Raw genomic sequence first — 144179 nt, forward strand, 5'->3', positions numbered from 1 at the left:
TGTTTTTCCTAACTAGGAGGCCTATTTTGGATAGTTTTGGTCTTCGAAACAAATGGGTATTAAAACCTTCAAAATAAGGATACTAGGATTCTAGGGAAGGTCAAATATGACTTGTGGAAATCCTCATCCTATCAAAAAGGAGTTATAGTCCATTTGGTTGCAAAATTTTGTATGGAGGTGCATAGGAAGAGTACCTTGAAAAGGAGCATGTGAGCAATTCATTGATGTTACCTTGTTAGGAGTTTCTAGGGGGTTATACTAAAGAACCTCTATTGGTTAATGGGATTGATAAAATATCCCTATTAGGCTAATAATAGGCCTAAGAAAGTCCTAAGAGAGTTAGAACTAAGTGTTAGCAACCTACCTTGTGTTACATCAACAATCTAAATCAAAAGGGTTTAGGCGTACCTGATTTGGTGCTACCAAAGGCTGGGTGTAATTCTAAGTGTCTTCATTCCCTTCTCACAACTTTTCATGATCCATGAATTCCTCTTAGCCTAGAAGATATCTATAAATACCACATAATCAAATATGCAAGTTAGATATGGTGGTTTACAACTCTAATGAGATGTGCTATAGAAAATGGCATATGCGTGTTATATCCCTTGCCCAAACTGCTTGATTTTAGCTCAAGGAATATTGTCAAACACTTGTATGTTTCCTTTCAATGCTAAGAAATTTAGAATGTTCACAAATGATATTATAATGCCTCTTACAATGAGCAAATATGCAAGTGCAATTTTTTTAGTACTTTCAATGCTTATACATGGAAACTAGATATAGAATGCATACCTACAGCCAACTGACATTTTTACAAACAATTGACATACAACTATTATACTAATCATATATGCTATTAGATGGAAATTTTTTCAAACAAATGGTATTCATTCTCATGTACAATGTTGCTATGAGTTTTCCAAGACAAATGTCCTACAATAATGACTACACTAATGCCAAAATATGATTCTGAATTATCACAGCAAAATCATATGCCCTAAAAAAAATTACAATGTTAACTACTAATAGTTGTAAGAGGAACCTGATAATAGTGATTCCCAAGGAGGGAGATGAATCAAGCATAAGTACTATAGTGTGACATCGTTCTTGCATACTATAGCAGCCAATAATAAATGTATTCTCCAATTTAAGCACAAATAGAAATGCTAAATTGAAGCTCTCCTAAATACCAAATTCAGTGGATATTTCACCACCCTAAATGGTTGCAACATTGAAGAGTTGACATTCTTCAATGGCTAACTAAAATCAGAAACCTTAGTTTCTTCTCCCAATTTTATATCAAATATAATTCACAATAATCAGATGATTAACAATGAAGCTCTCATCTCTATTTATTCTTTTCCTTCACCCTTCTAGAAGAAAATAAAATATTATTTAATTGCATTCTCTAGAAGGTTCCCCTTTCCAATACAATAATTAATTGGGCTTCTAGAAAAATAAATTAATTAAATATAAAGTCACCTTTTAATTTTAATTTTTTTAATGACTTCATAAGAAATTAATTTAATCAATTTCTCCTTATTTCTTCACTTAGTCTTCACAGAATGTAAAGGCTAATAACTCCACTGAGATGCTAAAATGATGGGGACATTATAATCTGCCCTCCCTAAAATTGCTTGTCCTTAAGCAATCCAATCACACAATGAACTTCAACCTCCACCTGGATCCCAAATGAAGTAGTATGTGACATCCCTATAGACATTAAACCAACTACAAACTAGCATCATCGAGACCAACCACATGTCTTGCAGCCTAGCACCCAAAACTTGTGTTGATAATGTAGAAGTCAGAATGTTACGAAAAGAAAATTCTGTAGAAGATCTATGAAACCTCTTCTTCCCTATATCCACCCACATAATATATATTGTACTAGAATCCTAATCATTAGCAACATGCATTGAAAAAGATGTAGCTACAAGTGAACCATATGCACTCATGCCAACTATATCAACAATAGATGTAGCCACATCAAAATATATGGACACAGGAACATCACTAATTATCGCTACAGAAAACTCAACCAACTCCTCATCTGAAGAAATGAAAGCCCTTATCATATCAATCTCCTCACATGTCTCAACTTCCACCTCAATAGTAAGATCATGTAAGCATCAATCCTCGCACCCATCCAAAACCTCCTCAAATTCATCACCCAATATCTGAGAAGGGGTATCATACCCAACACATCTCATAGCATCATCAAATGGATCATCAGATGTGTCTATACTATCTGCATTGACATCTTCTAACAAAGCCTCAACTATGGACTCCTAACTCTACACACATGACTCAAGCTGTGAATTAGAATTACTAGAGCATAAACCCACATCTATTGACTCCACTGAAATGTCCATATCACCAACATCACATATGAGTGACTCTATACATTCTTTTGTGCCACTTGAGGAAGTAATTGCCTCCTGAACTGTAGCAAGACCATGAGATCTCAAATACAAATCTCCAATAATAATCTTATCCTCAAGAGAGCCAAAAGTATCAGTGGTAACAATTGTATCAACTACCTCTACACTAATTGTAGCAATAGCTCTGGGAGCCTTAACCTATTGAATCTTAGTGCCACTATCCTCTGTTGCCACTAACACAACCACATTTCCTTATGAAATAAGTCCATCATCAACACTACAAATAGGACTATAAGGTGTCATACTAAATATAGGTACATTTGCATTAGGGACTCCAGTCGGAGAAAACTCAAGCTTCCTTCCCTACAACCTCGATGTCAGCCTTCTAAAGGTGGAAACCACATACCCTGCTACCCTTTCAATTATCTCTAGATATGAAAAGATCTCTATCAATCTCTATTGATGAAGCTTAAGTTTCTCCATACTCTCCTGCAAAGCATTCATCTTCATGCTAACTTTGTCATTACTCCACTGACTTCTATAACTATCAATCCTCCTATGTCTATCCGTGGCTAGAAAATGCTAGAGTTTTGGTCACTCCAAATGCAACAACAAATCTAACAATAATATAATTTCCTACCCCACAGGATGGCAAGAAACCACTTTGATACCAATGTAGTATCCCTTGTCGAACATGACTGATTTTAGTTCAAGGAATATTGTCAAACACTTGTATGTTGCCTTTCAATGCTAAGAAATTTAGAATGTTCACAAATGATATTGCAATGCTTCTTACAATGAACTAATATGTAAGTGCAGTTATTTTGGTACTTTTAATGCTTATACATGGAAACTAGATATGGAATGCATACCTACAGTCAACTGACATTTTGACAAACAATTGATAGACAACTATTATGCTGATCATATATGCTATTAGATGGACATTTGATCAAACAATTGATATTCATCCTCATGTACAATGTTGCTATGAGTTTACCAAGACAAATGGCTTAAAATAATGACTATAGTAATGCCAAAATTTGATTCTGAATTATCACAACAAAATCATATGCCCTAAAACAAAATTACAATGTTAACTACTAATAGCTACAAGAAGAACCTGATAATAGTGATGCCCAGGGATGGAGATGAATCAAGTATAAGTATTGTAGTACGACATCACTCTTGTATATCGTAGCAGCCAACAATAAATGTATTCTCTAATTTAAGCACAAATAGAACTCTTGAATTGAAGCTGTCCTGAATACCAAATTCAACGAATATTTCACCACCTCTAATGGTTACAACACTAAAGAGTTGATTTACTCCAATGGCTGACTGAAATTGGAAACCTTAGTTTCTTCTCTCAATTTTATATCAAATGCAATTCACAATAATTGTATGATTAACAATGAAGCTCTCATCTCTGTTTATTCTTTTCCTTCACCCTTCTAGAAGGAAATAAAACATTATTTAATTGCATTCTCTAGAAGCTTCCCCCTTTCCAATACAATAATTAATTGGGCTTCTAGGAAATTAAATTAATTAAATATAAAATCACCTTTTAATTTTAATTTTTTAATGACTTTATAAGAAATTAATTTAATCAATTTCTCCTTATTTCTTCACTTAGCCTTCGAAGAATGTAAAGGATAAGAAGTCCAATGAGATGCTAAAAAGATGGGGATATTACATTGGTATCAAAGTGGTTTCCTACCATCCTATGTGGTAGGAAATTCATTTTATTTTTAGATTTGTTGTTGCATTTGGAGTAACCAGCACTCTAGCATTTTCTAGCCCTAGATAGACATAGGAGGATTGACAGTTGTAGAATTTGGTGGAGTAATGAGGAAGTTAGAATAAAGATGAATTATTTGCAAGAGAGTATTGAAAAACTTAAGCTTCATCAATAGATATTGACAAAAAGCTTATTAGATCCAAAGACAATTGAAAGGGTAGCAAGGTATATGTTTTCTACCTTTAGAAGGTTGACATCAAGGTTGCAAGGAAGGAAGCTTGAGTTAACCCCAATAGGAGTCCCTGATGTAGATGTACCTATATTTAGTATGGCACCTACTAGTCCTATCTACAGTGTTGACAATGGACGTATTTCACAGCGATATGTAGTTGTGTCAGTAGCAACAGAGAATAGTGGCACCAAGATTTAGTAGGCTGAGGCTCCCAGAGATTTTGCTATAGTAAGTGCAGAGACAGTTAATGTAGTTATTACAATTGATACTTTCAGCTCTCTTGAGGACAAGATTATTATTTTTTATTTGTATGTGAGATCTCATGGTGTTGCCATAGTGCAAGAGATAGTTGCTTCCTTGGGTGGGACCAATGCACGTATAGAATCACCGAGCTATGATGTTGGTGATGTGGATATTTCAGTGGAGCCAATAGATGTAAGTTTATGCTCTAGTATTACTAATTCATAGCCTGGTGTTGAGTCATGTGTGCAAAGTTAGGAGTCCACAATTGAGGCTTTGTCAAGAGATGTCGATGCAGCTACTATGGACACATCTAATGATCCATTTGATGATTCTATGATATGTATGGGGTATGACACCCTTTTTCAGAAAGTGGGTGATGAATCTGAGGATTTTTTGGATGGGTCCCAGGATCAATGTTTACATGATCTTATCATTGAGGTGGAAAGTGATGAGAATTCATGTCTAGTTAAGTTAGATGATGCATTTGTCGACATGAGTTCCCCAAATCGCAACAATAGTGGGAGTAGGAGCATGCAAGGATATTGTCATATCAATAGCCACTTCTATGCCAGTTGAACTATCCAATGAGGAGCTTAGTAGTATGCATATATTTTTTTATGTGTGTTTTGATGATGGCGCACATGTTGAAGATTATGAGTTTTCATCAACTGCAGATTCAGTTTAGTTTTCTATTGCAACAATTAGTGTTTTTCCTATATCCATATATTTTGATGTCGCTACACCTATTATTGATATAGTTGGCATGAGTGCATATGGTTTTCCTATAGCTACATTTTTTTCAACACATTTTGTTGATGATCAAAATTTCAGTCCAATATATATTATGTGGGTGGATACAAGGAAGAAGAGGTTTCATAGATCTTCTATGAAATTGCCTTCTGGTGACATTCTAACTTCTACATCATCAACACAATTTTTGGGTGCTAGGCTACAGGACATGTGGTTGGTCTTGATGATGTTGGTTTGTAGTTGGTTTAGTTTCCATAGGGATGTCACATACTACTTCATTTGGGATCCTAGTGGAAGTTGGAGTTCATTGTATTGCTAGATTCCTTGAGGAGAAGCAATTTCAAGAAGGGCAAACTATAATGTCCCCATCTTTTTAGCATCTTAGTGGAGTTCTTAGCCTTTACGTTCTCTGAAGGCTAAGTGGAGAAATAAGGAGAAATTGATTAAATTAATTTCTTATAAAGTCATTAAATAAATTAAAATTAAAAGATGACTTTATATTTAATTAATTTAATTTTCTAGAACATAATTAATTATTATATTGCAAGGGAGAATCTTCTAGAGAGTGCATTTTCTAGAAACACAACAAATTATTGTATTGGAAAGGGGGAAGCTTCTAGATAATGCAATTAAATAATATTTTATTTCCTTCTAGAAGGGTGAAGGAAAAGAATAAATAAAGGTGAGAGCTTCATTTTTAATTATCTAATTATTGTGAATTGCATTTGATATACAATTGGGAGAAGAAACTAAGGTTTCTGATTTCAATCAGGCATTGGAGAACATCAACTCTTCAGTGTTACAACCATTTGAGGTGGTGAAATATCCACTAAATTTGGCATTCAAGAGAGCTTCAATTTAGGAATTCTATTTGTGCTTAAATTGGAGAATACAATTACTATTGGCTACTATAGTATGCAAGAACGATGTTGCGCTATAGTACTTATGCTTGATTCATCTCCATCCTTGGGCATCACTATTATCAAGTTCCTCTTACAGATATTAGTAGTTAACATTATAAATTTTTAGGTCATATGATTTTACTGTGATAATTTAGAATCAAATTTTGGCATTATTGTAAGCCATTTTTCTTGGCAAACTCATAGCAACATTGTAAATGAGAATGAATTCAATAAAGGAGATACATGTTGCATACCATTTGTTTGACAAAATATCCATCTAATAGCATATATGATCAGCATAATAGTTCTATGTCAATTGTTTGTCAAAATGTCAGTTGGCTATAGGTATGCATTCCATATCTAGTTTCCATGTATAAGCATTGAAAGTACCAAAAGAACTACACTTGCATATTAGTTCATTGTAAGAGGCATTGTAATATCATTTGCAAACATTCTAAAATTCTTAGCATTAAAAGGCAACATACAAGTGTTTAACAATATTCCTTGAGCCAAAATCAGTTAGTTTGGCAAGGGATATTACAATGCGTTATAAAAATGTGTAAATGTGTTATTTAAATAGTTAAATACATTATTTAAACATGCAAATGTGCTACAAAATCTAGCAAATATGATGTAAAATAAAGTAAATGTGTTACAAAACCCTTCAAATGCATTATGCATTACAAAACACTTTAAATCATTACAGAAAATATTAATGCATTACAGAATACTTTAAATGTGTTAAAGACTATGCGTAAGCACTAAAACAATGTTTAGAAGCATTGAAGCATCAGAGGAGTCTTAGATCCAGTGTTCATGATCTTGAGAATGTCTTCAAAAGTTTTCCATTGTTGTTATGGATCTTCCTAAATGTTGTAAAACCTGCAATAGGTCAGATCTACACAAGAAACTAGAGAAAATCATATATCTAAAAGGAAAATAGAAGATTAGAAAGAAAATTTAAAGAACAAATAGGTTTTGAGATGAAGCCCCATAGTGGGTGCTAATTTATACACAATGGAATCACGTATTCATGAGACCTTAGTGTAGAGTGCTATTGAAGTAACAATGACCTATTCAAAACCCAAGAAATCACTATTAAAAAAAAACTCCACAAACATCTCATGTTTCCCTAACTACAACCACTAAGATTTCTCTCAGGATCTTAGTGACAATTCTAAAATAGGAGCATGCCATGAATGCAAATCTATCAAAGTATATGCTAGATCTATATGAAAATGTAGATTATGTGAAAACATTAATACTAGAATGCTAGAAAAAAGTGCATATGTAAACCTAAATGACATGAAATGAATGCTAAAATGATATCAAAATGATATGAATTTGCTATAATGACAATGCTAAAAGAGATGATAACTCTAAATGTGCCTATAGTGCAGATGCCTAAAAATTGGGTCCTTTTTCTCTTGAATTTCCCTCCTATTTATAAGATTTCAGAAGGGGGTTAGGGTAAGGATCAAGATTTCACTTTTGACTAGAGGGTAATGGAGAAACTATAAATATCTCATAAGGCACCAAGAGGAAATGTCCAACAGACTTATTTTGTGAAGATAAATGAGGATTTTCCAATTCTTTTAAATGTAAAAAAGGAGGCTTTTCAATTTTGTGAGGATAAATGGCTTTTATTGATTTATTAAAAGTTCCATTTATTTTCAAAAAAAATCTTTTCTTTTTTCCTTTTTTTATTTCATTTTATGATTTTATGAATTGCATTTCCTCTTTTTCAAGTGATTTAGGTCCTTTTTTATTTGATAGGTGATTTGATCGATTAATGACTTGATGTAATAATTGATTTGAAAGTATATTGTTTTCCTCTAGTTTTATCCTTAATTTGCATCATTTGATCAAAATTTGTGTTGTTTTAGGTCTTTTTCAATGTTTGTAGATCCACATAGAATTAGCCTAGCACAACTAAGTTGAAGGGTCATGATTCCTTATGGTGGAAAGAACTGCAGAAAGATAGAGAAGATAATGTTGAACCTAAGATTAGTAGATGGAAACATATGGTTTCTATATTGAAGGATAAATTCATCCCTAAAGATTATAAACTAGAATTGTTAATAAATTATAGAACTTGAAGTAGAAAGATGTGACACTGAAAGCTTTTACTGAGGAATTTTACAAGATACAAATCAAATGTAGATACCATGAATCTTCTAAGGAAAATATTGCAAGGTATGTTAATGGTTTAAAATTCAATGTTCAGGATGAATTGAGTATGTTGAAACTTAGTTTAGTCGAAGATAATTATCAGTATGCATTGAAAGTTGAAGAAAAGTTAGGAACAAAGAAAGGTAAGAAAGTTACTAAAGTTGATAAGGGTAAGCAACTTGTTTTTGAAAAGATTTTTTTTTTAGAGGTACTTTTTTTTAATGTGGTAAGGATGGACACCAAGATTTTGAATGTCCTAACAGAAATTGTTAGTACAAGAAGAACAAAAAGTGGAATCTTCTTATGTTGATTTGGCTTCAACAAAAGATGGAGAATCTCTTTTGATGAGAAGAATCATGTTTGCTAAGCATGAAGTTGAACCAGTGCAAAGAAGAAAAAATTTTCAAACCATTTATAAGTTTGGAGGTAAATATTATAAGTTATTGCGGATGGGGGAAGTACTGATAAATCATTTTTTTAAAGAGATGGTCAAGAAACTTGGTTTGTGAAGACTAAAACATCCTACTCCTTATGGTATTAGTTAGTTTCAAGATGATCATTGGTTGTGGCTTAGAGAACAATGTCTTGTTAAGTTCAGTATTGGTCCTTTTAAGGATGAAGTCTTGTATGATGTAGTGGACATGAGTGCTTTTCATTTTTTACTTAGAAGACCTGAGAAATTTGATAGAGGAGCTATACATAATTTCAGAAAGAATATTGTCACAATTGAAAAGGATGCTAATAAATTTGATCTACTTCCTTTGAAGGATGAAGAAGCTATCAGAAAAAAGAACCTAGGTGTTTTTAAGACTTTTAGTTTGAAGATAACAGAACATGTGATTCAAGTTGTTGATGATAAAAGATAGACTAACTTGAAGTTAGTCAATCCTGTGATGAAGAACAAAGGTAAAATAGAGACAATTCCTAATAGATGAAGGCATGTAGCAAGTATGATTCATTTGATCCTAGTAGTTGCAATATTAGTAACAGAACTAAGATTTTTGATGACATGGTTGTAGTAGTAACTTTGGATAGACTTCTGTAATGATTGATGAAGAAGATTTGTGGATTAAGAATGAACATGTAATTTATGTTTTTAATTCCTTCAGATGTTCATAAGTCCTTATAGCACATCTCTTTGTCACCTTGGGTGTCTTATGTAGAAGCATCCTTAGGTTGTTGGCAATCTTGCATCACCCAAAAATATTTTTATTTATTTTTTTACAATTTTGTGTTTGCTACTTTGTATTGGAAAACTCTTTGTTGTTGTTTCTACATATGGTTCTCTTGGCTTCATGTTGGGTATATATCATGGATCATTACCCTTAGTGCACATAATCCTATGTGACCATTACCGTAAGTTATACTTCATCTTCTTGTGTGATGTTTTCCATTGGTTTCTCTTCTAGTGATTCCTAATATTTAATTTGGCATGGTTTTGTATTTAAGTGTTACCTTTCACACTCTTGGATCTTGGTGCTTGTTAATGTGTGCACCTATATCTAAGACCACATTATGTAATGTAATGTATTATGTATTCTTTCATTAACTCATTGTGGCAATCCTATATTTAATGTAATGCGCATTTCTTATTATTGGAGATTGTGAACTCTATCCTAACCTGTATGTCTTGATGGATATATATGTGATTTCCTTGAATCTTAGAGGGAAGTGTAAAGGATATTCAATAGATATATTAGTCTGTAATCTAGAGTATTACATTGGTAGTAACCAGGAAGGCCTTACAACCTGGCATATAGTTTATTTATCATGTTTGTTATTCTATCATCAATGGAATGTATGGTGAACATTAGATGTTATTGAATATTTTCTTTTAATAAATTGGTCCCTTGCAATTATAATTTGTTTCCTTCCATTGTGTTGTATTTTTTGGGGGCTTTGTCATATCCTTTGGTGACTCATCGGTCTTGCATTGCATCAGAGAAATAGGGACCTTTATTCCTTGTTCTTGAATGTCAAGACCTTTTCCTCCATATCTTTGTTAAGATGTATTCCATGTCCTAAATTATAATAGTCTTTGAATTGAGATGGGGGAAGAATTTCATCTTGAGGTTTTTGGAAGTGTGTTCTACAAGGAGGGATAGAAGGAGGATTAATCTCTTTAGGGAGATAATATTCACATCCTCATTAATTTGGAAAGAGGAAGGCTTGTTTAGATCTTAATATTTTAGTAATTTTATGTTATGATATAAATCACAAAGGAAATACATTGCATCATGTTAATTAAGAATATTTTGATAAAGAATATAAGATCTAGAGAATGAAGATTATTTAAAGAAGTACATAAACTAGGACGATTTGTTTATTTTATTATGTAAGGTAAAGTTAGGATAGAGTATCTATTACTCTCTACTATGATATTGTTAGGAGTATGAGCTCTTTCTTCATTGGAAAAAAAACCACCTAGGAGAGATACAAATATTATTCATATAAATTTCATTTGTAAATTTATAATTTTCTAGAAAGACTCCTATGAAAACCACACATTTCATGTGTTCCATTAAGAATGTTATTATAAATCCACATGAAACATTGATAATGTCTTGAGAAATGCTTTTTAAGAAGGAAAAATAATTAAAATTCCCATGATTCCATATGCAAAAGTATTGTTGATGTTTTGTATCTTCAGTCAGATAAATACTATGAGGCAAAACTAGTGAAGATATGTATATATATTTAGTAGATATGAGATGTATATAGAGTTAAATATATATTTATATAAATATTATTATTATTTAAATATTAGAGAAATTAATATATTAATGACTTAGGATATATTATGCATATGCATACATACATACATATATATACATGTACATAATTATAATTTTCATTATACTAATCACATAATAATGAATAGACATGTCCCATGAAGGGACATGTCTCTTTTTGGTTGATTCTCAATATAAGTGTGCAAGAGATCAGTACCTTTGGAAAACACATACTTTATAGGCAATACTATTACATTTGTAGTGATCCTAAACTCGAGATGGTATCAAAGCTATGTTGAAAATGTAAGAAAGTGTTCAAATACATTCTATAAGAAGTAGAAATAACTATCAAAGATTTTATATTTTTCATTCAATGTCATGGGAGTTGGTAGTGATGTTTTATCAAATGTGATTTCGTTGGTTTTCTTGAATACATAATGTCACTCTTGGAGGGGACTATGGTTAATGTTACTGGATGGGATTGAATTTGTTTTTATTATGTTCAAGCTTCATTGTATTGTACGAAAGGTAGCCTCAATACTACTATGTCATATTTTCTACCATTAGTAGGTACTTTTTGGGTATTCTAGATAGTTGGGCCTGAGAAATGATTGTTTTCTCATAGATGTATCCATATTTGGGAAGTAGAAATGCTTCAGTGTTCTTGGTGTCAAGACGTCAAGAAAATATGGGTGAGTCTTTTGGTATCACTCAATATCATAGTTGCATTATACTCCAAATTGGTTTCTGAAGATCAATAGTTAGGTTATTACAAATAATGTCAACTTTGTATCAACTCAAAATGAGCATAATGGTGTGTGACATAATATGGTGCAGGACTTTGACCCTGTGGAGATGGATAGCAATTAGTAGTTGAGAATATCTATTTTATTTTTTCATTGATATGTGTTTCTCAATTCCTCAAGTTGTGATTGGGTGATGAAATGTTGAGTTGACAATAATTTTTGGAGTCCTAAGTTATTCCTTTTTATTGAATAGTGTGTGCTATATCTTTGATGTGCATATGAACTAGTCTAATAGTTTAAGAGTAATTCCATAAATTTATTTTTTGTTATGAATGATTCTCTCATTCAATAGCTTAATAAGGGTTGAAAACTATTATTTGTGTTAAGGTGTGTGCCACAGTGGTTCTTTAAATATGAAAATAGCAAAAGAATCTAGGAGGAGAAGCTAAATAGTGGACTCTAAATGCATGAGAGACAAGGGTAGAGGAAATACTTGGTACAAGGGAAGAAATTTTCATGCTAATGAACATTAGTTTATGGAGGAAATTTTATTTGGTTCTATTACAAGGAGAATGTTAGTAAGTTGTCCTAACTTTAGTCCTTATCTACAATTGTGTGTTTATCCTCCAGGGTCATTGAAGGACGTCCAAGTCTTGAATATAACAATCCAAGAAGGCATTTTGTTTAATATATATGGACCTTCATTGAATAAACTAGTCAAGGATGTGTAGATAAGTATTGATTATATTTTATTATTTATTTACTCACCATAGTCTCTCTTGTAGTTGTATTTGTATGTGTACTATAAGAGCTATTTTCCTTGATCTTTCCTTTCTCTTTAGGGATGTTTTTGTAGGAAAAGAAAGATTGATATTAGATTCAAAAGGAGTCTAACACTTCATGAGAGGAAACATTGGATTGAGAGCTTAGAAGACTGATATTCAAAGGGAGTCTGAAAATCCATGCATGTGACTGCATGATTTTAATGGGCTTGGCCTCTTTGTACATCATGCAAAAGTGATAATTTCCAAATGATTATCACTTATATTTGTTAAAGTTATTGGAAGATGACAATCTTAGAATAACTTAATCTTCTATAATGATGGATATCTTACGATGTCTATCAAGATTGTGATAGATTATATTTTGCATGGTGGATTAAGTTCACAAGTCTTGAATGTTCCTAAGGTAAGTATTATTGAGGATATGTGTGCACATGCCTTATGAACATTATGAGTATTTTTTGAATGTCATACAACTTGATGTGTAGAGGCCATTACTTAGAGTACTTGGTGAATATTGTGCAACTTGATGTTTAGGAGGCCATTATTCAAAGTACTTGGTGAATATCTTGCAAATTTGACATTCAGGAAGTCATTACTCAGAGTACTTGGTGAATATCATGTGACTTGATAGTTTGAGGCTAATAAGATGATATTTAATGGTGAATATCTTCTAATCAAGGATATTCTTAAACATTTCATTCTTGATATTATGCTGAGGTCATATCATATCATGTGTTTATCTTCCCTAGGTAAGAGGGATTGTTGATGTTTTGTAGCTCCAATCGAATAAATATTAAGAGGTAAAACTAGTGAAGATATCTATATATATTTAGTATACTTAAATATGTATTTATATGTATATATATATATATATATATATATATATATATATATATATATATATATATACTTAAATATATATTTATATAAATATTATTATTAAGTAAATATTAGATAAATTAATATAATAATGTGTCAAGAGATATTATGTAGATACATATACACATGCATATATACATACATACATACGTATCATTATCATTATATTAATCACATAATAATGAATAGACATGTCTCATGAAGGGGCATTCCTCTTCTTTGTTGATTCTCAATATAAATGCAAGAGATAGTGGCTTTTAGAAAACGCATACTTTATAGGCAGTGCTATTACATTTGAAGTGATCCTAAAATCAACAATTACTATGAATAAAAATAAGAAGTATGAAATGAAATAATTCATTATCTACCAAATGATTTTGATAAATGCAACTAAGAATTAATGCATCACATGTGAAATAGAAAACCAATCAGATTTAGCAAATTTCATTGTAGAAAATGAAATGCACCCAAATAGAATCTAGGAATAAAAATTACAAGTATGTGAGAAAGAGATGGGTTCACTAATATGTAATAAAGGTGAAAAAAATTGAATGCATAAAATATAGCTGAGGCAATGCATAAAAATAATTTTTGAACACCAATTCAAGATAAAGATGTAAGAGAATTGGTTTCTCTAAAATGTAATGAAAGAAAATAGGTTGATGAGGGATTTCACTAAGATAGATGGAGCAACTAGGAAGGTAAATCCTATGTTCTAACTATATTAAAAGAATATGATCCACCAAGATTGAGAAGACTCAAGTATGAGGAAAATGTAGTGGCCCTTCACCATAGTGGAAGATGAGTATGCAAAGGAAAGTGGAAAATGAAAGATCTAAGTTGGGTGGAGATATAGATGATTTTTTATATGCACAAATAGATAGAGAAGTAAAAAATCAATTTTGGGAATACATTTGAGAAGCACAAACAATGAATAACATATGAGCCAAATTTCAGCCTAAAAGAAGAGTTCAAGGACAACTAGGAGGGCCAATGGAATCTATAGATCAAGGATGAGTCTAGTCACCTTTGACTCTAAAAATTATATTGAATTCACTATCAAGGTGTATCTTTGAGTCTACTTATCTTGTAGATCCTTCTACATGGGTGTCACCTATCATCTGCACATACAAAAAAAAAAAGTAAAAGTGTTGTGGAAAAGGGTTTTCCTAAGTCAACCCTAGTATTGGAATTGACCATAAAATTGAATTAAAATGTACTTGAAATAAAATATTTCTTATTTAATGCAAAGAATATAGAAAAGAACAAGATGTCTTACACCTTGAAAATGAAAAATCTCTTGAAATGAGATCACATATGTTGATGCTATTTCATGACTCCACAAAGAAATAAAGGAATTTACAAAAGATGTGCTTGCATCATGGTTATTGAAGCTTTCCATAATGAATAATATAGCATGATAAAGTGCCTTACATACTTGATATGATTGATTTCATGAATTCTCAAAAATGGATTAATATTTTCTTTTGATTAGGTTGGGTATGGATTGATGCCAAAATGAGTGAGGTGACATCTCTTATATACCTCACCTACTCATTTTAGGGTGAAAAAATTAGAGGGTGTCTATGTTAATTTGGAGTTCCTAATTTAATAAAAAAAAATATTTTCCAATTTGAATGTGTGGCCAAATCTTGGGGTTTGGAGAAACCCAACTTTCCCCATACCCACCTAGTCACCCAATATTGATCAATTTGGGAACATATTTGGGTTAGAGTTCTAATTTGATATGGGTATTATAAAAATATGTGTGACATTGAGGTTTGGTATCAAGATAATATATGAAAGGACACATATTATAAGATGGATTCTATGTATTCAAGTGGTAATTAAATTAATTAATTAATTAAAAGGGTCAAACTATAATTATGGGCTCTTATATAGAATTTGAATGATGCATATGTATTAATTTATTAATTAAATGTATAATAAATTATTATGCATGCCAAAACTAATCACACACTAAAATGGGTGTTAAGTAAGAAAACAATTGGATACCCTAGCCAAATATACAATTTATGATGCGGTAGCTTACTATAGAATTCCCTCTCAAATGATTTAAGTGTGTCATTATACTATCTTAAAATTGAAGCACCCATTATTTAATAATTTTTAGCTTCCACCCTTTAGTGATTTTATAAACCATGGATGGATTGGTGCTCAATCAACTCTTTCTCCCATTTAGTCCATCATCTTCTATTTTCATCTATGTAGTTTCTAACACCTCAGGGTCGCCCCTTCTCGAGATAAGCCTGTAATTGGTCGACTCACATGGGCCTATTCTATAATAGAATAATCTAGGTTGACCTATTTCCTAGGGACTTTGAGTCCCAAGGCCAATTTTATTTTAGGGAATCAAATTGTAGAATTGGGTGACCCTATCAACTTTTCTTTTTTTCACACCCAAAAAATAATATAAAATGAAGCTCGAGAATCTCATTTTCACATCCATCATCCATTATAGAAATAAATAGACATTATTTTGCACCCACAAGCACTCAAGCAAGCATATTTTCTACGGTATTTCAAGCATTCAAGATTCAAGGATCCTTTGTGACCATTTCCTCTTCGAGATCTAGCATTTTTTTTCATCAAGCGAGGAGATCTATATTGTGGAATCCTTCTTCTTCTTCTTCTTATTCTTCTTTGATTTACATTTATACCCATGGATCCATGATTTGATTTTGATAGATCTATTGCATTTGTGGAGAATTCCTACATCCTTCATTGTAAATTCAATATCTACAACATACAAGCATTGCAAGATCCTTATTGACAAGAGTTTTATCAAGTAAGGTGAAGATTTCCATTTGGATTTCTTCCTTTCATGCTTTATATTCAATTTTCTTCCTTAATCTAGGGCTTAACCAAGGAAAGCTTGCCCCTAACAAAAAAAACCAATTTTTCTTGTGTGTAGGAGCTAGATATCAAAATTGTAACTACATATTCATAGCTACTCATCAAGAGATTTCTCAAGAACCTAAGTCAATTTTTGAACAATATCTCCATTATCATTTAAATCATCCAGATACTTTTCTTTAGGTCAATTATCCCTAAAAATCTTCAAAAATAGGGCTTTAGGGGTTTTCTATCTTGATCATAGATTCGTTGTTGAAAGTACAGTCATGGTTTCAAATCCATGATTTTTAGAGAAAAAAGGCATCTTAGCTTGCATATTTCATGGTAATTTATCCATCCTTTATTTTTTCTATTACTATAGACCTATTTACATATTTTAATTGGGTTGATTGCATACGTTTAGTGTTGGAATATTCAAATGGGAAGAATACTTCTGAGAGGGGGGTGAATCAGAAGTATCACACTTTTAACCTTTTCAAATCCTTTAAAATAAATAACTAAAAGCAAATTGCATGCATGTAAACATATTAAATGAACATAAGATAAACACGTGCAACAACACACATAACACTAGATTTGGTAACCCAAAAACCCTCCAGGAATAAGAAGGTAAAACTAGGGTGGGATGATGCCCACAAAATCACTACAACAATAATTGTTTGACCACTTCTGATGGTCTACCCTATTAAAGGCTTTACATTGTGTCAATAGTGACCTAGTTAAAGAATTTACAAACACTTTACATGAAGTGTCACCCTGTTAAAGGATTTAGTCACCTCTTCAAAGGATCTACAAAATAGTTGTTAAGCTAACCTATCATCATATGGTTTTCACTATCTAATACAATTGCTAGAGAGTATTAGAAATATTTGACCTGATTAGTTACAATCTTCAATTGCTGATTTCAGGCACTTGATCTACCCACTCTAATGTGATCCTTGCTTGATCTAATATCTATTTGTATCCCTTCTTCTATTCTGATTAACTAGATGTGTAATTGCTGCTCAATTCACTAAGTCTATGATGTCCCTGTTGTTTTCCATGTTCTGCACTTTTTCTATCTACTTAGCAACTTCCTTCACTTCTATTTGGCAACTTAAAATTGTGGGGTCTAAGCCTTCTTATAAAGATTTCATAGACTTAGGGTTAGGTATGGATACGATTCATACTGAATCTTGAATTCTTACTCATTCCTTGAATTTTCTCATTGGTTGCATGCCTTCTCTATTTTTCTTATTGGATGCACGTTGATTGCCTAGGAAATATAAAATATTCATTCTTATCGTTATCATCCTTCAAAATCCTTCTGTGTCAGCTCCAAAAATGGTTTACATCTGAGTTTGTGAAGACACAAACTCGTATGTTGATTATGTGTTACTTGGCACATACTGGACTACTAGTGCTTAGCACATATTTGATCCTGGTTTGCTCAGCACCTATTACATTCTATCTTATTCAGCACATATATGACTCTGGCTCACTCAACATATGAAGCGTTCTAACTAGCTCAACATCAACTGTGACTCAGCACCTATATATCACTTGGCACCTCTTAGAATTTTGGCTCGAACTATAACTCAGCTTCAATGTAGAAAGTGGTTAAGTGTATTGACACTCAAATGTCAAAACCATTCTAAGACCAACAATCTCCTCCTTTAACATGAGTGTCAAAAACACTTAACTAAACATTATTGATCTGATCTTATGAGTACCTTATCCAATCTATTCTGCATATGTTCAAAATTTTAAAAATTTGTTCAAAATACCTTATAACTCCCTTGAGCTGATTGTGCCATTTCATTCTTGTAACCAAAATTTTGCGTTGAATATGTCTGATACTCTTTGTCTTTTCCCTTTTCTGTAATCTATACCCATGTGCCGAGTTGTTCTATCTTTATTCATATCTCCTCCAAAACATTATTTCTCCCCCATGCTATTTACACATTATGACTTATTTCTCTTTTTATTCTCTAAAAGAATAAATGAAAGAATGTAATCAAAACTTAGAATTCTCCCCCTAAGATATATCTTCCTTACTGTTATTTCTCCCCCTATCTCCTTTATTATTTCTCACCCTTTTTGACACTTATGTCAAAGGGTTCTAAGGAGTAATACCATATTTTTCCAAAAATGTGTTGTTTACCTCCATTATTATTTTTAGAGCTGCATCCCAATTCTCCAAAGCAATGTCTAGTGACTTGTGCTAAATGCTAGTCTCTACAACAAGATGTACAAGTCCATCTAATGTGGAAAGATTAAGATCTTTCTTTAAGACAGTTTCAACATAGACTTTTTCTTTGTGGAGGATCTCCAAATGTGGGGTTACAGAGGATTGAATTTGCATTAATTTGGCCTTTATATTGGCCTCTTCGCTTGTTAGTGCAGCTAACTCTCTTTGAGTGTGAAGCGATTGGGAAAAATGCTTCTCACTTTGAGCTAGATCCGTTAGCAATTACATGCTAGAAATCTTCATATTTCTCTCCAAGCTCAATATTCTTTGATTTGTCTCTTGTGTGAACTTAGAAAAATCACATAGCTTTTTGTACAATGAGAAAATGTTCTCAAGTACAGTTTTGACCTTGTCAATTTTCTTGGCCAATTCAACCTGTTCAAGTACTATACCAGTAGATATTTTCTCATTTGCATTCCCTTGAAATTTCCTCTCAGACCATTCCATAAGTTTAACATTTGTATCCTAGTCTTCACTAGTCACCTAGTCTACTATATCAGATAATTGTTCTATTATGGGCTTTGACTCATCTGGTGACTGCAAGCTGAAGGCATCCATAAAGATGTCCTTAATCTCATGTAATGCTTGCTTGTTTTTATACTCTTTTCTAATTATTTCCTACCTCTTTCTCCTATTTAATGCATCTTGCATCTCAGTAATCTGTTCCATTGTGATGGTCTTTGAGTCATAAGCAAGTATTACAATGTCTTCATCCAACTCAGGGTCTCCATAGTGAAGTACCCTAGTCACCTTTGTAGAACTTGAGCCTGGTGAAGATTTGCAAAGGTATGGCTTCAATGCTCAGCTTCTAAAGGGTTTTTGTAGGAGTGTCTGTCTTCGGTAGCTCTACCAATGTCTGTATAGTGGCCTGCTCCTTTTCCTTTGATGTATCCTCCTTCTCATCAGACTTACCTTCTCTTGCACTTGGCTTATGTGTGGTGTCACCTATTGTTATAGGTGGTGGAAGAATTAAAATTTTAGTGCTAGTAGCTATACAGGTGAAAGGTGGTTCTTGTGGTTTCACCTTGTCTCTTTTTGGTTCTGCTATTGCCTTCTATAGCTCATCTACACTCACCAATATAGGATTTGTGCATAACTGTGCATGTAGAGTGGATTGGTGAAGGATCTTGGAGAGATCCTCTACAGTGAGGGGATTGATGTTTTGAGTAGAATTATCAAGAACATCCTTGATAGTTATTGTGTCTGTAGGTGTGATGGTTACATGAGGAGGACTAGGAGGTGGCATTTGTGTGTCTTACACACTATGTTCCTCTTCTTGCTACTATTTAGTTGTTGTCATATCTTCTCCCTTTTTGTGTTTCTTCCTCCTCACCTTTTTCCTTATCTTCTTCCTCTTTCTTCTCTTCTTCTACTTTCTTTTCTTCATCTCCTTTTGTTATTGCCTCCTCCTTCTTCTCTTCTACTTGCTTCTCTTCCACTTTCTTTTCCTCTATCTTCTCCTTGGCACTGGCCTCTACCTTATTTGCTTCCTCATTCTCATCATCAGTTATTTTGTAGATTGTCTTCCACAATTGTGTGGATTTATTTACTACATCCTCAATCTTATTTTGTAGGATGTTGAAGGCCCTATATTTAGGTGCAAATTTTCCACCATGCTTCTTATTAGCCTTTGTTATTTGAGCTCTTGTTAGGTCATGCATCACTTGTGCTAAGGTAGATTCTCTGATCTCCTTTTCCATTTTTAGACAATAATGCCATTTGTTTTCAACTATCTCATATAGCTCTCTAGGCATGGTATTGTCTAGTTCTAGAGGTGTGTTTTTTAATTCGGCCACCATGGCATACACAGATTCCTCTATTTTATTTTGTTCTTCTCTACTTAGCTTATTGAAATCAATATTTTTTCAAATCATTCAAATCTACATTCCTAACATATTCACAAATTTTGTCTATGGCAAATTTGAGAGGATGACTTACCACTCTGAATTGGCTGATATCCTCTAACTATATTCTTTCCTCATCATCAGTATCTGGCTATGCCACATACTTTCTCCTTTTCTTTGGCACTTCATCACATTGTTTAGTAGCCTTCTTCTTCTCTTTTTTTGCCTCTTTGGCCTTTTGTGTGGGTGCCCTTGTGTCAGCTCTTGTTGTTTGTGTTGGTTTGGCTTGTGCAAACTTGGTTACCTTCTTGGATTTGGGTTGAGCTGGAGGCTGACTTTTAGTTTTTCTCTTCTTTTTCTTAGCTTGTGTAGGTGCTTCCTTGGCTTCTTCTTCCTTAGCACCTTCCTCCTGGTCTTCTACTAAGCCTTGTGTCAACTCCATTGGGCCTTTCCCTTGCTCTTCTTCTTCTTCACTCTCTCCTTCTTCTTCTTCTTCTTCTTCTTCAGCACCTGCTTCTCCTTGAATCTCTGCAACAAATTTATTCTTTATCTTCTTCACTAATTCATCTTTCCTCTTAATAATAGAGGCTATCTTCAATCATATTTCAACTTTGGATTTGACAACATCATATGTGCCAAAGTGAGGAGCCTCCTTATCAATCTCCTCTGCAAGAAATGCAGTGATTGCTGCTGAGGCTTCATCTACATCAAGTTCATATCCCAATGGCCTTAGCCATCTTACTCTTGGAATTGCTGCCTGGATATAGGTATAGTCAATGTCAACCAAAAAGCATATGTCATTGATGTATTTTTCCACTAGGAAAACTGGTATTCTTACCCTTTGCTTCATGGATTTCTGAAAATCCTAAAAATAGCTTGTCATTTGGGCCTCAAAATTATCACCCATCTGATCAATGAACTTGTTGATTTGTGTGATTGCAATTTTACTTTGGTTCCAATTCACCTTTTCAATAGAAGGAAAATCTTCCATGACATAAAAGAATATGCACATAAGAACTGAACCAAACTTTCATTGAGCACCTTTTGATCTCCTTATTGCTCCTAGGTTCTCATTTATTTTCTGCAACATTAGTTCTGCTAGATCATATGTATGATCTTTCTTTAAAAGTTTGTATGCTACATCAACAGTTATACATGGCACACTATTCAATCTGCTGGATTGGTAGAATTTGTGAGAAATCACTCTCACTACAAAATCTAGAAGAGGATCAGTTACAGTGTCAATAGTCATACCCCTCTTATTCCATTTTGCTCCTATATTCCTTTCAATGATCTCTTTTGAATTACTGCGTAGGGTCTTAGGCCGATCTAGGGTTGGGAAACTCGTAATCCTGTGTACTATTCTTTTGGTAATCTTTATTGGTCGTATTTCCAACCACAAACATCCATTGTGAATTTTTCTAAGGACAATCCATATCCATTTTATTTTGAAACATGTAGGGTAAACTAGGGCATTGGTCAAATCCTTCTTCTCAACTATTTGAAATTCATCCTTTAGAAAAAAAATTTCACATAATTTTTCATAGGCTTGAAATATTTCAAGGTCTCCTACCACTCCTATCTTGTAGTTGTAACACTTTCGTACATCTTGCACCATGACAAATTTTGGTGGAATAATGGATAATGCACCAGCAGGATTGTTTCTATAGGCAACTTCAGGAATTGGCCTAAACTTAGGTTGTTTGACCTCATTACTAACTAGTTGGACCTCATAACTTTCCTTTCCTTTGGAGTTTCTTGAACTAGAAGCCATTATACTGAACTAGGGTTTTAAATATATTAAAAACTTCAATACTACATACCTTGGCACTTGATAAATACCTTAGATTGACAAAATGTATGCTGAAACACTATTGAAATCAATGCAAATGGCTTCAAGGTTGTTGTATGATTGCTCCTGCAATCTTTTCATCTTTGCTCTATGTTTGGATGGTGTAAAAATGATTAAATTTTGACCTTATATCTTTCAAAACCTAGCATTAAATGCTTAGTGCATACAATTGTAAACTTGGCACTTGAAGGTTTCAACATGACTTGGCTTCCATTGTATTTCGTTTACTCAGCTTCTACTAGATTTCTACTTCACTTGGCATCAACTATCAACTCGGTCACTATTAGCAACTCAGCATCCATTAGAGTTTTACTCAACATCTAAGGATAGTTTGACAGTATTTGCAAAAACTTCAAATTTTGACTTCGCATCTTTGCTCATGTTGATTTCCTCTTTGCAGTACTTCTTTGTCTTGGGACTGATGTATGATATAGCTTTGTATACTAGTCCCATACACCTATTCTTGCTTAGTTGGATGAGATGTGATCACTTGACCTCTTGGGTGAAGTGATCCCTTCGTTTTATGTGTTGTACTCATCTTTCTTCTTCCAAGTCTTGTTCATTTGCCCTCTAATTTGTTCAACATCAACCTTCTCTTTTCCTTTGTTGACTTTTGAATTGGGTGCCTTTGACTTTTTTGGGCAATTCCTATTGATATGACCAATCTTCAAGCAACTAAAACATGTGGTTTGAATTAACCATTTGCTGTAATTCCCTCTAAAATGTGTCCTTATGTAGTTTTTAGGAACGTGTCCATATTCCTAACAGTAGTGACAGCTACCTGGTATTGTAACAGTTGTAATGATGACCATGGTTGTTTTCCTTTGTAGGATGATTGAGTGTCCACATAGGCTTTGATCTGCACTCAAATGTTCTATGTCCATTTTTTTGCAATTGTAGCAGTGACCCTCAAATCTTGGTATCCTCATGGTCTTGGTTCTGCATTCATGTGCTTGATGTCCTTATTTTTTCCACTTGTGACAAAAGCTTGAATTTTTAGGCTTATCATGTTGATGACCATTCTTGCTCCTACATGCATTAGAGGTATGTCCCTTTTTACCATAGAAATGACAAGTAGGTTTAGCGTTCTTACCTTTGTTACTCCTTTCTTATGCAGTCTTGGATGATTCTCCTTGCTCAATGCTAGTGTAACCAAGTCCTGAAGTATCATTACTAGCCCTTGGTGATTTCAGTAGTTGATCAAAGTACTTGATAGCCTCATTGAGTTTTTTGAAGCTTTCTGCTATCTCCTTCTCTCTTTTCAAGTCATTTTGCAATTGATCATTTTGTATCTCCAATGTAGTGATCTCAATGTCCTTCAAATTCAGTTCATGACATACATTCATCATTTGGCTTAAGATGTCAAGCTGCATGTTTGAGATTCTTTCAAACTCAATTGTCTTCTCCTCCAGTCTATTGGTAAGATTTCTCTTGTCATCTTTTATCATGGCCTTGTCTTCAATGGCTTTCTTCTTTTGTTCAGTCACTTCATAGAGCATTATGGCTTGTGATTCTTGTTCAAGCTTGAGTATTCTGATTTCTTCAACTTGTGCTCTATTTTTCTCCATTAATTCAGCTATTGCTGCATCAAATTCCTTAGAATCTCTATTGGAAAAAACTTGTGAATCTCCTTGTAGTGTATGTCATTTTCATCTATGGCTATATCCTTCCTTCTTTTTAAGGATTTTTTCAATTCCTCTCTGGCTTCCTCTAATTTGTGTAGAGTGAGATGCACATCAATCACCTGATTGTCTATGATCTTCCCAAGTTTGAAGACTTCCACCTTCAAAACTTTTCTCTAAGTTGTTAGGCTTCTCCTTGTGAGAACCTTTTCTCTAATACCAATTTTTGGAATATTCAAATGGGAAGAATACTTCTGAGAGGGGGGGTGAATCAGAAGTATCACACTTTTAACCTTTTCAAATCCTTTAAAACAAATAACTGAAAGTAAATTGCATGCACGTAAACATATTAAATGAACATAAGATAAACACATACAACAACACACATAACACCAAATTTGGTAACCTAGAAACCCTCCAGGAATAAGATGGTAAAACTGGGGTGGGAATGATACCCACAAAATCACTGCAACAATAATTTTTTGACCACTTCTGATGTAAAACTGGGGTGGGGATGATACCCACAAAATCATTGCAACAGTAATTGTTTGATCACTTCTGATGGTCTGCCCTATGAAAGGCCTACCCTGCTAAAGGCTTTACACTATGTCAATAGTGACCTAGTTAAAGGATTTACAAACACTTTACATGAAGTGTCACCCTATTAAAGGATTTAGTCACCTCTTCAAAGGATCTACAAAATAGTTGTTAAGCTAACCTATCATCATAGGGTTTTCACTATCTAATACAATTGCTAGAGAGTATTAGAAATCTTTGACCTAATTACTTACTATCTTCAATTGTTGATTTCAGGCACTTGATCTGCTCACTCTGATGTGATCCTTGTTGATCTAATATATGTTCATATCCCTTGCTCTGTTTTGATTAACTAGATGTGTAATTTCTACTCAATTCACTAAGTTTGTGATGCCCATGTTGTTTGCCCTATTTTGCACTTTTTCTATCTACTTAGCAACTTCCTTCACTTCTATTCAGCAACTTAAAATCGTGGGGTCTAAGCCTTCTTATAAAGAGTTCATAGACTTAGGGTTAGGTATGGATTTATGATCCATACTAAATTTTGAATTCCTTCTCATTCCTTACATTTTTCTCATTGGTTGCATGCCTTCTCCATTTTTCTTATTGGTTGCATGTTGATTGCATAGGAAAAATAAAAGATTCATTCTTATCCTTATCCTCCTTCGAAATCCTTCTATGTTAGCTCCAAAAATGGTTTACATCTAATTTTATGAAGACACAAACTCGTATGTTGATTCTGTGTTACTCGGCATATACTGGACTACTGGTGCTTGGCACATATTTGATCCTAATTTTCTTAACACCTATTACATTCTATCTTGATCAGCACATATATGACTCTGGCACTCGGTATATGAAGTGTTCTAACTTTCTCGGCATCAACTATGACTTGGCACCTGTTGGAATTCTGGCTCGGCACATATTGTAACTCGGCTTCAATGTAGAAAGTGGTTAAGTGTATTGACACTCAAATGTCAAAACCATTCTAAGACCAACATTTAGTACCTAGATCTATTTTACTCGTGCCATTAAATCAATTATTTGAATTTCACATTCAAGTTGCGCATTTAAAGTTAGTGGACATTGCATGAAATAGGACATGCTTGCATACTTCCTGGATATAATTTTGGTTTAGTATTAGCATCCCTTCATCCTATTTGGTTTGTTTTAATCTGATAGAGTTATATCAAGAGTTATGTTTGGAAGCCCCTCTTTCTCATGTATCGAATGGTTTAGTGTATAAATGGTTGGTTAATGAATTTATCTCACATAGTAATAGTAATAACCCTAAACCCTAAACCTTGGTCCATTTATTTTTCCACTAAATAGTAATAACAATATCATGAGGTAAGTAAAACACATATGTTATTAAATCACCATGGAGCATGATAACATAAGTAATCATGTAATTAAAACATAAGTGTGATAGAGAATAAGTAGACCATTTGAAGTGTATATTAGTAATGTCATAGTGCACTTTTAAATAATGTGAATTTGTCTCTTTCCTAGTTTGAATCTAGAATTTCACTCAAAATAAATAAAATTATATCATCTATCTAATTCCAATAATGGAGACTTGTCTCTATTTGGAATATTAAGAAGTATTACCTATTCTTTAAAAAAATGACTTGTCATTATTAACATTCTAAATAATTTAAACTTACTATCAACAAACTTGATTAAATTACTTCTAGGTTTTTATTTATAAATAAAATTTCATTAATTTATTTGTTAGATGAATAGGTCCCTTCTATTAATTTAAATATAAAGTTACATATTCACAAAAAAGGGTCAAGGGACACAAGGTCACCCTACGAGAGTTCACACGGCCAAATGTCGAACAATTAACTATTCACTAAAAACATATAAAGAAACCTCATGCTATCAAAGAAGTTCTAGCTAAGGGAGGATCATGATCATCATCACCCCATATATCAACGAGGTTGGTGGGGGGCTCAGGAGGAGCCCACCTATCTGCAGTAGCATCATTCTTCTCTTTATCTTTATCTCCTTCTAGCCTGGGAAGTGAGATCACCAATCCTAGCTGGGAGAAGGAAAACTTTGGATCTAGATGGGAAGAAGGTCATGTAGGAGTAGGAGCCACTAGGGACCATCCAGAACCATGCCTCAAGAGAGGGGAAACCCAGCATCAGTGACATAAACTGGATTGCTTCTAGCCCTATTCATCTCTAAGGACTCACCTAGGCTTCTCTTCTAGCCTACTAGGGTTCCTCTTTGTCACCCTAACCTCAAGAGGACTACTATCCTATCCTCCAATCTTCCCTATCTAGCTACACCAATTTTTTTACAACTTGCATCGATCATAGAGAAATTCCAACTTTCTCAGTAAACTCTCAAATTCAACAAACATGTTCTTTCTACCTTCAACTTGGAGATAGAGACTCATTATTAGGGATTTTAGACTTCCACTAACTTTCTAGACTAAAAACCCATAGGGTTCACTATTGATTCCTTCAAACCTGGCAAAATTGTCCAATTAAGCCTAGTTGAATTAAATCTCCAAACTCAATCTTTGGACTATAACTCTAAATTTTCCTTAACAAGGTGGAAAACTAATTGCCAATATGAGTACCCTTTTAGAAGTACTTCAAGATTTTGTAGGTCTTTAGTTCTCAACTTTTTTTGTACACCACTTTGCTATGTTTATGCCTACAAACAAGGGTTTTAAGTATTTCACATTAGCACCTACTAGGATGTAATGAAATTCATGGAAAATATTATCTTTGGAACTTCTCATATCACATATAGTTTCCCCATACATCCCTCCTCCTTCTAAAACTCTCAAATTGAACTATCTAGCACATTCAATCCATCAAAACCAACTTGCAAACACTATGATCACCTAGCCATGCATCAAAAGCTTGCCTAGGGCATAACTTGAAAAATAGTAAACAATCTTGTCTAAGCCTCTCCTTCACTATGTAAAATATAAAATGACTCCACTTCCACATCTCTCAAGAGCATGATGATTCCACGGTGAGGGTTCATAGGGGAGCCATTTTTCCCAAAATTGCCAAAATAGGAACAACAAAATGTTTGTTCACAAATGATTTTCAAACTATAAGGAAATGAAATCCCATCAACTTTCAATATAAACCAAAATTAACAATAAGGAAAATAACTACATGGATCAAATGAAAATAGAATTCCTATTTCAATCCATTAAAGCACTCATGCAATCAAAAACAAAATGATTGTTAATCCTAGAATAGCAATCCGTAGCTTTTGATTTTCCACCTCCACTTATTACAATATCTAACCCTTGGAATAGGTCTCCTTCATGGTTTTATAAGTTTTTTTAGAGGTTTCATACAATTACCATAACTATCAACTCCATCCTTGTGATATGCAACTTTCTTGTCAAATCTTGTCAAAATTACTGACAACTTTTTGCAACTCCTAGCAACTTTTGCATCTAACCCTTGGAAACTTCTAAAGAGGCCTATTTTGGTCTCTTAATTATTTCTAAGCATGATTTGGCCTTCAAAGAATCAACTTACCTAATTTTGACCGATTTGACATAATTGACAACTTTTGTAACAATTGACATATTTTTTACATATTTTTTGAATTTGCATCAAATGACAATATATGACCTCCAACCTATGAAAATAGATGTAAAGACACCATAGATGAAAAATTAAGCTCAAAAAAAACTTTCCCCAAACTTCTAGGGTATAAGACCTATAATCCTAAACATTCTTCCTAAAACCCTAAACACAAGGTAAGCAAAAACATCTAGAATGGATTGAGCCTAGTGAAATCCATCTAGGAGAAAACTCACATGACCCTCTAAGGTCCAAACACACCCAAATAACTTGGCTAAGGTCATTACAAGCCAAAACTCAAAATGAGGAACTAGTACTAGGAGTTAGCCTAGGTGTTCCTGCACCATACTCCCCCAAACACAAAAATTCAATCCATCCTTGGATTGAACAAACTGGAGTTTATGCCCAACTTATTGAAGTATGCTTCCTTGATCCAAGTAGCCTTTGTATCATCTTTCCCATGTCACTTTATAAGTTTTTTCCAATAAGCCTTTGTCCTATTTTTCTTGTGGACTCTTGAGTCAAGTACCTTCTCAAATATCTTAGGTGTTGGAGGAGTTAAGTTTAGGTCTTCTACATCTTGAATTACTTCCTTAAGTATTTGATCATCATTTGGAGTAGGGCCTATGTACCTAACTAGATCAAAAATATTGAAAATTGGTGATAACCCAATATCTTCATGAAGCTCTACCTCGAATGCATTGTTCCCATACTTGGCCAGTATTGTCCAAGGTCTCAACCTTCTCATCTAAAGCTTATGAGGAACTCCCTTCTGCAATTGTGCTTTGTGTAAATAAACCGTCAAAATATCTCAAACTTGGAATGGTACATCTATTTTACTGTCATCCACCTTATGCTTGAGTTTCTCATCATTTTTAGTTAAGGTCTTCCTCACTATTTCATAGACTTCCCTCATGGAGTGGGAAAAGTCCTCAACATAACCATTTCTTTTTGCACTATCTTTTAGCATTCTTAGTTCAAACACTCCTCTAGGATGCAACCCATAAACTATCTCAAATAGGCTTTTACTAGTTGACATGTTAATTGTATCAGTGTATGCATATTTAGCCTTCCTAATGAGTTGATCCCAAACCTTTCCATATTCCTTGGTAAGATATGTTAGAAAGTTTCCAAGAGTCCTATTTATTACATTAGTTTGACCATTTGTCTAAGGATGATAGGTAGATCCAAAAGATAGATGTGTTCCTAGCTTATGCCACAAGGTTTTCCAAAAATAGCTCATGAAATTTGTGTTCCTATCTAAAACAATACTTAGAGATAAGCCATAAATTCTTACCACCTCTTTGAAGAAAAAATGTGAAATTTGACAAGCATCATGGATTTTTTTACAAGGGATAAATGTGTCATTTTACTAAATATGTCCACTACAACATAAATACTATCAAACTCTTTCTTTGTCCTTGATAATACTACCACAAAGTCCATACTTAAGAACTCCCATGGCCTACTAGGAATTGGAAGGGGTTGATAAAGGCCTACATTGGAAGATGTACCTTTTTCTTTTTGACATACCACACAACATTCAACATATTGTCTGATATCCCTATTCATTTTAGGCCAAAAGTAGAACCTAGTGACTAATTCTTGAGTCTTATTGACTCCAAAATGACCACTAAGTGCTACATTATGTTTTTTTTAATCAAATTTTTCCCTCATTGATCCCCTAGGAACACGTAGTTGACTCCCCTTAAACAATAAATCATTTTACAAAGTGTAATCATAAAATTCACCATGGAAAATATTTTTGTATTATTTACATACATTTTAGATCTCTAGAAAATCTTCATCATTGAAATATAGGTCCTTGAAGTTGTCAATACTAATGCACTGCAACTAAACTTTTGCACTATGAGGAGTCTCATGTTCAATGCATCAGCTACCTTATTCTGCACTCCTTTCTTATGCTTGATGTTGAAAGTGTAATCTTGTAGGTATTCCACCCACCTCATATGTTTGCTACCGATCTTATCTTGGGAATTAAGGAATCTGAGGGCCTGATTATCTAAATATACCACAAACTCCTCTAGAAGAAAGTAATGCCTCCACTTTCTTAGAGCTTGTACTAAATAATATAACTATAAGTCATAAGAAAAGTACTTCCTCTTTACATCATTTAGCTTCTCACTATGAAAAATCATCAGCCTCCCTTCTTGGCTTAGGACTACCCTAATAGCCACATTGCTAGCATCACACTCCATTGTGAAGAGTTTGTCAAAACTAGGCAGAATGAGTATGGGTTGAGTAGTTATCCTCTTCTTGAGTGTTCCAAACCTATTGTTTGCTTGAGGAGTCTAATGGAACTTTTTCTTCATCCCACCTTTGACAGTTTCTAACATAGGAGCACAAATAGCATTGAAATGTTTGATAAACTTCCTATATTATTGGGCCAAACCATGAAACTTCTCACCTCTATTTTAACTTTGGTAGTACAACAATTTAGGATGGCATCCACCTTAATTTTATCTATCTTGAGGTTCCCTTGAGACAAAAAAATTCAAGGTACACTTGCTCCTACTTTATGGAGTCAAACTTCTCTAAATTTATCATTAGCTTTTCCTCATGCAATTTCTTGCAAACAATTTGTAAATGTTTAACATGCTCCTCCTTAGTTTTACTAAAAATCAATATGTCATCTAAATAGACAACAACAAACTTACCAATGTAGTCCTTTAATACCTTGTTCAAAAGCCTCATAAAAGTAGAGGGAGTATTTGATAAGCCAAATGTCATTACAAGCCATTCATACAAACCTTTTGTGGTCTTGAAGGTTTTTTTCCACTCATCTCCTTTCTTTATCCTGATTTGGTGATAGCTAGTTTTGAAATCTATCTTGCTAAAGTACCTTGCCTTCCCTAAACAGTCCATTAGGTCATCAATTCTAGGTATTAGGAACCTATACCTAATGGTGATCCTATTAATGGCTCTTGAATTAGTGCAAAGTCTCCAAGTTCCCCACTTTTTAGATGCTAAAATAGTAGGTACAACACAAGGGCTTATACTTTTCCTAATTAGGCCTTGGTTTAAGAGTTCTTGGATTTTCTTGGCAATTTCCTCATTTTGTTGAGGGGTCATTTATAGGTATCTTTTTTGGGAAGGGTGGCTCCTAGAATAAAGTCAATTTGATGGCTAATAGATCTCTTCGAAGGTAGGGTAGCAGGTTGTCAATCACTAACAATGTCCTTGTACTCATCAAGCATTTCTTGCACTTCTTTAGGTAGCTATGTCTTCTTTCTTGCCTTGTTAGCTACTTCTTTCTTAGGCTTCAATATCAAGGAAAATCCTACTCATCCTTCTTCCAAGGTCTTTAAAAACTCAAATAAGGATATTAGGACTTGGATATTTCACTTCTCCCTCTTCTATTGAGGATTGAATCTTGAATGTCACACAATCTTTCTTGAAGGAGTATGTAGTTTTGGTTACGTAATGCATCGCTTGCCTATCAAACTGTCATGGCCTTCCTAGTAGAAGGAGACATACATCCATAGGTAGAATGTCACATAATACCTTTTTCCTTGTATGTTCCTACTAAGAATGCCACCCATGCTTGTTCACTTACAAGAACATGTTGCCCCTTGTTCAGCCATGTAACTTTATAAGGATTATTATGTAGGATTCTTCTCATATTTAGTTTAGTAGATACCTCCTCTGATATAATATTATTTCTAGAACTTGATTCTATGATGACTTTACCCACTTTTCCCATCATCTTGCACTTCACCCTAAATTGTGCTCTTCTTTGGCTTCGTTCTTCTTTTATGGGTTCCATAACCAATGTCCTCTTTATCATCAAGTTTTCCCCTTCTTCTAATTCTAAAGGCACTTTAGATGGCTTACTACTGTTACTAGACTCTTCTTGTATATAGTTGACCCTTTTTGCACTTCCTTGGGAAGTAAAACCTTTCTCATGGCATCTATATACAAGGTGTCCCATCTGGTTGCAATTATAGCACTTCATAGTTGTAAATTAGGATCTGCTACCTTGGTTGTTGCTTCTTCCTCTTCCACTATTATTAGAGCTTCTTCCCCTATTGAAACTTCCTCTATTTGAGTTCCCTTCTTGTTGTTCGGTCCAATTGGTTTCCCCTTGGTTCCTTGAAGGTGAACCTCTACCAACCAATTTGATTCGTACCATCTTTTCCTCTACCTCTGCCTCTAAAGTTGGAGTCTGATTTCTTCCTATTCTTCTCTTACACTTGCAATGCCAATTGGAAACATCTATGGACAGTTGTTAGTGTCCATGGATTGATTTCTTTTTGTATGTTCCACTTCAACCCACTTAGATACCTAGCTAACTTAAGAGCCTCTTCTTCTTGGATCCTTAATCTCAAACATAGCCTCTGAAATTCTTCAGCATATGTTGCCACATCCATGTCTTTTTGCTTTAAGCTTTTCCTTTTCTTGTGCAATTGAATTTCATAATCTTCAGGTAGGTATTGTCCCTTTACCTTAGCCACCATGGCTTTCCAATTATAAATGGGTTTCTTTCCCATCTTCTACCTCTCTTGTTGGAGGTACTTCCACCATGTTAGTGTTGATCCCCTTAGCCTAGATTTGGCTACCTTAACCTTTTGTGCTTCAGTAACACCTTTACACTCAAAGTGGTTTTCCATCCCCTCAAACCATTCCATCACAAGTTCAATGTCCATCTTTCCACTAAAAAAAGGGATTCATTCTAGGGATTATCCACCCAATTCCTTGATGAATTTCAAGAATGGTTCTTTAGTCAATGGAGGGTCTGGCTTAGGAATGATGTCTTACTCATCAAACATTCATTTTCCCCTATCACTACTTTATCCATTTTGATCTTTCTTCTTAGCTACCTCGGCAACTTCCTATAATTTTTTTTCATCTCCTCTAATGCTTCCTCTAGGAGCCTATTACTCTCCTTTTTCTCCTTTGTCTCTTTAAAAAGTTTTGCATTGGTCACCATGTTAGCCTGCCCTACTAACTCTTCAATATATAAAGACATGCCACTAGCCCCAAATCTTTGGTGGCTCTGATACTAGTCCACTATAAATTGGACTACTTCTATCTATTTTTTTCTTTAAGGACACACCTAGGCTTCTCTTCTATCCTACTAGGGTTCCCCTTTATCACCCTAACCTCAAGAGGATCTCTATCCTATCCTCCAATCTTCCCTATCCATCTACACCAATGTTTTTACAACTTGCATCCATCATAGAGACATTCCAACTTGCTCACTAAACTCTCAAATTCAACAAACATGATCTTTCTACCTTCAACTTGGAGTGAGGGATTCACTCTTAGGATTTTAGACTTCACTAACTTCCTGGACTCAAATTCCATAGGTTTCACTATCAATTCCTTCAAACTTGGCAAAACTATCCTAATTAGACCTAGTTGAATTAGGCCTCCAAAATCATTTTTTGGATTATAACTCTAAATTTTCCTTAAGAAGGTGGAAAACCAACTACCAATATGAGTACCCTTTTGGAAGTACTTCAATATTTTGTAGGTCTCTGGTTCTCAACTTTTCCAAACACCACTTTGCTACTTTTATGCTTACAAACAAAGATTTTGAGCATTTCACATCAGCACCTACTAAGGTCTAATGAAATTCATAGAAAATATTATCTTGGGAACTTCTCCTCTCATGTATAATTTCCTAATACATCCCTCCTCCTTCTACAACTCTTAGATTGAACTATCTAGCACATTCAATCCATCAAAACCAACTTGAAAACATTGTGATCCCCTAGCCATGCATCAAAAGCTTGCCTAGGAAATCACTTGAAAAATAGTAAACAAGATTCTCTAGGCCTCTCCTTCTCTATGTATAATGTACAAGGACTGCACTTCCACATCCTTCAAGACTATGACAATTCCATGATGAGGGTTCATGGGGGAGCCATTTTTCCCAAAATTGTCAAAAGAGGAACACAAATTGTCTATTTATAAATGATTTTCAAACTATATGAAAATGAACTCCTACCAACTTGAAATATCAACCAAAATTCCCTTTAAGAACAATAACTACATGGATCAAATGAAAAAAAAAATCCTTCAATCTATTAAAGCACTCATGCAATCAAAAACGCAAAAATTGTCAATCCTAGAATAGTAATTCGTAAAAAGTTTTCAACCTCCACTTATTACAATATCAAACCCTTGGAATGGATCTCCTTCATGGTTTTATATATTTTCTCAAATTTTTAGATAGTTAACATAACTATCAACTCCATCCTTGCACAATGTAGCTTTCTTGTCATGCAACTTTTCAAAATTCCTAACAACTTTTTACAACTCCTAGTAACTTTTGTATCTAACCCTTGGAAAACTTCCAAATAGGCCTATTTTGGTCTGTTAATGATGTCTAAGCATTATTTGGCCTTCAAAACATCAACTTACTTGATTTGGACCAATTTGACCTAATTGACAACTTTTGCAACAATTGACATATTTTTTACATCTTTACCAACTTTGAATCAAATGACAATGTATGACCTCCAACCTATGCAAATATATGTAAAAACACCATAGATAAAAATTAATCTTAAAACCAAAATTTCCCTAGGCTTATAAGGTATAAGACCCATAACCCTAAACTTGCTTCCTAAAACCCTAAACACAAGGTAAGAAAAAACATCTAGAATGGATTGAACCTAGTCAAATCTATCTAGGAGAAAACTCACATGACCCTCTAAGGTTCAAACACACCTAAATGACTTGCCTAAGGATAGTACAAGCCAAAAGCCAAAATGAGGAGCTCCAACACCAACCAGCGGTCTCCAAAACCACCATTGGGTGAGTGGCGAGGAGGCTGCAACTTGGGTGTGTGAGATCGATGAGCTAAAGATTTTTGGCCGCACCAACGACTGTGAGGAAGTGTGTGATCTCCAAAAATAGCATTAGGTGGCACCTTGGCAACCATGCAAAGAGTATTCCCCAAATGAGCTAAAAGCTCCTACAAGCGAACCAGCTCTAGAGCCACTTTATCAATTTGTACATGAATTTTCATCATCACATTATTGCACACTGAAGTTTTAGTATACATAGAAATATTATTGTGAAGAGAGTTGTGAGAAAATACAACATTTCTATCCTTCCATATAGTAAATAAGATCTCTATTCTAAAATCATGCCAAATTTGAGAGAATTTATAGGGAAGCCTGGGAAAATCTCCAGCAGGATATGCCAAGAAAAGGCTTCTAGACAGAAAGTCTTGCAAAAATCATGAATTCAATGCCACTGTTGTTGGGCCCATCTGCAAAACTAGAAAATATGCAAAAATGTCTCATATTTCCCACAAAAAGGGCATCTAGGGCCCAGAACACCAAATGTCAAAGACGAGGGCCCAAGGGGAACCCTTGGAAAAGGATGCACCAGGAAAAGTGTGCAACTTCTGGCTCAGTAATAGCTTGCCAAATAGTGGCAAATCTATATCTCTAGGTCTTCTAAGAAGAATAAAAATGTCAACATTGGTTCAACACATCCACCATAGGAAAGTTGGGGACCAACCAGGAATAATCCAACTTGGGCTTATAATTGAACAAAGGAGTGGCAGGATACAATTTTCATTCCTTCCACCAAGACTTGACAAACTAAATACCCTACTTGTGTAACAAATGGGAAGGGACCACAAAAACTAGAAGATCAAATGTCTGACAATCTAGATGGGATAGCCTAAATTGCACTTGCATATCTTTCCATGAGCAGAGGATGATGATGACTCTAGAAAAAAGGTCTCTAGGATTCCTGATGTCATATTTGAAAAAATGTAGCTTATTAGCTCCCTAAATCTTATCCAAGGGGATCCCTTGAATAACAAACAAGGAAGACCACCACATATTTTTATGGTTCATAGAGAGACCATCTTTGAACCCATCTCCATCCTAGTGAAGCCAAGGCTTAATGGCTTCCCAAGCTTTCTAAATGCTTTTGGCAACAAAGGTCCCTTGAACTTGAATTGTTTCAAGAATGACCAGGAGGGTTTAAAAACCAATCCCCTTCCAGGCAGGCAATTTGACTGGAAAGTCTGAAGAAAAACAATGTTGCAAAAGGATTTTCCAAGATTTATCACCAGTAAGAGCATGAATGACCCACTTGGCACGCAAAGAAGTCCCCTTCTTTTGGGTAGAAAGTAGTTTAAGGCCTCTAGACTCCTTAAGAAAATAGAAAAAAGTCCCATGCTACCCTATGGAAGCCATGGTGTGAGGCATCTGAGGTCCATAGATAGTCACGCAATAAGTACTCAAGCTTGAGATATGAAGCCTTTAGAGAGGGCTAGCAAGAGGAGTAATAAACATGAGTGGTAGCCAACAGTTTGGAGAAAAATTGGAAAATTGTAGCCAGTGAAAGTAATTTGGTAATCTAGTAATCCAACTTCTTCTCAATCCTAGTCAAGAATACATTCCAAAGCTCCACAAGGGAGGCTTGAAAGGAAAAAGGTATTCTAAGAAACTAAAACACTTCCCCATGTTAAATCTATTTCCATTGAAACTTGGCAAGCCAAGAAGGGCTAGGCAGAAAAGACTATCTGTAGCACAAATTATTGTGCCACTTGATAGTTGAATCAGAGGCAAGGCAAAAGGTATCCAGGCATTGTAAAGCATTGGAAAATTTATCCTCCTCCTCAAAGAGAGTGAGAAATGAGTCATTAGAAAAGTACCCATTGACCAATTACTCAGAGGAACCAGGGACAGAAATGCCCCTCACCCACTCCGTTGAAATGGCATTAGCAAGCAACTAACCAAACCCTTCAATGGCCAACACATACAAAGAGGGTGCAAGAGGGAAGCCTTGAAAAATAGATTTGAAGAGACCAAAAGCCTCATATTCATGCCCATTAATCATGATGCATGCAAAGGCATCCCCAAAAAGCATTTACACTAATTGAAGAAAAATAGGATTGAACCCCAAGGCCTGCAACATTGCAAGGATGAAGAGGCACTCAATATGGTCACATGCTTTGGTAAAATCAATTTTAAGAAGCAAGGTTTTCTATTTAGACCATTCCATGCCTTCCCAAACTACAATGATATTATCTAGAATATATCTGGACTTAATAAAGCCAGGCTTCTTAGGGCATACAATCTAGTGCAACAAGTGTCAGACCTTAAGGGAAAGTACCTTGGCGATGATCTTATAGGAGACATTGAGGAGGATGATAGGCCACAAATTGATAATATCCTTAGGGTCACCAATTTAGGTATGAATTTAATATTTATTTTGTTTATTATGCTCCCTAAAGATTGTGACTAAAAAGCTTCAAAATAGACTTTGTGAAGGTTGGGTCCAGTGACATCCCAAAAAGTCTTATAGAATTTGTAGGGAAATCCATCACACCCAAGAGATTTTTCATTCACCATAGAGAAGAATGCCTCTTTAAGATTAGGTAGCATTATCTTTCTCTCACAAAAATCATGTTGCTCAAGTGAAAGCTTATTAGGAGTAATTGAGATGTAGGTCTACAAGGCTTTGCTCCCATGCAGTGGAATTACCCTGCATGGTGAAAACCTTCTTGTAATGGTGCACAAATTCCTAGAGGGTATTAGGAAGTTCACAAAGAGTATGTTGACCTTCCTTGGTTCTCTTAATACCCACAACTAAGTGGCGAGCTTAGAGAACCTAAAAAAACTCTTTTGAAGCCTAGCCTTCCACCTCCAACTAGTGGAGTTGAGCCTTGAGCGGAGCTCCACGAGTGGAATAGTTTTCTACAACTTGCCTCTAATGACGAAGGTTGGTGAGAAAAAATTTCAAATCTATATCGAAAGGATTCATGGAAAGGGCTTCAGAGATCGTACAGAGATTCTTAGTGGTAGCTTCATAAGATCTTTGGTGGTACTTAGCCAAATGTCTTCCATAAATGCAAAGGAATCTCATAGTGTGGGTGATGGTCATTCCACCATTGAATTCATCCAACGTGCAGGTGGAGATGAGGTTCAATGTTCCAGATATGCGAGATATGAGCAAAGGTGGAAGCATGAGCCAATAAAGACATGTTCAGAAAAAATTGTGTCGTACAAGTATGGGGATAAGTTGTCTACCAAGTGATGGAAAAGAAGATGAGGAAATGGTTGAAGAGAGGCACATCAGATAGCAAAATGACATGTAGGTCCCTATATTTAGAAAATGAAAAGAAGGATTGAGTTGTAATCATGGCACGATCAAGCCTTTTGAAAATCCTGTTAGATCCAGCTCAAAAATTGGACTAGGTATGACAAAACCCCACTAGGATGATGGTGGTTAGTATTGGGATCAAAAAGACCTTATTTATTGAACATGAAAAACTAGGCTTCTCTCTCCCCTATTGTCCATCTAAAAGGAAAAATACTTTTTTTGTCAATAGCCAGCTCAACCATGTTGAAATCCCTGCATAAAACCTAGGTGGTAGGTGGCAGATGATCTGTCACCCAATGCCATAGATGTGAATGATCAACCACATCATTAGGAGCATAAACATTAGTAAAACCAAAGGAATGATTCTGAAAAGACAATAAAATCCAAACCATTCTCTACATGGGATCATAACCATGTGAAATGACTAAAGAAATTAAATGAGGTGGGAGAAGAGTAACAACACCACCTCCACTAGCCTCATGCTGGGAAGAAAATAGTCCACTATACGGCCAAATCACACAGTAGGCTGAGTTGAGAAGAAACCTAGCAATTTTGACCTCTTGAAGGCAAAGGAAATCCAGGTTACCAATCCTACGCCCAGTGTCACGAACAGAATATTTTCTAGGGAGGTCTATTATCCCCCATACATTCCATGATAAAAAAATTCATCATGCAAAAGCATGCATGTCATCCTCATCCCCAAGAGAGGAGAAACTATTGTGCAAAAACACGCTAGAAGAGACAAGAGGTTGATCTTTGAAGGAGATAATCCTTTTCTTTTCCCCACCATTTGAATGATAACTTCGGTCATTTGGGCTACGAGAATGATGAAGGGTCCAAGTAAAGATCATGGAAGCCACTTGTGGTGCATGAACCCGGGTGGGTCAAGGTTCCAAAATGATAGATCTCACCATCCCTTAAGACTCGAGGTTTGAATCAAGTGGTTGAAGCAAAGGAACTAGACAAACTGACAGTGCAATGCTAGTAGAGGCTCGATCATTATCCTAGGAAGAACCTTCTTTGGAAGAAAAGTTACTTTCACCCTTCTTGACAATAGTAGTCCATTCATCCTTTTTAGTAGGCTTGGCCTCTTTGGTTGGTTGCTCGTTGCACTCAAGCAAGGGAAAATCCCTAATATTATGCTCTGTAGATTGATAACGATAGCAGGTGTTTGGAAGATTAAGGTAAAGCACTTTCTAGATGAAAGTGGTATTACTAATCTAAATATCCACAGTTTTCTTCTGGTCCCAAGATAGGTCGACCTCCACACAAACCCTATGTTGAGGGAGAGCATTGAAAAACTTGTTAGGCTCAAGGAAAATCACCTTGCCAATAGTTTGTAAAATAGCTTGCAAAAATGACTAGCATGGTATTGGGAGACCAGGGAACTCAACCCAAACTGGGACCTTAAGCTTGTGATCATCTGAGACAATAAAGTCTCAAGACCAACATTGAAACACTAAGAGGGAAGACTGAACAAATCAAGGACCACAGTTGAACACATGCTCATCCTAGCCAGGGTTATTAAAGAAGAATAAGGAAAAGCCCTTGGTGAGACTCTGAACCCCTTCAAGGCGAACACCCTGGGGGGTCCATACCTTAGAAAATCATTCTCGAATCATTCTTTCAAAAGGAGTGTGATCAAAAAAATAGCCTATCAAGGTTTGTTGCTCAAGCCATGTACATGTAGTATCAAAATATTTTACATTAAGAACAACATAAGGAGAGGAATTACCTCATGAAACACCTTGGGGACAAACTTGCATGGATGTTTTCTCGGACGAGCCATTCACATCAACAGCAGTAGCTCCAACACCAATAGTAACTGTTGGCTTGGAGAAGGTCGAGGCCATTATAACCTAAACAATATCTCGCAATAAATGTGGAATGACAGGCAATGGAAATGAAAAGTTTCATAACATAGCCATACAAACCCTAGTAGTGTGCATTATTTTTCCTTCACTTCAAGTTCATTAATTTTTAAAGAGGAGTATTTGTTATCTTATAAAATCATAATAAATATTGATTAGGGGAAAATGGTGAGCATGATTGTAGAACATAGTTCATACTATGGAATGAAGGCCCTAGCCTATGTCAAGCATCCATGGAAGACTCCATGAAGATCATAGAACAATGGTCATAGATCTAATTGAAGGATTCAAAGAAAATACTAATTATATGGAAAATCTAGGCCTCATTTGTAGATTTCTCTAAATATTCATAGATAGATCTAAAATAATCAAGTGGGTAGAGGATGTCTAGAAATTTTTGATACTATTCAAATTAGTCTTTTTGGTAAATTTTTCCTCTGAAGAAGAGTGATCTAAGGTCCTCTAGGGTGCATTGTGGTCCATGAATTCTTCTTCCCTCTATATGAATAAATGGCATCAAAACTTTATCCATCAAAAATTGGTCTATATAATAAACATGCTCAGATTAGCTTAAATAATCTTCGAACTAAATGTTGGATTGAAGAAGCAATATTAGAAAAATTTGGAAGATCTCTTGGCACCTTAGTTTATCTATATTTAGACATCATAAATTGAGATCTATGTCATTATGCAAGGTTAAAAGTGGATTTTGTCATGAAAAACCCAAAGAAGATGATTTTCAAGGTCAAGGGGTCATATTTGGAGTAGAAAATTGAGATTGAAGAGGACAAATTATTTTTTCTTTGCTATAGGAAAAGAAATCACCCTCTCAAATAATATAGAATGCCCCATAAAAATACAAATGTGTGGTTAAAATATATCCATGGGTGTTAATTGAGGGAGAGAAATATGAATGCTCCAAATAAGATGGGGAAAAAGATGTGGGCACCCTGTACAAAACCAATTCCCAAGAACTATCATCGACCCTTAAATCACCCCTTTCTATAGAAGTAGAAGGTCGTAGCAATGCAAAGACTATTACATAACCTCTCGACCAATAGTAAGAACTCTTGGTGTAGATGAAGTCATGGAGACTAAAATGTCATCTTAGGATTTGGAGGATGAGTGTTGAGATGAATTGGATATCGTTGAGGAGATATAGTGATGCAAGACCATCCTTGGGTCATTGGCAATCATGCATCACCCAAAAATATTTCCTTTTAGCTAATATATTCATTTTTCCCATTGAATAATTTTGTATTACTTTAGGTGGATGTTTTCCTAGTTTGGTCATTATCCTATGCAACCCTTATGGAAAGGTCTAGACATCATAAAGGTCCTATGTCTAGCTTCGCAGTTTGTTCTGATGTTTCTAGATAAAAATTTCTTAAGATTGGCTTGATCCTATATTTGATTTCTTGTTCTAATAGCCAGAGTAGAAAGAGTCTATTGGAAATGAAGTTTCTTGATATGTGATGTTGATTGGTGCATTTTTATATGTTATTATACATGTGGTCTACCTTATTGTGTATTCATGTGACATGGTATATCTATTTAAGGGTTTTCTTATGGATTTATCTCCTAACATATTTGTTTGTAATATGTATCCTTTATCTTGGACTTTATTTATTTGATAAGCCAACATATTGTTAGTGATCTTATAGATAATTAAGGTAGTAGTCATTATTTGAGCAGGAGAGTGTAAGGACGGGTTGGTAGATACAAGAGGTTTTCTAGTCTAAGATCTTATTTAGTAAATAATCAGGCGTGTATGCCTCGAATGTAAGAAGACTTATGTCCTAAATATGTAATCCACACTTACAGATTAACTTGATCATTATTGAAGATAAATTTCCTTATTGGATGGTGTTTTTATTTCTTTATTTTTTTTATTCCATTGTGTTATTTCTAGCTGCAAGAGTAGTTATCTCCCTTGGAGACTTCTATGATCCCAACTACATTAAGTGGTACCATAACACAATTGCAATTCTTGGTTTGAAAATCTAGATTATTGAGCTTTCAAAGTTGTTTACTTGTTGATTATAGGGTAGAAGATTAGGTAAGGATTTGACCTGCATCAATTAGCAGCTTATGTAAGGTGATAGGGCTCATTGTTGACTAGCATGAAAAAGAGGGTGATAGCAATAAGGAGAGATATCTTTGGTCAACACATTAATTGATCTCTTTGGATGGACCAACACATTAATTTTTTTTTGAATATCCATCATTTGCTTGGTCTAATGAACTCAAGTCTTGAGAAGGATGGCATACTAAAATTTCCTAAGCTACTTCAAATGTTAAGTAATGTAGAGACACTCTTAACATTGGTAGGTCTTATCCCCATGCTAGAAGAAATGAGGATTATAATGAACAAGGCCCAACATAGAGCTATGTATATTGCAGAATGTGTTATGTTATGTCTATTATGGAATATGTTACTCTATGTAGATTGACGTGTGTATACCTCTTATCTTACCTTAACCCTCCTTCAAAAAAGTTTGAATAAACTGGACCAAAATGTGAGAATTATTTTGATAAGAAATTTTGAACGAAAGAACATATTATTGATGGCTTGAGAATCAATATATAATCCTTAAGCTACTAGGGGTTGGACAACAAAATTAAAAAAATATATAAACAAACCAAAATATTATGGGATAATTATGTTAAATCAAGATTTAAGAGGTCAAAATAACACAAAATAAATAAGATGGTTTCACATTTTTTTAGTAGAACTTCAAATAATTTAAATTGACATTTGGGGTTTCTTTTTTCCTTGTAGATCCATCATAACTAGTTACATTTGTTAGAAGATAGAGAATAGAAAAAGAGCTAATCTTTTCTAAGATTCTTGGAATTGCATCCCAACAATAGAGATAATTCATAATTGTAACTTAATCATCATGTGAGCCCTATGATCAAACAAAAAATACAAGACTAGGAATGGAAAGATTAGAAAAGAGAAGATTTACTAGAAATTAAAGTGACTAGATTAAAAGTGAAAATGAATAAAAAGAGAAGTGGGTTGACTAATAGTGATGACACAAAGATGTAATTTCTCCAAAACTGGTGAGTTATCCATGTAGATTGGCATTTATAGAAAATAAGTTCAACAAGAAAATTGACAAAAACATCCACTTCATGATTTATTATAGGCTTTGCCTCCCCAAAAATGGGGACTTCACATGGGTTGTATTGTAAAAGAAATTTATGTCTTCGCTAGTCTTTTGATAATCAACCATCAATAGTTATATGAAAATCTAGAAAGAAAGAAGAAGAAGAATATACTAAGAGAAAACATTTATAAAATCTGTGTTTTAATAAATAATGATGATTGAAGGGGTTGATAGTTAAATGACTTGAAATTGGCAGGGATTCCACAATTGATAGGGAAAGAAGAGATGATGTCAAAACTCAAAAATAAAATACAATAAAAAACTCCCCCTGTAGGATTGTTTAAAATGAGTTTTGGTGAAGTATCAAAAATGAATCCAATAGCATCTAGACTATAATGTCCCATAAGAAACAACGAAAGAAAATTGATAATTGTAGCATCAAAGAGACTAAAAGAGGGAACCAAAAATGAAGCAAAATTCCAAGATCTCATCTGTGTGCTACAAGTATGCTATATTTATGGGTGCAAAGAGTTGAAATTGAAGGTGGGTCAGTGATGATTATCAAAGTGGTAAAGAAGGGGAAATCACTACATTGGAAATTGAACAACTCCCTTCAACAACTATGACATTTTTTGGATATGATATAAAGTTGTATTATTAATTATGTTTATAGGGAGATCAAAAGAGGTTGATAATCTTTGTAATATCCCTTGCCCAAACTAACTGATTTTATCTCAAGGAATATTGTCAAACAATTGTATGTTGCCTTTCAATGCTAAGAAATTTAGAATGTTTGCAAATTATATTATAATGCCTCTTACAATGAACTAATATGCAAGTGCAGTTCTTTTGGTATTTTCAATGCATATACATGGAAACTAGATATGGAATGCATACCTACAGCCAATTGACATTTTGACAAACAATTGACATACAACTATTATGTTGATCATATATGCTATTAGATGGACATTTCTTCAAACAAATGGTATGCAACATGTATCTCCTTTATTGAATTCATTCTCATGTACAATGTTGCTATGAGTTTGCCAAGACAAATGGGCTTACAATAATGACTACAGTAATGCCAAGATCTGATTTTGAATTATCACAACAAAATCATATGCCTAAAAATTACAATGCTAACTAATAATAGTTGCAAGAGGAACCTGATAATAGTGATGCCCAAGAATGAAGATGAATCAAGCATAAGTATTGTAGCACGGCATTGTTCTTGTGTACTGTAGCAGCCAACAAAAATGTATTCTCCAATTTAAGCACAAATAGAACTCATGAATTGAAGCTCTCCTAAATAAAAAATTCAGTGGATATTTCACCACCTCAAATGGTTGCAACACTGAAGAGTTGACGTCTCCAATGGCTAACTGAAATTAGAAACCTTAATTTCTTCTCTCAAGTTCTTATCAAATGCAATTCACAATAATTGGATGGTTTAACAATGAAACTCTCACCTCTATTTATTCTTTTCCTTCACCCTTCTAGAAGGAAATAAAATATTATTTAATTGCATTCTCTAGAAGCTTCCTTTCCAATACAATAATTAATTGTATTTCTAGAAAATGCACTCTCTAGAAGCTTCTCCCTTACAATACAATAATTAATTGTGCTTCTAGAAAATTAAATTAATTAAATATAAAGTCACCTTTTAATTTTAATTTTTGTAATGACTTTATAAGAAATTAATTTAATCAATTTCTCCTTATTTCTTCACTTAGCCTTCGGAGAATGTAAAGGCTAAGAACTCCACTAAGATACTAAAAAGATGGAAACATTACAATCTTGCTTGCTAATTATACAATAAATATGAAAGAATATTGCATGATAGATCAAAAGCTTGATCCTTGGTCAAGACTTGAACAAATAATGGAACCCATGCCATGGATCAAGGGGATAATAGACCAAGCCTTAATTCGCACATCTAAGGTTTGATTAAAATAATCATTTCAAAGAAAATAATATTTTTAACAACAATGAGCTCTATATGTAAAGATATTATTTATTCTAAGCTAGGAAAATATAATGATGATAAGTGTTGTGTTTTTAAATATCTCTATAAGTGTGTCCCTCAAAAAACCAAAAGCTTATCAATCCTGAACAAATTAAGGGCACTACTTATGCATTTGGTAGCCAAAGATAGATGTTATTGGGAGGCATGATATAGAAAACGTTGATTAGAGTATTTAAGATGCAAGGTAGTTGCCTCCTTCATGTAATGTAGTGAATGTTAGGGATGCAATTGATGGTTGTAGTCAATCAATAGAGTAAGTGTGGACATATCATCTATGTTTCTACCTTTATATCTTGAAGAAGCTAAAGGTATAATCAAGAAAGTGGATTTTACAAGTGTTATATGGAACGAGAATGTCAACAATATGACCTTTTTTGGATATGCTATAAAGTTATGTTATTAATTATGTTTATAGGGGGATCAATAGAGGTTGATAATCTTGCTTGCTAATTATACAATAAATTTGAAATAATATTGCATAATAGAGCAAACACTTGATCCTTGGTCAAGACTTGAACAAATAATGGATACCATGTCATAGATCAAAGTGATAATAGATCAAGCCTTAATTTGCACATCTAAGCATTGATTAAAATAAACATTAAAAAGAAAACCATGAAGTTTTTAACAATGGTGAGCTCTATATGTAAAGATATTATTTATGCTAAGCTAGGAAAATATAATGATGATAAGTGTTGTATTTTTTAATGTCTTTATAAGTGTGTCTCTCAAAAAACCAAAATTTTATCAATCCTTAACAAAGCAAGGGAAATATTTATGCATTTGGTAGCTAAAGATAGATGTTCTTGGGAGGCATAATATTAAAAAAGTTGATTAGAGTATATAAGATGCAAGGTAGTTGCGTCCTTCGTGTAATGTAGTGAATGTTAGGGATGCAATTGATGGTTGTAGTCAATCAATAGAGTAAGCGTGGACATCTCATCTATGTTTGTAACAACTTTATATCTTGGAGAAGCTAAAGAAGTAATCAAGAGAGTGGATTTTACAAGTGGTATATGGAACAAGGATGTCAACATTAGACAAGATGATTTTGGTTTAAAGGAGGTAGATAGTGAGGGATGCATATGATGCCTTTAGATCAAAGTGATAATAGACTAAGCCTTAATTCACACATCAATGCATTGATTAAATAATCATTACAAAGAAAATCAGGAAGTCTCTAACAATAGCAAACTCTACTTGTAAAGATATTATTAATGCTAGGGTAGGAAAATATAATGATGATAAGCATTGTGTTTTTGGATATCTTTAGAAGCATATCCCTCAAAAAAATTATCAATCCTCAACAAATTAATAGATATAACGAGGATATACAAATTAAGCAAAGTGTCTCATCTTTGTTTATGTAAGTTACTAAATAAGCAAAGTAAAACAATAAACGAAGAAGACACTAAAACAAGGTTTACCGTGGTTCACCACAACTGTGGTTACGTCCACACTTAGTAGGGAATAATTATATTATTGAAATATTGGATGATTACATGGGATGCACACAGCCATTATATAGAGCTCTACCAATAGGAAGAGTCGAGAGGAGAACGAACAGTCATGTATCATTGGGTTTCATATCCCAAAAATCTCCCCCGTGAAGTCCAATTGGCACAAAGATGCATCATGGCATCCCCTACTCCCTATTTTGCATCTTAGAGAACAACGAGACGATGAGAAGATCTCAACATTGCCAGACTTTGTTCCAATGCATTCCAAATAAATCTTCTCCACATCAAATCATAATCGAAAGCATCTTCTCTTATAAGAACATAATAAAAAACACTACTATTTCTATATGCATAACATTCTTTTTCTACATCAACTAGCCTATTTTTTTATCACTGCAGCAGTGTATAAACAATGGACTACATGAACTTTAAGATGCTCTTTTATTGAATCTCTTGATGTCTTTGTTGCACCTTGGTTGCCTTCTCTATTATGAGAGCCAAAGCTACTGAGGCGATCACTAATTAGGGCCACCAAGCTCCCTGCAAGTCTTCTTTCATTACTTTGAAAGGATTGTGGTAGACAACAATTTGGTAGCGATGGAATTAAATTCCCAACATAGTGATTAAATGTCTCATGTGGCAACAAAACCTACAGGGCTTCCTTCTCTTCTGATATATTTTGCACATAACTTTCCTATGTAGAGGATTTTAATGGAAAATTGTTGATATTATCCTCTTGGTTTGCATCTTGTGGTAATTTATTGCCACCAGTTTGTGCTCTCCATGCAACACTCTGTCTAATTCACCATACGACTACAGAGATTTATGAATATATTTGTGTGTGGGTTGTTTGTTGAATCATGTCAAATGATGGCAAGTGTGCAAAGGAAAATCTTTGTTACCCCTAAATTTGGGACTGTCACGTAGACTATCCACACTAATGGATGCCAAGTTGTACCCAGGTTGGATGGCTTTATCCATCACAATTTTTAATTTTTTGTTAGGGAGTGTGTTGGGTAAACCACTGTCACGAACCGTCTTTGGTGTGAGCCATACTCCATTGTGAGAGATTAAATCTTCAACACACTGCATATTACTAGTCTACCCCTTCAACCAATTATCGCCTTCCTTTGCCCCTTCAACGATTGTTCCCTCATCTTCTTTTACAGCAGATTTTTCAACTGCTCTCATATTTTCTTCTACAAAAAATTTCTTGTTTGTCCCAAACCTTTGTTCTCTTGGGACATATGTACAGTTTTCTAACTGTAATATCTTGTGCACTTTGAATGCAAATGTTTTGGATTATCTAGTCTAAAGCTAGAAATAAGAGAAGTCATACTATAAAAGATCAACACTAAGTATTTTACAAACTCACCAATCTTGTTTTCATTTGATGTCTTCTGTAATTCTTTCATGACATATTTCTTATATTGTACATCACCATCACCATTGCACTCAAGAATTGCATTAAGCTCAGATTTAATAGCTTTAAAATCTTCTTCAGGTTTAGCTTCTGGCTTATCTTCCCAACCATCCCACCAATGCACATGGCGGATTATTTTTCTCTTTCCATGCACAACCTCACTCTCTACATAATCAATTTCACTGTCTTCCATTTCCAATCTAGCCTCACCTCAACTCTAATACCAATTGTAAGTTACTAAACAAGCAGAATAATACAATAAATGAAGAAGACAATAACACAAGGTTTATCATGGTTCACCACAACTGTGGCTACATCCATACTTAGCAGGGAATAGTTATATTAATGAAATATTGGATGATTATATAGGTTGCACACAGCCATTATATAGAACTCTACCTACAGGAAGAGTCGGGAGAAGAGTGAATGATTGGACTTTATATCCCAATAGTTTATAGCATCTTTATATCTTAGAGAACAAAATGTGTCTAGTAGTAGTATGTGGAAGAAGGATATGCCAATATTGGACAAGATGCTTGTAGTAAATAACTGGGTAGATGGTGAGAAAGCCTCTCATCTTTGTTTGTAGCAGCTTTATATCTTGGAGAACAAAATGTGTCTAGTAGTAGTATGTGGAGGAGGAAGGATATTCCAATATTGGAAAATATGCTTCTAGTAAATAATTGGGCAGACAGTGATCAATGCAAAACATTTTAATCAATCCCCTGTAAAACAACGCTACAAGGGGAAAAAATGTTTTGCAATTTTCAAAATTCTTGTAGCAAGCTACGGGACTGTAAGAATTTTCCTTAGGGCAAAATTCACCCAAGATCAAGGAACTCAAGCACAAGCACAGAATGGACCAACAAAGTATGATCAGAATAACAATATGATATTCAATTGATGTACATACAGACTAGGAATGTCTGAATATAAAGGTCTTTGGAATGCTTCTAGAATGTCTAAGAGTTAGCAATATGATAAGCCTCACAACTAAGCACATGTCCACCAAGTGTGGATTATCCTCCATTAAGCACAAGAGTTAGTGAAATGATGAGAGGATAAGCCTACAAAGGTGTGTCATGTAAAATTATATTGTAGACACCATGTGCTTAATTAAGAGAGTGAATAATTGTGTTGTCAACATGACAACTCAAATAAATATGCAAACTCTAGTGTTGTAGACACCATGTGCTAAATTAGAGTTGATTACTCTTGTGTTGTTAACAAGACAACTCATAAAAGTACACATACTTCTAAATAATAAAATAATAAATTGACCTAAGTAAACTTAAGTAAAGTGTAATAAGTAAATACTTATTTACACCAACACCCCCACTTAAGTGCAACTTAGGGGAATGCACTTAAGCTTATGAAAGCTAGAATGAAAATGCATGATGGGTCCCAGCTATTAGGCCATGTTAGGTACCCATGTATAAAATGCAATGCAATTTCTCATAAAGTGGAGAAAGAGAGAAAACCTCATGGGAAAAACCCTCCCCAAAAAAGAGAGATGAAAAGACAAGATGCATGGATGGATGGAGTAATCAAGACAGCCCGTCCACCCCCATTACAACATACATCAGATATATACCATAGAGAAGTATGAGAAGAACACTATCCCAAAAGAAGAAAAGGTCCCCCCCCATAAAAGAGAAGAAGAAGAAGAAGAAAGGAGACAAGGTAGTCCCCCCCCCCCCCCCCCCCCCCAAAAATGTAGAATGCCCATCAGTGATAGCTGCTCCAATGTAGAAGTCGATCCATGACTGTTGAATATTGTTCCTCCCCTTTGGAAGAAACAATATCATAGGTACATATGAGATGCTTCCCTAATATGTAGAAAGAATCCCAATGATGAATGGTGTCTCTGAAACCTGCACAACTTTCCCTATGTCGATATTGACTGTCACCCCTTCCAATACTGCTGAAAAGAACAATGTCAGATCTAGCAAGGATGGATGTAGAACATATTCCAAAGAACCATGTGTCTCCTCAAATGATAAAGAGACCTTCTACAACTGTTGTACATAAGGATCCACAATCATATCGACTTGGTAAGACTGATCATATAGAGAATGGACAAGAGGGTCAGAGTGGGCCCTCGCAACAACTGAAGAAGGATCTTCTTTATCAAAGAGATGTATATCATCAATGATGTCTCCCAAATCTGTTATGTATGACTCCACAAACAAACTTGAAATATCTACTATGTAGTCATCCCCTGATGCTAGAGTTGGAAGACAAGGTGTACCCAACTATATTGAATTGCATGGACCTATCACTATAGCAATGTATACATGTGGAATGGGTTGATGTTGTGATCTCTACCTATAGCTGTCAATAGGATCCCACATATCTGAATTTGTTGAATCACTATCATTGTTGTCACTATCAGTTTCCACAATATATAAAGTACAGAGAGGATTAGAGGATAAGCTTGATGAAATTTCCTCAAAGTGAACATTCCTCTCTATGAATATCTCACGAGTCTCAAGATCCATAAGTCTATATGCCTTAACACTGCCTTCATATCCGATGAAAGTACAATGCCTTGGTGGTGGTGCATTGCATTCCCTGAAAGATATGTTTGCCCATGCTGAACAACCAAAAACTTTAAAATGTTTCACAACTGGTTTTCTAACACACCATGCCTTAAAAGGAGTTTTTCCATCCAGGACATAATGAGGAGACCTATTAAGTATGTGATTGGCACTGCTTATAGCTTCGACTTCAAGTGATGGATCAAGAGACTTGGCTTAAGTCGTGCAACTTGCCATAAACTTAAAGAGTTATAATCCTCATTGTTGCAACATTTTTCTTTTACAGACTGAATGCTATTGGATTTTGAAGATCAATAATGCTATTGGATTCTGAAGATCAATACCCTCAAGTTCACAAAAGTCTCTAAGTCTTGAGTTCACATATCTACTTTCATTGTTCACACAAAGAACCTTGATGGCTTACCTTGATTGCTTTTCAACATGACTCTTGAAGGCTAAAAACTTATCAAACACTTCATTCTTGTGATCAAGAAAGTAGACCCATGTGTAGTGGGAAAAGTCACCAATGAAAGTGAGGATGTAGCAACCCTGGCTAACTGATGTTATTGCAAAAGGATGTGCTAGAACTGTATGAACCAACTCAAGAACAACTGATGCTCTCCAAGACTTCCCTTTGTCATACTTTTGTTCGAGATGCATATCCATTGAACAATTTGAACATTCACCCTTAAAAAAGTTGATTGTAGGTACACCTTTGACCAAGATGTCCATATCGCTCATGCCATAATTTGTTTTGTGAATGAGATTTTGTCAACAAGGCATGTGAAGGAGACTTAGGCACAAAGTGGGAGAAGGAATAAAGCCTTGTGTGATGATTGATTTTACCCACTGCAACCAATGAATCATCATTAAGATTGTGCACCATTACTAAATTAGGAAGGAACTCAACTTTATTGCCATCTCCATAGTGAGTGATTTGGTAGATTGAAAGGAGATTAGAGCTAAGGTTGAGAACATAGAGAACTTCTTTGAACTCCCCATTTTCCATCTCAACTTGTCATTTCCCTTCAACTTCCATTTTTGTATCATCTCCTACAAAGATGTGAGGTACCTTAGACTGCTTCAATGAAGAAAAATCCCCTTTTGAAGAACTCATATGATATAAAGCACCTAAGTCAAGAATCCATTCCCCTGAAGAACTTATACCTACCATAAGTGCTTTTCCCTTTTCCCTTTAAGTGGGTGGAGTTGAATCCTTGGAAGCATTTTGCACATTGATTTTGTTCTTTCTAAGTAGGTTTTCCAACTCATCTATTCTCTTAGTCTTGCAATGATGCTCATCATGATTCATTTTCTTGCAATATGCACAAAACAGTTTATTCTTCTTATCAATGTTTCCCTTCTTGCTGGAAGAAGAATTGCCTTGCTATGAGGAGGAAGATTGTAGTGTCTCTAATTGTAATTTTTTGCTTCCACTGCTTTTTCTTGCTATTGGTAGAACTTTTTCCACTTTGATTTGATTGGTTCTCATAAGTAGCCACCAATGCTTTGGTATTTGATGACTTGAGAATTTGCATATCTATCAACTTCGATTGTTCCAACATAAACATTTCTGCAAATGCATCAAATGAAGACTTAGTAAAGGCACTTCCCATGTTCAACCCATGAGTGTTATAACTCGAAACAAAAGATGCATACTCTAAAGGTAACCTCTTCAAGATGTGATGAATAAATCTATCATCCTTTAGGGGATTACCACAATCTTTAAGTAGTGCTCTCAATTCATTGGCTTTGTTGATATAGTCTTGAATTGTGTCAAAATTCTTAAGATCCAATAGAAGTAGATCATCCTCAATTTGGAATCTCTTTTCCTCATCCATCTTATCATACAACCCTACAAATTTGTCTCAAGTAGCCTTGGCTTCCTTAAAGTTGTTAATGTGGAAGAAGAGATCTCTATAAACACAACTCTTGATAATTCCTAAAGCCTAATTGTCTTTAATTTGCCAATCAACTAGTGTTGTAGCATCAGTGGGTTTGGTAATTGTACCATTAACATATAGATTTAAAGCTTTTTCCATTAATCTACTCCATACAATCTTCCCATGTAATATAATTGTCTGAAGTTAGAAGTGAAGTTTTAGGTGAACGCATGATGCAAAAATCTAAAAGAGCACAAACAAGAAAGAGAGACAAGAACACAAGACACCCCCCCCCCCCTCCCCATTCACTCAATCAAAGAACCCCCTCAAAAATGATGTTTTTGGCACTTTATATGTATTGTCTTTACAAGGGAAACTTGTCAAAATGGACAAGAGTGAGCTTCTGATTTTGTTATTTACAACTACTTTTTGATGTTCAAATCTAGCACTAAGCATTGTAGCTCAGATGTACAACAATTTTGAAGAGTAATCAAAACAATACAATGTAAAAAAGGACCAAATTCTGAAATTGATATTTTTGTCTGTGCAACCCTATAATCTGATTGCAAATCTGGAAAGAAGATGAAAAATTAAGCACTTTCAAAAAAAATATAACTTAAAAATGTGTCCAAATGAGCCCGTACGAAGCGTTTGAAGTTGCAAAATGTAGGATAAGATAGGTACAGCCGCCAAAAAATACAATTTATGACAAATTCGTGCACCAAAACTAGAAAAAAAATAGCACCACTGAAAAGTTTGGAAAATTCTACCCAAAATCAAAAAAAATGGCACCTAATTTGGAGTCTAGATGACTAAGATATGGCCTCCCAAAGCCGAACTATCAAATCAAAACTAAATCTAGAGAGGGGTTTGGGCAAAAAAAAACTAGGTTAAATTTGACGTCCAAACAGTCGTAGCAGCAATGCAAATTGGCCTACGAATGACGATCAAATGGCTGTCAAATTTAATGGCATAAAAAGATGTCGGCGAAAAAAGTTTGCCTAGTGACATGGCAGTGATGTCAGCGTATGAATTTGATGCTATCAGCAAGACGTGTCAGTGTACGAATGGGCCACATGGCCGCTATATCGAATTGTACAGCCTATCTAGGTGGCTGCTAATGTGTAAGCTGACTCGGTGGGTGGACTAGGCCTCTGGCTGACGTGTAGCAGCTGAGGTGTTCGGCTATGGAGAGGACATGTGGCGAACGGTTATTGTACTAGCGGCTAACAATGCTCCCCTAATGTGGCAGAAGATCCACATGCTTAGTTGTTCAGATGTCACGTGGCAAGGTCGAATAAAGGGTCTGCATGCCGCATGGTGGTGACTGCGTTGCCAGTGAGGGTCCAGGTAAGCAAAGTTCGGCACCAGATTGCGGATGACAGCCGATAATTGGAGTTGTATGTCTAAAATGTAAGCACACTTCTATGAGTCATTATATCCAAGATTACTCAAAAATGAGGTCTTGAATGGCGACTCATAGCTCTATTCATGGAGTGCAAGGGTTTGTAATGGAGGCCCTCAGCTTGACCTAATTTGTGCCCATGCAAGTACACCATGAAACAAAAGATTCAAGGATCCAAAAATATACATGCAAATGAAAATGTAAACTAATCTATATGATGACAATGCCAAACAATGCAAGAAAGGAAATGTAATAACAATGCAATACTAATCTATGAAAATAAATATGACTCTAAGATAATAGGAAAATGCAAAGATGAAACCTCATGATAGAAGCCATGGATGCAAGAGAGAATAAGACAAGAAGATAGAAGTTCTCCACAAAAAGCTTTGATGTTAACTCCTTCAAAAATCGCTCTCCAAACCTGTAGCATAACAATAGCATGATTGTGGATGTATTGTGAATATATCGTAGATGAATTGTGGATGAATTATGGATGTATAATCGTGGGTGATTTGTGGTTGAATTGTGGATGTCCAAAATGAGGAGAGGGCTTTCCCTTATAAAGAAAAATATGGAGGTGAGAGGTTTCTCACAACCAATATGGGATAATAGAGTTTGATCCATGTGAGACAAAATTTCACCAATGAGAAAAAGAGGAGTGTTTGAGAAGAAAGTGGAAAGCGGAAAAAAATGACTCCCACTTAGAGATATGTGCATTTAAGTGTAGAAAAAATAAAAAAAGATTTATTTAATTTTTTATTTATTTAATTTTTTTTTTCATCACAAAGAGATATTTAAGTGAGAATTTTATTTAATTAAAAAGGAGCAAGTTCTCTTAATTAAATAGGAAATATTTAATTAAATTTAAAGAGGGGTTTTTCTCTTAATTAATTAAATGTGGATGAATTTAATTAAAAAAGAAGTTTTTTTTTAAATTAAATGGGGACTTATTTTATTTAATTAAAAGAGAGATTTTCTTTTAATTAAATAAAACTTAGGATAAAATGATCAACCTTAAAAAATATTGAAATAATCGAATTTGATCAAGGAAATTGATTTGAATTGATTTAATAAAATATTACAAACCATTGATTCAAGAAATTGATAAATTGAATAATGGGGGCCCATAGTCTAAGTGACCATTTTAGGGTGCATACATTTGCCCCTCTTTGACTAATGTGTGATTGATTTAGGAACACATGTAGTCAAAGAAAGAAATTGAAGTGTGAGATCGATTTGGGATCACAAAACAACTCAAATTTGTGGTTGATTCAGGAAAACATCAGGACAAAGAATACAAATAAATTTTGACTTAAAAAAGTCAAAGGTAAAATTGATAAAACTGAATCAAAGATTGAAGTTTGATAAGCACTGCCCTCTCATGATCGAAATCGAAATGAGATAGAGGAGAAATAGCAAATTTATAAAATTGATCAAACCAAGCTAAAGATAAGGTTCTTGATGTAAGATGAAAGACATAAGAATCACAAAACCAAGGTAGATCAAAAAGCATGAAAAATTATGCCCCAAAGGTGAAATAGAAGAAAAGAAGTGGGGTGAAAGTGAATAGAAGGTAGAAATTTGGAAGATATGGAAAGAAACAGAAAGAAGACAAGGAAATTTGCCTAAGAAAGAGAATGCTCCAAAATCAATCAACTATTTAAGATAGAAATTTCGATTGAGATCACGAAAGAAGATAAGGAAATGAAGATCAAAACATGACCACAGTTGATTAAAAGTCCACAAGAAAGATGAAGGAAAAACCCTCTCAAACTCATAATGCAGCCTAAAAATGCAAACTAACATGAAGTCTAACAATGCAAACTGCATGAAAATGCAAAGGTGTACTTGCAATAGAGCAACTGTAACATAGGATTTTATGTTCATCATTCATTAGAGAATGTAAAAGAACTTATTTTCATCATTGGGCCATTATTAAAGGACATCGAAAAATCACACAATCATCACTAGTCACAAGCGCAACTATGAAGATATGAATGTGATTTATATCGGATTGGAATGTGGAAAGATTCTAACATAAGCATCAAAGACAGAGGTCAAGATGACTTCAATGTTAGCTTACCCAATTTAATATAGCAAAACCATGCTCGCATCAAAGCATAGATGCCAAGATGACCAAAAGAATGGTTGTGCAAAAACAGTTAAGGATGATGCCTCAAATCTACTAAGTGTTTCAAGGGGGCAACAAGAGACACTCTAGAGTTTCAAGACCACACCCACAAGTACAAAACAAATAAAAACATGCCCCATGCCCCAAGTCCTCTAGCTATGCATCCCGAAGAGACTTATCAGACAAGGACTCTTAAAAAAAATCAATAACAGGCAGCACACAAATAAAAGATCATGACATAAGTCAAACATTAAGTGTTGCGTTTAAAAATTTAAGTGAGTTAACTGATACTGAGTTCTGAGGATAAGGATCAAATGCTTGCAACAAGGGAAGATCACATGACAAAACTGGGTAAGACCAAACTGATAAGTGTTGAAAAATACTCGATGTCAATGGTTGAATTAAAAAATACAAGTGGGGTGGTGTTGAAAAAAACATTGTTTGCAAGGTGTCCTAAAGACTAACACAGCCAAGAGACCAAAGCGAACATAGTTATGCCCCCTAGACAAAGACCAATTCCAAACCAAGACAACAAGGACAAGGCATGATGGAGAAAGGCTAAGTGTTGAGCACACGTGCTAAGAAACAGGGGTACAAAGGCCTCAAGTAGCGCCTGTTTCCAGGTTTTCACCACTTGAATTTTTTTTATTTTCTATTTTTCAAGACTTTTTATATAAAAAAATTGTATTTTTTCTACCAAGGCACCTATTTTTAGGTTTTCACCAAAGCACTTTTTCTATTTTTTTTGAATTTTTTATTTTTTTGATTTTTTTTGTATTTTTGAAATATATAATTTATTTTTTTGAGATACATCAAAGAACTTATTACTAAGATTATCATTTTTTCATGACATTTTCCAATTTTTAGAATTTTCACAGTATATCATTTTTTTGGATTTTTGGATTATATCATTTTCTTTGTATTTTTTGAAATATATCTTTTTTTTTGGATTTTTTTCAGGATCAATAAATATGTACAAAGATTCCCCCAGATAGAATGAGCATCACGGATAGAACTTCTTCAAGTGCAAGACATTGACAGGATCAGGGAGCTGCTCTCCCTCTGATGTAGGTAGTAAATAGGCACCTGAACCAAAAGTTGTTGTAATAATGTAAGGTCCAAACCAATTAGGTTCAAACTTACCCTTTTCATCTCTATTCCGTTGATTCTTAGGATTTTCAAGTAGAACAAGATCTCCTACTTGGAATTCTCTAGGGTGAACTCTTTTGTTGAATGCTTTTGACATGCTGACATGCGCTTTTGATAGTTAAGATAAGGATGAAGTAGGTGAAGACCTACATGAATGATATTTAGAAGAATCATGGTAAGACTTAAAAGATGAAGAATGTGAATAATGCTTAGAAGAATCATGGTAAGACTTAGAAGATGAAGAATGTGAACGATATTTAGAAAAATCATGAAAAGACTTAGAAGATGAAGAATCTGAACGATATTTAGAAGAATTATGATAAGACTTAGAAAATGAAGAATCTGAATGATATTTAGAAGAATCTGAATGCAAAGATGAAACCTCATGATAGAAGCCATGGATGCAAGAGAGAATAAGACAAAAAGATAGAAGTTCTCTTTAAAAAAAAGCTTTGATGCTCAAAGTCCTTCAAAAACAGCTCTCCAAACCTGTAGCATAACAATAGCATAATTGTGGATGTATTGTGGATATATCATGAATTAATTATGAATGTATAATCGTGGGTGATTTATGGTTGAATTGTGGATGTCCAAAATGAAGAGAGGGCTCTCTCTTATAAAGAAAAATATGGAGGTGAGAGGCTTCTCACAACCAATATGGGATAATAGAGTTCGACCCATGTGAGACAAAATTTCACCAATGAAAAAAGAGGAGTGTTTGAGAAGAAAGTGGAAAACTGAAAAAGAGGACTCCCACTTAGAGATACGTGCATTTAAGTGTAGAGAAAAAAATTTAAAAATTATTTAATTTTTTTTTTATTTAATTTTTTTTTCATCACAAAGATATATTTAAGTGAAAATTTTATTTAATTAAAAAGGAGCAAATTCTTTTAATTAAATAGAAAATATTTAATTAAATTAAAAGAGGGGTTTTTCTCTTAATTAATTAAATGTGGATGAATTTAATTAAAAGAGAGGTTTTCTTTTAATTAAATGGGAACTTATTTTATTTAATTAAAAGAGAGATTTTCTTTTAATTAAATAAAACTTACGATAAAATAATCAACCTTCAAAAATATTGAAATAATTGAATTTGATCAAGGAAATTGATTTGAATTGATTTAATAAAATATTGCAAACCATTGATTCAGGAAATTGATAAATTGAATAATGGGCGCCCATAGTCTAGGTGACCATTTTAGGGTGCATACAGGAGTGTCAAAACTATCTTTGTTGGGTGCCAATGAAAGGCAATCCGGCAAGGAATGTTGTGGGATTAGTCTCATATTTAGCACATAGAAGTTGCCAAAGTGTTCAAAAAAAGAAGCCAATGTGGTTTAAACGAAAGCGAGGTGCCTGTCGATTATTGTGGGTGCAATCCCCCGCTGATTAGGCTCAGCCAGTAGTGAACGCCAGAATGTGAAGCCCATTTTGGAAATATCAAAGGTGTCGGCCATAATTTGTAGTGCTCACAGGGTTAAGCTCGCCGTGAATTTGGAAAGGTTGCCGGTTATGTCGAGAATTTCCACCTGCAAGGACCAAGATTTCACCACCCAGTTCCTGCAGAAAAAATCTCTACATGCCTGATAGGCTAGAAAAAAATTTCAAAAATATTCCAAAAATTGCAAGTAGAGAAAATAAATACTAATCTAAAAAATTAATTAAACAGATCTAAAAAATGACCATACCGAATTTGCAAATTGGACCTTCGGGTGCTAGTTTGCAAAAAAAAATTGCCTCAAATTCAACTATGGCCTAAGGTAGGCAAATTTATAGTCAAATTTCACCGAATACACTCCAGACACAATGGCGAAATCTGCTTTAGCTCTAATCGCTCCCAATGATTGCGATACTCTAAATTTGAGTCGAGGTCCTCTAAGAGGTAAAGCAAGAAGATGGTCTCCAATGGCTATATGAAGAAAAATTCCCTCAGCTCTGAAACCATGTAAGAATTTGTCTTAGGGCAAAACTCACCCAAGATCAAAGAACTCAAGCATAAGCACAGAATGAACCAACAAAGTATGATCAAAATAACAATATAATATTCAATTAATATGCATACACACTAGGAGAGCCTGAATATAAAAACCTCTAGAATACTTCTAAAATGTCTAAGAGTCAACAATATGATAAGCCTCACAACTAAGCACATGAGTTAGTGCAATGATGAGAGGATAAGCCTACAAAGGTGTCACGTAAAATTATGTTGTAGACACCATGTGCTTAATTAAGAATGCAAATAACTATATTGTCCACATGACAACTCAGATAAGTATGCAAACTCTAGTGTTGTAAACACCATGTGTTAAATTAGAGTTGCTTACACCTGTGTTGTCAACAAGACAACTCATAAGAGTACGCATACTCTCAAATAATAAAATAATGTATTGACTTAAGTAAACTTAAGCAAAGTGTAATAAGTAAACACTTGTTTACACCAACAAGGACTAATCATATAGGCTGGCTATGTATATTCGTCTTTAAAAAACTTAAACAATGAAGTAGACAAATGAATTTTGACAATATAGACTTACAATTTATTGGTGGCTAATATTAATAATATTTGTATAGAATGAAAATGATAATTAGCATATAAGTTTAGACCCAAAAAGAAAAAGACAAAAAAGGATATCAATATATGACCTCATATTTTATTTTTGGTAATAATATAATACAATGGTAGAGATCAACAAGGTTGTAATATATTGTTGTATTTTATTTTACACATTTTATTAAATACATACATATAAGCACACATGAATACATAGATAATTATTTTAGATATAAATACATACATATAAGCACACATGAATACATAGATAATTATTTTAGATATGTTAAATTTATTTATTATAAGTTATTGTATTTTGCTTTACAGTTGTTTGATTTGATTTAGAATAATAACTGCACAATACATCCACAACTACATCTGAATCTTAAGTGAACCAAAATGGTCATTTGTTGCTGAATATCTACCTTGATTACATTTTACAGTGACTGTTATTTATAAAGTACATTATATAATGACTACAACATATAGAGTAGTTAAAATTAATTGCGTAAGTGACTAGCATTAAAAAGGTGACCTGCCTCAATTTCTGTTCTTTTTCAAATGTTGTACTTTCCATGTCATGCACCTGGATCGAACTGTGTTTAAACAATTTTCTTTAAACCTATATATATATATATATAGAGCGAGAGAGAGAGAGAGAGGACGGTGAAGAGGTGGTGATTTAAAATATGGATCATATAACTAGGAATTATCTCCTTTCAAACAGTCATGAAATTAGACCACATAGCTCCCTTTGAACAGCCACTAGAAATCAACAATTGAAGATCAAGAGTAACCCCTTTGAATTGCATTTTAGAAATATCATCCACACTAAGGGTCAATTATGGAATTCCTAAGGCACAACTTCAAGATCCATATGAAATATCAATGTGGGGAAATAAACTTGGGTGTCCACAAGGAGAACCCAATGCTTTAACCAAAGCGGTTGAAAGATGGAAACCTGCAATTGATTTGTCCCCAATCAACATCCATTTTAAGTTCCATTAAAATGAAATATTTCTCTTTAAACTTTTTTAAATCTGGGCAGTGTATCTACGAACCTGTAAAAACAAAACACAGCTGATGCTACAAAAGACACAAAGCATTACTAAAACCATTGAAATTTTCTCCACAATGTTGTACTACTAATATTACAGAGATTGCTCCTGATAGCTCAGAATGGAACACAAGAGAACGACATGATCCAATAGAACCATATATCTCAGTGTTTATTGTAATATAAATTTCTCTTCAGCTTCAAGGTGCATTGTCAAAATCTTCAACAATAATGATATCATATTGCCTCCCTTCGAAACAAAAATTTTTGAATTAAAACTAGTCCCTCTCCACCTGGCCAATCCAATTAATCACTAATGGTGCATATAATGCTTATGTCTTGGGACACAAATTTGCACACAATCACTTCCACAATCCAGAATTTTGCTGTCACAAGTTATCGGCCCCCTGATTTAAGTGTATCGCTTAACCTATGCACAGTCATAAAATCAGAACATACAAGCTATCTAAAGCCATCTATTTCACTACACCTAATTAAATATAAGCATAGCAACTCTAATTACCAAGTTCAAAAAATATATGTGCTAATATGAGCATAAAGGTGGAGACATTTACCAGTCCAATCCTTCAAATAAACCTTCACCCTTTAATGCAGAAGTCTTAAATATAGCCCACTGACGATTTTTTATTTTGTGCAATTCAAGAGACTCGGTAACTGCAGCTTCATCCAGAGCACCTGGAAGATCCTGAGTAAAAGAATGGAAAATGGAAAACCTTTAAAAAGTAAAAAGAATCTCCATACTCAAATATGAGATGTTATGGGTTTCACATTTGCCCATGGACAAAGGTAAGGTATACTATTCTTTAAATAATCAAACAAAAGAAAATTTTGTTCACACTCATTTGAATGCTAGAAGTATGTTCTTTCCCATCATAGGGGCTTGATTTTACTTCTTACAATGTGACATTTCAAGGTACACAGGAACGAGTAATAATGATTCAAAATAGTTATGAACAGGAAAAGTCAGTACAACAAAAGGTCAGTGCATGCTGTCAGTCACTGGACAATATTCCTCTTTCAGCATTTACTTCCTACTAGTTTAAATTATAAAAGAAAGTTCTTTACAATAATCAAAACTAAACCATTAGCTTGTCCATGTGGTGGCAACCCAAGCTAGACAAATGGGCAAGGTATAATAGCTCAAAGCATAGTTGGAAAACTTGCCGAGTTTCCTAGCTCGGCGAGTTTTTCACCAGTTAACTCGCCGATTCAAAAACTCAGCGGACTGGTAAAAACTCACCGAGCAATCGCGAAAAACTCGGCAAGTTTTTAAAAAAAACTCGCGATTTTCTGGTGAGATTTTCACCCGCGGCCTATGACGGATTAAAGCAGCAGTGAATGTGTTTTTTTCTCATTTTTTCTTGTATTTGGATTGTTTAGAGCCTTGAGGAGTGAAGAGAAAAAGGTTTGGAGGCATTCCTGGCTGATTGCAAGTGATTCAAAGCGGATTTGAGTGGATTGTAGAGGATTCTAACCAATTTTAGAAGACAAATTTCTTTCCAGGTATGTTCATCTTATCATAGTTTGAAAACTTTTTATAGTTTTATAACAAATGTTCTTTTGTTTTTGTTGTTGTTAACTTATTTGTAAATGTTTTCAAATCATTTAAAATCATTTTGAATCATTTTGATTTGAAACCCTAGCTTCTAAGGATATGGTTGAAGTTTGTTGTTTGCTAAGGATATGGTTGAAGTTTGAAGTTTGAAACTTTGAATCACTTGAAACCCTAGCTTCTAAGTTTTAACTTTGTTTATTCATTTTTCTATATATTTATGTGCAGGGCAGCGGTCAACCATTAAAAAAATGACAAACCCGCAAGAAGAGTGGCCACAAACACCATGCCCATCTGGATATATACGCACTTGGCCTAAAAATGCAAGAGATAAGGCATGGCAGTATGCCTATGAAGCTCCAAATCCAAATGATATTGGGAAGGTGATATGCATTCCCTGTGAGAGAATTATTTCTAGAGGCATAAACTGTCTCAAATACCACCTTGCAGGCATAAAGAAACATGACTCAAATCCTTGTCTCAAGGTAACTGATGAAGAAAAAAGATTCATCCATGCCCTACTTGCGGCCACTGAAGAGAAAAAATTGAATAGGGAGAGGGCAAAATTAGCTATGAGGGCAGCCATAGCTGAATCAGAAGGAGCTCCTTTTGATATGCAAGAGGAAGAAGAAGCACTTGAGAACATACCAGGATCTCTTCGTGGCCCACGGATTTGCAAACAAAATTTCTCATTTACCGGTTCCACTTCTTCTACATCTCCTACTTCTTCATCATCACCATCCGGATCCCCATCACGGATAGGTGGTTATTTTGTGCCCAGGAACACACCTGGAGCACAGACATCATTAGAGGGCACTGCATGGTTTAAGGAGGTGCATGAGCAAACTGATATTGCAGCAGCTGATTTTTGGTTTTTCAAAAATATCTCAATGAATGCCGCTGATAGTCCCTATTGGGTCAATATGGTGAATGCAATGACAATATCAGGCAAAGGGTACAAGCCGCCTAATCGCAAGGATATGAGTGGAAGGTTAGTATTTTACTATTTAGTAATTGTAAATAATTGTGATTCACTTTAGTTCATTGTTATATTTTAAATCTTAATTGTTATAACTTATTTCCTAATTTTTTACTAACACTTGCACTTTATTTAATATTACACCTAAATTTTGTAGGTTGCTTGACAAAGCGGTTGGTAGGGCAACATTGTTGATAGAAGACCAAAAGAAAGAGTGGAAGAAGTATGGCTGCACCATTTTATCTGATGGGTGGACAGATGGAAGAAGTAGAACCATTATTAACTTTTTGATTGCTTGCAAAGATGATTTGGTGTTTTGGAAATCTGTCGATGCCTCCAACAAAGTGAAAAATGCAGCCACATTGGCTTTAATGTTGGAGAATGTTGTCATGGAGGTGGGAATAGAGAATGTGGTGCAAATAATCACAAATAATGCAGCAGCATATGTGGCAGCAGGTAGATTTAATTTTTTATATTTGAATCAATATGAATCATGAATGTAATGCTATGGAATCTGGATAATGGTATTATTCAATTTAGATTTGATGTAATTTGTAAATACTAAATATGGAAAGTTTGTTATTGATTATTGATCTTTTGCTAATCTTTTAGGTAGAATCCTCCAAGAGAGGCATCCCACACTTTTCTGGTCACCTTGTGCAGCACACGTCCTTGACCTTCTTTTGGAGGACATAGGAAAACTTGATTGGGTGAGTCCAATTGTGGAAGATGCTAGGCGAGTCACGAAATATATCTATAATCACCCAAGGGTTCTCAGTTTGATGAGAAAAGCCACTAAAGGCAAAGATTTGATGAGACCTGCTATGACAAGGTTTGCAACGGTCTTCTTGACGTTGCAAAGTATTCTTGACCACATATTGGCTTTGAAGCAAATGTTTGTGTGTGCTGATTGGGTTGCTTCACCTTACGCAAAGAAGCCCGAAGGAGAGGCTGTGGCACGAATAGTGTTTGATGATAGCTTTTTTGCAAAGGCTAAGGAGATTGTGGAGGTAACTTCATTATATTTTTAGTGTATTCAAGTTTCATTATCAATTCATAACTTACTATGTTATTAACTAATTTGTATTTTTCAAATTTCAAATGTAGATGTCTCTGCCCCTGGTTCTAGTCTTGCGCACATGTGATGGGCAGCAATCCCCAATGGGAGGTCTTTATGAGGCCATGGATAGGGCGAAAGAGGCTGTTAGAAGTTACTATCACGGGGATAGTCTCAAATTTGACCCCATTTGGGAAATAATTGATAGGAGGTGGAACAATATGCTCCACCAACCTATTCATGCAGCAGGCCACTTCCTCAATCCCAAATTCAGGTACTATGATAATTGATTGTCCTTGAAGTTGGGATTTTAATAAGTCTTTATTTTACTTTACTTTTTAAGGTTGTGTAGTAAGACTTGATATCATTTTCTATTTGTTTTAGGGCTGATGATTCCTACTTAGATCCTAATGGAGAGGTCATGGAAGGTCTCTCTAAATGCATTGAGAGAATGATATCAAGTGAAGAGGAGAGAGACCTTATTGTGACCGAACAACAAATCTATGTGGAATCAAGAGGTCCTTTGTTCTCTTCTATGCTAGCAAAGAGAGCAAGATCTACTCAAGCACCAGGTAAAGCGTCAAACTTTAAAATTTTTGCTAATTGATAAGTTGTGCTTCTGATTTTTTTTTTATTGCTTTATAACTTTTTTAATTTTGTTTTGCAAATGCTTGGTGGGCAAGTTGGGGTGGCAATACCCCCAATTTAAGGAAATTTGCTCTCAGAGTCCTATCCCAACCTTGTAGCTCATCCCATTGTGAGTGCAATTGGAGCTTATTTGAGTCCATCCATACAAAGAAAAGAAACAGATTGACTCAAAAACGGCTTAATGACCTTGTTTATGTGCACTATAATCTTAAGTTGCGCATAAAAAAGGCACAGCTCTTAGAACTACCTGGTCCGCTTGATCTAGATGAGATAGATCCTTATTCTGATTGGACAGCACAGGAGCCAAGTCCATTGTTTACACCAGATGAGATCGCTGATTTGGAGAGGCAGGCCATGGAGGGGGAGGCTAACGCTGATTTTCAGTTCACTATGGATGACATTGAGGATGAGGACGAGGATGATGATGATTCAGGCGAGGATCAGGCATTACCATTAGGAGGAGATGCATCCTCTTCTAGGACGCCAAGTCAGTCAGTAGGGACGTCGAGCGAGGGGGCATAGCCACAGAGTTCACAGTCACGCAGCTCACGCCCTATCCCAGTGCGGGGCACTTCTTCTAGGACTAGACCCCCTCGCTTGCCTGCTAGTGCAAGTGGAAAGAGGAAGATGTGATTGACATTGTCAAATTGTATTGATGTATTTAGAGTTTTAGTATTTACTTCTAGTTTGACAGATTGAAACTATTTAGTAATTTACTATTTTGCTTCCTACCATGAGCATTCTGCATGAGAATGCAATTTTGTACGCATTATACATTTATATATCTAAACTTCGTTTCTTTCTTTTGTATTGTCTTTAATTAACTTATTAGATGCATCTTCTCATTAAATTTTGCAAAATAAATGTATTTTTAATTAAATTTCAGCGGTTTTTTAGGTTCCTGAGTTTTTTTTTTAAATCGCCGAGTTTTTCCCGATTAAACTTTTGGGGGGCTTGGCGAGTTTTTGCATTTGGCGAGTTTTCCAACTATGGCTCAAAGTATTAGCATGTACAATAGATATATAATAGACAATGTTTATCCATATACAAACAAACCAATTTTGTTATTTCGTAAAAGCTCAAACCAATTCTAACTATTCTTTGCCAACTTATATTTATATAAGAGAAAGCAATCGGAAAGAAATACAGAAATGGCAAATCTCTACAAATTGACATAAGAAGATCTGAAAATTTATCTCGTATAAGCTCAAACCAATTGTAATTATTCTTTGCCAACTTGTATTTATATAAGAGAAAAGTGATGGCAAAAAAACACAAATGGCAAATTTGTACAAACTGAGGTAAGAAGATTTAAAAGTCTTTTGCAGGTGCTACTGGCTGAATCAACTCCATTCCTCTCTCATGCCCTTTTATCTCTTTCCCCACCATCCTTGAATGACAAGGGACTTGCAACAAAACTGTTCTTTAAAACAAGCACAAGGACAGTAAGGGTTCATGTCTCAGACATTCCTTCTTTATATCAGCACAAACTTGAAGAAAAAGAAATTTCTTTGTTCCATGGGGATGCATCCCCTATGCTTTTTGGCTCGTACCCGTCACGGGGACGGATTTTTGCTGTCCCCTTTTTGACAAATTCGGAAACGTCCCCGAAACGGCAAAAAAATTTGGGCAGGAAACTTGAGGACAGCCAGCAGTACCAGGGACGGCTTCTAGCCGTCCCCTTTTTTCCAGCTAGTTGGGTAAAGGCAAAACAGTAAATTTTACTTTCTGTGCGGGTCCGTAGTTGTCTTAAAGACATAATAAAAATGTGCAAACCATATTTGTCCATTAAAAAGCTAAAACACTAACTCTTCTACTCATTTTAAGATATGATGTACTTGGTAAGAGGGAAAAAAACATAGAGCAACAGCAGTAGTACTTGCAGTGAAGAAAGATAGCATTTAGTATTTCTATTTACTACTTACTATTTTAGTTGCACTTCTCTTTATTCTATTCTGATTTCATGCATAATACTTGGAGACTTTAGGGATTTTGATTTTACTACGTATGTCTATGATATGTTATAATGGAGGTACTTAATATTTGTCATTTGATCATTTTCTATGTATTGATCTTCTAAAATGTCTATGGTGAATGGTTTATCAATGTTATGATATGCATACTTGAATTTTGTCTCTCTATATAAAAAAATCCCCTATGTTTTTAACCGTCGTCCCCTAAGGTCCTATCCCCTAAATTTTGGCTTTGACCCGTCCCCGTACCGGAAACACATCCCCGTCCCCTAAAATGTCCCGGTCCTAGAAACTCTGTGGAGCATAGGAAATTTCTCCAACACTACTGTAACCAAAACTTGAAAGAAAGCTGTGATACCAAATGGAGAGAAATACAAAACAATTTCCACTCCTAATCCTACGAGGAAAGATGTCACAGAGAATCTGATCCCTACAACTCTAGTTGCATTCAAGCATGTCAACACAAAAAATATCATGGAAGGAAGGGGCTTTCTAATGATTAGTTCATAAGGCACAACACTTGCTAAAGGTTTTACCAATGAGGTTGCAAGCAAAGTGGACTTAACCTTGGAGGAAGCGTGTTTAAGCTGTAGTACTAGGAAAGGTGACCTCCCAGGAAGTCCATGTGTCTCACCTTTGTCAGCATCACCTAGATCCAATGAATGCTAAATGTTCCATTCATTATCATGAGAGATGAGTTCTTGTGAACAGCTACTTGTGAAACATGAGTCAATGAGCTCAACTCAAAAACTACATAGTTGAATCCTGATAGCAATATCACAATTTGACTTGCTGTTGACAATATCCCCTACTTAACAATTAATGATCTTAAGGCACTTTCTAAGAGATGGTTCATAAGGCCCAACACTTGCTGAAGGTTTTGCAAATGGGTTGCAAGCAATGTGGGCTTAAACTTGGATGGAACTCTTTGTTTAAGCATGCTTGAGCTAAAGAAGTACTCGGATGGGTGACCTTTTGAGAGGTCTTTGTGCTTCATTTCTATGAGTATCACCTAGATGCAATGAGTGCTAAGTTTCCCATTCATTCTCATGAGAGATGGGTTCTTGTGAACCACAACCCATGAAACATGGGTCTATGAATTTGATTCAAAAACTACGAGTTAAATCATGATAGCAATATCACAATTTGACTTGTGGAAAATATCTCCTTATTAAAAATAGACAACCACACAAAAGAGAGACTGATATACTCTAGGGAAATCCTTCCAAAAAAGGATTAGTTCCAAAGCAATGAAAACATAGTATTCTTGGCAACTATATTAGTATGTTAATATAAGTTAGCAGTAGTTAGTAGTATTAAATAAAATTGTTGGAACAGCCCTTCGTAAGGATTTTGGGTTCCTACTTTTTTAAACTATAAATATTTTCTATTTTTAAAATATGTTGAATAACATAATAGGGTGCTCTCAGCTTGACAAGAGATGTGAGTTTCTCTGAATTTCATTTCTTCAGTTTTTACCAACATTGATATCACAACCAAATCATGTCGAGGACAACCAGTCATATAGAGTTCAACAGTCAAAAAGTGAGGAGGTTGTAAGGTTCAAAGCACCACTAATTAAAGTGACAGTTTGTCACAAGATTTGCAAGCACCAGTAAAATCATTTGGGCATAATACCATTTGCTATCAGAGCCAGGAAGATGTTTAAAGAAATTCGTTAAAGCTAACGGTCAAAAAAATATTGCATGTCCCTTTCTGGATCGTGATTAATTTGTGGACAATTAGCCTATTTTCAGAGTCTTCTCATAGCCTAGTTGATAAGGGAAAACTCCAAAGTTCTTGGGGTGCACAGCATGAGTCTTGCAGAGTTGTTAGCAATGAGATCAATTGATCTTGGTGAGCTTTGTGATGCTTTCAGAATTGATTTCAACTGTTTTTAAAAAGTCACTTAGTTGACTCATATCATGGGTCGTACCACGTGCTGATGCATGCCTATGAGTGAAGCATGATGGTTAGGGGGCAAATTGGTGCCCTTTTCTGTTACTTTCCAGATTTCTGGTGCCACCTAGGTCCCCAACATCTTTACTACTCCTTTATGCAATGAAGAAATCAATGTTGGACAAGTATATTATGGTTTTAGGCATAGTTTTAGAGCATGGACTCCACAATGACTCAGCTGGCCCACAAAATTTAAAAACTTTTGCCTCGCCAAAAAACTCAGGAATAATTGGCAGTAACTTAGCAAATTTACTGAACTTTTTAAAATCAAAAAACAAAAATTTATATGACAAGATCCCAATAACAAGTGGGGGTTTGGGAGTGGACAAATTTTTCAAGGAAAAATAGTTATTTTCTGCATTTACGCACAAGTTTTTCATGGAAATAAAGTGACTTTTTGCATTTACACATGAAGCAGAAGTTGCCACAAGTTTTTAAACTTGTCGGCTTGGGTGAGCGACTGGCCTAGTAGAGTGACTCCTGAGTTTTAAAAGACTTGGCAAGTTTTTCAACTATGGTTTTAGGAGGTTGTACAGCCAGTATACTTCACTCCTGTTATCAGACCTGCACATCTAAATTTTGATTAATGGGCACTTTTTTGGTATATACCTAATCTGCCCAAAACAAAAAATCTAAGAACTAAACTTTAAATTTATTTAGAAGGGAATGCTTTCACTAAATTAAACAATAGGAAATAAATTTAGGAAACATATTCAATTAACATCAAATAGATGAAAATAAGTTTCCTACTGTAAACATGCACATTATAACTTCAACCATATCAGAAACTTGAGGGGAAAGCACCATAGGATGCTGAGAGACTATCCTCCACCATTAAGCCCAAGAGCGTCAAACAACCAAACTGGTCAATCCAACACCTTGGCCCACAAGCAACCAACTCAACAGGAGCCACGACCAACCAACTCAATGTGTGTCTACTTAATTGAGAGGACCTATACTCCTCAACCTGCCTACTATGTTTCCTTGCCAGTTTCTAATATGATTGCTTTAGTAGTTCCAATGAACAAATACTCATATTAAATCCTTGATAGAATGGCAATTTAATTCAATAATAAATAAATTAAAGACTTCATAGAAGATTCTATAATATAGAATAGACTCATCCCTAGTCCATACCAATTACTTGTAAAATGTAAATTGCTGCTTTTCCTGGATTCAATTCAGATCTCAGAATCTCATCCGATCTAATATTATCAGCCCATAGTGAAGTCAGCCTGATAATTGCTTATATTTGATTTATTCTAGTCCTCCTAATAGGCAAGTAATTCAATAACTCAGTCTTAACATAATATTATTTGACTTTATTATTTATTAGTTATTAAATTTTATTACATCTTTATTTCTGGTCAGCCTTAACTATCTAGTTGCCGAGGGTTTATTATTTATGTGTGCAGTTCTGTGATCTGTTTTGGCGAGGACATGATGATTACCAGTTGGTGAAGTTCAAGTGTGATTTGAGATAGTGTTTCAGCCTTTGATCAACTTGAGGTGTGTTGGGCACAAGTTAGTTGAGTTCAAGGTAATTTCCTTTCTGTTCAGACAATGTTCGCAGTGTCTTAAAGTTGATACCATACCTGCACCCTGCCTTGTTATCATCCAATTGAGGTATGCTACTCGTTAAAAAATTTATTATACATGTTTATTCAACTTATTATGGATTATTGTTGCAGCTATGTGAAATGTATTGCATTTGTCATATCATTGTAATACACTGGATAGAAGTGCCACCAATTGGCTTGGTCTTTGCTCTTTTATCATTCACTCACCCACTAAACAAGCAGTAGCATTGTATTTACTCCTGCCTCTAAATAAGTGGAAAGTACTAAAACTGCTAACCCACTGAATAAGTGGATGTTTTTTAATTGATTACATAAGGAGTGATTGTGCTCTATAATTGCAATACGTTGGTTGAATAAGAATAAAGTGTCTTTTCTTACCGTCCTGTACACTCTGAAATAATCTTGAAGTGCAACTTCTTTCCTTTCAAGTTGCATAGCACTCCACTGAAGAACTGCCTAGTGCAAATACTTTCTAGTTGTTGCATTCTAGATAGCAGTGTGGTCATATTCCCATATGCACTCACCTTTGCTCATCTCAGGATCTGAGTGATCAGAAAATGACAGTGGGCATTGCATTGTATTTTATTTCCATTTGAAATAATAGATGAAGAAACTAGGGGTGATTACTGCAGCAGTAGTCATATGGGAGAATATTTGAGGCAAAACTGTGAGGAAATCACCCATTTCCATCTCAATTATTGTTCAATGCTAGAGTCATGCAGGCAGAGAAAAAAATAAAATTGCAGGCAAAAAAGAGGCCACTAGTTGCTAAAAAATATCCATTTAACAATTGCAGATAGGGCATTTTTACCCATTGAGAGGAAATATGTGATCAATAACTTTGGTATTTCTCTTTTCAAAATTCCCTACAAAGTCTTCTGATATAAATCCTTTAAGTCTGAATGTAAGTAAGGTAATGTAAATTTTGCAAATTTTGGGATAATATATAATGTGGAGATTGCAATCAAACATTTGGATTTAGGGTATTTTTCAGAAGTTTGTGATATTTGGTTTATGAAATCTGTGAGTTTGGCAATCAATTTTTTGCAATATTTTAAAAATAAAAAGTTGAGAATCTGCAGCTTTGAAAACTTTTGGGATCTCATTTTGTTAATATTGAAAAAAGTTTATTTTCTGCAATCATTGGGAAAATGGCCAATATTGAAAATCTATTTGACAAAGGCACAGAAACTCATCAGAAATAAAATAATATCTAGATTCACAAGAAACTAGCTATTGCTGAGTAGCAAGATCGTCAGAAAATCCTATTAGGCACAGTTCCTAGGCCTATTAATCACCTAGGTCACTTTGATAAATGTCATAGGGAAGACCTGTTGAGTCTGAAGTTCAGTCTCAAATGATTTAACCTCAAAAATCTAAAGTGCTCCCTCTACACATACCTTGTGGGATACCTTAATAAATAAATATCAAGTTTCCAAATAAAAGTAGGGTCATGCATCTCAAAAATTTGCTATTTTCTATCAAACTGAGTAAGGGGCTCTTGTCTGAACATCTCTTAAGAATCAAAGATAAATAAAGATCAACTTGTGATCCAAAATGTTGATGGTAAAGATTTGAACACAATCAAACCCAGAAATCTAGCTATCATCAACTTGTTGTCATCAACAAATCAATCAACAAGGAAGACATGGTTGTATTCATCATTAAAAATCTCACACCTTCCTTTGAGACATTTGTAATCTTTGAATCTCTAAGTTAAACTCAAAGCCTGACTTTTTATGAGGTCAGAACAAGAGCAAAATGAGTGAAGAGTTTTCCAAATCATAAGGATTAGGAGCAGTTTTGAGCAAATGAGCACATCCCCATGAATTGGTTATACTGGTGAAGACTGATGAGTCATACTATGTTAGGATGGGCAATCTATCCTCCATTATTAATAGTAGAAGGTTTGTGTTTAGGAGTTAATAGCATTTTGATTGATGTACATAAATGGATAGTATTCTATTTGATTGAGATGTTAAATTGGAGATATCCCTAACGAATGGTGTAAGGTGTATGGCATTAAGACATCTTCACCCACAAACATAATATTATTACTATTTGGCATATTTCTGTTAATAAATGTGGGGATCCTGACACTCTGTGCCATTGTCTAGTCCTATTCAATACTACTAAAGAAAATCATAGCAATTCTCATTTTACCTGCTTGTTTGCATAAATGAGTACAGCTGCTCCTTTCAGTTCCTCTTCCTGCCAAAATTTTAATCAGCAGCATGAGATTGAAGAAAATAATCATAGAAAAAAAATAATAATACCAGCAATATGTCTAGAAAGTCTACAAAGTCTGAAAAATGACACATGTGCACACAAGGTTCTACTTGTGATTAAGAATATTCAGGTGCTAACAAAAGAACACACCACCTTACCAACTCCTTATCGTCACTTAGGAGAACAAAAGCAAAAAAAACATATTATGTAGTAACTTAATAGAAAGCAGCAACTTCCATAGTACACTACCTTCAACATCTAGCAAATTTGTAGCCTAAACATGACACATAACAACCAGTATATGTGGACCAAAATATGATTAGTTTTACAAGTACTAAATTAAAAAAGCCAGCAACTTCTTTCTTGTGTCCTACAGTATTTACTGTTTTCAGAAAAAAAATTAGCAATCAACCAATGTGATTTGATTGGGTAACTCTTCATAAAACCAGCTTTTCCCAGTTTTATGATACAGAACATTATTTTTATACACTGTTCATTCTGACACATTTGTGTTACATATCACATAAGTTCCAGAAAGTTTGAACTCTGTTTTTGTGATACTGTTTTGTTCAGTAAGATAATGCTTCACTAATGTACTTCTTGCTAGTTGTCCCAGGCGAACATGCATATCCTTGTTTTGTTTTGTTTAATTGATCTCAATATACTCACTTTGCTTTAGTAATATTTCATTCCCATCAGAAAAAACTCATTTTTCATAGGCATATATATGATAGAGGAATGTATGATTCAAAAAGTAAACCAGAGCCTCAGACACCAACATTAATCAAAATCTCTCAACATTATCAACATATTCCATAAAGATTTGCATTTGCATGTTTTATAATGTATTATATGTACATGTTACTGAGGTTATTCTAAACCTGCAATCTAGAAAAAACAACAAAAGTTTTCAGTTCCCCCTATAAACTTAATGTCAGTTATTCTCATTGAAATTTCCCATGCCTCAACATAGAGATAACAATGTTATTATACAAAAAATCTCTGCCTTCCCTTGGATTTGCATAGCCCACTCTTGAGTTATAATATTGGTGTCACCAGCTGTGGAAATTGAAGGTTCCCAAATCTTTGGTTTCCTTTGAAATGAAAGTTACAATCATAACTAAAGTAGGTCTAGAAAAAATGTGCTTGTAAGCAAACATACCTCCAAAATGGAATGAAATTCTTCTTTCGCTGTGACCAATCTATCAGTATCACTTGAATCAACCACATAGATAACAGCTTGGGTATTTGGAAAATAACACCGCCAATAGGGCCTACAAAAACAAATGCAGTCAAAGAAAAGGATGTGCACAGAAACCCAATTAGTAATCGTGGAGAATGCCATATAAAATAGACTTTATAAATTATAAGTAATGCTTCAGTTCAATTACATATATTAAAAATAACATGGCAATGATGTACATAAATCTGAAGAATACAACTTATGCAACAAGGTCTTTATGAACATCACTGCTTTATGTTTACATTTGGTAGCTTCTTTTTCTATGTGAAGCCTTCTTTAACATTTGCATTCCTAGTATAACCTACTCAGAGGAGTTTCCGTCTGCATAGAAGAGCCTACGACCAGTATTGAAAGGCACATGGCATAAGTTCTTTGCAAACAAATGGTAAGCAGCAGCGCATATGTCACTTTTAATATAATAGATCCTCAGACACATTTCAAGCTCAAAGCTCCCATCCTTATGGATGTATCATGTACTATATGACCTGCTAACAGTACCCATTTCCAAATGATTCAAAACCAGTATTGATCAGGCAGTTATCTGTAGGATGGTTTGTTCTTATATGTAAAACGTAAGATTTTGATAGAGGTGGTTCTATTGTTCTAATTTAGTTAAATAGGATAATAAAAATGTAGAACTAGACACATAATAGTGAGAGATATAAAGTTCGGTAAATAGAATACTTCTTCTTTTTTTAAAGTGGCCACCAGTCCCACAACTCTTGGCGACACAATTCATTCCCAACTCCTCGTAAAAAAATGCTAAAAGAAGTTCAAGAACTTTGAGTATCTGGAAGTACATAGGCTCAATAGCAACTTATACTGGGCGGATGGTTGATAACAAGCACAACTCAATCGTGGCAAGTGGGATTGGTATTTACTATGAACATTTTGTTCAATTCTATCAGCTTGGCTGAGGAAAGTAATATCTTTTTTGGTTTTGCATTTGTCCTCACAAAATGTGATCTATAAAGAAAATCCACTTATGACCCTTTACCAAAGTATGATTATTCAATTATTTGACTTCTGTTTAAGAATCGGAAGACAACTTGTGACATTAACATAATAGAGATCAACAAAGGTATGCATCCCTACAGGGTGATTGTGACCCGTGCCTAAATACAGTTGCAGAAACATTCCTTTGACTCTATTGATTCTCTACTTATCTTCTAATTCTCAAAACGGGAAGGCCAAATGATGTCTTCCTGAGTAGTTTGACATAGTCCTTTGTACACTGCACTATACCTGTGTCTTTTCCCAGCAATTCAGGAAGTTTGTCTCCAATTTTAAAGAAACTTTTGGTGTTCTTTTCCGTACTTAGGCCCTAATCCTAAGGTTCCTACCAAGACATTGAGAAGGTGACCAACTTTAGCAAACAATAGGACACCTATGCTCAGATCAGAGATTAGGAAAAACCAATGAATAAGTGGGTTTTACACTTCTTCTAACCTTTGAACACTCCCAAATTTGGAAGAGTAAGATCTTTTAAGAATAAAATAAACAAAACACAAATTGAATCCTTGCAATGTATGGCTGTATGCTGCTCGTTGTTTAGGAACCCAACATTCAATATAAAGATTATTTTCAGGCTAGATCAATTATGCAACTAAAAATAGAGCTTTGGTCAGAAATCCCTTCAAATGTACACAATGCTAGTGGCTTACAACATCGTCAGCCAAGCAAACTATACTATGCAGCTAAGTTGCACAGGTACCTCCCCCCCCCCCCCCCCCCCCGCTTCCACACCCAAGAAAGTTTGAACCGGTTCGAAGTTTGGGTCCGGTTCGAACTTGGTTCAACCAGGGTGCGATTTTTGCACTGCTGGTTCAATTGGGTTCGAACCCAAGTGAACTACCTCCATTTTTCGAACCTGCAGCTAACTGGGCCCCGCAGATGGCTGGAAAAGTGTATTATGAGCAAGTTTAATTGTTTTTTGGCGTCCATAAAACGTAAAAGTTGTTATGAATTGCTTTTGTGGCCTCTCATTGTCATTTTATGTTTCTAAACAGGTTATTTTGTCTTAAGGTGGAGCACCTAAGTTTTTGAGCAAGCATCCAGTTGTGCAAGGAGGAGTTTGAAGATTGATTTGTTGGTGTTCTTCAAGTGTTTGTGCATCATTCATACACATTTGCAAGCTTGCAATGGCTGGAAAAGGTAAGATCTTACTCCATTTGCTATTGTTTTTGTTCTAATTTTTTCATTTTTCCATTTCTCTTTCAATCTTCATATGTTCTTTTCCATTATTTCAAAATTTGTCATTTTCTTGCATATAAATTATGAACATGTATCTAATTTCTTGCCATAGGGAAAGGACTATCGTCTACCTCTTCATCAATAGGCAACACCATACAAAGAATGGAACCCAACTACGATTCTCCTATATGGAAGTATGTAGACATTTTACAACCCCTTCCAAGAGGTGGTGCATCCTATTGGAGATGTCGGGAATATGATGTAGAAAGAAATAGTTCGTATTATCATGTGGTAGGTCAATTATGTGGTTACACTAGAAGAGGAGTCAAGAAATGCCTTGGCAAAAACGGTGCCCCTATACCAAATTAAACTGTGTTAAAATATATTGAAGAGCATGAAGCAACAAAAGAGAGAGAAGGACACAGGGCAACAGAACTCAGTAGCAATGCCAATAAAAGTAAGAGAGCAAAGAGAATGCAGCCCCCCCCCCAAATGTTATAGTACAAGACCACCCCTCCTTAGTACCACAGAAGACACTGACACTGAATCTGTCCCCATTGTAAAAAAAAGAAAATGCCCACTAGAAAATGCTTTTCAAAATAAGGGCCGAGAAATTGCTAACATTAAGATGGGAAGATGCCTATATGCAAATGGCTTGTCCTTTAATTTTGTCCGCTTCCCATTTTGGAAGGACATGTTGAGGGGTGCCAATTAAGCTCCAAATGGGTATTGTGCCCCCGAGTATGAGAAAGTGCGCACCACCTTGTTGGATGACAAGATCCAACGGATTGAAAATCGATTGAAGCCCATAAGGGACTCATAGGTTGAGACAGGGGTGACAATTGTTTTAGATGGCTCGAAGGATTCCATGAACCATCCCTTGATCAATGTCCTTGCGATGTCCCCTAAAGGGGCAATATTTCTGAAAGCGGTGGATTGTGAGGACAAAGTAAAAGATGGGCCATTTTTTGCTGATATCCTAATTGGGGCCATTGAACAAGTGGGTACAAGAAACGTTGTTCAAGTCATAACAGACAATGCAAAGAATTGTAGAGCAACAAGTTTGATGGTTGAATCACGATATCAACATATCGTTTGGACACCTTGTGCAGTCCATTTATTCAATCTTATGCTACAAAAGATTGGGAACCAAATTGAGTGGATCAAAACAATGTATGAAGAGGCTGAGGACATACAAATCTTTTTCACAAACCACCACATGACTCAATCTCTTTTCGAGAACTACTCAAAATTGGAGCTATTGAAGGTAAATGAACTTGAACTCAAGTTAGTAATTTAATTTTTAATATTTGACAATTTCTGATTTTTCATATTTTACTTGTGCAATGTGTATACTTTTCTAAAAAATGTATCTAATAGTTGTTTTTTGCTCTAATTTATGTCACGGGTTACTGAGACCCATTTTGCATCACATATAATTGTCTTAAGACGACTTGTGCAAGTGAAAGATGCACTTCAAGATATCGTAATCAGCCACAATTGGGGTGTATGGAAGCAAAAGACACTGAAAGGGCAAACAAAATAAAGGATAGGCTATTGGCTAAGTCATGGTGGGAACGTGTGGAATATCTCCTTAAGATGACCAAGCCCATTATGAGCATGCTTAGGTACACTGACATGGATAGACCTTGCCTTGGAGAGATCCATGATGGCGTAGACTCAATGATTGAAAAGATCAAGCAAGTTATAAATGACAAGGAGCAAGATCCACAAGAGACCTTTCTCAAACAAGTGCAAAAAATTATTCATGAAAGATGGAACAAAATGACCACTCCATTACATTTGTTTGCCTATGCCTTGACCCCCAAATACTATAGCACACAATATTGCGATCCACCAGGAAGGTTGCCACCATATAGAGATATGGAAGTGTTAGACAGGTACCAAGCAGCATTTAGAAGCATATTTCCTAATGATGATATGAGAGATGTAATCATGGATGAGTTCATAGAGTTTGTCAATGCTAGAGATCTAAGTAATGATGCTCTTCTTCATCGGTTCAAGAAGGATGCTCATGGTTGGTGGTAACTCTATGGCAAAAAATTCCAAACATTGCAGCCCCTTGCAAACAAAGTTATATCACAAGTAAGTTTTTTTTTTTTTGAATTAGCTCACTTCATCTTCAAAAGAATCATAACTAGAAAGTGATTTTAAATTTTTTATAAGATTGAATTAATTCTTTTTTAATTGCTTACCCTATGTTGTCTTTATAGGTTGCTAGTTCTTCTGCATCAGAAAAAAATTGGAGCACCTATTCTTTCATCCACTTGGTGAAGCGCAATAGGTTACAATAAACAAAAGCAAAGAACCTGGTATTTTTGCATAACAACTTACGCCTTCTTTCGCATAAGAGTCAAGAATACAAAGAAGGGGAGAAAAGGACGTGGGATGTAGGTGCAAAGATTGCGGACTTGGATGCTTCCACTACTCAGCGTACAATTGATGACTTTGATGTCAATACCATTGTTGATTTTGTTGCTGATCCCATTGGCCTCAATGCAAGTAATATCAGAGAAGAAGAAGATGCTGAAAAAGAAGATGAATATGAAGAAGAAAATGAAGATTGAAGAACTTAGAACTAAGAATATCTAAGTTGCCGATTCGGGTTCGGGTTCGGGCAATTTTTTTTTTTCCCCATTTGGATTCATGGGTGGGTTCGTGAGTATATATATATATAGACACACACACAGAAGAGAAACATGCATAGTTGCAAAACAAAATCATTTTACATTATGAACAATTGTTGCTTGATCATTGATCAATGCCAAATGCCAAAGGGTTTTGGGTCCCTTCAAAACATGATTTTACCTGAATCTAAAAGCATTAAATACTCGCTCATTAATCTATCTTCATGATTGTAAAAAAAATTATACATTGAATTACTAAATTGCAAAACATAGACTAGTTCATCAAATAATACATTGAATTACTAAATTGCAAAACAAAGACTAGTTCATCAAATAATAAAGTTTGAAACATGATGATAGATGACAAGTGTTTAGTAGTTTATCAATAATCATAGTATCAAATGCGTTTCAAGGGTCAATTGGATCATCATAAAATGAGAGATCAATGGCTTCATCCTCAATTGCAACTATATCTAGAGCTTCATCATTGGAACCCAAACTGGTTCCACTAGTCCCATATGCTGCTATACCATCGTCCTCCTCCTTGACATAAGGGATTAGATGAGTGAAATATTTTTTAAATTTTTTATCTCTTTAAAGTTGTTTTTAGCCTTGGGTTCGCTATGGGTTCTTCTGGGTTCGCTCCAGCAAGGACCCGAACGAATCCACAGTCAAAACTAAGGACCCTGCCCGGACCCGCAGCAAACCTGGGGGCGAATCCGGACCCGGACCCGAATCTGGGCAGCAAGGGACGAATCTGCCAACTTAGAAGAATATTAATAGATTTTCACTCCATTAGTTAAACAATGAACATGAAACAATGATACTTGATTTTAAATGTTTTGAATCTTTGATGTTGAAGTTGATTGAACTATGTTACTATATGATGGTATGATCACTATGATTACACATTTAACTGTTTATGGTGTTTTAAAGTTTTTGTTGTTTAAATATGTTTATGCTACTATGCTACATTCTAATTTTAACTCATGCTTCATAAAAATGTGTGTGTGTGTATATATATATAATAATTTTTACATGTTTTTGTACTAAAGAACCCAAATAAACCCAAACCCCTTTCCAAAATTTTATCGAACTTGTGAACCGATTCTCGAACTTTGAACTTGGAACCAAACCCAAACCGGCAACTTAGCTATGCAATAGTCCACTAATGGTCTCAACAGTTATAAAATTGCAACGGATTTAGCAGAAATTTGTAACCCATGGAATGTGCACAATGGCCAGAAAAATAAAACTAAAAGAATACAAAATGAGTTTGAAATGATTTCTCTTGATTTATAATGGGTTTTAGTTAGCTATGTGTTTTGTTTTGTTTGTTTTGTTTAGTTAGTCTTGTTATTCTTTAGCCTATAATGCTATTGTGTGGGTTATTGATGTAGGATATAAGTTTCCAAAGGATAGCAAAACAATAGGGATTTTGTTTTATAAAGCAAATAAAGAAATTTGCTGGGAAGGCAAAATCCCACCTATTGAATACAAGTCGAGACTCAATATGAATCTCAATTCAAAATTTAGATATCTGAGTTCTAAGGTTGATGTAGATAAGTGTCTGAGGTTGTTCCTTATATGAGTGTACCAAATAATTATTTTATAGCTTGCTTAAAGAAATGAAGAAATGGGATATCAATGCAAAAAAAGTTGGAATTTGCCCTTCAATTGATCATTAAAATGATGGCATTATGCTTAGAATGGCCATCTTTAGTGAGTTTAGTTTATTATTAGTTTCTATTGTTTTATTCAGGTTAACGAATGTTTAATATCAACTATCAACTATCAAAGCGGATCTAGCTCTAATTCCCTCACGAGAAGCCCAAGGTTATGTGGGTTGCATGTGGCTTGCATGTGAATTTTGCAAGTTACATATTGCTTGCATGTGCTATTTTTTGTGTGAAGTGTTTTCTTGTTTTACCAAGTGATAAAATTTGGTCGTTTTCTAGGGTATTTTACCACAGAGTCTAGTGTTTTGTCCCATGAAAGTAACAAAAGATTTCTATGATGAGTTGTTTTGTGGTCTCTTGGGTTTTCTAATTTTTGTCCTCCAATTTTTCTCCTTAAAATATTAGTAGGTATAGATTGATTTTATCCTCAAATATTGTGTCAACTTCCACTAGTTTTTTTTCCTCCAAAATCATGTTTGGTTTTTCCAATTCAAAAATTGTTTCTGGGTTTTCTATTTTTTCCCGAAAAATGAATTAGAGGGTTTTGGCAAATAAAATCACAAAAAAAACTTGGTTTCTTGCAGATGTCCTTGGTCACACCTAGAGTCGCTAGGGCAATAATCTACACAAGGGTTTATTGATTTTTCCTCAAAATCGTAGTTTCAATTTCATCTAGTTGTCTCTGCCTACAAGGAATGATACCTGTGTTTCCCAACATTAGGCTGGATGGTTTGTGGCTATTTTGATCGAATCCAAAAGTTCTGCTCATGTTGTAGTCTTCTAAAGAGGAGGCAAACTTTTATGCTTTTTTTGTAGTTAGTATGATGACCATTAAGAGAGGGTATTATAAAAATAATATAATGTCCTTAAAGGTCATCTTTAGTGAGTTTAGTTTTATTTGTTAATTTTTATTTCTGAATTCAATTAACAACTATTTTGGTTAACATCATCTTGCACCTTTCTATTTAAGGACACCTCATCTTCAAACTATCAAGTTTTCTAACATTTATGGAACGCAATCTTGGATTGAGCCAGTTTGGAGAGAATTCCATAGACCAGGTATAAATGTTTGGCAAAAGAATTCTTCCAAATTGTCTTTCAATTGGAAGCAATTAGAGAAAAAATGGATCAATAATGGAATATGAGGAAGGCGAGTTTGTTCTTGAGGGCATGAAACTCTTGTTTTCATCCTAGTTAAAAACTAAAGGTAAATGCCCTAGAATGGATTTGGATATACAAGCTACCTCAGTTATTTTGGTACCAAAATGTTACTCAAGATATTGAGAACTCTCTTGGAGATTTTCTCTCATTCAGTTTCTACTAGAAAGAAATAGCCACCTATACTAGAACTTGTATCTGTTGATGTCAGTTTTGTACCACTACATAACATATAGCAATTGAATAATTGACATGGAATGCCAAACACTCAATCCCTCTCTTGAAAAGTAATACTCATGAAGACATGAAAAAAACTCCAATGTTCCTTACACCTATGGATACTAACTCAGTTATATCAATGTGATTTTCTAATAATCAAGTAGGCAACCTTACGTTCATTCAAGGATAACTTGGACTTTTGGTGTAATTGTGATGATGATAGTTTTGTAAAGTATATGAGTGCCAAATGATGTTGATGGTGATGGTGATGGTGATGGTGATGGTGATGGTGATGGAGGGTGTGTCTGCCAATGATGCTTTTCCTTTTCTAACTTTCTAAGAATGAACTCCAATTACTAAACTACTTGCTGATCTATTCCTACTCCTATGAATGGAAAGATTAGCAAATGGACGGGGATCAAATCTAATGAAAGTTTACCAACAGCTCTACCTCCATAGATGCAATGATTCAAGGGAAAAGACTAGTTTACCATGCAAGGCTTCTTAACAAGCCGCTAGGATGCTAGTGGCCTAGTTTATAGATCCCTATCAAACATCCACTAATATCACCATGCAACTATCCATCTACTCTTACTCTTACTGAACAACTTCTTGAAATGAAATCTACTTTAGCAACTTCAAAAGAATCTAATTTTAACTATTGGAAGTAGGAACCATGCAATAACACCAAATGTTCTTAATCACCATGCAAGTCACAACAAGGACAAAGAGAGGCAATTTTGGTATTATCTTAAACAATAATTTTCTTCAACCCTTTACAAATGAGAGCAAATGGCCTTATATAGGGGCGAAAATTACAACCAACGGTAGAGATTAAGAAGCAAAATCAATGATCCAAATTGAATTCCAAAAACCCTAATTAGGGTTGCCACCCCATCGGCCAATGAGAAGATGCCACCTCATCAATGGACCAATGAAAAAGAAAGAAACGTGGCAACCAATGAGAAGGCACCAAAAATGGTAGCCAATCAAAATCAGACACCTATCCTACCCAAGAAAGAGAAATCACCACTTGGGCTTACATCAAATGATCTTCTAATATAATTCTACCCTTTTCTTTCATCTTCTTAGCCAAAGCAATGAACTTGGCTAGCTTGTCATTGACTTCCTTCATGGGAGGGCAAAGCGTGTGTTTCATCTTGAGCTCAACTGAAATCATAATGTTGCTTGCCGCTTGCATTGAGAGCCTCTTAGCAGGTGTCCCTTGTAATATCCTTACCGTCTTCATGACAAAAGTGTCATAAAACATTTTATAATCCTTGGTGTTGTGCAAATGAAGCTATGGATAGCACTCATGTACCAAACATTGCCCTAGCCCATTGCTAATCACTCCTAAGGCCTTAAGTCCAAGATTTTCATATAGTCTCGCAATCAAATAGAAAAGATAGGACCCCATATAGAAATGCTTTTGATTTTCACTGTCCTAAGTTGCAACTCTAAATTTTCACTTATAATCCTCGCCTAATCAAATCTTCTCTTCCCATTTTCAATTTCATTAATTAAGAAGTACACCAATTCTCGAATTGCATACCTTGAGCCACGCCCATGATTCGGCTGAGAAGCATAATGAGATCGTCGTACTCTGATTTGAAATCTGACTTGGTGAGCCTTGACGACTTAGTGACTCCCTTCTTGCCTTCAATTAACTAATTTTGCTTTAGATGAATGAAATAAGCCTCTTGATTATCCAGAAATAACTTGGTCACCTGATCCATCATTACTATTGTCATGCCTTTATATTGGGGAATATTAAATACTTCTTCGACCAATTGTCTGTCGATGTTGGCTAACACTCTCTTCCCTTCATCAAAAATGATGGACTTGGTAACAATATCAAACTGGGATGCACACTCCATTGCCAATTCTAGACAAGGAAAGGTAGGAGGAAAAGTTGTCACGTGTACAATTTCGCTCTTGTAGATCTTTTCCATGGGGGATTGTCCTTCCTTCAATCTATCCTTTAACTGTATCATGTTCACTGTATCAATATTGGTGTCACTTATTCGCCTCACTTTCGAGAAGGAGGTGGTCTTAGGCATCATGTCTTTTTTGTCTTTTTTGGTATTTGCTCCCTTTGAGTTCTTGCTTGCACTAACATCTACCATCCTAAACACTTATTTCTACCCCTTCGTTTTAAATTATATGGACTACAAACTTTTTTTCTATTGATGGAATCTAGCTCATTTTTGCCTCTCCAAATCCTACCTCTACAATTATCAATCTGCAACCTTCAACCTAGGGGTGGGACCACCACTTATTTCTGCCTCTTCGTTACCTTAGGATGGACTACACTTATATCTCTCAACTTCAATCCTAAGGTGGTCTAGCTTATTTCTGCCTCTCCAAGTGTCCTATCATGAAATCTACACTTATATCTCCCAACTTCAACTTATCAACGGCATGATGAAGTGGTGGATGATGAGTGCAAGAAGAAAATAAGGAAACCGAACCAAGCGAGGACAAGGAATAGAATCTGATTTAAAACCAATCTTCACCTCTAAAAATGAGTAAAATTTTACCTTAAATCTGTCTTTACCAATAATCAGGTCCTCTTCAAATTCAGATCAGATTTCGAAAATTTCAACCTTCCTTGCAAATAATGATACCCTAGCAAAAATTAGAATTTTGACTTCCTTGAAATTGCCTGCACTTGCCAAAAAGAAATCAGACCTTGGACCATATAGCCTCTTCACCAAATAAAATCACCCAATTCTGAAATTCGCTGCCAAGAAAATGGGGAAAATCTGCCTTAACAAAATCGCCCTAGCTGGAAAAAATCAAAATTGCTCCAAAAATCACCCTAGGGCAGAAATAAGCCCAAGCAAGGAGAAAAAAATGCCGCCAAAAAAGGAGAAAATCTGCTCCAAGAAGAAATCGCCCAAACTAGAAATTGCCTTTCGAAGAAAATCACTCACCCAAGGAGGAGGAGGAAGAAGGAATGAGGAAATAAGAGGGGGGGGAGCCCCTCTTATACCAAATTTTCTTGCCTCTCCAAGTGGCCCAACTTTGCCTGAAGGAAAGCAAAATTAAATTAAATTAAATTAGCTCCTTTATTAATTGCAAATCGAAAACCTCTGGACAACTCCGAAAAATTTGCCTAAGCAATCGAAAAAAGGGGGTCCCCAAAATTTTGGGGCGATGATGTGAAAACCTCACAACAATATCAGAACTCATTAAGCTGGTGGGACAAAATTTCGCCTCTTTGGTCTCGTAGGTTAAAGACTTGGATCATGAAACTCTGTTGTTCAGATTTCTACTGTGCAAAGTGACCATATGGCAATTAATTACAAAATAAAAAGCTTTCATAAGCAAAGGAGAGAAAGAAGTGGCTAACTAAATTAATGGAGAGAATGCAGTTGTTCCATCTTCAAAAAGCAAAACTGCAAAAAATTGCAAGATTGGCTTGGAATCAGGGATTAAGGCTCTAGAAAGAGATCTTTTAGGGCAATCATGTATTTGCACCAAGAGTTGAAAAAAGTAGTTTACTTGATGTAAAGATGCAATGCTCCTTTTTGGAATTTGCCTGAATTTAGTCCTGAAATAGTAATTCCAACTTAAGATGAAAATTGCATTATCTTTATTCCATACTCTTGGTTTTGTTTCTGATTTAGGGCCCGCGCACACTATTAATCACTAGACACTTATATTAGGCCATTAAAATATTTAGAATCCCTAATAACATTTAAAACCATGTCTATATGTGTGTGTGTGTGTGTGTGCGCGCGCAATATATATACATATGTATATGTGCACACACACACATATATATATTCATCATTAATATCTAATTTAATACATGTATATGATTACTATTTTGATCTAGCCATATTCATGTAATCAATAATTGTACAAGGAATTCACTACAAATATTTGCAAACCATAATCTCAAGGATAGTTGTTATTGTATTGTGCAAGAATGGGCAGTAGTTTTGTCCGTCCTTCCCAGGGTGGCTTACTTGAGGAGATCCTCAAGCCCAAGGGCATTATTTGATTTCTAATCCTCAACATCCACTAGCCCACAAGCATGGCAGGATTTCAAGTCCACTACATCCTTTAGTCTACCTTAGAGGCTAGCCATCATCCTTGATCAGGCAGAAGAGCACTCATTCACCTCCCAACCCATGAGCATGGCAAGACCTCCAATCCATCCATCTCGAGGTAGTGTGCTTGATAAGACATATGAAGACTGCCTTCCTCAACAAGCCCAAGAGTACTTATTTGCCTCCCAACCCACAAGCATGGCAAGACCTGCAATCCAGAATGACTTACTTGAGAGGATCCTCAAGCCCAAGGGCATAATTGGATTTCTAATCTTCAACCCCCCAGGCCCACAAGCATGGCAGGATTTAAAGTCCACTCCATCCCTTGGTCCACCTTAGAGGCTAGCAATCCTCCTCGATCAAGCAGAATAGCACTTATTTGCCTCCCAGCCCATAAGCATGGTGGGACCTCCAATCCATCCATCTTAGGGTAGCGTGCTTGATAAGACATATGAAGACTGCCTTCCTCAAAAAGTCTGAGAGCACTTATTTGCCTCCTAGCCTACAAGCATTTCAGGGCCTGCAATCCATTCATCCTAAGGTGTCACACTTGACAAAGAATGATCGTGTCACACTTGACAAAGAATGATCAGTACTTCAACTCTCGTAAATTCAAAAGCCTGGCCATTCTACATATTCACAAGACATCAAATAAATTCAAAATACATTGCTAAGGGAATTGCCTGTATGAGTTGCTAATAGATACCTCCAATGAAGATGCAATAAAATTACTTGTAGATAGTTGCAATCAATTGATTTTTGCAAAATATCTACATGGCTATTTCTAATTTATATTTTAACATTATACTTTAAACTTATTTCAAAAGAATACATCTTGCTCAAAACAATATTTTTTCTCTAATAAATATCTTGTGTCTCAACTTATTTCATATATATTTTATTCCTCATTTTTGGTGAACCCAACAATGTCTTGGGATGCCCCCTCAACTGATTTATTCTCCATCTTATTCCTTCAAGTGAAAAGTTGCACCTCTTCATAAAGATTATTACTTTTGCAAGGGACACATCCCTTCATAAATTAAGTGTTGGCTTTTAGTAATCGTTGTTACCAATAACTGTCAAATAGTCTAGTCAGCAACTTGAAATAAATCAATCATAATTATTCTCTTAGACAGCAGTCTTCCCAAAAACTTATCTTATTCCCTAATACTAGTCAGCTCTCTCTTCATCAGTTTGCTACTGCCCAGGTTTAGTTGCTATTAAAGGCATGACAGTCTGTGTTTCCCAAGATTGCTGTCCTTGAGCAATTATCATGGAGAGAGTGTTCAAGATAATTCTCAATATGAAATGTGCTTTACAACTTTGCACATATTTGAACCAAAATATGGTTTTGCCTTTTCTTAAAAACTGAGGTATTCCAATAATAATTTAAGAATAGTTCTCTGATCCTTAGAGAGGATGGACAAAAACTCATCAACATGAAAATTGGTTTCTCATGGCATCACTGATTGGGATATTTTTCAAAGGAGCAAGCTTTACATGCAGATGAAGATTATAAGCATAACAAATCTATGGCCTTAAATGTAATATTGTTTTCTGAAGTGGATTATCCTCACTTCTGTGAACAATTTGCAGTCTCGAGATAAGTGACATAAGAACGGTTTGTAGATAGGAATCATAATGAAAAGAGAAAAGGCAGGTTAATGGTAATGATAAGGTTTCTCAAAAGGCAAGTATCACAGAAGCTAGTTTAAAGGTCCATACGATGAATGAGATGTAATTTATTTCTACCCATCTTCCCCCATTAATCCTGTCTCTGTCCAAATATCCAGTGGACAATATAAGGCAAGCTTTCACTAGAGTTTCAGGAAGATTGAAGTTTTTGTAAGTCCTTAAATCCGTCAAATGTTGGGGTCAATCCAAGACATGATCTGCTGAGAATGAATATTAAATACAGTCCAACAAGACAAAGACAACAAAGATACAATATGAGACTGTTGGTGTAATTAAATATTAGTTTGCATATGAGACACCAAGGAGCTTGCACCTTTATTTACACATGATGTAGGAGAAATTCCACTTTAGGTGGTGATAGTAGTTATCACATTCCACTCTATGTGCTGTTTCCACCTTTAGGGCACTTACCACATTATCATCCTACACATGTTACACGTACTTCATTGCATAATGAATAATGATCCACCTTTGGTGGACATGTGATTCCACTTTGTGTGGGTAATAGCTTATCTACTCCTTATAATTGTCTCTTACTCCCTTGCCTATATAAGCAAGCTTGCTATGTACATTTTATTGATGTCTATTACATTTTATTGATGTTTATTACATTTTATTGATGTCTATTAGAAATAATTTAATTTTTTCATCTTGTTGCAATTGTCTCGCCATTCTCTTGTGGAAGTTATCTTGGTCTTTCATTTGATCTTGGGTGTGTCGTAGAGTCACCTAAAACTCTAACAAAGACCAAGACGATACTATCATTCTAGGGCAGCGTTATACAAGGCATAATTAATGCAAGCTACAATCGTGAGGTAAAATGGTAAATAAAGGAAAGCATAGAGCTTTAGAACACTCCAAAGGCAAAGCATGACTCATTACAGTAGTAGGACAAGCCCAACTTAGCTTTGATGAACAAATGATAATCTCCTTAAAAGATGCAATATTATCCAATGAAGAGATTAGCCCTAGTATGGGTCAAGAATACAAACATGATCAGTAAGATCTGTATGATAGCTATAGAACAGAGGTAAAGAGATTAAAGAATGTAAGAACATCAAGAGTAGCAAGGGCTTGAAAGTTTGTCTTAGAACACTTTGCTGGGAGATGCATTGTTGGCAGATCAGTTACAATAGCATGTACAATGACAGGGTCAATGAACAACAAAAGGTTAGAACTAAGCATAAAATGTCTTGTTCCTAGTTACTGCTATTCGAATGGACTGAAAAATGCTGGTGAATCCATGAAAAAGGGCAAAAAATGGCTTCGTGACAGAAGAAAATATTAAAATATTTACCTATTTTTAGTGTTTCTTAGTTGCTTTATTAATGTCCACCTTAAGTTTAAGTTGTTATTTCTAGTATCACTATTTCTAGCGCATCAGCCTTGTAATCTTTATTCAAGGCACCTTTTGTGTCCTCTGTTTAATGCATCGAATCACGTTGAAATATTTGAGCATAATATCAGAGCGAGAGCCGATCTGGGTATGACTCCACAGGAGGGACCAGGATTATGAAAAAATCATAGAAGGTTTTTGTTCGGAATAGTTAGTAAAAATTTCAAAGATTTTTAGTTGGTTCATTTCAGAGCTATTTTTGAGATTTGGTTTTTCGTGGCTCACATGTTTGCAGAGTTTGTATTTTTGGCACCCAGGTTTGGGTTGTTTTTACCCGCGTGGCTGTACTTACCCACATTCTGCATCTTCACAACTTGGTTTGAGACGTTTTTCTGTGTTTAATGGCATCAATTATTGCAGATTCATGTCCTTTTACTTCTGCAACTCAGCGATTTTTATCCGCTCACAACTAAGGGTTTCATGAGTCAATTTTGCTTGTTCATAAGCCATCTCTGTTAATGTATGGGTCATTTTTAGCTCCACGAGGCCTGCACCCTTTTGTAAATAGTAAAGCCAAGACAGGAGTATTGTAAACTCGCAACAGCATTGAGTTTACATTTTTGCAGCATTTTTCCTATTGCTGCCTGTGCATTCTTAGAGCTTACAGAGTTCAAGAAATCCTAGCATTTATTTGACTTTTGGCTATGGTTTTCTTCTGCCGCATCCACAAACATCTTTTCCTGTCTCCAACTTGTCTAAAGCTCACAATGAAGGAGGTTTGCTACCCATGTGTTTCTTCTTGCAGTCATGGCTAGGGTTTTTGTCTATGTTACCAGATTTGCTCCTAGACCTTGGAATTCCTGGTTTGATTCACTCAAAAGTCTAGTCCTTGTCAGATTTGGTCAAAAGTTAGCTGCAGAGACAAAAATTCACAGATAATTCTTGCATAGGAACCCTGGTAGAATTTAGAAAAATTTTGGGTGAATCTGTTTTCCAGCAGACGAACCCAGATGGAATTTTGCAGAGTTATGAAATAATTTGGTCCCAAATACCTTTTTTGGACTTTTTTCGAAAAGTTAATTGTGTCAAATTAGGTCTATTCGACCCTCCAACCCTAAAAGTGATCGCTAAAAAGATGAAAAAGGCTGTTTGATATGTATTTTGGCATTTTGTTATGTCATTTGGACTAAAACATTAATATATATGGTGGTGTATTTTGCTATGTTGCTTTAGTATTAGCATAGTGGTTTATGAACTTATCTGCTGCTGCACACACACACATATTTAAAATATATATATACTTATATGGATGAACCAAAAATGAATCCAAACCCAACCCAAAAAAACTTGCACGAATTTCCAACCTAATTCTGTATCCAAATCCAAAACGGCAACTTTGGTTTTTGTGCTTGTCGAAAGGCAAATTGTCAGTTATTTGGATTTTAACAATTCTGTCCTCAAAAATTATATATGGGTTTATAATTTTTTCACTTAAAAGGTCAGAGATGGTTTTTATATTTTTTTAGTGTTGAATGGGTTTTTATTGAAAAATTCACAAAAAATTGTTCTAGGGTTTTACTCTAGGTTTCATTATTTTTCCCTTAAAAAATTACAGTAATGTTTTATAATTTTTTGCAAAAACATTTTGTCCTCAAACCTCATGGCTTCTCTTTTGGTGGGTTTTCTAAAGTTCTTCCACAAAAAATTATGTCAGATGTTCCCATTTTAGGATTTTTACCATTTTTTTCGCAAAAAAAACAATGTTTTGTAAACTTCAATTTCAGGGTTGTCGATTTTTCCACAAAATCATGGTTTCAAGTTTGTCGATTTCAGCAACTAATCTCAGAATGACAGTCTTTGTTTACCCAACATCAGTTTGGACGGATTCTAGTACCCTAGGTCATTCACATTCTGCAGAGGGTCTCAGCAGCAGCATAGTATTCTAAAGAGAAGCAGTCTTCTTTGCATTTGTGACCAAAAGACCTGCATATTGTGTCTTTTGTAGGGTGGTATGTTGACCATCGAGGGAGGGTATTAGACTATTTACCTATTTTTAGTGTTTCTTAGTTGCTTTATTAATGGTCATCTTAAGTTTAAGTACTTGCTATTTTTAGTGTCGCTATTTTAGCACTTCATTCTTGTAACCTTTATTTAGGGAGCCTTCTCTCCTCTATTTAATTCATTGGATTTCATTGAAACATTTGAATAGATAATAACCAAGTACGAAATCATGTAGATAAAGGGTGTGATAACAGTGAAACATGAGGGGAGTGTGGTTAAGAGTAGGCACAATTAAGGCATGTCGGTCCCAAACGAGTTGACACAACCATACATGTACAAGAAACCTATATACCAGTGTTACCCCGACGCAGGGGTGCGGCAGTGCGGGGGGATGTCGGGACAAGTTTTGGGTGCGAGAAAAAATGGACCTAAATTTGGGGACGGCGCGGGTGCAGTGGCAGGGAGGGAGGGTAAGGAGGTGGTTGCATAGTATATATATATAATATATTTGACTAAAAATGCTAATTATGAAATGATACTTCAATATATTATATAACATACCAAATATAGTTGAACAGAGAAAATTGAAATGCGATTCACAAACCATAAATTCAAACTTGAAACTTGAAACTTCATAACCATTACCAATGACCATTTAACAAATTAACTTAGTTCAAGATGCAAGATTCAAAATTCATTGTTCAAATATGAATATCATAAAGATGCTCATGATGACAATGAGCAGTGAAATGAAATAATGTATCATAGCCATATCAAAATGAGTACAATCAACAAAATGACAAAATGTCAATAATGAGAATGGAATCATCCCAAGTGCTCTCTAAGCATGCATAAAAAACAAATCAAAAAAGAAAAGAACAAATTTATTTTTTTTAACTTTTTAAGCCATTCAGCCAGCCGCACCCTGCGAGCACCTTGGGAGCACCCCCGCACCCGAGCACCTGCGAACTACTCAGGTGCTCGACCGGTGCGGCCGAGGTGCAGCGGCACATTTTCGGCCAGCAGGGGTACTCGAGTGCATCACGCACCCACACCGGGTGCTTCGGGTTTTTTACCTGGGTGCGCACTATATACACAACCAAGTGCTTCAATCCCTTCTTATCTAGAAAATGCAAAATTGATCCTAAATATTCCGACTATTTAGCCTCCAAGTCTTTTTCGGACTAAATGAAATTTTATTGTATAAAACCTATTGGTCGTCTTTTGAGGAAAAACCTTTTCTGCCATAAGTGATAGATATTCTTACTGTTTATTAAATTATTTGGTATGTAACAAGAGTTTATTGTTCCTTTCTTGTTAAGTTTGGCATTACAAGGATAGAAAATGTAATGCTGTTGCAAATTTTTGAGGAGATACTAATTTGAGGGTAATTCTATTTTCCAAGAAGGATATGTTTGACTTTTATTTAAACCATGCATATGTTTGATTTTTGTTTCCGCCATGTAATTAAAACAGAAAACATTACAATAGTATTATGATGATAATCAAGGCTCAAGTTCAATTTATAAGGATTTAAGTTTGATCATTTCCCTGTGTACTTTTGTCAACTAATAGATCTCATTCATTTGCCAAACCTGATTTGGAGATATCAAATTTCCTAAGAATGCAACAGCTTGATAATTTCTGAAGGATGCACAAAAATAATAATTAATGTTTACAAGGGGATTAAAATATGAAACACTTCGAAATTGATAATCCAGCAGACTGGTTTTTAAGATTGGTATAGTGTGTTGAAATGGTCTTCTAAAATAAGGTGGTCAAAACATAATAAAGGGTAACAAAGACCTTGTTCCTAGGACAAGTAGTCTTGAAAATCCTTAATACCATAAACCAAGGATATCCCCGCTGCAGGATAGGGTTAACATTATATCCATGGGTAAAACTAACACAAATTTACTGAGAGTCTACATGTTGGTTTCTTCAATGTGTTACACCATATTAGCTACCCTGTCCATATATTATTTCGAACAATATGTGTGAATATTCATGTGCCTTGAATAAATCAGCTTGGTAACTAACAGAGCAGTGCAGGCCTATGGTGGTAATTCGAGCTTTGAAAAAAAGGGTAACCAGCTTAAAAAGGAAGTCATTGATAAAAAGTAATCCCTGACAGATTGAAATCAGTATGCAAGGATGTTGCAACACATCTACAAACACAAGGCTCTAGAAAGTGAATGATAGTAAATTGACAGTCTAGGCTAAATAGTAAATTGGCAGTCTAGGCCAATGGGACTCAAAAGTGTATTTAATTACATTAAAAAAACACTGGAATAAAAGGAGCCATGGGTTTAGGCAAGAGCCTGCAACACAACAGTAAATTGTGAGCCTCTCGTCTGGGAGGTCTTGAGTCGACTCTATTTGAGCTTAACACATAATAATAACTAATCTGAACAAATAATAGCAATAAATAAATAATCTAGGCTTCAGCCCATTATGTATCAAAAAAAAGGAGCCATGGGTTCTCAAACAAACTAAACAATTAAACAATGGAAACAAAACTAGACAGTTTCAATCTAAAACAATTAAAACCCCAAATTTTGCAATCTAAATTCAAGTACACAATGTCATTTGAGAGGAGAAACCCTTAAAGCAATGCCAAAATTTTCTGTTATCATAGTAATGTTGCAAATTTGTTTCCTTTGCCAAACAAAAGGACAACAATATATGGTACATAGCCCTACAAAGATCCATATCTTGTTTATATGATATAATCATAGGTATAAATATAATAACTAGTGTACATCAACTGTGAATGATAAAAAATACAAATCCACCATAACAAGAACATGAAGGATATAGGCAGAGGATTAACTGATATGAAACATAACTAATTGAGGAGGAAGATAAAATTGAGAGTTACCTGATACTGGTTTGTCCACCTGTCATATTAAAGCAGAAACATTATGTCAACAGCATTGTATTTAAAAATGTGCCAAATCTAAATAAATGTTTCAAGTATGCTTGAATCAAAAGAACATTAAATTTACAAAATTTATTCATGTTAATCCTTGGATTAGGATATCTTTGAAATATGCATCTCTCACTGTCACGTAACAATGTTAATGCATCCATATGGTCGTTTTGAAATATCTAATATTTGTGTTTTGTTGGTCCAATTACAAAGTTTGTTTACAATGTTAGCCACAAAACTCAATAAGTGCAAAAAATATTGGCAGTGAATCATATTTTTTCCCTAAAACATACCTTTTATCAGATTACAGCATTTTGAACACCATCGAGGAGATTTTGCAACTATATTGATGTTCTCAAACATCATAACCATGCCAAAAATTAAAAAATTGAAGCACTCAAGGAAACATTTATTTTTATCCTGTTCTAAGAAACACTTATTTTTATCCTATTCTAGATGCAAAATGAAATAATAATAAACCACACTGCAAAAAGGTGTGAGGGTACAAGTTAGGATAGGAAAATAAGAGTCTCTTCAAATGTATAGCAATATAAGTTGCACTTATACAAATGTAGCGAGAGAAAAAATCTATACGAAAAAAAACCTAAGAGAATAATGTCCCCACTCATAAGGGAGTTTGCAAGTAATGGAAGTTGTTCTCAGTAAAGGGTTTGGAGAAGATATCTGTGATCTGCTCTGTCGCAGGACAATACTAGACATTGGATCAGCTATCAACAATGTACATGTGGATCTCTATGTGTTTGGATTGTTAAAAAGGACCTGGTTCTTCAAGATCTAAATGGCACTCTGGTTGTTAAACAAAATAAGGATTAGTGAAATATACTAAAGCAATATAGCTTAGATGGCAGCATTAACAGACCCTTCATACAAACCTCAATCGAAGAAAAAGCAATGGCATGCTACTTCTAGCTCTGCAACAAATGGGGCCAAAACTAAAATGAAAACTGTACCTAATGTAAACTTATGGCCATCAATATCACCAACACAATAAGAATTGGTATATCCAATCAATTTTATACCTACAACTAATGAATCACTTGAATATCACCAACCCAATAAAAATTGGTACATCGAATCAAATTTATACCTACAACTAGTGAATCCCTTGAATGTATATGCCATGTATATTATAGGTGTTTAGCAAATTTCTGATGAAACTCATGAGGCTCTCATGCGAAGTGTGGCATACCAAGCACATAGAAAATGTTGGAGTGAGTATGAGTTGAATAGATGACGCTCTCAACAAGCTGATGATACAAGGTAGTATCAACCAATGGAGTGGAACACTTCGTCTCAAGCTTAATTCCAGATTCCAGATACAAAAGGCATTGGGGAAAGCTTATAATCAGCCTTAACGAACCAAACTGTGAAATCATGTGTGTATTTGGATTGAGCAAGTGTGATCCTGAAAGAAGACTACATGATCTCAATCTTAAGAAAGTAGTGCAATAAACCAAAGGAAATCAGTAGTACAGAGCAACCTTAACTCTAGGAATGGTGGATAAGGTGATCGCTATGAAAATCAATACACCAACATGGAGAACTAAAAGAAAAAGAGAGAATTCCAGTCACAGAATCCAGTCATTCAAAAGTAAGTGACATCTGGTTAACCCAACTAAGAGAAGAAAGGAGTCCATTGCAACATACTTGTGGCCAAACAGAGACTTCCTCAACCTACCAACTAAAAATGACATTGAAGGAATTCCTATCGCTGCTCCATGTAAAACTCCTCATCAAGAAATACAATCTCAACATACATCTAATGATAGCCCAACCATGAGTTGCACTAACAGCAAGAATCAGGTGAATGACGTTCATTTAGTAGTAATTACAAAGATTTCTATGTAGTCAATACCAAGAACTTGGCAGAAGCCATTAGTCACTATCTGTCTATTGTACTTGTCTTTAGTACCACCTGCTATAGATTTGGTTAATAGATCCACTTACAAAAAACTAGTTTTCTTCACTTAGGAAATGGAACAAACTCCCATACAATGTTCTGAAGCAAAAAGCTGTAATCTTCTTCATGGCAAATCCTACTCATGAATATCTGATGCTTCGCAAAAATGACTATGGAATTGAACCTGTGCTGTGGCCATGTGGAAGATCCCAATGTTGTGACTGAGTCCTCTGAGTATCCGATGTATCCCGAACAAGAGTCTCTGTTTGTTGCAATGTTTGTTAAGCACAACAATGCATACAGTGTGATGGTAATGAAGGAGGAGAATCTGCAACCTCTGAATGCGAACCCAGCATATGGGGAGGTAAAACAATAAACCTTGCAAGTTTAAGAAGCAAGAGAAAAGTACTCTGTGTCACTGCATTAGAATCTAACCTGAAATAAATGTTGGGGGTAAGTTGAAAGAACTTTCCTCAAAATGTACACTTCTCTCAATATAGAACTCATGTGTACTTTGGATCTATGAGAAGATAACCCTTAACATTATTGGATATCCAACAAATATGCAAGGCTGATCCAACAATATGCAAGGCCAATTTTGTGGTTACAAAGCCACATGCTTCTTGGAAGGAACGTAACCGCAAGTGGGACTACAAAAGGGTTCTTGCTGCACCAAGCTTCAAAGCAGGGAGCACTATTTAGGATATGACAAGCATGGTTGATACTTGATAGCTTTAGCCCAATATTCAGGTGCAAGTGAGCATAAATCATGCAGCTAGCCATCTCTTTCAAAGCTAAGAAGTCTGATATTTTCACTTCACAACACTATTTTGTTTGTGGTGTGTAGGTAACTAACTGTTGAATATTAATCTCCTCAAGGGTACAGAATTGCTCAAAGTAATTGTTTGCATGATACCATTGTTAGTGCGGAGAATCATCACATATTCCTGGGATTATTTTTCCACACGAGCCTTGAAGTCTTGAAACCTATTGAAGACTTCACCTTTCTACTAAAGGTAGAAGAACCATGTGAATCTAAATGAAGGTGTGCAAGTAGCAGGCGCTGCTAAATGAGAAGGATGAAAATGATACCACTAAGTCAATATGAACAAGCTCAAGGAATTTTGAAGCCCTACCAGCCTTCGGCTTGTCAAGTTTGTCCTCAAGATGCTTGCCCAGGATACAACCTTGGCATACTCCATCTGAAAACTGAGCTATGGAAATCATATGGCATATCCTATGTTCTAAGCTACAATAGATATTGGAAATAAGAATGACCAAACCATTCATGCCATAGTTTTCTCATAAAGTCCAAATGGGTCAGCAAGGTAATAGGCAAGGAATTAGCCACAAATAAGGCCAAGAAAGTTGATCAACTTTTCCCACTGCAACTTGAGCAGTATCTTCAAGATTCATTATGACAATAGAATTAGTACACTCAACTTCCATACCATTGCCAAGATGATATATCTAATATGATGAAAGATTAGTGGTGAACAAGTCAAGCCCACAAAAAGGTCCTCAAATGTACCATTGTCAGAATCAATTGTACCTTTCCCTACAGCATCCATAGGAGAAGCATCACCATATATGAGGCACATTGCAATGTTCCAATGAAGAAAACCATTTTTTATTAGTGCCCATGTGGTGAAAGCACCAAAGTCAAGAATCCACTATCTATCAGATCTTCTCAAAACAAGTATCATAGCTTTCCCTTTACATGGTCAATCATTTTGCCCTAAGCATATGTTAGCTTTTCCTCCTGAAAAATCCCCTTCTTTAAAAGAGGATTTTGATTATGCTTGTGAAGCAAAGGACTGTAGTCAGTCTTTTTGTGGTTTGTTCTTGGACCTCTTAGGTTTCTTTTCAAAATGGCTTTGACTCTTTCCGTACTTGTGGATGACTGGCCAAAAAATCCTTCACTTGGATAGATTTATGAGACTAGTTGACACTAGATTTTCCTATTCAAGCATCAATATTAGGGGATAGTGTATGCTTTTCTCATTATCAGCTAGTAAGTTTGAAACCAGAGATAAAGCAGCACATTCTAGACCAAATTTGTTTAGTGTACCAATTCCCAATTGCATGTCCCTTTTTCTCAATATCACAATCTTTGAGGTATGCTCTAAGGTCGTCAACCTTTGTTACATAGTTATGGATGTTGTCAAAAATCTTGGTATCCAGCCTAATAAGATCATTATCAATCTAAAAGCCCCAGACCTCATCAATTTTATCATAAAATGTTTTAAGTTTATCCTGTGCTTCTGTAGGTGTTGCGCATGAATCAAGATGAAACAAAAGATCAAGGGAAATAAAAGTACGAAAAAGATCCAAAAAAAAATCCTCTTCGGATTCTTTAAATTTGTCCTAACATGTAAAGCAGGGACCTATCAGATACCAACTCACGGATGCAATCCTGGCGAAATAGGATAAGGGGTGGGGGATCTATATCCTAAGTCATTAAAGCATTCTATATGTTTGGCTTCCATGTCACACAATTGTGTGGAGTTGGCAATGACAACTTGCAAGTTACCCGTGTGGAGGAAAGGTAGACTATGTACTAAAACTCAAAGCAAAGAAGATGATTGCACGAGCCCACCAAGACACCCCCTCTAAATTCCAAAGTTTATGATCCCCTCAAGCCAAAAAAAGGTATTTAGCACTTTATGAGTGTTTCAAATGTTGGATTCTAAGAAATGAAGGTATGTAATGCACCAAATTTTTACATTTTTTGAAAAATCTACTTGCGAAGGAAAAAACAAATCACAAATTTAAATTCCTTGTGAGATTCTAAGCACTTAAAGAAATCATCAAATTTACTTATCGAGTAAAAGTTATGAAGCATTGAAGTTTAAGGCTTTTCAGAGGGGTCAAATTCAAGCCTTGGTCCTAGATGGGGAACCCAATAGGTCTCTCGCGCAAAGTGATAGTAATAGCAAGGCAGTGTGAAAGTGGTGGTGAACCAAGAAGCCATGGCAATTCAGGTATCCACAGCAATGATCACTGGAGATAACAACTAGACATTACCTTAACTACTAGTGGTGACCTACGACAGTTTGCTTACTACTATCAATTACACTGCAATACCCTTTTAGATTTAGAAAGCAAATAATAAAATACATTTAAGCTGCATCAGACGGGAAAAAAAACATGATTTTTCCTACTTTTATGGATGTTTTCATTCTCTTAAGTTTCCAATTTTTCTCTATTTTTTCCCAATTAAACCAGAGTCATTAAGGCCCATTTATACTTCAATTAGAAGAGTCAAACCTAATTCTAACTTTCTAAGTAGTGCTACTATTGTGCCCTCACTAAGAACACTGTCACATAAAGAATATTAGCAGGGCTAACCTCAATTAGAATGATTTAACTATTAGCAGATAGACACAAAAAGGCCAACTAGATGAAGGTTTTGAGGCAGCTATTACCCAACATTAACTTCATGCAGTGCTACTTAACGAAGAGAGGTGTCCTTTGCCAAATGAAGGGGTATGACTTCTGTCATGATACCATCCTTAGCACAAGAAAATTGTCTTAATTTAAGACTGGCAATTTTCTATAACCCAGATCAAAAAAAAAAAAAAGCGGCAAAAACATGTGATGATTCTACTCCATTGAATTCAGTCATTGGTCCAATACCTATATTTAGATCGATATATTCTCAGAAATAAGATGAGGCTCATATATGTGGCTAAGGAACGAATTAAATTAGACACACAACCTCGTGTAATTATATCAGCAAGTTGGTACTGACTGTGAACTTGAAGAGTGATCATAATAAGGTAGCGATCTAATGTCTTTACAGCAGCAACTAAGATTGGTGAAGGATAAAAGGCCATTTGGAAGAGACAATACTCTTGAAGAGAGTGACCGCCAAAAAGGGACACAAACCTCCATTGCTAAGTAAAGGATTTTTACGGAGGAACTTCGATTGAAGGAGGGCATATGGTGAGATCAGCATCTGCCACTTAACAGAAAAAGGAAGAAGTCAGCATTCAACAAGCAAATCACAACAGATAGGGTCTACTTAATTTACAACGGCAGACCGGATTTAAATTACCTGCAAATAAGCTTGTATTCTACAAGTGTTGCGGTATGCAATGGAAAAAAAATTGATACCTGAACATTTTTTGTGTCTTAATATAAAATGCTATCCTTAATTATTAAGTTACTTATAACCTGACAAGCAATCATGTAGAGCGGAGAAGGAAATACAAGAAGAGAGCAGATACAAGATTGCCAAAGTAGGCCACCCCATGATGGATGACTGATGTGTCTGCCATACGTGGACCAAGGGGTTATTGCATTCCACCCTTGGGCTTAGATAGGAAGTTTTTTGGGCACCCTATTGCAGTTTCCTCTCCAATCTCTATGATGGCTGATTGTTGGAGAAGTCAAAAACATAGGCGAGTGAATAACGTGACACAACTAAGGAGGGCAGAGATGAGCATCCCCGCTAGGTAGGCCACCCCATGATGGATTTCTGAAATATCTGCCACATGTGAGCCAAGGGGGTATTAATTCCACTCTTGGGCTTACTGTGAGGATTGCTTTGGTTACCCTATTGTGCTCCCACATTCAACCCCTATTATGGTTGAATACCAAAATTGAATATGGATATTACCTGACTTCTTGAATAAATAATTGGTGGTATGAGATATATTTCAATATTATGTAATACAATAGCAGGACCTCAACCAGAATTTATCTTGCTCAAACGATTGTAATTGGTAATGTAATAACTCTTATTTTGCATTTCTTATTTTAACTGAATTTGTGATTCTAGAGCAATCCCAAAAGGACACATTACACTCCACTAAGGAAGATGTAAAAGGAGAGAAAGCTTATTTAAAGGAGGGGGATTTAGACAATTACAGAATTCAGATATCAGGGGGAAATTGAGATATAAAATACATATACGAGATAGACGTTGATTGCGAAAAAGAATAATATTCAGAGCCAATTTTGAAGAATAAATGTAGGATATAAATTAAGAACAGACATATCTATAATTATTGCAGAAATAAAGTTATTGCAGCTATTTGTGAGCAATTGTATCGATTCATTAAGAGCTATAAAATAATATTTTTTATAGCAGATTTTCTTTAGCAATCTATTTTAAATTTATAGTACTATCTTGCTAACAGAAAGGACGACCAGCCTTCCAAGTTCACAAGATACCAAGTGCACCACCCTGAGATGGATGGATGAGAGGTCCTACCATGCTCATGGATTGAAGAGCATTGAGGACCAGAAATCCAATCATATCCCTGGGCTTGAGTGTCTTATCAAGTACAACACTCCGAGATGGATGGACCAGAGATCCTACCATGCTTGTGTGCCACGGGGTGTTGATGACCAGAAATCCAATCATAACCCTAGGCTTGGTCGAGGAGGATGACCCAGCTCCAATGTGGTGGGGACCTAAAATCCTGTCATGCTTGTGGACAAGGGGTGTTGAGGATCAGAAATCCAATCATGGCACTAGGCTCGAGATTTTTCTCAAGTACACCACGGTGAGATAGATGGAAATGAAATCCACCTATTTTCTCACAATACAAGGACAACTATCCTTGAGATTGCAGTTAGCAAAATATTCCTAATGAGTTCATAGTACGATTGACTATAGGAATATGCCTTGATCAAAATGTAATTATGCACATGTAATAAGTTAGATATAAATGATGAATATATATTATTTTAAAGGTTATTATAGATTTTAGTTATTAAATGTCCTAATATGAATTTCTACTGACAAATGTTGTGTGCAGGCCCTAAATTAGAAATATTCCAGAAAAGGGGAACTTATGTATTTTATTCTAAGTTATTGATAAACATAATGTGATTCTCATCTTTAAGTTGGAAGAACTGTTTCAGGACTAAATTCAGGAAAATTTCAAAAAGGGACATTACACCTGCTATGATATATACACATAGACATATCAGCGAGTGTGTGCACATATGTGTGTGTGTGTGTGTGTGTATGTCATTCTCCTTTAAACGAAAATTTGGAGGTGTCATTTATAAAAATTGGATATGTTAAAACTGAAAAGTTATTCTTATTTCATTGATTCGAGTGACAAATGTCTAATGTAGATAATAAGTTAAGATATACTAACCATCACAAGCAAAAGAGTAGACTGTACAAATATATTAATGAAGAATCATAGAAAGAAATGAGAACAAAATAAATGGTTGAAGAAAAAAGTTAACAGAGCATCAAATAGAAAAAATCCTGCACATACACAAGTACAGGCTGCACTTGTGAAATATCCAACTCCTTATCAATAACTTGCAATAATGTTATTGACACTATTTCAGATAGAATCATCTATTTCTTAATAAAAAGGGGATTAGAGTTCTCTGCTGACTATTTTCAAGAGATCCACTGTTATGTTATTTTCAGTACCAATTCAGTATGCAATTAAAAACAAACATTAAAAAAAATATTGTATTGAAAATGACCACTCAATATTTACCTAGATCCCACACTTGAAACTTGATGTTGTTGTATTGAACTGTTTCAACATTAAATCCAATGGCTGCAATATCCACAGGACAGATAGCAGTTAATAATATCGTTATGGCAAACTGTTCAATCTGGCATGTGAAAACACCCAAATTATGCTGAAAAAACTAGTGTGTCAAAACAGCCAACTTTTTCTGACAAGTATTATGGAACTGCAGCAGTTCTATAATGCTTCACATAGATCCAATCTTAAAAAATAGGCCCACAATATGTGCAATTCCAGAATGTTGACAGTCCCTTTCACTAAACATAGAATAGACACAATAAACAGAGACAAAAAAAGCACTTTTTTGCACTGGTGTCATGAGAAAACATTTACTCTATTCCCAAACAATCACATAGCATTCTTGCTAACTGTGAATTATCTGACTAAAATGGGACATCTTAAGAATAGTAAAATTTGCTAATTGAGTGGAGCTTCTGTGGTCAACATTTAATTAGAATTAACTATCAAGTTAGATTCAAAAAGCTGTTAAAAATCCCCCAAAATAAAGATCTTGATTCAAAGTATATCCATCTGGAGATGTAATAGAAGCCCTGTTCCAACAAGCCTTTGTTTGTGACTAGAAGTGCCCCCAAACATCCTAGAACATGGACTGGCTTGAAGAGGTGAGGATAGATCTGCATGTTAAGATATGGTAAAGAATGTGCATACCAACATTAGAATGTGAAGTGATCCATTGAGCTAGGAATAAATTTAGTGACTATTTGCAACATATTTACTATTAGAAATAGAAATTTGCATTTATTCCTACAGTACCTTTATTTTGTTAATATAAAAATAAGATCTTCATGGAAATTAATAAATAATGAAAATATGATATAAAAATAAATATTTAATTTAAATTATCCCTCCGTAGGATGAGTTAAGTTATTCGGTAAGTGGTACTAAACCTTCTAGAACTGAGCAGTTGAAGAAAATCTAATTTTCTGCTTGAAATTCGCAGCACAAAACTGTATAGCCAGTGAATTTTAGAAGCATGTAGTGGAAGCAGGGATGGAGACTTACAGCAAACACTGAAGTAATTCTGCAGTGATTTTTTCCAAATGATAGCCTACATATGACAATGTTTAAGTCCGGGATCCTAAAAGAACTGGACCAGATGGTAGACAATTTGCAATCTAATTTTAGTGTAAATGGCTGATAATTTTTATATGGCATGCATTCTCAGATTAACAAGGTAGCCCTTCTCCACATGACCATTGCCATGATAAAGTCACTCTTATCCGCATTTCAAAAAATAACCAACATAAAATTAAAAAAGCAACTACATTTGCATGTACTGTAGCATGACGTTGCATTGATTAGAAGCTATAACGATCAGCTTCAGCAAACTGACATTTAGATGTCTTCATTTTCATAGCACATATAATCAAATCTTACAATGAAAGAATCTAGATGGAATTGGAATCAATTTTGCATTCCATTACACATGAAATTGATCAAATAAGATTCTAAAAAGCATATGACACAGCAGAAATCAGAGATTAATAGTTCTCGCTCTTGAAAATTCCATCAAACTATCTTCAATCAACACGAAGAAATCAAATTTGGATGCCACATGAAATACTGGATCAAAAAAAATTTCTGAACTTAAACAAAAATAAAGGTAACGTTTCAATAGCCTAGTTCACATTGTAAAACGGGAAGTCCAAACCCTCATTGGAAATACAGCGTACTTACTTGGAATAGTAGAAACCACCTCTCCCATCTGCAACCGATCTAAAGCATAAATTAAGGCAAGACCGAAATTATTCATTCAAAACTAAACTAAACCCTAAATTCACCATCTTAACCTAATGCTTTGCAATCCATTATCCCCGACACTACATTTACCTTCAGCATTGCAATTAGCTAACAATTAATTCTCTTAGACAAATATGTTGAGACTTAATATTTCGCAAAAGTTTGCAGAGCTTGCCAAATGGCAAAAGCTCAAGTGGTAAACAGATGGGACTTTTCACAATGGAGCTCTAGCTTTAAATCCCGAAAATGTCATCAGAAAGAGTTCGAACTCAAATTATAAAAGCATTGCGCATAACTTTAAATCTTCATGTCTAAACAGCAAAGGATGTCATGACGTGTTGAAAATTTTATAATTCGCCATATTCCTGATCAGGTATTCAAATTGGTTAAAATATATATACAACTGACTGGTATTCACCAGCCTACCATTAAAATTGAGTAGAGTCCCACATACACCTTGACTGGGAATCCAACCTAAATTAGAATAGTGTAAATTACCGCATCCAATACAGCGGACAACACCACTACTAATGAGATCAAGTAAATTACTGTATTCAACCTGCTAAGGTAGGAAATAATGAGACTGGACAAATACTACATCCAACGATTTACGCATTGCACTAAACCTTGAACTGAAATTGGACAAAACACCACATCCGACACCATGGGCACCCAAACTATATTGAAATCGGGTGAGATAGCAAATCCAGCAAGATGAACACGTAACCTAGTACAAAATAGAGTAAAACATTATATCCAGCTTGCAAAGCTGCGTAATATTCAAGTACAGCTGATTATCACATTCAAATTTGTGGCCTTAACCAGCGAAATAGGTCCAAGTCACTGATTAATTTGACAAAGGCGATACCCATGGGTAAGATGCATCTGGGCTAAACAGCCCTCTACAATCAATGCCATTATACCTAATCGAACTTAGAAAGTATTAAACTTGGGTGAAATAAGCATCTGGATGCAGCATATCCAACGCACTAAACTGGGGCAATTTCCTTCAAACTTGACGAAAGAATGTCTCTCGGCTATATAGAAACTTAACCTGGAAAGAGAAATTTCCCTTCAATCAAAGATTCAATTTAAAATTAAAATGCAAAACAAAAATCCCTGGAATGCTCACGATCATGAAATTGTAGATCGATTTAGTAACAATTTTATTTTAAAGGATACAGAGAATAGTGGTTTTCCCGGCATTGTCCAGGCCGAGCACTAAAATGCGAGCTTCCTTGTCTCCAAAGAGAGAGGAAAACAGCCTGGAAAAAAGCAATCCCATCCTTTTAAATCCTCAAATGCATCGACAGCTCTCCAGATCGGACGATTAATAAACTCTACAGCACAAAAATCCTTCAATTGCGCGTTTTGAGCCTGTAAATACACAGATTTATCTTCCCGTTTGTAAACATTTCGTCCGCGGTTCGAAACCCCGCAACGTAAGTCGCGTAGTGTAACGGCGAATTCCGTCGAAAGTGAGAGTAAAAGGGATAAATAATGTTCTCTGGTTTCAAGTTATTCCGCCTTTCTTAACGTGCGTGTTTTGACGGGAAAATTAACGGCTGGATTTCGATCTAGACTTAGTGTCGATCAACTAAAGCCGTCGATTATCTCTTCTAGTGGACGCATTTTAAGCGAGCAAAAGAGCACGATCACATCGAGATTTAGGCATGTGTCAAAGTTTTTGTCCGTTAGCACTCGATAAGATCTCTTTAAAAAAAGTGTGGAAGCCATAAAATTAGTAATTATCAATTTTATTTTAATTTTTCTATTTTCATTTTGTACCAAATTTATTTTTTATTTTTCTATTTTTAATTTGTTTAGGCTTTTTTTTGTTGAATAGATCAAAGATTTTAAGAACATTCACAAGGCTAAAGTAGTCTATGGGACCTATAAGCCAGCGCACACCTCTGGAAAGGAGGAAGAGAACTTCAGCAAGTTGTAACATCTTGTTCAACTCATCTCTTCGGTGGTGGATTTTGATAATCATATTTGTTGTGTTGCCTAACTATTTTCCCTCAAATATGTAGTTCAAATTGTCTTCCTCTAAAATCTTTGCATACCTAAATCTAATGTCTATGTATGTCGAGCACTCCACGATAAAGTGATGCTTTATCTCAACAACACCCATGTCACAGAATAAGCACGCCCTATTTTCTCATTCCTCTTTTCGAACCCTCATCTACATGTTTCACATCTGAGTTGATGGGAGCCAATTCTAAGTTGGGCTATGAGCATGTTTGCTCTCCATTTAATATTTGCTCCTATATATACTTTTTCCTCATGATTTGGTGTGTGATTAAATTCCTTGCTATATTAAGATTTTTTTCGCATATCATGCATTGTCCTTATGGTATTTTGAAACTTTTCACAAACAATTTTTTTTATTTCTACATTACTAATTGGGCACCCTTGAATGTTAATATCCGATTTTTTCATCCACTTGTCATTTTGCCTCATCCACGTGCCTTCTCGTATCTAGTCTTTCCTCTATAACTAAATTAGGCCAACAGTAGCTTTCCATACCTTGAGTTTTCTTTAGGTAACTTAGTAGTTGAACCATTGCAATTATTTCTAATGGGAAGGAGCTAGCTTCTGCCAATACGATCCCACGCGGCACAATTGTCTTGAATTTGAGGTTGATGATGATAAAGTGTTTATGCATTCTCTCAACATGTCACCACTTTAAATATTCAAAAAAATCACTACCCAATTTTAAATATTCAAGTTGTAACCCATCAATATCTCGAGCTTTTTATGTAGCTAATTATGCTATGAGTAATATCTTCGTTGCTGAAAAGATCCTCCTTGGACTTAATTATCAAGGTTTTGTGCTCTCCCAACCCACGTTCATAAAGTATCTTGGCATGCTCTAGCCATTGAGCCCCTGTGATGTCATTTTCAATTTGTGTCTTCTTTTGTCATAGCTCTTTCCAAAACTTTTTGGAGTTACTTTTCCCCAAGTTGATCAACTCAAGCCTTCTTAAGTCCACATAATGCTCTTTCTTTTGTCTTGAAAACTTTTCATACTTTTTTGTTTTCTTTATTCATTTTGATTCTCAAACTCCTTTTTCCCATCTTGCACTCGTCATCTACCAAGGATTAGTCGGGAAGATATTCTTAGTGCCTCTTTTGGGCCTTGATCTTTTACATTCCTCAATAGCCTTGGTGGTAATAAGGACAAGGTGATCTTTGTCAAGAGGGTGCTATTTTAGAATATTAATATTATTTTCTTGATTCTCAAATAGTCGATTAAGCAAACCTTTGAAAATATTTGTATTTTCTAGCATCATTAAAATTCTAACAACCAAAGGCAGCTTCATGAAGGAGTTTGAACACTTTTTTGCCCTTTAGTGTGAGTGATCAGCTTCAATAGATTTGGATTGTGGTCGGAATTTAGCCCAGTTGAGTATTTCCTTTATCTCAAATTCAATTATCATGAGGTGTAGCTTTGAGAACAGTTGATATAGTCAACCACACTTTGTCCATTTTTTGTTTTGCAAGTGATGCCCCAAAATTTAGGTTATCTTTACATACCATTGCATATGACCATGTTGTAAAGGTTGCAAAAACCCAATAATTCAACACCATAGTGACTGACCTTTCCCTTGCTATCATGTGACAACCTTTCCTAATATTGTGCCAATGCTTCTTCTAACCATAATAGATCATTGCTTACTTTGTAACTTCTATTGAGATTAAGAGTTTGATTGTTTGTTGCCCTAGCATTAAAATCGCATACGATCAAAATTTTGCCCAAGGATCTAAAGGCATAAATATCCTTTTTGAGAAAATTATATGGATCTTTGCGATCAAGATTCTTCTTCTTATATGTTTTTGAGCCTTTAGGAGCTAAGTAGCAAGCATCAAACGTTATAGGCTTTTAAGAGGAAAAGGGAGACACTTAAATAGGACCATAGGTCTCCCTACTTCCGGGGCACTAAGCCATTCAAATATGTGTGCAAGGGAAAGAGGGGAATTTTTCAAATATGATTCCACTTATTATCCAAATTAGATTAGCCAAGACCCAAAGGAAATGGGGCGCTAATAGTAAATTTGAATTATAAAGGGGGATGCAATACACGAAAATATATTCTTTGGCCTTTGATAGGAAAATATGAATATAAAATTGAACTAGTTGCTTAAATAATGTAAATCTAGATGTTATGTGAACACAATTAGCCCAACTAAGATATATACATGAAAGGAAATAAAATATAAAAGACTCACCTTGAAATGTGTAGAGGAAGATGTATTTTGGCTCCAAAACTCACAGACCTGAACTATTTTTGAATATCCATTCATGGATCTTAGAATAAAATGATGAAAGGAACAAAACCCAAAAATCCCCTCAAACATGGAGATTTGAGGACTAGGTCAACTTGCGAAGATGTCCTACAACTAGGTTGACATAGTTCAAAAACCTAAAACTGAGTTCTCTATAAAACTCCCAAAAAATAGGTTCTAAATCTACAAACCTTTCTCTGATATCCTGTAGATCAACACAAAAGAGAAGAGTTTTGTGGTTGGGGTTCGATGAGGGTTTGCCTTGGTCAAGCGCCCTAGGTTAAGGAATTAACCATAAATGAGAAATGTAAATGCAAATTTTTGGAAGACAAGATAAATGTTAAGATTCACCTTGCTTGAAACCCTTGAGTGACGGATCTGCCATAATCCCATCATGGTGCCACGGATATATAAGTGCATCAATGAAAAAGATGATGAATGCTTCAATGTAGATCTCATACCTTGATGGCCAATAATAAGTTAGATATTAAAGAGGAAATGCCTACAAAGGATCCTTCAACACTAGAAACAAATCTCCTATTAGAAATGCTTTAGAATAACTGAGAGGGGGGGTGAATCAGTTATTTAAGGTCCAAATGTCCAATTCAAACTTTTTCATCAAGTAAAGTGAGCTCATTAAATTGTTCATTCATTCAAGCTTAAAACTTTTCTACTTAGCAAGTTACTATAAATCAATATGTAAGGATAACACATGAAGAATCAACACATAATACAACGATTTATGTGGAAACCCAATTTGGGAAAAACCACTAGCAACATGCTACTCAATTCTCACTCTTCTGAAGTGATGCCCTGTGAAAGGCCTACCCTATTAAAGGCTACAACACACTGTTAAATGTGACCTGGTCAGAGGTTTTATCCACCCTGTTAGAAGTGGGCCTGGTTAGAGGACTTTAGAACATTCATTTGGAATGCCACCCTATTAAAGGATTTAAAAATGGCTATTAAACCAACCTAAGTCCATAGGATTTAACCCTAACTAATACATTTTCTAGAGAGTAATAATAAGGGGTTTTGACCTGATTACAGCTTACAACTTATCTTGCAAATTTTAGATCACTCTTCCGCTCATAACATTGCCTGACTTTCAGTCTCTGCAACTCTGATAGCTTGTCCTTCTCTCAAGCTTCCTCTCCTTGAGTCTTCATCCTCAATGTACTAGTGCAATCATCTTTCTGACCACTTATCAAAGTAGATCTTTGTGCTCTGTTCTTCCTTCACCTTGATGTCTTCTCCTTGACACCCTTCAACTAGTTCGCAATTTGGCACACCAGTAACTCTTGCTTCTTAGCATGTGACTCCTTAAATAGAAGTTTGGAATTCTCTTTCCCGCTCAATTCTTCCATCCTTTAATTTCAATTCAAATGGATTAGGTAGGATTCATTGAATCTAACCCATATTTTGTTTCTTCTAGAAACCTCTTCAATATGTTAGGATAAACCACGGACAGAAATAAAAACTACATGCAAATATAACCAATAACATAAAATAATAGAAAACACAGAAATGAACACAAGGCACCAAGATTTAACGTGGTTCACCCAATCCCTGGGCTACGTCCACCAAACAGCAAGTCCGATCTTATTATAATCCAGTGATTACAACCTGATTACAATCTGTAATCCCTTACAGCTCAATACCGCCGCAAGAACCAATTTCGTATCACCACACATGAAAAATACCCAACCCTAAGCCCCTTTTATACAAGTATTAAACCGCTTTAGGGTTATAACATGTCAGCCATATGTCGGCCATAATATGTCGGCTACTTCCCAACAAAAAAAATTTCCCACTATTTATGAAGTATGTACAGTACTTTCCTGATCAGTCACCACAATCTAACAATCTCCCACTTGGGGACTGATCAGGCTCCACACTAAACAACAATCTCCCACTTGGAGACTGATCCTGTAGCAATACAACTACCGCATGGGGCTCCCACTGGATCAAATCACCCTGGACTCTGTTGTTCTTTTGTTCACATTTAGTCTAAAAGACCAACTGAAGCTGAAGAGGAGTTCAGCTTGTCCCTTGTTACAACCTTTGTCAACATATCTGCTGGATTTTCATTGGTATGTATCTTCTCCAGCTTTAACTGTCCATCCTCCAAAACTGACCGAATGAAATGGTACCGCAACTGTATGTGTTTGGTCTTAGAATGCAGAGTTGAATTCTTAGCAAGATGAATGGCACTCTGACTATCTGTGAACAAATAATTATCCTTCTGAGGATGTCCCAATTCTTCCAAGAAGAACTGAAGCCATATCATCTCTTTTGCTGCCTCTGTAGCAGCAACATACTCTGCCTCTGTAGTGGAGAGAGCATTAATCTTCTGTAGCCTAGAAACCCAGCTCACGGCTGCCCCACCAACAGTAAAGACATAACCTGTAGTACTCCGCCTGGTATCAATATCCCCAGCCAAATCTGAGTCAACATAGCCCTGTAAATCAGTAGTAGAGCCCCCAAAGTGTAAACACTTATTGGATGTTCCTCTCAAATATCTGAGAATCCACTTGACAGCATTCCAATGCTCAAATCCTGGATGACTCATATACCTGCTAACGACTCCCACTGCATGTGCAATATCTGGCCTAGTGCATACCATAACATACATCAAACTTCCTACAGCTGAAGCATAGGGTACCTTGGACATCTTATCCTCCTCTTCCTGTGTCTTGGGACACATCTCCTTAGTCAATTTCAAATGACCAGGTAAAGGTGTGCTGACAGCTTTAGCATTCTCCATAGAGAAACGTTGCAACACCTTCTCAACATAATCAGCTTGAGATAGCGTCAATGTTCTGTTCTTCCTATCTCTACAAATCTTCATACCAAGGATTTGTTTTGCTGCCCCCAAATCCTTCATAGCAAATGCATGTGCTAATTGGTGTTTCAGCCCCTTAATATGATCCATGTTAGACCCAGCTATAAGCATATCATCAACATATAAACATAAAATAATGTAGCTATCATCATCCAACCTCTTAAAATAAACACAGTAATCTGAATGACACCTATTATATCCATGCTCATGCATAAAACTGTCAAATTTCAGATACCATTGCCGAGGTGCTTGCTTCAAGCCATATAAACTTTTCTTCAATTTGCACACTAAGTTCTCCTTACCTTTGACCTCAAAACCCTGTGGCTGAGCCATATATATTTCTTCATTCAAATCACCATGAAGAAAGGTTGTTTTAACATCCATCTGCTCTAAATGCAAATCTTCAGTAGCCACAAGACTTAAAACAGTACGAATAGAAGTCATTTTAACAACAGGAGAAAATATCTCATCAAAATCAATTCCCTTTTTCTGTGCAAATCCTTTTACAACTAACCTAGCCTTAAATCTTTTCTTACCTCCTTCCTCTTCTTTCAACCTGTAAACCCATTTATTCTGTAAAGCCTTTTTACCTGCAGGCAGCTTGCACAAATCCCATGTCTTATTTTTCAGCAAAGAGTCCATTTCATCTTTCATTGCAGACTCCCACTGAATCTTAGTATCCACCTGCACAGCTTCATCATAATTTTCAGGTTCACCAGCATCAGTAAGTAAAATAGAATACAAAGAGGGAGAAAACCTTTGTGGAGGTCTAATTGGCCTTGTTGACCGTCTAACATTCACTGGTGTGTGTGGTATTTGTTGTTGCAGTTGTTGCACATCATGAGGAATGGCTGGAACATTAGCTTTTGGAGTATCATCCAGCACTACATAATCATCTTCTTTCTTCTCATGTTGTTGCAATAGATCTTTGTACAACACTTTTTCATTGAATATGACATCCCGACTTCTTATAATTTTATGATTTTCAAAATCCCAAAGCCTGTAGCCAAATTCATTAATGCCATATCCAACAAAGACACATTTCTTTGATTTAGATTCTAGCTTGGTTCTATTTTCAGAGTCTATATGAGCAAAAGCTTCACAACCGAAGGTCTTGAGAAAAGAATAACTCACCTTCTTACCAGTCTATGCTTCCTCTAGAATACCACAGCCCAAAGGAGTAGAGGGTCCTCTATTAATCAAATATACTGCAGTATTGACAGCCTCCGCCCACATGTGTAAGGGCAACCCAGCATGCAACCTCATGCTCCTTGCGCGCTCCATTATAGTCCTGTTCATGCGTTTAGCCACTCCATTTTCCTGTGGAGTCCTTGGAACAGTTTTTTGTCTACGAATACCATTAATGGAGCAATAATCTTCAAATTCATGACTGTAATACTCACCACCATTATCAGAACTGAGACATTTTAATTTCTTACCAGTCTCATTTTCAACCAAGCATTTCCATTTCTTAAAAGTTTGAAATACATCGGATTTCTGTCTAAGGAAATAAACCCATACTTTTCTAGTTGCATCATCAATAAATGTAACATAATAATGAGAGCCACCAAGGGAAGATACCTGAGCCGGTCCCCATACATCTGTATGCACAAGCTCTAATTTCTCCTTTTTGTTTTCCTTCCCAGTCTTTACAAAACTCACTCTCTTTTGTTTTCCATACACACAACTTTCACAGAAATCCATATTCACACATTTTAGACCTGGTAAAACTTTCCTTGAATGAAGTACTTTCATACCTTTCTCACTCATGTGCCCAAGTCTATTGTGCCACAACGCTGTATCAGAATCTACAACAGCTATTTGTTCTCCCTGCTCAACTGCAGTAATTGTTCCTGAATATTCATTTTTCTCTGAAACAATCAAAGTAGAAGGAACAATATGACCTGTACAAAGATATAAGGTGCCTACTTTCACACCTTTTGCTACTACAAGGGAACCTTTTGAAACCTTCCAATTTTTATCATTAAAAGTAACTACACAACCCTCATCACCGAGTTGCCCTGCTGAAATTAAATTCCTACTCAGCTTTGGAACATGTCTTACCTCATGTAGTAGCCAATGATTCCCATTCTGCAACTTAATCTTAATTTTTCCCTTTCCAACAATCTGACAGGGTTCATTATCCCCCAAATAAACAAGCCCAAAATCCCCTTGGACATAATCAATGAAATAACCTCTATGAGGTGTAGCATGAAAAGAAGCACCAGAATCTAAAACCCATGAATCATCAACACTCTCTAAAGACAGAAGCAAAGCATCCTCTTCAGATTTGTTACCTACCACATTTGCCTCTTTGTCTCCATCTGATTTATCTCCTTCATTTTTCTTTCGAGTCCAACAATCTTTCTTTTTGTGCCCTGGTTTCCCATAGTACCAGCAATCATTTGGTCTTCTCGATTGAGACCTCCTCCCCTTTGACTTTCCTCTTGATTTCCCACGATTTCCAGAGTTACTTCCTCTTTCAGTCGTTCTGCCCCTGCTTTGTGCATTTAAAGCACTTCCTGATGTAGATCCACCTGAGGATTTTCTACGAGTTTCCTCACTTAAAATAACACCGATCACATCATCATATTTTAGGGTACTAGATCCAGGAACAGAATTACTCACCGCCATTACCAAGCCATTCCAGCTTTCAGGCAAAGAACACAAAATCAAGAGAGCCCTAATTTCTTCATCAAAATTGATACCCACAGAAGATAATTGACTAGTAATAGTATTAAACTCATTTAAATGATCTGCAACAGATCCACCTTCTGCCATTTTCATATTAAATAAATGCTTCATGAGAAATACCTTATTTGAAGCGGAGGGCTTTTCATACAGTGCCGCTAGGGTTTTCATCAAATCTTCTGTCGTCTTTGCTTTTGTAATATTAAATGCCACCGATGGTGCCAAGCATAACCGAATGCTTCCGAGTGCCTTTCTGTCCAAAAGATCCCATTCAGCCTCTGACATAGTTCCCTGATTCTTGGTTTTTCCTTCCAACGGCTTCCATAAATCCTTCTGATATAAATAGTCTTCCATTTGCATCTTCCATAACTAGAAGTTCTGCCCATTAAACCTGTCAACCCTCAACTTACCCTCATCTGCCATTGCTCCCACTCAACTGTGAGACTCCCACTTAACCGTGAGACTTTCCTGCAGAGGATAACTGAAAGACAACCTTGCTCTGATACCATTTGTTAGGATAAACCACGGACAGAAATAAAAACTACATGCAAATATAACCAATAACAGAAAATAATAGAACACACAGAAATGAACACAAGGCATCAAGATTTAACGTGGTTCACCCAATCCCTGGGCTACGTCCACCAAACAGCAAGTCCGATCTTATTACAATCTAGTGATAACAACCTAATTACAATCCGTAATCCCTTACAGCTCAATACCGCCGCAAGAACCAATTTCGTATCACCACACATGAAAAATACCCAACCCTAAGCCCCTTTTATACAAGTATTAAACCGCTTTAGGGTTATAACATGTCGGCCATATGTCGGCCATAATATGTCGGCTACCATGTCGGCTACTTCCCAAAAAAAAATTTCCCACTATTTATGAAGTATGTACAGTACTTTCCTGATCAGTCACCACAATCTAACACAATAATCCTTTTGAATTTGCCCAAAAATAGTTTACATAAAATTTTGTGCCTCCAGCTCATCATACTTATCCTCCATCTGGTTCAAAAATTCTAGGCAACAACCTTGTCGGCTCAGATTTGGTGAATCTTTGGCTTTTCCAATAATGCAGTAGCTTGGCACTATTGAAATTCCGGTGCTCAGCACATACTGTGTTACTTGGCATCAACTACGTTTTACTGATGCTTGGCATCTATTGTGGATTCACTCGACATCCTCTTAAGTTTTTTTGTTTGCTCGGCTCCTTCTATATCACTCAACACTTGAACTTCACTCAGCACACACTAGATTTTGCATTTTCTCGGCTCTAACTGAAGATTTGCTCAGCTTCAACTAGCTTGCTCGGCACTCACTAATGAACTTAGTTAAGCTTTGTAGTCAATCTTGTTACAACTTATACTTCTAATGTTTCTAAGTGTGACCAACCTCTATATATTCAAATATATTATCAATGCATCATTTTATCATTGTCTTAATTGATCCTTGCACTTCATTACAAAACCATAACTCAACATTTCCCTTAGGTGCTCTTACAACATCTTATTGATTAAATCCTCTTCATCAATCAACTAAGTGATAGTACTTGGATCTTATAAGCAATTATCATTCCTGCAAATAGCAAGTTTGACATCAATGACAGAACAATGATTAAAAACATTCCTTTACAATAATCTCCCTCCTTGATCTTCAACAATGATCTTTTCAATCAAATTTCCAACAATCTCCCTCTTTGGCATTGATAGCAAACCAAACTGATCAACCATCAGACCAAATTATTCAACCAAGTTATCAAGATGCTAATGAGGTCAGAATAGTAAGTCAAATGCCAAAAGGCAATTGTGTTACCATTAGTTTTCACATCTCCTTTTCTGATTTGTTATCCTCTGCTTCTCTCTCTTAGCTGATGTATCATGTTTCTTTCCTTTTTCTATATCATTCTTGAACATCTTCTCCTCAAATGCTATTGATCAGTTTCTACATATCTCTCCCTCGTTTTGTTGATCAGTTTTTTGTTATTTCTCCCTGTTAGACAACAATGCTAAAGACATATTATTTTAGCATCTTATCATGGAAGTGTAGCATCTTCTATAACTTCCACTTTCTCCCTCTGTCACCTTGCTTGTGATTGATTTGAAATTTAAGTACTTTGATTACTTTAGGCATGAATCCTAAAGTAAGGATCCTCCGCATCAATTTGTAATATTTCAACAATTAACTCATTTGATGCAGGGCAATCTTTGTTGTTACTTAAGTAGCCTTAGCTAGTGGTATCACCCCTAACTTACCTCTAAGATACTCAAAAGAAACTTTAGGTAGTGCTTTTGTGAAGATGTCAACGATCTGTTATTTTGAGTTGACATATTCCATTCTCACTTGCTTGTCTTCCACTAATTCTCTTACATAGTGATACTTAATTGCAATATGCTTTGTTTTGGCATGCATCATAGGATTCTTTGATATGTTGATGGCACTTGTGTTATCACAATAGAGTATCACACATTCAATTACCTCTTCCTTCATACCTTGCAACAGATGTTTGATCCATACAATATTAGTGCAATTGATAGCAGCTACAACATATTCAACTTCTGTTGTGGACTGTGAGGTGCAACTTTGCTTTTTGCTAGTCTAGGTAACCAATCTTGTCCCTTAGAAAAGTGCTCCTCCATTGGTATCTTTTCTATCATCAATGTTACCTCCCCAATTTGCATCAATATAGGCTCTCAACTCAAACTTTTCACTCCTCTTGCAATATAAGCCAAAGTCATTAGTTCCTTTTAAGTACTTCAATATTCTCTTCACTGCCATCAGATGATTTTCTCTTGGATTAGCAAAAAATCTTGCCACTATTCCAACAACTAATGCAATGCCTAGTCTACTATGTACAACATACTGCAACTTTCCAATCATTGATCTATACAATGTCTGATTTACTTCAACAGATTCATCATTCTTGGATAGCTTATGTCCTATTACCATTGGTGTGCTGACTGGTTTTGAATCTTCTACCCCAAATGTCTTGAGTATCTCCTTGATATATTTTGATTGGGTCACAAATACACCATGCTTTAGTTGATGTACTTGCAATTCAACAAAGAATTTGATTTCTCCAAACATTGAAATTTCAAATTCATGTTTCTTTTGATCAACAAAATCTTTGCAAAGAACATATTTTCCTCCAAATATTATATCATCAACAAAGATTTCAGATATCAGAATCTTTTTACCTTTTTCTACCTTGATATATATTTTGTTGTTGTCATATGTTCTCTCAAATCCTATCTTCACAAAATATTTGTGCAATATCTCATACCATGCTCTAGGTGCTTGCTTCAAACCATAGAGTGCCTTATGCAATTTGCAAACCATATCCTTGTCGTTGTCATCAACAAATCCCTCTGGTTGTTCTATGTAGACTTCCTCTTCTAGTATACCATTCAGAAAAGCAGACTTCACATCCATTTGGTAGACTTTGAATCTTTTATAAGCAACATATGCAAGTAGTGTTCTGAATCCTTCCATTCTTGCAACAAAGGCAAATGTTTCCCCATAATCCAATCCTTCTTCTTGTGCATAACCTTTGCAGACTAATCTGGCCTTGTTTATTGTCATCTCACCATTCTCATCAAGTTTGTTCCTAAATACCCATTTGGTACCAATTACATTCTTATCAGCTAGTCTAGGAACTAGGGTCTAGGTTTTGTTCTTCTCAATCCGATCTATCTCTTCTTTCATAGCTTTATACCAATCATCATCTTATAGTGCATCTTTCACTATTTTGGGTTCAGTCTTGCTCATCAGACATGATTCATTTCTTAGTCTATTCCTTGTCATTGTTCTGACATCCTTGTCACCAATAATTTGTTCTGTAGGATGATGTCTTCTCACATACTTGGCTAGTCTTGGTTCTGTCCTTCTTTCCATGTTTGGTTCTTTAGCTTCAGAGTCACTATGTACATCTCTTTCTGGTATATCATTATCTCTTTCATGAGTACTAGCTTCTGAGTTAGAATGTGCATTGATTTCATTCTATAACTCGGCTTCTAAATGCAACTCAACATTCACTAGTTGTGACTCAACTGATACTGTAACTTGTTGTTGATTCTCAACTTGATTGGTAACATCATCTTCAACTGGCATTCCTTCGTAGAAGTATACAAAGGATCTGTATTCTTCTAATTTCTTAGATTCATCAACTTGGACTTCTGTATTGTCATCAAAATTTGCATTTGCACTCTCCACAATCTTATTAGTGTTAGTATTCAAACACTTATATGTTTTTCTTCTAGTGGAGTATCCAAGGAATATGCCTTCATCACTCTTTGCATCAAACTTGCCATTTATAGTATCCTTAAGAATATAGCATTTGCAACCAAATACTTTGAAATATTTTACATTAGGTGAGTTACCATACCATAATTCAAAAGGTGTTGCATTTGTACCTTTCTTGACTTGAACTCGATTTAGGGTGTAGACTACAATATTTACAACTTCTCTCCAGTACTTTAGAGCAATATTTTTCTCCATCATCAAGGTTTTGGCACATTCTATTACTAATCTATTCCTTCTTTCAGCAATGTCATTCTGAGGTGGAGTTCTTGGTGTTGATGTTTGCCTTTTGATACATTTGTCATTGCAGAATATCTCAAATTCTTTTGATGTTGACTCTCCTCCTCTATCTGACCTTAAGCACTTCAGACTCTTTCTCGTTTCGTTCTTAACTCTAGCCAAATATCACTTAAACGTTTGAAATGCATCATATTTTTGCTTCAAAAACATGGCAATCATCATCTTGGAGTAGTCATCCACAAACAACATTATGTATCTATCTCCTTGGTAGCTTTGGACTACTCTTGGGCCATATAAGTTTTTATGGACTAGCTCTAGTACTTCTTTGGAAGTGTAGGTTTTGCTTTTGAAACTTGACCTGGTCATCTTTCTTAGTTGGCATTGTTTGTACATTATGTTTTCAGGCTTCTTCAGTTTTGGCAGCCCCCTGACTTTCTTCTTTTTGTTGATGCTAATCAAATTGTCAAAGTTAACATGACACAACCTTTTATGCCATAACCAAACATCATCAAGTCTAACAATAAGATAGGTTACATCTTCCATATCTAGGTAAAATAGATTACTCCTAGTTTGTTCACCTTTTCCTATTAGATTTCCATCAGTGTCATAGATTTTGGCAGTTTTGTTTCCAAATTCTACTTTACAACCTATGTCGCCTAGTTGTGACACACTTAGCAAATTGTAGTTCAATCCTTCAACATAGTATGCATTGTTATATGAGATTTTCTCTATAAGTTTAATGGAACCTTTTCCTTTGATTTGACATGGAGCATCATTTCTAAATCTAACACTATTTCCATCATATTGAGTAAAGTTGATAAACTTACTTTTGTCTCATGTCATGTGATGTGAGCATCCACTATCTATAATCCACTTGTCATTTTTGTTCACATAGGTTACCAGTGTTGTTGCCTCATCTTCATCTAATTCATCCTTCATAGTTACATATACTACTTCTTCATCATTGTCATCAAAATCTTCTTCAACAATGTAGCATCTTTTGCCTTTGTCCTTGTAATCTCTGCTTTCATCATCTCTTTTGTTCTTGTACTTGTTTCCTTCCTTGAAGTTCTTCTTCTGTGTACACCTTGCAGCAATATGTCTTACTTCATTACAATTAAAACAAATGATAGGCAACTTACCTTTGAATTTACCTTTTCCTCTATGAAATCTTCTGGCCAATAATGCTTCCAATTGTTCTACATTTTCTTCATCTATGCTGTTGTCACTGGATGCATGTTTTCCTTTTCTACTCTTCTTCTTTGTTTTTACCTCCTCAGTGTCTTTTAATGTTAGCTTGGCCTTGAAAGTAGATTCAAGGTTCTCAGGTATGTAATTGTCAAAGTTGGACAACTCAAATGCAGTGAGTCTTCCCACTATACCTTCAAAGGTTAGTGTGTTTCCTGGTACACACCTTAACTCTTGGATGGCTAAAACTCTAATAGCATAGATAGGGAGTAGGGTTCTTAAGTATTTGCTTTTGATTTTATCATCTTCCAATTGAGCACCCAAACTTCTTATTGCACTTACCACTTCTTTCATTCTAGTAGCATATTGAGCAACATTTTCACCTTCTTCCGTTTTCATGTCATCAAACTTTCCTCTAAGGCTTTCTCTTTTTGCTCTTTGAACATTTAGATCTCCTCCATAGATGTCCGACAGGGCTTTCCACATCTTGAATGCAGTATCACATCCCTTGATGTCATCAAATTCAACATAACTAAGTGCAAAGGCAATCTCCAACATTGCTTGAATGTGCTCCTTCCTTTTGTTCAAATCATTTGCAGAGAGGGGTCCAGTTGGGTCTACATGTTCCACTCCAATTGAGGTTTTTACATAGTCACCTATTGATCCAAGGTGCAATTTCATCAAACTTATCTTTGTTGAGCTTGGGAACTTGTCTCTTGGACATCTTGATCTTCCTACTTTTAGTACCTTTAAACTAAAACAACAAATGACTCTAATACCAATTGTTAGAAATGCTTTAGAATAACTAAGAGGGGGGGGGGGGGGGGGGGGGGGGGGGGTGAATAAGTTATTCAAGGTCCAAATGTCCAATTCAAACTTTTCCATCAAGTAAAGTGAGCCCATTAAACTGTTCATTCATCCGAGCTTAAAACTTTTCTACCTAGCAAGTTACTATAAATCAATATGCAAGCATAACACATGAAGAATCAACACATAATACAATGATTTACGTGGAAACCCAATTTGGAAAAAACCACTAGTAACATGCTACTCAATTCTCACTCTTTTGAAGTGATGCCCTGTGAAAGGCATGCCCTGTTAAAGGCTACAACACACTATTAAACATGACCTGGTTAGAGGATTTATCCACCCTATTAGAAGTGGGCGTGGTTAGAGGACTTTAGAACATTCACTTGGAATGCCACCCTGTTAAAGGATTTACAAATGGCTATTAAACCAACCTAAGTCCATAGGATTTAACCCTAACTGATACAATTGCTAGATAATAACAATAAGGGGTTTTGACCTTATTACAGCTTACAACTTATCTTGCAAATTTTAGATCACTCTTTAGCTCATAACATTGTCTGGCTTTCAGTCTTTGCAGCTTTGATAGCTTGTCCTTCTCTCAAGCTTCCTCTCCTTGAGTCTTCATCCTTAATGTACTAGTGCAATCATCTTTCTGACCAATTATCAAAGCAGAGTCTCTATGCTCTGTTCTTCCTTCACCTTGATGTCTTCTCCTTGACACCGTTCAACCATTTCGCAATTTGGCACACCAGCAACTCTTGCTTCCTAGCCTGTGATTCCTTAAACAAAAGTCTCGAATTCTCTTTCTCGCTTGATTCTTCCATCCTTTAATTTCAATTCGAATGGATCAGGTAGGATTCATTGAATCTAACCCATATTTTGTTTCTTCTAGAAACCTCTTGAATAATCCTTTTGAATTCACCCAAAAATGGTTTACATAAAATTTTGTGCCTCCAGCTCATCATCCTTATCCTCCATCTAGTTCACAAAATTCTAGGCAACAACCTTGTCAGCTTAGATTTGGCGAATCTTTGACTTTTCTAATAATGCAACACCTCGACACTATTGAAATTCTGGTGCTCAACACATACTATGTTACTCAGCATCAACTACATTTTACTGATGCTTGACACATACTATGGATTCACTCGACATCCTCTAAGTTTTTCTATTTGCTCAGCTCCTTCTATATCACTCGACAGTTGAACTTCACTTGGCACACACTAGATTTTGCATTTGCTCGGCTCTAATTGAAGATTTGCTCAGCTTCAACTAGCTTGATCGGCACTCACTAATGAACTTAGTTAAGCTTTGCAGTCAATCTTGTTTCAACTTATACTTCTAATGTTTCTAAGTGTGACCAACCTCTATATTTTCAAATATATTATCAATGCATCATTTTATCATTGTCTTAATTGATCCTTGCACTTCATTACAAAACCATAACTCAACCTTTCCCTTAGGTGCTCTTGTTACATCTTATTGATTAAATCCTCTTCATCAATCAACTAAGTGATAGTACTTGGATCTTATAAGCAATTGTCATTCCTACAAATAGTAGGTTTGATATCAATGACAAAATAATGATTGAAAACATTCCTTTACAACAATCTCCCTCTTTGATCTTCAGCAATGATCTTTTCAATCAGATTTCCAACATCTCCTTGCTTAAATGCTTGAAATCTTGAATACTTGAACTCCTTAAACACAAAAGAAAAAAAACTGGACTTGAGAGAAAGAGCTTGAAATCTTGGGAGTGAATTATGAACTGAGATATGAAAATGAAGCCTCCAAGTCTTCTTATATATGAGTTTTTAGGCAAGAAAACAATGCAAGCTAGCAGGAGAGAACAAGAAAAGTAATTAAACCCCTCCAAGGCCTTTTAGGCCCCGAGCCCCAAAACCTCTAGGGACTAGGTTAAACTAGGTTGACCTAGTCTAGAACATGTCAACCTAAGTTGACCTGGTCCTAGAGATCAGATTTGGAAAGCCATAGAAGGAAGAGGTAGATACTAGGAGAAATAGGGTGAAAAGTGGAATAAAAGAAGAGAAAAGGAGACCGAGCACAGTCATATCCATGGTCTGAAGAAGGCATTATGAAGAGGGAGCTAAAATATCTTAAAAGGAAAGTGCATCCATTTTAAGACTATACATTTAGCTCCCAGTACTTTAGTAGGAGTAGGAGTTTCCTCAAACTCATGGTAAAGTGGATCAAGAGAAAAAGAGAAAATCTTATCGCAATTTAGCAGAAAAATAAATCATCAACAAGCCCCCAAGAGACTTGAGTCTTTACCATAGCCATAATCATAATAAGAGAGATAAACACTATGAAAAAAAGGGGTGTAGTTACTTGCCCAATAAGGTTTATGTGCCTTATTATGAACCACACAAGAAATAAAAAGAAAGGGGAAATGTATCTATAAAAGAGGATGACATTGAATACTTTGGCAAGGGTGTATGGCATGCTAGTCAACTCATTGAAAGATGAACCAAATGGTCTAGCAACTATGTGTGACATACTAGTTAGTCCATTGAGGGATCTAACTAAGGGAACTCCATGTCCCAAAAAGAAGAATAAAAAAGAGACCTAGGCATAAGGATGTGTGTGTCTTTAAGGGATCAAAACAAGACTAGGCATCCCAGACTGTTACTAGTCCAAACAAGGGTCAAAACAAGGATAAGGCCTCCCAAACAATCAATAGTTATGAGAGAGATAAGAAAAGAGACCAAGCCCCCAGGAACCGTCAATAGTTCCCAGAAACTAGCATGAAAGAGCTAGAAAGAGGTAAACATGAAATGACAATGCATAGATTTGGGTATACCTTAAAAATCATACCAAGCATTAAAGGCTGAAGTACTCCAAGTTATACAAAGAATTTGTGTTTTCATTTCATGGTTGAAGGATGAGCAGAATGTATGCCCCTGTGTTAAAGCAATTGCAAACATCTTAACAAGAGCAATGGCTTTAATAGAAGCGTACATGCATCCACGAAAGAACATTTCCACTATAACATGCCCCCAAGAAGATAAACATATCAAGGGAAATGAGCACATAATAAAAGAGAGAGCACAAAGGGATCTACTAACTTTGGGTTCAGTAAGAACATATGATAACTTGTAATATTATATCAAGTATGAAAATATCATCATTCCCTAAAGGAAGTAGAACTACAACACAATGGAGGAAAACATATGCAAGAGTTATGAAGAAGAGTCTTTTTGGGTCAGTAACATGTAGACCAAAAATAATAGGTGTTGCCACATCATAAGCAACCAAGAAGAATATACAAGATCACTAGTACAAATAATACAACAAGTACGACATAACATGTAACAGCATATAGAAGAAAGGAGATACAAATAGAAGAATGTATATAAAATGGGAATTAATTTATCCTCTTGAGCTCAACGAAGCAACAAGGATCATCTAGAGCAATAAAAAATGAAAACATAAAACAAAACACAAGGTGAAACACAACACAAGAACACAAAGACTACCATGATAGATGAAATTCACATCAAGCATTCTATGTGCCCCTCTCCCATCTCGGTCTAAAATTTTAGGGGAAGAATGTCAAATTATGATAGGAACAACATCCATCATAGTAGGAATCACAACAAGTTCTAAGCAAGGACTTTGAGAGTCACTATGTTCATTACTAGGAGTGATTGTAGGATGCGTAGAAATCATGTTAGGAAAATCATTATCCATATCAATTAATTATTCATCACTACTAACATGTTCATCAACTAAAGTATCCTCCATGTCTAGATTAATGGAATCTAAAATATGAACAAAAGCATCATGTTTATCCATATGCAAAGTGTTACGTTGTTTAGCTTCTTCCAAAGAATCACACATGGTTTGATCAAAGGAAGATAAAGGTTGAGATGAAGATGTAGGTTGAGAAGAAAGAAAATAATCTTTAGCCTTAGCTTTAGCTTGATGATTCTTGTGATCTTGATCAACATGTTGATTACGAATCACCTTACAAGATAGGGTAGTAGAAGGATTAGGATCAACTACCATTGGTTTTGAAGAAGAAACATCAACAAGTTCATGTATAGTAGCCAAGGGAATAGATGTAGAAGGTAAAACATGTTAATAATTAGAGGGATTAGATGGAGTAGGCAAGATAGGTGCAGCTGAACAACCCTTAGGAATACTAAGCTCCATAATCTTGGATACTTTATATTGTTGATAATTTCTATAAAGATGATTAGGACGAGTAGGCAACTTTTCAGGATGAGATGGACAATAAAATTCATTCTCTAGGATGCAATGGTTTATAAAGAGAATGATTATTAGTAATAATGCCTCCATCACGAGGAAATTTAAAGAATTTATGAACAGGAGAAGCTATGACTTGCATGAAAGAAAGACATGGAATAACAAGCTTAACTTGAAATTGATCATAAGTAGGAATATCAACAATGATAGTAAAAACAAATTTCCCTACAAGAGTAATAGGTAAAGTGATAGAACCTTGAGGATGATAAAGAAAACCATTACAAGTTTGAATCCATATAGGAGTTGAATCACAAGTATCTCTATGCAACCATTTTTTGAAAAGGTGTTCTTTGGTGATAACATTCACAATAGAGGAAGGATAAACCAAATTACAATGAGCAAATCTAACAGTGGTGTAAAGAGGACTATTAGGTGCCTTACACATATCATTCTGACTAAAGCTAATAATAGGTTTATGTTTAGGTTCAAGTTGAGGTACTAACTCAACAAGATTAACCAGGATTCATTTCTTGTATCTTCTCATCATAATTAATATGATGAGCAAAAGAAGAAGGTTGATTAATAACATTCATTGAGTGTAAAAGTAAAGGATTAGTGTAAACATATAAATTATAATTAGGCGATTGGGCATCGCAACAAATTTATTCATGTTATTAACTTGAGTATCAACAAATATATCCTTAGAATCAATAAGGTCTTGAATATAATTCTTCAAACCATAACACTTTTGAGTATCATGACTTGGTTAACAATGATATTGATAGAAAGCATTTTAATCAAAAGATTTGGGAAACAATTTACCAGGATTAATAGGATGAATATGAGGAAGGTTAAGAACCCAAGAATGAACCAATTTAGTCATCACCTCAGACAAAGGCTTAGATAATTGAGTATACTAATGAGTAGGACAACATATAGAGGAAAAAGTAGTCGTAACTTTAGATGTAGTAGTCACTTGATCATCAATTGTATTTGTAGACTTAATTTTGATGAAATTGGAAGGTTTGGAGAACTTGTTTGAATTTCTATGAGAATCAATCTTATCACTAGAAATAAGAGCCATTGGAGTAGAGCTCTCAAGTTGACTCACTTTTAACTGGTAATGGTGAAGCATTGCACATAAATATGAAAAGGAGGTATACTTAGTAAGGAGAATCTTATCCCTAATGTCTTCTTGTAAATTAGATATAAAAATACATTGAATGTCATGATCAAACATAGGATAAGAAATTTGAGCATACAAATGTTTAAATCTACCAATAAAATTAGTAACTTTCTCTTTAACATTCTGCTTACAATTTATTAAATGAGTTAAAGAAATTTTTGGACCAATATTATTCTGAAACGATTGAATTAAATCATTAGCAAGGGTTTGAAAAGAACCAATAGAATAAGGAGGTAGAGAGCAACACCATTACAATGCTCTATCCCTAAAAGTATAGGGAAACAACTTGGCCATAAGCCTGTAGTTGTGAGAAAAATCACTACATATAGTTTGGAATGATTTAACATGAATTGCAATATCTCCCTTACCATTATAAGTCTCAAGATAAAGTACCTCAACATTTTAAACGATGAAAACATGAAATATATCCAAGAAAGGGGGACTAGCAACATCACATGTAGGAATATTTTACTTCGATTGGGTTAATTGAGTGAGTTGTTGTTGTAAAGAAGTGACAGTTTGAACCAAGGTACTAATGGTAGGATCAGAAGAAACACTAGTAAGAATAGGTATGCTAGATGGGATAAGAAAGTTACAATAAGAAAAAGGAATATGTAAGGATGCCAATGGAGGGTTAGAAGGAATGAGTAAGGGGTTCGAATAAGTAAAAGGAACTGCATTATATTAAGGTAATGAAGAAGGAATGGAAGTAGGAGGGACACTCACAAAAAATGGAAGGCTAGGAAGACCAACACTTAAAGGAGTGGAAAGTTGTGTAGAATTAGTCATATGAGGTGGATCATATGTAGGTATGCTATAAAGAGTGGTAGAAATCAGAATAGAAGGTTCAATGATTGTGGAAGGAGGGGGATATCTTATCTCTTGAGCACATTCCATCAAAGACTTAGCATGAGTATTGATAAGGTGAGATATATAAAACAAGACAGATAGGTTATTATCATCATCATTAACAATTTTCTTAATGGCTTCAATAACAACAATACTATTGGGATTTTGATTTTCTTGAGCAAGACAAGTTTTCAATTTATCAAATTCACTAGAAAGGTTATCAACTTGTGAAGGAGGAGCTCTTAAAGCATCATATTCATCATCGAACGAGTGAGAAGAGTTATGCTCTATTATAGCATCAAGACCATGAGTAAAAATGTGACTGTCATCATGAGTCCTAGGAAGAAAAAAGTAATCATAATCAAAGGAGACCATGAGTCTATGACTTTGCCTAACTCGAATGCTATAGGTTGGACTTCATGTAATTGAGCTCATAAAAGAGGAGATCACAAGAGGAAAACCTAATGAAATCTAACCATGCAAATGTAATAAAGAGCATAAAAGAGAGATCTAACCACACACAAGATAGCCAAATCTAACTCTAGAAAAGAAGGTATGAAGGAGATTCACCAAAACAAAAGGTAAATAGCCAAAACAATCAAGAGATATAACCTCAAACTCAAAAAGAGAGGATTAACTAGGTTTAACAAAAGAAGGAAAGCACCTAAAACAAAATAATATAACTCCCAAAAGAAAAGTGCACAAGTCGGGTTCACCAAAAAGGAAGGTGAAGCCAATACCACATAAGGGAGATTGAGGGATATAACTCCAAAATCAAAAAGAGGGGACTCGTCAAGTTCACCAAAATGTTTAGGGGGAAATGGAGGCACTTTAGTAGGACTGTAGGTCTTTGTATTTCCAGGTCATTAAGCCATTCAAATATGTGTGCGAGGGAAAGAGGGGAATTTTGAAATATGATTCTACTTATGATCCAAATTAGGTTAGCTAGAACCCAAAGGAAGAAGGGTTCTAATACTAAATTTAAATTATAAAGGGAAATTTAATACAAGGAAATGTACTCTTTGGCCCTTGATAGGATAATGTGTATGTGAAATTGAACCAATTGTTTAAATAATGTAAATCTAGATGTTATGTGAACAAAATTAGGCCAATTAAGATATAGATATAGGGTAAAAAAATGAAAGGAAATAAAACATAAAATAATAACCTTGACATGCGTAGAGGAAGATGTATTTTGGCTTCAAAACTCACAAATTTGAACTAATTCTAAATATCCATCCGCGAATCTTAGAATAAAATGATGAAAGGAACAAAACTCATAAATCTCCCTGAAAATGGAGACTAAAGGACTAGGTTGACTTGTGAAGACATCCTATAACTAGGTTAATGTAGTTTGATGACCTACAAGTGACTTCTCTAGAAAAACTCCCCAAAAATAGATTCTAGACCTGCAAACCTTTTGTTGATATCTTGCCAATCAACACATAAAGAAGGATTTTATGGTTGGGGTTTGATGGGGGCTTGCCTTGGTCAAGCCATAGGTTAAGGAATTAACTATAAATGAGATATATATATGTAAATGACTAAAGGATAAGATAAATTTTAGGGTTTACGTTGCTTGAAACCCTTGTTAGTGAGGATTTTGTATGTAAGTGTATTATAGTTCTTGAACTAGGAATATAGGGTATCTTCACGCTTTGCAATGGATCTACCATAATCCCATCATGGTGTCATGGATGTAAAAGTGCATCAATAAAGAAGATGATGCATGCTTCAATGTAGATCTCCTCCCTTGATGGCCAAAAATAAGCTAGATCTTGAAGAGGAAATGCCCACAAAGGATCATTCAAAACTAGAAATAAATATTCTTGCTTAAATGCTTGAAATCTTGAAATCTTGAATAATTGAACTCCTTGAATGCAAAAGGTAGGAATATGGACTTGAGAGCAAGAGATTGAAATCTTGGGATTGAATTATGAAGTGAGATATGAAAATGAATGCTCCAAGTCTTCTTATATATGATTCTTTGGGCATGAAAAAAATACAAGCTGACAATAGAGAAGAAGAAAACTAATTAAACCCCTGAGGCCTTTTAGGCCTCGAGCCCTGAAACCTTGAGGGACTAGGTCATTGGGTCAACCTAGTCCAGAACATGTCAAATTGATTTGACTTGGTCCTAGAGATTGAGTTTGGAAAGCCACAAAAGGAAGAGGTAGATACCAGGAGAAACAAGGTGAAAATTGGAAGAAAACAAAACAAAAGGAGATCCAACACATGCATATCCATGGTCTGAAGAAGGCATTGTAAAGAGGGATCTAAAAGGTCTTAAAAGGAAAGTGCAACCATTTTAAGATGGTATAATAGATACTTGATTATTTTTTATTTTCAACCATATATATTATTTATTTATGTTTTCTTTCTCTATACTTATATATCTGCCCCAAGATTCCTTAATTAAAATGGTATTTCCTCCATGACCCTTATCACTTTTAATCATTTTGTTCCACACTTAGACTTTCTTGTACCCCTCAAGTCCTGATACTCTACGCCTTGTTGGAAATATTATGAAAGGCTAAGTTACTGAGAGGGGAGGGGTGAATTAGTAAGTCTTAAAACTTTATCTTCAATTATCCAATTAATCCTTTGCATATATTCTGATTTAATTGCATGCATAAGAAATTGAAAACATGAAAGCATACACAACACTTTGACACATAGATTTGGTAACCTAGAAACCTTCCAAGTAGAAAGTAAAATTGGGGTGGGGATGATACCCACAAGCTTTAGTACTACACTATAAAGTTGTCCTGCTAAGGCTTACATTTATCACTTCTGATGATCTACCCTATTAGGAGCAATAAGGATTGCTAGGTCCACCTTGTTAAAGGATTTACAAGCATACAATGAAGTATGCACTCGGTAAAGAGATTTACATAAGATTGTTAGGTCTACCTTGTTAAAGGATTTGATTGATCCACCTATTAGGATGAAGTAGTAGTTGATCTCTGATCTGCAACTTGGTTTGTTGAGTGAGATTTCTTTGAGTGTAAAAATCACCTTGATGTGATAGATATATCTTTTCTTTTTCTTATACTGATGTAGCCTTTGTAATTCACTCTTTCTGCTCCCTTTTGATTACATTCAATTACATTGCATTATTTTCTCATACTTTGGATATGATAAAATATATGACATATATACCAATCTAATAAAAAAGTTGGCCACAATACAAGTTTACATAAGTATTACAAAGTCAGCTCAAATATAGACACTTAGGTTTTGAAGTCTGACTCGGTGAGGTTCGGATACTTGGCATCCACTGCCAATGCTTGATATCATCATGCACTCGGTAGACGTAGAAGCTTGGTCCATACTGATCACTTTCAAGTAGTCTTGAACTCGGTCTGCATTGATGACTCGATGAATACTGTGAAACTCAACATATAAACTAAATCACTTGATTCACATTGCTTCACTCGGTCAATACTTCCACTATGAGCTCAATATAAATTGAATCACCTGGATAACATTGAGTAGCTCGGTTAACACTGGACTCACATTATATCAACTGTGAACTTGGTAAGCATTGCACAACTCGATTTGCACTGGTAAACTTGACATACATTGAGATGCTTAGTTTACACTGCTGATCTTCACAATAGTTGCAATTGTTCAATACACACTAAAATTTGTCCAAAGGACTTGGTAGCAACTATAGAACTTGGTATCAATTAAAATGCCTGGTTAACACTGTTAACTATACAATAAGCTCGGTAGGTACTTACAATCTGAATAAGTGTATGTCACTAATAACAAACTTGACTAATATGTCAATAATCTCCTCCTTTGGCATTAGTGACAAAAATACTTATAAGCCAAAACTGAATTCAAAAAGTTTCCTGAATACCTTTATCCATCACTTTGTGATTCTAACTTGGTAGAGTATACTATTTTTGAGATTTTTCAAAATTGGTTTTGTAAGATGTATTTCTGTACAATATACTATACATCTCCTTGCTATATACAATTTACACTTATTGTACATTCTTCTTTCACATCTTTCTCTGCCATTATTTTTACAACTTTTTACATTTTTCTACAATACATTTTCTCCCATAACATTTTACATCTTTCTTCATCTATCTCCCCCTTAACACAACTATACATCTTTCTCCCCCTTTTTGACATTAATGCCAAAGATTTGTTCTATATATTTACATAGTAATGCCAAAATGAGATAGGAAGTCTAAATGTACCTTTAATATGAGTGCCAAAGTTATATCCCAATTATCCTGTAAGATCTTACATTTGTGTAGTGCAATCTGCACTTCTACTGACAACTCAATCATGTGGTCTACTATGGAGAAATTGTTGTCATGGATGAGGGTTTTTGCATGTGCAATATGCTTTTGTAGTGCATTTGTGTTAGGGAGAATCATATTTTGAATATCTACCAATGCAGATCTGATTTTGGCCTCTTCTCTAAGCAATTCTGCCTGTACATCTGTTAGAAGTCAAATCTAATTAAAATGAACAAAACTTGAACTTGGGTCAAGCTACAATTGTTGTGCACTCGCCTTGAGATCTTCATCAATCTTGGACAATTTGTCCTTTATTTCCTTGGTAAATTTTGAAATATCACATAACTTACCAAAAAGTAATGATACATTTGTACATGAATTTTATAGAAAACTCAAAAGAGTAGATAATTCTACTTGATAAATGATAATTTGTTGAGCAATGTGCCTTAACACCTTATTTTCAAACTTTTTCTTTGCCTTCTATAATAATTCATCTTGTCCATCTGAATCTTCATTGAACTTCTAGACTGCCTTTGTTAATTGATATAAAATTGGTTGAGAAGAATCAATGTATATACCTATAGCCTCTACCAAAATATTCTTGGCATCCTCAATGATTTTAAATTCTTTGTCTCTTTCTTCTCTTAGCTTCTGCTACTTGGCTTTCTTTTGGAGAAGTTCACTAAATGTCTGCATTTTTTCTGGATTGAGTTTGGATATGTCCCAATTTTGGATCACTATTTCCTCATCAAGGTCTATTTCCTCCTCCTTTTCTTTACCTTTACCCAAAAATTTTGTGCTCGGTTGAGGCTTGGTCTCAACTTTCCTTGCACTTATTTCTTGCTTACTAGGAATGAAAACAATAGTAGAAATAATAGGACTTTCCTCAAAAATTGATACTGCACTTATTATAGAAATACTAGTAGAAATACCTATAGTAGCCAAAATTGATGAGTCCAAAACTGATGTCTCAATCACAGTTTAAGAGGTAAGAGTCTACAACTTGGTAGATGAAGTACTTGATGCTTCAGTCAATGATGTGCTAAGCTAAATTGGTGCAAAGATTGATTGGATGTTTGTGTTGTCAATGGTAGTCACAATCAACCCTACTGAGGCTATCTTCGTGCTTGATGTTGTCACTATTTTGCTTGGAGAGTGAGGAAGTAAGGCAATAATTGCTGCAACAATCTTAACTGGGTCAGTTTCCACATCATCCTGTGTTCCTTCCTCAGTAGCCTCTTGCTCTTGTTCCTCTTCATAATCAATGGTATCAAAAAGTGTTGCCTCTTCATCATTTCCTTCTTCATCCTTTGCTTGATCATCTTCATCATCCTTGTCACTTATGTTGACTAGAAAATCACTCAGTTTATGAAGAAGATATACATTCTTCCATGTATTTGTTGCATTCCTTACAATATGCTCAATATCTTTCATTAGTACTAAACAAGTATTAAATTTCAGAGTTAATTTCTCTTTATTTTTCTTTAAGGATTCCTTAACCTTCTTGTCTGTTAAGCTTGGTATAAGCTGCCTCAGGGTTTACACATAGATGTCTTTAATAGTTTGCATGGAAAATTCCCATCTTGGCTTAATCTTATCCATCAAAATATTATAAATTTGAGAGGTAAGCTGGTCAGGTGAGTATTTCCACTCACCCATTTTATCCATAACTAGATCTTCAATTTTCTTTTGTTCTTCATTAGTCTTGATTTCATAGTTTAATGCTTTAAAATTTGTTATACCGGCCCTTGCCTATAGTTCTTTTAATCTATCTTGGAAGGTGGGTGGAGGTTTTCTGAATATTATATCTCCTCCTTGTCAACTTTCTTCCTTGAGGATCTTCTGGTGAACACAATAGTGGATGGCTTGGTAGTCTTGGTGATGATTACCTTGCCCTTCTTGTTCAGTGGTTCCTCTTCCTTTGATTCTTCCTCATCCTCTTCTTCTTCATCCGCACCATTTCCCTCGATCAACAAAAGAGTAGAACTTGTCTTCGACTTGGCAATCCTTTTCTTGCCTTTGTTTACTGCCTGAGGGAGCTTGATCTCTAGTTCCATCCTGCCTTTGGCTTCATCATATGTATCAAAATATGCATCCTTGGGATCAACTAGCTCATTTACAAGTGCCTCAATTATATCCTTAGTTTCATCAATATTGACCTCATATCCAAGAGGTTTCACCCATGCAATTCTAGGCCTAAGTGCTTGAATGTATACCTTATCACTGTCTACCATAAAACATACATCATCCTTGTAATATTTAACTAATTTCCTCATAATCTTGAATCTGTTATTCATTTTCTTCTTAAATGCATCAAAATAGTTGTCCATGATACTATTGTAATTTTCTCCCATTTCAACAATGTACTCATTAATTTGGTAGAGTACTAGCACATCTTTTCTCCATACAATTGAACCTTTTGAAGGAAAAAATTATGAACATAAAAGAATAAGCATGTCGACAGAGAGCCAAACTTACAAGGATTGTTCTTTGATGTCCTGATGCTCTCCATTTTCTTGTTGAATTGATTCAACAGTAGCTTGGAAAGGTCAAGAGAAAGGTTGTTCTTGACTACCTTGTATGCAAGATCAATTGCTTCGCACGATACACTATTCAACATGCTTGAACTGTAGATCTTGTGTGCAATGATATGAATACCAAACTTTAATTCTGTTGGTTTGAAGAATAAATTTGACAGCTGAGTGTCAATACACTTAACCATTTTTCACTATACATGCCAAACAAAGAGTAAGTGCCGAGTGATATCAAGTGCCGAGTGATATCAAGTGCCGAGTAATATCAAGTGCCGAGTAACATAAGGTGCTGAGTGATACAGTTTTGTTTAGGTGCCGAGCTATCCAGGAAACAACATGTGCTGAGCATCAGTAATGCTTCATGAGCCGAGTAACTCAGAATATCAGCATAAGAGTTTATAATTGCACAAACTATGATGTAAATCATCTTTGTAGCCAACACAAGGTAAATCTCGAAAGATCTAGAGATAAGAACAAATCTTTTACACTTCCTATGCAATCTGCATGCAGCCAATTAGAAAATTGGAAAGGCATGCAACCAATCAGCAAAAAGGGAAGTATTGAGCGGGAAATTGAGATTCAACGTGGATCGTAGATCCATATCTTAGCCTAAGTCTTCAAAGTCTTTTTAAGGAAGACAAAAGTTTCATTTTAATAGGGATGAGAGAAGGAGAATAGTGTTAAAAGGAAAAACATAATGGAATTCAGTGAAAGGAGACATAGAGAGTAAGAACAACAATTCAGTATTCAGTTGATTAGAACAAAGCAAAGGAGACGAATAGAAATCAGATCTCAGAGGATCAAAGTCAGAGAGAGAGCTAGAACAAGTGCCTACATTCAGTAATCAAGGATTGCGAACTATCAGGTTTATAATACCTAATACTCTTTTACCATTGTATTAGAAGGGAAATCCTATGTAGATAGGTTGGCTTAACAGCTATTTGTAGATCCTTATCAAAAGGTGATTAAATCCTTTAACAGGGTGACACTTCATGTTAAGTGTTTGTAAATCCTTTAACCAGGTCACTATTGACACAGTGTAAAGCCTTTAACAGGGTAGACCATCAGAAGTGGTTGAACAATATTACTGCAATGATTTTTGTGGGTATCATCCCCACCCCAGTTTTACCTTATTATTTATGGAGGGTTTATGGGTTATCAAATTCTAGTATTATGTGTTGTTGATGCATGTATTAGTTTCATGTTTATTTGATGTGTTTACATGCATGCAATTTACTTTTAGTTAAAAGTTTTATTACTTAAAGTGTGATACTTCTGATTCACCCCCCCCTCTCATAAGTATTCTTTCCATATTTGAATATTCCAACAAATTCCATGTCAATGACACTGCTTATCTTCATGCCTCTACCATCCCATTCTGTTAGGGTTTTCTTCTTTAGTTCAGCCCAACCTAGGGTTTTGGTCATCTTATCTTTAGCCAACATTGAGAGACCAGTGATTCTATGAATCATCTTCTTCATAATCAATATTGGTTGCTCCAACCATAACTATCCATTATGCATTCGACTGAGAATAAACCTAATCCATTTTACTTGGAATTTACAGGGCATGTGAGGAATATGGGTTAATACTCTAGTCTTGAGTGTTGATGTTTGGGTTTCAAAATGCCATTCACACAACTTTTCTAGGGCTTCATCCATTTCTAGTCTACCAATTTCTTGAATCACACATTTAAAATGAGAAAAAATGTCGTTGATTAATAGTACCTTTGAAGGGATTTGAGACTACACTCCACTTAGATCTAGGGTTTTCGTGATGGCAAGAGTGAGCTTAAATTCTGGTGCCTTCCATTCTACACCACGAACCAACATGTCTGAACCTCACTTTGCCTTGCTACTGCTGGATGTCATCTTGACTTGGTAGGGTTTGAGAGAATTCTAAAACTTTAATAACAATTAGCTCAAATCCCTTAGATGCTTTTGAAGATCATATTGCACAATAGCTCTTGAAATTTCACAGTGAAAATGACTTCAATTTTATTCCTTTTATCAAATTTTTGCCATAAATACTTGGTATGAATGGTAGATTAAATTGACAGACTATCATCCACTTTGCTTGCATTGATTACTCAGTAGAGTCTCAGTAATGAAAGTAACTAGATAGTAACTAGTACCCTTTTACTTGGTGATCCCTTTGTATCTTGAATACAGATATGGATCTTTTGTCCTTTTAACTATAAATGATTTGGATGTCTTCTTTGGTAGCCTAGTTCTAGTTCTCCTTTGAGAAATCAAGTAGAAATGGTGGAGCCACCCAATTCTTGAGTGACTTGCTCATCATTTTTTGGACTTGCATTCTTGGTAGAGTTTGGAACCCATTATTATCTCATCTATTTTCTAATGTTATCAGCCTTTTCCTTCATTTCATCTTCAATCCTTCCAGTATTCATGCAGTTCTTGGCAAGATGACCAAGTTCAATACAAATGAAACATATTTTAGTAGCATTTCTTTTCCTCATATGATTCTTTACATAATTCATTCCAATATGTCTAAATTCTCCACAGTAATGACATTTGCACTAGGTGTTGTAGTCCCAACCAAATATAGCTTTTACAATTTGTTTTGCTAGATTCAATATCTTGGTTTTGCATTCTGATGACTTGTGTCAATGTTTCTTACATTTGTGACATTTGCCTTCAAATTTTGGTTTCTCTTTGCATTCATTAGCCTTATGACCATGTTGGTTTAAATTGTAGCACTTTCCATTGAATTTTGCTTTACCATTACTCCAACATTTGTTTGATGTATGACCTATCTTACCATAGTGATTGCAAGTAGGTCTTTGATTCTTTTGAGCTCCTTGCTTGGAAGATTCACCTTCTTTTGTATATCCAATTCTTGCTTTTCCTTTTTGTCTATGATGACTTTGTTCATTCAACTAATTCATGTCTGCTTCAAATTTCATCATTCTTTCATTGATTTTCCTTTTAGAGTTTAGATCATTCTACAATCTCTCATTTTCTTACCTTAGATTCATGATTTCTTCATTTGTATTTGTGAGCTGATTAATGAAGGTAGTTTGCTGGAGGGATAGATGTTGAATCTCATTATCCTTTCCTTCTATTTCTTCTTTTATCTTGTTTTTCTCTTTCATGACTTCACATAGCCTTATTGATTGAATTTCTTGGTCTCTTCTTAGTTTTCTTACCTCTTCTTGAAGAGAACCATTCTTTTCTAGAAGTTCTTTGATTGCTCCATTGGCTTCATCTAGGCTACTTGAATTAAGGTCTTCAATTCTTTCTTCAATGTAGAGGTGATCATTCATTTAGATTGCAAGATCTTTTCTTCTTTTGAGGGATTGAGATAGTTGCTCCTTTGCTTTCTTGAGTTGAGCAATAGTCATTTCCAAATCTAGCTTCTCAATGTCAATAGCGTTGTCAAGTCTGAATATCTTCATGGCCTTTGATCTTTTCTCAAGCTGTTAGACTTTCTTTGGGAACCACAAAGCTCTGATACCAATTGTTGGAAATATTATTAAAGGCTAAGTTACTGAGAGGGGAGGGGTGAATCAATAACTCTTAAAACTTTATCTTCAATTATCCAATTAATCCTTTGCATATATTTTGATTTAATTACATGCATAAGAAATTGAAAACATGAAAGCATACACAACACTTTAACACATAGATTTGGTAACCCAGAAACCTTCCAAGTAGAAAGTAAAACTGGGGTGGGGATGATACCCACAAGCTTTAATAATGTAGTATAAAGTTGGTTTGTTAAGGCTTACATTGATAACTTCTAATGATCTGCCCTATTAGGAGCAATAAGGATTGATAGGTCCACCTTGTTAAAGGATTTACAAACATACAATGAAGTGTGCACTCGGTAAAGAGATTTACATAAGACTATTAGGTCTACCTTATCAAAGGATTTGACTGATCCACTTGTTAGGATGAAGTAGTAGCTGATCTATGATCTACAACTTGGTTTGTTGAGTGAGATTTATTTGAGTGTATAAATCACCTTGTTGTGATAGATATATCTTTCTGCTCCCTTTCGATTACATTTGATTACATTGCATTATTTTCTCATACTTTTGATATGATACAATATATTACATATATACCAATCCAATTACAAAATTAACCACAATACAAGTTTACACAAATATTACAAAGTTGGCTCAAATGTAGACACTCGGGTTCTGAAGACTGACTCGGTGAGGTTCTGATAATCGACATCCACTATCAATGCTTGGCATTGTCATGCACTCGGTAGACATAGAAGCTCAGTTCATATTGATCACTTCTAAGTAGTCTTGAACTTGGTCTGCACTCGTGACTCAGTGAATATTGTAAAACTCAACATAAACTGAATCACTTGATTCACATTGCCTCGCTCGGTCAATGCTTCCACTATGAGCTTAGTATAAACTAAATCACTTGGTTAACATTAAGTAGCTCGATTAACATTGGACTCACATTATATTAACTATGAACTCGATAAGCACTACACAACTCGGTTTGCACTAGTAGACTCAGCATATACTGAGATGCTCAGTTTACACTGTTGATCTTCACAATAGTTGTAACTACTCGGTACACACTGAAATTTGTCCAAAGGACTCTGTAGCAACTATGTAACTCGGTAACAACTGAATGCTTGGTTAACACTGTTAACTATACAATAAGCTTGGCAGATACTTACAATTTGAATAAGTGTATGTCACTAATAACAAACTTGACTGATATGTCAACACACCCATCATGTTCATGTATCCTTGTAAGAATAATTATGTCATTACTTCTAGCTATTGGCCCTAACCTAAGTCCTCTTCTCCAAGGGAAATCTCTACAATTCCAACTTAAAATTGTTAAGTGTTCCTGGGTGGGCCTAAGTTCCTATTTATCACGTATTATTTTGTCACTAATTTGGGCTTTCCCATTTTTGCTTTCATGCCCATTTTCCATTTTCTCTTGTTGCTTTCACTTATTCCCATTCCTTCCTTCTTTCATCTTGTTGGGTTATGGCAAGGTCACTGTCAAGGTAAATATGTGTGCCTTTGAGATATCTCTTATATCTCTTAGTCCTTTGATTTTTTTTTTGTCTTCTATACTCTTAAAGTCCACCCTTACAGTTTTCCATTGTTATCCTTTGTCCAATTTTTTATTCTTTGTGTTTGTAGGACTGCTCCATTCCAATCTAGTTGGTCTCTAAAAGAGTTTTTCATTAACTCTTTGTGTTTTCCTATTCACCATAGTCTCTTATCCCTTTGATGATAATGTTTATTGTCTTCTCATTTTTATCTTTCTCTTCCATAATCTTTCTCCTTATTCACCTTTTTTTATGTCATTAGGAATGTTTGATGCCTCCCTTACTATGCAAGTCCATAACTTAACTTCTTCAACAATCTCTAGAGGATCACCTTCAAAGAGAAACATGCTTGAGGGATTCCTATATTTTTTCATAGAAAAGATCATCATTTTAGTTTTTTTGGTGTTCACTTGAATTCTCACTTCATGGAAAAATCTTTCTAATGCTTCCAAGTGTTCTCTCAAACCATTGGTCATCTTAATGATTATGATGAGATCATCTGCATATAAAAGTAGTTTAATCACATAGCGAGCCAGTTGCACCTCCTCACCATTGGACTTGTCTAACCATTCTTCTAACTTGTCAATGTAAAGTGGAAACAAATTTGGAGATAATGAACAACTAGTTGACCCTAATGTCACTACCAAAGAATTTTGACATCCTCTATGTAGTTCTAATTTTGGCCTTAAAGTTCTCATACAAGTTATGAACCACAACCCTAAGTTCCTTAGAAATTTCTACCTTTTCAAAGATATCCTATAGTTTATCATATGGAATCATGTCAAAAGTTTTTTAAAGCCAACAAAATAAAAAAAGTCTTATCCCCTGGGTGTTCCATATTTTTCAACTAAGAATCTAAGAGTGACATCGTGATCGATGGTGGAATACTTTGGCCTAAAACTAGCCTCTCCCCCCCCAACTCTTTTTCATTCTATTTCTACTCATCTACTAACTTTTTGTTCTACCTTGCTATCAAATAATTTATTAAGGAGGTGATTGAGCATGATAGTCGGATACTTTGAATGGTTGTTTATGTCTCTAATTTTGTGAAGTGGTATCACAACACTAGTTATCTAGTTCTAAGGGAAACCCTCCTCATTGACATTGTTGAAGATACAATTGATATGAGCTACAAGAAAATCAATACCTCATTTTAAATATATAGTTTGCAACCCATCAATATCTTGAGTTTTTCCTGCAGCTAACCTCATTTTTCCTTGATTAATATCTTCATTGTGGAAAATACCTTCCTTGGACTTAATTATTGGGGTTTTGTGTTCTCCCAACCCACGTTCATAAAGTATCTTGGTATACTCAAGCCATTGACTTCCCATGATGCCATTCTCAATCTGTATCTTCTTTTATTGTAGCTCTTTCCAAAACTTTTTGGAATTAGTTTTTCGAGGTTAATCAACTCAAGCCTTCTTAAGACTGCATAATTCTCTTTCTTTTGTCTTGACAAATTTTCATACTCCTTTTTGTTTTCTTTATTCATTTTGACTCTCAAACTCCTTTTATCCATCTTGCACTCAACATTGAACCAATGATTAGTTGGGAAGGTATTCTTAGTGTCTCTTTTGGGCCTTGATCTTTTACATTCCTCAAGAGCCTTGGTGATAACAAGGACAATACAATCTTTGTCAATAATGTGCTATTTCAGAATATTAATATTATTTTCCTGATTCTTAAACAACTAGTTAAGAGGACCTTTGAAAATTATTGGTCCCAACCAATACTGGGGTGGGGAGGGTGGGTTTGAATTGGTACGAGCAATCAAACTAATTTTTTTATTTACTATTCTAACCAAACTAAATAACAACCACTTAACTACTATAACTATGATAAATGTAGTAGGATAAAAGCATATGAACTCAAGAATAAAAGTATTCATCAAATGACACAAATATTTATATGTGGAAACCCTCGATGAGAGGATGAAACCAATAGATTGAATAACACTTATAATTCATGTAAAGGGTTGCTTGGTTAAGAGTTGCAACTATTTCTTTTGGAAACATATCATGTTTGGAATGTACATAACTTGTTAGGGTCACAAGAGCCTATGAAAGTTACATGGTTCAAGGATTTACAAAATCTTACTAATTGAGCTTGCCCTATTGACAACTACAAATAGATGCAATGGATAGAAATCAATCTAAGTGTGTGATGCAAAGATATCAATGTCATCCCTTATAAATATTCTTTGCATATCCTTAAAGATGCTTTTGATCTTCCTATTTCTTCTTCTTACTGCATGAACCCTTCAGTCTCATCTTCTTCCTTAGTTGTTTGGAACAACCTGTCTATTGCATCACTCCTCCATACAACTGTATTCTTTAGCTAGCTCGCACCTCAAATAATAACTCTCTTCTCTCACTTGAGCACTTCTAATCTTTTTAACTTCTCTCCAACCCAACATTTCAATAATAAAGTTTGAGTGCCTTTATGCACTCTACGGTATTAGGGCACAAATACCAATAACATAATTTCTTGCTTAATTTAAAATTTGAAATCCATATCTGAGTTGTTCATAGAAAACTTATGACCCCTACTCCTATGGTCTAGAATGGTAGCACTATCAGTCTATCTATGAGCCTATGTGTAGCCTTTGTCCTTCCTTGTGTCCATCATTTCTATCCTTTCTCATGTCATATTCATTCTAATTATTCTCTTATCATGTCACATCCATGGTGACTCACCTTATAGATGATCAATGATCATTTATCCTTAATGTATTATGCTAGCAATGGCATACATTGTATCAACATGCATGTGTGTATGCATATCAATACATCCTTCTACCAGTTAAAGTGTTATTTTTTAGCAACTCCACTTTTTTTTTATTGGTTTCCAATCAATGACAACACCATTTCACAATCTTCATGCTAATGAGACTTGTGGGATCAACAATATCCCCCTTTGGCATTGATGACAAAATTTTTCCACAACATCATCTTTTGAAACCTACTTTTCTCTTATTATGTCTATATTCACCTGTCTATACTAGTAGAGAGGATTACTCTGATCTATGGACTTGGTCAAAATCTCATGAATCACTTATATTCAGGTCTCCCCCTCAATGTGTGTTGCCTTCTCATGTTGTGTTCCTTTTCTTGAACCTTCTTATTTTCCTTTGTTTTTCTTTGTCTCTATGCTGTCACATTGTTCTCCTCCTTTCATTATTCCTCCCATCTTTTTTCCAACATGCATTTTAGCTTTATCCTTATTTTATTCTTTTCATTTTGGCTCCTAATCTATTTCATTTTATCTCTCCCTTTGTTCCTTAATCTCTCCATCTCTTCCTTGTTCCCTTCATCTCCTCCTTTCTCCTTTTATCTCCCCCTTTTTCCTTCTTTCCTTTCATCTTTCCCCCCTTTTGTCATCAATGACAAAGGGTGATACAAGTTGTCAAATACATCCTTTTATTAGCTTTGGGTTCTATCAAGATGAGCTTCTCATAAAGCCTTCATATTATTGAGAGAAATAGTCCCACTTCTTATATTGGCCAAGAGCTATTCAATTATATCTAGTGTGTTGACCAGTGCTCTGGAAATTAGTGCTTCTACATCATTAATGTATCATTATATTATGCCTCTCAAGGGTGACAATATGCATTGCACTTCCATCAGTCGTATGATTTTATTCTCCTACTCTACTCTTGTTTGGTGAATACGATGGAGTGTTCCTTGTGTCTTGGAAATATAGTCAACTACAAAATTAGCAGTTCCATTGTCTGTACTCTTCAATGGTTGAAGCTCATGTTCAGCGTGTTGTAAAGTCTGCTCTAAGTCCGATGCTAGTGAACTTGGATCATATGCCTTTTGCATGACTAGTGTTTTCACCTTGATTGTCTCCACCATATTATCTTTTAATTCTTGTAGAGTGGCCTTGTTGAGTCCTACAAGGTTTACCAGTTTCTATGTTCTTCTTGCTTCCAACTTCTTCTCAACTAGATCTTCAACACTTCTTAGTTCTTCTTCAATATTGTGAAATAACGTAGTAAGTTGACTGATTAAATCTATATATGGATCATATGTTGCATCAGAGGCTAGTTCTATAATTATATCTCTTGTTACTACCAATGTTCTTTCCCTTTGTTGCCCCTTGCTTTCTATGTTTAGCTTTTTGCACCTCTTTAGAAGTTGTTTATATTCTTTGATCTCATCTTAGACCCATGTCTCTTATCATTGGCTTCTTCTCAATGATGATGACATCTAGAGTTTTCTTTTCTTCCTCCATGTTAGCATCATTTTCAAAGAATTCTCCTTTAGCTTGTAAGATTGAATATGATGAGGAGGATGATGATGGTGTTATCATTTATTTTCTTGGTCTTCTTGTCTTCCTTGCATTTTCTCTTCCTATAGTTCTTGACATGCTTGATGCACTTCTTTTGCTCTTATATCCAAGTTTTGTAATCTTTGATACTTTGGATCTTGAGGGTGTTTGTCCTACTATCATTGTCTCTACCTGCTCATGCTACACTATTTCCCTTTCAAGATCAAATGTATCTTTCTTTGGTGATGATTGTGCAACCTTCTTCAGTTCTAGAGACTTATGTTTTGGGGGTTCCTAGTCTTGTACCTATATAATCTTAGGCAATTTGTCCTTTTTTTATTTAGCCTTATCTAGTAAGGATTTAATAGTAATAGTTGTGACTTTGATTGTCTTGTCAACCAGTTTATGAGTCATACCTTTTAGTGACTTCACTTTATCTCCAATGATGTGTGCATTGTCATGCATGACTGGTGGAGTCTCTTTCTATTCAATATTCATTTTTTTTAGTTACTAATGCATTCTCCTCCAATTAAGGTTGTATAGATTCTACCCGAGTCACATCTATTTCCTCTTGCATCTTTCCAGTTGTGGCTCCTCCTCCCTTTAAGGACTATGAGTTTCATCTCTTTTTCCTTTCTTACCTATGCTTGTCTCGAGTCTCGCTTTTTATTCTTCAACCATTTCTCTAGATTTATTTTCTTCTTTGCTTCTTGAACGAGATGGTTCCTTGGTGTTTCCTTGTGGTTGAATTTTCTCAACATATGTATCTATTTCATGTGAAATGATCACTAGTGCTAAGCTATACTTATTTGAGCTTGATTAATATGACTATTTATGATATCAATCACGTACTTCTTAGAATAGAACTTCTCTATGTATACTTCTATATACAATATTCTATGTGTTTCTGATATGTTTGGTCTCATTTTGGTCAAAGATTCACGTACCATTTTTTGAAAATTTTGTGTACCAGTGCTCCATTTTTCAATTATTATTTTCCTTAACTATTTGGGTATCCATACCCCAACATCTTCTAGCTTCTCACTAGTTTCTCACTAGTTCATGCTTGTAAATGTTGTTCTTATAGCTTTGTTCTTATTATCCTTAGAAAATTTAGAAAATCTATTTTTCAATATGGAGTAATTATGTTTCTTAACAATTTTCTCTACAATTTCATCAATAGAGAGTGGTTTATATTTCTTATTACCCTTCTTTGGAGCCTTTTCTTCCTCAACTAC

The 144179-nt window shown here is 35.2% G+C and overlaps 3 protein-coding genes and 1 long non-coding RNA gene across 4 annotated transcripts; 2 read left to right on the forward strand and 2 right to left on the reverse strand.

The window, feature by feature from the left end:
• Window positions 1–58303: 58303 nt before the first annotated feature.
• Window positions 58304–58997, reverse strand: LOC149537714 (uncharacterized). Its single transcript, XR_016355874.1, has 2 exons — window positions 58900–58997; window positions 58304–58740 (listed from the first exon to the last, which is right to left on the reverse strand). It is a non-coding gene; the product is annotated as an uncharacterized LOC149537714 (long non-coding RNA).
• Window positions 58998–60867: 1870 nt separating this feature from the next.
• Window positions 60868–105650, reverse strand: ARF3 (ADP-ribosylation factor 3). Its single transcript, XM_089799088.1, has 8 exons — window positions 105362–105650; window positions 104117–104155; window positions 102383–102445; window positions 93932–93950; window positions 73980–74091; window positions 72752–72799; window positions 61395–61525; window positions 60868–61249 (listed from the first exon to the last, which is right to left on the reverse strand). The coding sequence occupies exons 1-8, from the start codon at window positions 105462–105464 to the stop codon at window positions 61216–61218; spliced, it is 549 nt and encodes a 182-aa protein (XP_089655214.1). The 5' UTR covers window positions 105465–105650; the 3' UTR covers window positions 60868–61215.
• On the forward strand, window positions 62408–63957 carry LOC149537716 (uncharacterized). Its single transcript, XM_089800179.1, has 3 exons — window positions 62408–63383; window positions 63529–63827; window positions 63947–63957. Exons 1-3 carry the CDS (start codon window positions 62644–62646, stop codon window positions 63955–63957), a joined length of 1050 nt encoding a protein of 349 aa, XP_089656305.1. The 5' UTR covers window positions 62408–62643.
• LOC149537717 (uncharacterized) lies at window positions 63811–66794 on the forward strand. Its single transcript, XM_089800182.1, has 3 exons — window positions 63811–64381; window positions 64479–64702; window positions 66383–66794. The coding sequence occupies exons 1-3, from the start codon at window positions 64154–64156 to the stop codon at window positions 66792–66794; spliced, it is 864 nt and encodes a 287-aa protein (XP_089656308.1). The 5' UTR covers window positions 63811–64153.
• Window positions 105651–144179: the final 38529 nt, after the last annotated feature.

The sequence above is a fragment of the Cupressus sempervirens genome, chromosome 9 (assembly GCF_028749045.1).
Source record: "Cupressus sempervirens isolate cs-2001-9-10 chromosome 9, ASM2874904v1, whole genome shotgun sequence".
In the NCBI taxonomy this organism is placed as follows: domain Eukaryota; kingdom Viridiplantae; phylum Streptophyta; class Pinopsida; order Cupressales; family Cupressaceae; genus Cupressus; species Cupressus sempervirens.

Coding starts and splice junctions, on each gene's coding strand:
- LOC149537716 (XM_089800179.1), top strand. CDS start 62,644: ATGACAAACCCGCAAGAAGAGTGGCCACAAACACCATGCCCATCTGGA. Junction 63,384..63,528: donor CGCAAGGATATGAGTGGAAG/GTTAGTATTTTA, acceptor TAAATTTTGTAG/GTTGCTTGACAAAGCGGTTG.
- LOC149537717 (XM_089800182.1), top strand. CDS start 64,154: ATGAGAAAAGCCACTAAAGGCAAAGATTTGATGAGACCTGCTATGACA. Junction 64,382..64,478: donor AGGCTAAGGAGATTGTGGAG/GTAACTTCATTA, acceptor TTTCAAATGTAG/ATGTCTCTGCCCCTGGTTCT. Junction 64,703..66,382: donor TTCCTCAATCCCAAATTCAG/GTACTATGATAA, acceptor AACTGAGGTAAG/AAGATTTAAAAGTCTTTTGC.
- ARF3 (XM_089799088.1), bottom strand. CDS start 105,464: ATGGGATTGCTTTTTTCCAGGCTGTTTTCCTCTCTCTTTGGAGACAAG. Junction 104,156..105,361: donor CGGGAAAACCACTATTCTCT/GTATCCTTTAAA, acceptor TTTATGCTTTAG/ATCGGTTGCAGATGGGAGAG. Junction 61,526..72,751: donor TCATTTATGCAAACAAGCAG/GTAAAATGAGAA, acceptor TCTTTTACTCAG/GATCTTCCAGGTGCTCTGGA.